General features: G+C 36.8%; 1 pseudogene; it reads left to right on the top strand.

Annotated features, from left to right (window-relative positions):
* The first annotated feature begins 144,079 nt into the window (after nt 1-144,079).
* Nucleotides 144,080-144,179, top strand: part of LOC131481242 (V-type proton ATPase subunit e 1-like) — a 209-nt pseudogene continuing 109 nt past the window's right edge.

The following is a 144,179-nucleotide window of genomic DNA, read 5'->3' as shown; positions in this document are numbered from 1 at the left end:
TCCTTTCATGTGACTTATATTTTATAAACTCTCTAGCTCCATGTATTTTTCTTGAAATTCTATAATAAATGAAGTCTCACAAAACTAATGAATTTTGATATCTGAAATAATATATTGTTAGTATAACACCATGAGCATGATTTTGAATCAATTTTAAGAAAATTTAGACATGGAGCATATAAGATAATTTTGTTGTGCTTAGGCAGTCGAATGCAAACATATCTAAAAGACACAATGAAAAAGCAGATTAATCTCAACATTTATGTTTGTCTGTCGTTCACCTTTCTATGTTAACAGACTGAATCAGTTGAAAGAGCAAGCTCTTGGCAAATAGAGGCTTGGCTGTGTTTTTACAGCAGTTGCTCTCCCATGGATCTTCTCAGTTTCCTGTTTCTGAATCGCACTTCAGCTTGATTCTGTCTGCACTTGTGTTCCCCAGTATGTGTGTGCGCTCCCTGTCCTTCAGCACACATTGAGGCCTAAGAAGTCAGTCAGTGAATTAACTGAATTCATTACTTTTCACCAGTCATTCAGAGAACGATTCTCATGAATTACACTGCAAAAGAGAAGCACTTTTATTTCAATGTAGTCTCATTGAAATACCATCTCCACATCTAAAAGTTATTGTTAACTGAGGATTTCAGCAACCTGAAAGAAATCATGATTCTAAATTTTCCTATGGGCACTCAGTTACTTTAGTCCTGAAATCTTTCTTCATAAAACTGCCCTAAAAAAACTGCAAATTATAAATTCCAAAGTATATTCATTTACACACATATAAAGTATTATTGATGCTTCTGAACTTTTGAAAAGCCAAAAAATGGTGTGTCAACTTGGATACTTCCTGAAGCAAAAGACCAGGTAATTCATATCCGTACTCCCAGCACGTAGCCCATCACTGGAGGCACACAGGATGCTCAATAAGTTTTTTGGTGAACAAACACTGAATAAGTGCATGAATGAGCAAGTGAATAAATGAAAGGGTATTATATTTCACAGAATTACCCAAAAATTGCATTACTAGGAAATATAATTTCCCTGTGGCTGAAATAACTCTCAAGCTGTTCTGTACAAAAGGCCTTGATTATGCATATTTTTGCATGGAAAGTGATACCTCAAAATTTTACCCTTTGACAGGATCACAAAAATTCATGACATGTTTAAGCATACTTAATTTTGTTTGTTATCTACCCTTACCACAATGATTATAGTATTACAAAAATATTTTTGCATAAAAGCATATAATTCATGTATGTATGCATATTCAAGATCTAGATGCAAAATGCACTTAGATTCTACTTATTTATAAGAGAAATGTAATATTTTCTAAATTGTATATAATGAAAACAGCCCCATTATCCTTTTTTTAAAGATTTATTTATTTATATTGCAAAGTCAGATATACAGAGAGGAGGAGAGACAGAAAGGAGTGATGATTCACTCCCCAAGTGAGTGCAACGGCCGGCACTGTGCCGATCCAGAGCCAGGAGCTTATTTCCGGGTCTTCCAAATGGGTACAGGGTCCCAAGGCTTTGGGCCATCTTCAACTGCTTTCCCAGGCCACAAGCAGGGAGCTGGATGGGAAGTAGAACTTCCAAGGTTAGAACCGGTGCCCATATGGGATCCCTGCTCGTTCAAGGCGAGGACTTTAGCCAGTAGGCCACAGTGCCGGTCCCAGCCCCATTATCTTTTAACAAATAAAAATAAATGAGCTTAAATGGGTACAGTCCTTGAGGCTGCACAATAACAAATGAATTATATATGCTCCCAGTTATACTGACCCTCAAGTGAGTGTTAATTAAAAGATGTTAGTTATTAGATCTATAGTTAGCATTATAAAATTAATACACCAATAATTATATATTTTTAGGTGATGGGTCATAATATTTAAACTTATAAAATCTCGACAACCTAGGTTAATGCCAAAATTTAACTGACACTATCTTATACCTTTTCTGACATTCATTGACTCATTCACTCAGTGAACATGCTATGATTACCTACTTTGCCACTCAATACAGAAGAAGGTATAAAATTATTTTTGTTTTAATGAGATTAACAGGTACATCCACAGACAAATTATGCAACAAAGTTAAGAGAGACAGATAAGATTTATGAGCAAAAAACACTGGAAGCAATGGGTACCGTCTAAGAGCCATACATGATTCAAAGGTGTCTTGCTCTAATAGAATTTACCCATTGTGGGCCCTACTGAGAAGTTAAATGGTAATCTTCAGATTGTGAAGTCTAAGACTCTTGACCCCAGCTTCAAAGAGTTTGGCTTGAGCTACAAAATTGAAGAAGTTTGTAAAGACCACCTTAAATTCTGATAAAAATAAAGTTTTGGTTTACTGAAAACATCCTTACAGTTGATAATTTCTTGGAAAAGCATGCAGAATGCAATGAAATCTTTTGTACTTACGGTTTTCTTCATTAAAGTTAAGAGAGGGTAAATTGGAGCCAGCCAAAAGAAGAGAGGTATAGCCCAGACTCTGGAAGTGTTCCAAACACAGAGCTTCTGTCATCCTCACTCATTTTCTTCTTGTGTTAATGTGTTATAACACTGTGTGGTACTGACATCCCAGGAAGCTTACTCAAGCTTGGAAGGCCAAATATTTTACTCAAGCTTCATTGCTTATCTCCATTGCTAACTGATTGCCCACTTTATGGTTAATGTAAATGTAATATAAAATAACACACTGTCCATTAAGAGATCAGGATGAGCTCATATGGTGTATGGTCCCAAATTCTAATACAATGATTTTGAGTATATCTGGCCCCATTCAGAGATACCTATTTAGCATTAACTATTAGTGGTGGTCTCCTTATGAATAAAGAAAACACTTCCATCATCCAAGAAATTCCAGATACTAAAATTTTACCACCTAGGTTATAAGGTAAAGATAATGTTTTTGTACAAACCAAAAAAAAAAATTTACTACAAATAAGTAGCATGAATTGTGTTTATAATCTGAAGTAGTTCTTACTTAGTGTTCTTCAAAACAGAATCTCTAAATGTCTTTGATCTTGGTTAGATTTTTCTTGTTTGTTCTATAAAATACTCATATGATGTTCACAAATAGAGAAATTTGCAAAACATGAGTGCCATGCCAAGGAAATTTATGTCCCCAGATTAAATATTCAACCTTTCAAATAATTATATGCAAAATTTGCAGAGTCATTGTGATAAATATGCACAATTGTGAGAAATTCATGGATATATTTTCTACCCTTGTTTTGCGCATTCTACCAATGGAAAGGATACATGATCAGAAAGAGCGTGTTGGGAACTATGCATGAATGCAATTGCTATGGAATAAAAATAAGGAAGAAAAGACAACTTTGAAATAACAACACATAAGCCATCAATCCTGAGTGAGGCCTTGAAGCAAAATTGGATTTCACTGGTGTAATCTTGAGAAGTACATCTCCTAAACAGTATTGTGAGATTATTATGGTTAGTCTGAAAAAACAGAATGTAAATGAAAAGGAGAACACAAGGATGGTGGCTGAAATATGTGAGTTTTAAGCAATATTCAAGTGAAGAAGACTGCAAGTAGGCTATTGCACCTTTCTCTTAAGGAATAAGGAACCATTTCATTTATCACAGTGACGAATTTACAGACATAATGATGGAAGCATAACACCATTCCCCTGGAAAAAGAAAGAAAATGGTGAATTTTACTATTAAATGAATAGTACAGTGATTTATTCAGGCATCATTTATCCAACTGTGGAAACAGCAAAAAAAAATGCCATGTCACAGAATATGAATCATAATTTTCCCTTTATTTTTTAATACATAAGCAAATCATATTTGAATATGTAGCTATATTATTCTTATCATCTGGGCATAACCACAGAACAAACAAGAATTATTAAATTGAGATATGTAAAAGAACTATTGCGGACATTTGGTGAAATCATTTGCACATCAATAATGTTATCCAATATTAAAATACATTGTTTAGTCACTTCTTCAAGATAGCAGTTTATGCTATTATTTTGCCTTAGTATGTGTTACACTAAAAGAGAAAACAAATTTTCTCTTTTTCTCAAGACAATGATCTTTATACACATAAAAGAAATGTGTCTGAAATGAATTCTTAACATTCATTCAGAACCTCAAATGACTTTATTTCATGGTTTTATTAACCAATACCCTGAGAACTATTTGTGTCTTAAAAAAGAAAATATTACTTCTCTCATCTATTTTTCATCTCTATTTTTTTGGTCATAAAACATTACTTTTGCAGAAAGAAAGATTTCAATAATAGAAAATGTGCACTTTCAATTCATCTTGCAACTGACACATTGTCATTTTTAAAACCTACTTTCTTTTCTGCTTAGACTATTTTCATGTTCACTGTATGGTTCTCAAAGGATTTTTGATCTCAAAATTAGGTCATCCTTTTATTTTTTGTGATTTTTTATTATTTTTACTCACAAATATATGTATAACTTGACATTCAAATTTTATTTCTTACGCTAACATTCTCACAAGATCAATCATTGGACTATATGATCATTTATATCTAAACACCTTCACCATGTTATTGATTAATCTAAAATTAAAATTAATTTAGTGCCTCTGCTTCTGATACTGGCCTTATTCCATAAAACAACAAATAGAAGATTGAATCAAAATTCTAAGTTCTAGAAACTTAAAAGCTAAATTATTAAAATGAAAACACAGGGGTTCGAATTAACTTGTTTAAGAAGTTGGTTGATCGGCCCTGCAAAATAGCTCAGTGGCTAAATTCTTGCCTTGTAAGCACCAGGATCTCATATTGGCACTAGTTCTTGTTCCAGCTGCTCAACTCACCACCCAGCTCCCTGTTAGTGGTTTGGGGAATTAGCAAAAGATGGCCCAAAGATTTGGGACCCTGCACCAGAACGAGAGACCCGGAAGAAGCCCCTGACACTTGGCTGTGATTTTTCTCTTTTTTTCTGTGTCTCTCTGTAAATCTGCCTTTCCAATAAAAAAAAAAAAATAATGTTAGGTGATTAAATTTATGTTAATGGTTTACTATATAGATGCTATAGAACATTAAGTGTATTCTAAAATCACCATGTACTTCCTCCAATCATAAACTGAATAACTTAGTGTGCACATTCCCCCAGGCCCCTCTCTGCTACCCGGTGAGAATAGCTCACCACTTACCTGCCCATGACCTGTGGCACAGCTTCCAGTCCTGCATGGGTAACATGGCCTCTGACGTGACTGGAAGGTCAGGGGAATAGACGTACCCTTCTGCAAATCACAGTGTCATTATTGGATGGGGAAATGTTGGAAGACACCCTCCTGACCTCACCTTTCTTAACCTATAAAACTTGTAACTTGTGTGTAATAAAGCAGACATTCCTCACCAGCCGATCTCCGGTGGTTCTTGGTTGAAGAACACCTCACCCTCAATGACCTTGGGGCTTGCTGTCAGGTTCAAACCCCAAGAACTTAGTAATACAGGCTGCCTTTCTGTTTTGTCCCCCTTCTTAATTCTTTTCTCTCTACTATTCAGGAAGAGTCAGTGACAAGGGCAATGCTTACAAGAAGATATGTCTATCTACTCAACAGTTCAAATTTGTAATGATCATATTTATCTTGTGTTATGTCATACCTGCGTTTGAGGGTTTCATATGTAGCACTTAAAAACCAAAAGTCAAGAAATTTCATGAAGAAAGACTATCTGAAATGAGATATTTAGAAAAAAATCAAGCAAATAAGGATATGTAGAATGGTTTTGTTGTTGTTTTTTAAAGATTTATCTATTTTTTGTTTGTTTGTTTTGACTTTTTTTAAATTATTATGCATTATGTGACAGTTTCATAGGCTCTGGGAATCCCCCCACCCCTCCCCCTCCCCCTCCCCCCCGGTGGATTCCTCCACCTTGGTGCAGTATTACAGTTCAAATTCAATCAAGATTCTTTCCTTGCAAACATATACCAAACATAGAGTCCAGCTACTTATTGTCCAGATGGGTTGAACAGTTTCTTGGGGAGACCATTTCTGGTCCAAAGTTAGAGCTGGTAGAATATCATCCCAGTCAATTAAGAGTCCCAATATAACATTAACAGCAATTTGTAACATTATGGAATTGACATGGTTTTGCATAACCAGTATGTTAAAAAAAAAAACAAGTTCTTAACCACAACCTATGATTTGCTCATTGACATTTCAATTTTAGTTTGTATACAGGACCAGCTGCTATATACCTTAAAATGGCTATAAGGTACCATTCAGCTGTCTCGTGTCTATTTCATTTTAGTATTTAGCCATTTGTTGTGTTGAAGTATAATTTTACTGATCTTGGCAGATTTTAGGATAAGCTAGACTGGCTTGTAACTCTAACAAGACATTTGTCAACAATTAAGGTGCAGAACATTTCTGGGGGGGTTGTGCAGGAAAGTCCCCAACACCATGGTGAGGAGTAACTAATCTTTGTGTCCCACCCAGCGAGGCATGAGCAAATCCATGCCAGCTCTTTCCTGTCAGATTCCAAGCTCTACTTTTTGTTGTTTGTCTATTTATTTTAGGTTTTTTTTAGTTTGTATGATTGTTTGCTATGAGGGGTTTTCGGAGCGATCCTGATGGTCATTGCAAGGGAGGGTGGGGGTCCAGAGGTGGAGCCAGGCTCGGACCAGAGAAAGCTCTCCTCCCTGGTCCCGAAGGACGTTTATTGTTCTTCTGTTTCTGCGGACCGCTCAGGGCTTCTGGTTGTCTTTCCGATGACGTTGGTTTCTGCACGGTAGTGTTTGGACTTCTTCTATCCCCTGCAGAAGCTCCGGTTGGGGGTGGGTGACCTCAGAGTACTCGGCCTCCGAGGGCATCCAATTCCCTGTGGTCTCCTTGGCAGTTGGGATATAGTCCTTGTTGCTCGTATTAATAGTTTGTGGTGAAGGTCTGGGAGTCTTCATGGTTGGGATCCAAGCTTCCTCCTTACCACCTGCACCACCCTGGAGTGCCCCCCTGCTCCACGCACATGACCTCCTGTTAAGAGGTTGTCAGGATCACACCCGATTCCCCCCTCATGCATTGGTATAGTAGTTTTGCTATTGTTTAGTGCCGCTTTGAATCTGTTGTCTATGATGGATTTATCTATTTTTATTGCAAAGTCAGATATACAGAGAGGAAGATCTAATATTCAAAGATTCAGTCCTCAAGTGACCACAATGGCCAGAGTTGAGCTAATCCAAAGCCAGGAGCCAGGAGTTTCTTCAGAGTCTCCAACGTGGGTGCAGTATACCAAGGCTTTGGGTTATCCTCTAGTGCTTTCCCAGGCTTCAATCAAGGAGCTGGATTGGAAGTGAGGCTGCTGGGATTAGAACTGACTCCCATAGGGGATCCTGGTGCGTGCAAGGTGAGGACTTCAGCTGCTAGGCCACCGTGCCGGGCCCTGTAGAATGTTTTAAGGACATACAGACTTGTGAAACAGCGTGACTTGTCTTAAAGAAACAACACTAACTTCAATTTCCTGTTTATTAATAAATTACTATGCCAATGTAATTAAGGTATTTAATAAAACTGTTATTGTCCATGCCATGTGGAATACATCAAATAAACCTAGCTGCATTGCCCATTTATTATATGTATAACTGGATTTTTCTAAATAAAAAGGAATCAAAATAAATTATATGAACTAACTAAAGTGGTATGTTCACAAATTACTTAAATTTGCAGAACCCAAGACACATTTGAATGTATCAACTCACTTAGTACTCATATGGTCCCAAAAAATAGAAAGGATGAAATAATACTACTCCTTTGATATAAAGATACCTTGGAAAACTTTCCACTGAACTGTGTATGGATTACATGTTAATTGATGACAGAGACATAAGAGTCTGACCTGTAGGTACAGTGCCCCTTTCTGTTTTCCACTCCTAATTCCTACACATCAATTAAAGCAATAAATTCTGACTTTTCCTTAGGTCCATCCCAAAAGCTCATTTTTGTAAGTTGTCAGACAGACAGTAATAAAAGGCAGAAATATAGTACCTTGGTAAAATCAAGTAGACCTGGATTTGAAATCCAGGACTCTTAACCAATGGTTTTGTAATAATCATCCAAATGTTTAATCTTTCTAAGACTCAGTTTTACCAGCTTTTCTGCTTAAGCTATGATATCATGCAAATGCATCCTGGTTGACATATAATGTTGTCTCACTTTCTGTGGTCCTGGTCACTCTCAAAGGAGATCCAGATGGATCTGCCGACTCTTGGCTTAAACCTAACCCCAGCTATCTGTTGTAGGAATTTGGGGTATTTTTTGCAGATGGAGGATTTCTGTCACTCTGTCCTTCTCTGCTCCTCACATAGCTGATAATTAAGTAAATACTTTAAAAAGAAATCTACTTCTGGTTGCTTGGGAGCCAAGAATAAATAAGCAAAATGAAAGGGGTCTGACAGTTGAATCACTCTGAATTTAAAAACAATTGCTAAAGGTTAAATCGATTTAAAAAATAATGCTAAATTTTATTTTCCATGGTATTGTTAATCTTTAGCAATTTACTTCATGTTCTTTTTTTTTAAAGATTTATTATTATTGGAAAGCTGGATATACAGAGAGGAGAGACAGAGAGGAAGATCTTCCATCCGATGTTTCACTCCCCAGGTGAGCCGCAACAGGCTGGTGGTACACGCCAATCTGATGCCGGGAACCAGGAACCTCCTCCGGGTCTCCCACGCGGGTGCAGGATCCCAAAGCTTTGGGCCATCCTAGACTGCTTTCCCAGGCCACAAGCAGGGAGCTGGATGGGAAGTGGAGCTGCTGGGATTAGAACCGGCACCCAAATGAGATCCCGGGGAGTTCAAGGCGAGGACTTCAGCAGCTAGGCCACGCCGCCGGGCCCACATGCCCTTTTTTTCAAGGCATCCCAGCATCATGTAAAGATAAGGAAAGAAAGCAAATCATTTGGGCTAAGGAATTCAAGAATAAGCTAGTATGTATATGGGTAACTGATATTTTATAATTCATTATAGAAAGAATAGTCACTTTAATAAATGTGGATGAAACTATTAGCTATCTATTACAAAAAACATAAAACATAAAAGCAAAATGAATCCATATTCAGATTTTTTTGTTAAAATGTAACTAATAAATCACATTTGGGAACATAAAATTTAAAATGATAGTAGAGGAAAAAAGGAAGCAATGTATAAGTTCGGGTTAGAAAATGCTTTATGTGCATGAGAGAAAAAGTACATTCATAAAAGAAAACATGAAACAAATTGCATTTCTTCAAATTCAAATTGAGGCTACTTAAAAACATAGTTAATTAAATTTAAAGAGCAAGTATTTGCAAAACATAAAGAAGTTGTACCTGGAGTATATAGAGAACTGTTTCAGCTTACTAATGAGAAAACAAGCTCAAAGATTAGTAAAACTTGTTAGACCAACCTCACACTAGAAGTCAGACAGCCTGTATTTGGGGAATTTGATTTGTTTACTTTGTTTTGGAAGATTGCTTGAAAACACTTGTATTTCCCCCTGCACTATCACCGGTAATAAACAACTTGCACTTCTAAATTCAGTAATTCTTTTTTTTTTTTTTTTTTTTTTTTTGGATTTTATTATTATTGGAAAGCCGGATATACAGAGAGGAGGAGAGACAGAGAGGAAGATCTTCCATCCGATGTTTCACTCCCCAAGTGAGCCGCAACGGGCCGGTACGCGCCAATCTGATGCCGGGAACCAGGAACCTCTTCCGGGTCTCCCACGCAGGTGCAGGGTCCCAAAGCCTTGGGCCGTCCTCTCCTGCTTTCCCAGGCCACAAGCAGGGAGCTGGATGGGAAGTGGAGCTGCCAGGATTAGAACCGGCGCCCATATGGGATCCCGGGGCTTTCAAGGCGAGGACTTTAGCCGCTAGACCACGCCGCCGGGCCCAAAATTCAGTAATTCTTGATGCGCTGATTCAAAACTAACTTTGTTTTCTTTGCTTCCTATTTGTTCAGTGTCAGTTCTACTCCTTATATCATAAGGCTATCTCTAATATTTATGCATTGCTGCTGTTGTCAGTACCATTGCGCATCTTCTGATGATAGCTTCTCTTCCTTATCTATGATTTTTCCTTTTAGTATCCTTTGACCAGCTTCAGCAAGATTGATTTTTAAACAGATAAGTGACTGTATAAATAACCTCTACTACATAAAATGTCCAATTTCTTCTATGGGATGGGAGTAAAGTCATCAGACTGCAATGTAAACCTCTTCATCAATTTCAGTTTATGCCTCCAAGTTTATGTTCTGCCACATCAGACATAGGGGATTCATTTTACCACAGAGTAGCTACCACTCTTCAACATGAATCCACAAAAGCTGTGTGTCCCAGGTAAACTGTCTACATCTTTAACCAATTGTTCCCCAAAATTCCAAGTCAAGCTTAACTTCTTTTTCTCAAGTAAGCCCTTCCACATTTTCTGTTAAATCTTTCCTTCACTAACAGCTGTTTAGAGCATGTGTTCAATAGTATAATATGAATATTAGTGCTTTAATGTAGTCCTTCCTCACTGCAGTATGAACTTCTTCCCTTTTTAGTTTACACATCCTCAAAATACCCAATACTTTCTTTTTGCAATTATTAGGCACAAAATATGAGTGGCCTTCAAAAACTTCATGGTAAATATTAACTATGAAAAAACTGAATCCAAAGTTTTATAGTAAAATAAACTTACAGTTCAATTCCATTTTTCTACAGATTTTTTGAAATACTTACATGTAACATGTAGAAAACACACATAATAAGGAGTGTAATTACCAAATTAGTAAATTCTTATTCTCATCCATTGTTCTCAGAGTAAGACAAATAATTCTAGCAAGATGATCACATGCATTTAATTTGTAAAGCCTCTAGGTCACACAAATGCTGGTGGTAAACATATTCATAATATCTGTGATTTTTAGTGTTTTCATCGTATCTTCAGAAAGTTAAGGAAGTATCCAACAAGATACATGCTATTGTGAATTCTTTTTCAGCTTTTATTTATAAAAATTGAAAGACATTTTGAGGCTTTTACATTGAGGCTCCTATTTGCTATTTCATTTCCAGAAATTCTGTGTGGGCAGGGCTCTGCAGGGAGGAGCCAGGACTTCAATCCAGCTCCGTGGCAGGGCAGGCGGGAATGTAAGTACTTGAGCCATCGCTTGCAGCATCTCAAGGTCCGTACTAACAAGAATCTAGTATCCAGATTGATAGCCAAGATTCAGCTCCAAACACTACAACATGAGATGTGGGAGTCATGACCAGAGTGTTATAGACTAGACCAAATTTCTTCCCCTGTGACTCAATCCTGATTATGAAAACATGGCGTTAAGTAAAATGTTTGTTTCCCAAACATGGCTATTATGTTTATTCTCAGGGTAATAGTTTTCTCTAGGAAATATTACTTGAGCAATCAGCACATTTTAAAAGACTTGTTTTTTTGAAGATTTATTTTACTTTTTTTTGGAAAACCATATTTACAGATTGAAGGAGAGACACTTCCCAAATGGGAGCAAGCAACCAGCTCCCGTATGGGATCCTCATATGTGCAAGGCAAGGCTTCAGCTACTCAGCCAAATGATTTGTTACATTATTAGTTGAAAACACAGTAACAGCTTCAAGTGAAATTATTGAAGATAATTATTAGCTATCTTGACCAGATCACAGTTTTGTTAACAGATTGGCAAATAATAAGAGCGGACTTTCCACATGCAATTATTTCGATTTTCTCTGACATATTCAACCATAAACACTTGCACACACAGATTTCAGTTCAGTAGCTGCCATGGACAACCTGATGAGGAAAAACAAGAAGCAAAGGAAGGAAAAGAAGAACCATTTAAGATTGTTCTGTAGCTCTTAGTTGTTTTCACTCTAGTATCACAGGTCCAGATCTTTAAGAAGTATTGTGTTCCTACTGTAATGTTTATTTGAATATGGATAGGATATTTGAAAAAGCAGAGTTTTTTGTTTGCCAGGAAACTTAAATGTTCAACTGTCTCCCTGTAGATCATGCTTTTATTCAGTTGTCTCCACTTTTCTCTCTGAGGACCATAGTACGATAAGATTTAAGATTGTTTTATTCTTGGATTCTTAAATCTGTAACAGAGAAATGACAGAGATATTGGTGAAAGAAAAGAACACTTGTCTTTTGGATAGTTTACAATTACTGTTTTATCTTTAAAGCTATTTACAAACAAGTGACATTATAAGATTTTAAGTATTGGAGGAAGATTAGTATTACTTTTGTAATGGAAGTAATCTCTCCGTTAAACACTAGTAAAGAATATCATTAGATGATTAAGTACTATATTTCCATGTAACAGGTCTTTGCCACTGATGTTAATAAAGGAATCCAATTTGCAAAGAAATTTTTTTTACTAATGGAACTATGTCTTTGTAATCTCCTGATAAAATGTCATAATTTTTTTGTGATAATGTGGTGATTCTGTCAGAATAATAGAAAGGAAAATGCTATAGTACTTAAATTGGGAACTTTCACAAGTAATAGACATCCCATTTCCCCTTCAAAGGCCATGATTATCAGAAATCAAAGCTATAAGCAATCTGTGTTTACAGTTTGCAGTGTTTTAAAGAGTGTTGACAGTTTTAAATAGTGATTTTTAAAAATATCTGCTGATGGGAATCTTTATTTTTTTTTTCTCTCAAAGCAGTTCTCAATTTTTTCCTTTACTATGGCTGGCATATTTACATTCTAACTACAGGATTTACAAGAATAAAATAGGATATTTGCTAATTGTAAAGCACCTTTATACAATCCTTTAGCAATATTTCTAAATGCAAACAATCAGAATCAATGTGAAGTTCACTTTCACCTCTGCCTCACTGGTAAAGACTGCGCATCTCCAGTGAAGTTCATGAAAAATTACAAGAGAATTGAACTATTATTGTGTAGAGCTTAGTCATCTGATTTCTCAGTTATAAGGTCCTACCTTCATTTTTTTTCTTTGGCGTCTACACATTGCAGAATAAAGATGTCAAATTTTCATGAGACGGGAACCTCACATCAGAGGTACTGCAAGCCATTTTGGAAAAGTATAAACAAAAAGGGCAGAAAAACAAGGGGGTCCAGGAAGATTGGAGTTTCAGCATGACCAGTCCGATAAATCATACGTTATTCAAGCACAATTGCCTGCAGGTTACTGAATGTTTCTGCATGCAAAAGCACTAATGCACATTTGATCATTTTCATTTTTATCACAGGGAGAAAAACTGTCAAACTGCCATTAAACTAAGTTTCTCTGTAAAGCACAGAGAACAACACTTAAAAAAAGCAACTTAGAGTCAGGCAAAGTTAGCTTCTGCACATTCACACTGTGAAAATTGTGTGCCAGGAATACGCTCAGGAAGAGGCAATCCTGATGAAGAAGCACAGTAATTGTAACCAATTTTATTTTGTCTCACAAAAATGCTTGTGTGTTTGTCATCGTCAAATCACTGAAGAAGAAACTTACAAATATTTCTTTCAAGTATTCAGTAACAGGAGAGAATCACAAAGAATGCAATGATTCAAGGTGCAAGAACATATTAATCTCTGATTGGGTCAAATTTGAAACACACTAGCCTCTAATAACAACAGACAAAAACATCAATTTATTAATAATAAATGATTTACTTAGAATACTGGAGACAAGGTAAAAAAACGATAGATACTATGTTTTTTTTTTTAATACCCTGTAGAAATCACTTCCTCATTATTGAAAGTAGCAGAAATAATGGAATTGCCATATACAAATTTGGTGGATGAATATTTTCAGCAGACACTACAAATCCCAGATTTAGGAATTTAGGAGATGGGTGGGCTGGTCTCACAAATATTTAGCAGTAATGATATAGAGACTAGGGTTTGGGGTTTTTGTTTGAATACCAAGGGCAAATCAGTATGAGATTCAGATAGAAAGGTGACATATTGTATCTTCCAAACTTAAAAGATCAATCTAGGAGCTGGTGCTTTGGTATAGAGGGTAAAGCTACTGCCTGCAGTGCCAGCATTCTACATGGGCACCAGTTCAAATCCTAGCTGCTCCACCGTCTATCCAGCTCTCTGATAATGTACCTGACTCCTGAATTCACACCGGTCGAGCTCCAGTATTGCAGCCATTTGGGGAGTTAACCAGTGGATAGATTGTTCTCTCTCTCTTCGTCTTTCCCCAACTATGCCTTCCAAATAAATAAATAAATCTTTCTTTTATAAAAGATCACTTTTTTAAACAACAAACTATAGCAGAAAAACAAGATCCAATAAGAAACTATTGTGTTTGTCAAAACAAAAGATTAAAATAGTTTAGTTTCTGGACGTAAGAAAGCTAACACATAGTTTGGATGAGAAATGAAATAGATTACCAATTGATTATTTGAGAAGATGATTATGACCCAAAGAGAGAGGCAAAACACATTTTATGGGCCTAGAGAGTAAATTAAGACATGGATACAGTGCCAGACATTGCAATGGGAAAGTTCCATTCCTGATCATTGTAAACTATGGTGCATTTTATCAGTGTCATGGTAGGTAATGATTATAAGTTCTAAGTTAAATAGTAGAAATCAACTTTCTGATATTAGAAAACAAAAATCCAGATGACATTGACAAAACAGGTGAACAGTACAGGAGGAGTTTCCAAGTTTTAGGGTATTTTAAGAAACCATGTTGGTTGAGGAATCAAACCACAGGGTCTGAGGATAACAAAGCAACTGAAAATTTAAAAATCAATGGAAAGAGCAAGAAAACCCAAATATTCCTCAAAACCCTGGCAGGGACTGTTATGGCACAGCAGGTTAAGTCACCACCTATGACACCAGTGCCACGTGCAGATATGAGCTCATATCATGAACACTACACTTCAGATCCAGCTTTCGGCAAGTGCGTTTGTCGAAGCAACAAAAGGTGGCCCAATCAGTTGGGCCCAGGCACGCACAGCGGAGATGCAGAGAAACATTCTGGTTCATGTCTTCTGCCTGACCCAGACCTGACCATGGAGCCATTTAGAGACTAAATCGGTGTATGGGAGATACCTTTAGGCTCTCCAGCTAGCTAGCTAGTTATCCAGGTACATATCCATGATTCTACCTCTATCCCTCTATAATACTATCTTCCAAATAAATAAGCCTGTAAGAAAATAAAACCTCTTAACAAAGAAAGGGTGAATTCTTGAATTCTGTATGAGTAGATGAACTTAAACCGTCACATTTAAGGCTAAAACAATTAAGATAAGCTTCCGTGGATGCCCATCACAGGTAGTTCACTCCTCAAGTGGCCTTAATAGCCAGAGTCGAGCCAATTTGAGACCAGGAGCCAGGAGCTTCTTCTGGGTCTCCCACGCACTTGCAGGGTCTCAAGGTTTTGGGCCATCTACTGATGCTTTTCCAGGATGCTAGGATGGGAAGTGGAGCAACCTAGACGTGAACCAGCACCCATGTGGGATCTCAGTGCTTGCAAGGCGAGGATTTAGACACTGAGCCCTTGTTCTGGGCCTCCAAAATTATCTTTGTTTAAAAAGAGTGAAAATGTAAGCTCAATCAAGAAGATAAAGCATTTATGGAGACATTCCCAAAAAATGACCAGGATAACATATGTCAGTAATCTACCTTTGTCCATACCTATAATGCCATGAAACACCTAAACTTGTAATTTTTGCTAAAGAACTATATCACTGTAATAATATGGAAGAAAATGGCAAAAGGGAAAAATGAAAATAGAAGAAGTGAGTGAGGAATCCCTATGCCTATTAAACTGTATCATGGAAAATTATAATAAATTAAAAGTGTGATGGAAAGCATATGCAATAACATAATAAAAAACTTCCTAGTTCCCAGTGATTTCAAAACCTACCAAAAGAGCCAACTTGGAGTTTTAGTGTGGATTTTTAAAATGAAAAGAAAAGCTTAAGTTTAAAAAATGATTGACAGGAAAAGCAAATGATTGAGAGAAATAGAAGAGTCATATTCACAAATGGAAGATCACTAGAAATTTTAAATCATGAAAAAGAGAAAGAAAACTCAGAGAAACTTAACAGATCTTCACTGGCCTTTGTAAAGAGTATTTTAACTCACACAAATCAGTTCTGAAAGGAGATGAAGGAGAAAAGAGGTGAATTTAATTATTCTAAAGAACAATAGGAAACAATTTCTCAAACATAGAAAAATTAATGATTCATCTTGATTCAAATATTGAGAGGTATAATTAGAAACAGAATAATTTTCAGACACATCAAGCTGAAAATTTTAACAATCCAAGCTAAAATTAAAAGCTTGAAAGTACTGAGAAACTAAATCAGGTGTTTGAGGGAGTATAAGAAGAGTGTTAAGAATTCTGGAAGGTTGGAATTTTGGCATCCCATTTTAAGAATCCTTGGTTTAAGTACCAGTTCAGCTCCTGATGCTAATTTGTTGGACACTCCAGGAAGTTTCCAGTAAAACATAAATCTCTCATGGCAATCATGAGAGACCAAGAGTGAGTTTCAAGGTCTCAGCTCTGACAGGCCCAAGTCCTGCCCTTTCCAGGCATTTAGAGAAAGAATCCATGGTCAGCAGAGCTCTCTTTAAATTTTTCTCCCAATTTTTTTTTCTGTCTCATTCTCAAATAAGGTAAATTTTTTAAGTAACAAAATATTACATCTGCAATGGCTTTAAAATGTTGAGTAAGAAGGGGTGGGAGGAAGCAATTAAAGACGGGAGAAATGGAGGGAAGGGGAAGTGGTGCAAAATTTAGTCTAAATATAATTGTGAGGAAAAGTTAAGAAAGTAAATTACAATCCCTACAGAACACGCCCCTCCCCCCCACAAACACTCCTTGAATGGCAATTGATTTAGATACTGATGAAAAACTTAAGCTTTAAAATCTAACAAATTAGTCAAAAACTATAGGAAATATAAACCGAAAAGTCAAGAATGGAAGATTAATGAAAATCAGAATATAATGTATTTAATAACTTAGTATAAGAAACTAAACTTCAGTCTCCCACTGGAAAAGTAGCCTTTATGTGTTACAATATCTTTGGTCCAAATATCCTAGCCATGTTTCTTCCAGATTTCTGACAACTAAAGGATTTGACAGAAACCTCTAATTTTAAGATAATGATTATGGACAAGGTAAATGCTAAGAAACAACAACAAAAATAAAAAAAAAATTATGGGAAATCATAATAATGGAAGGCAGATAAAAAAGGAAACTACATGAACACAGTAAAGGAAAATTCAGGAAGCTGAAATAAAAACTGTACTCATTGAATCGAAAGAAAACATAACAGAAAATAAAAGAATGGAAAACATAGTGTGTGTGTATGTGTTAGTTTCTATAATGAAGGGGTATAAAGTTTTAAGGAGGGAAAACTTCTCAAAATATTTGAAGATTTAAAAAAAATTGTCCTTGGGATTAAGAGAATAACTATTGCACTATCCAGAGATTTTATTGCTTAGTCCTACAAATAAAATGATTCACACTCGAGGGAAAAAAAACAGGAGAGCTTAAAAAATACACTAAGTGTGTCAGAGAAAGAACGAAATAAGACGATGTTACATATCAGGTTTAAGTCTTAAGATATCATATGGTTTCAATTGCAAACTGACATGTTACTATTTCAATGAAGCTGTACATTAAACATTACGAGGAAGAATACTAAGATGAACTATCAATCCAAGGGTAGAATTTCCAAATATGTGGGAATTCAGAATATTTTCTTGCATGAACTCTTCTGCTTGGAGAATCCAGATGATCACTTTTTCTGATTTAGTAAACTTAACCAAAAAAAATCGTTAAATACTGAAGTCCTATATCCTCAGCTGTGATTTAAGTGAAGAAAGAAATCACTGCAGAATAGATGAGAAAATTGGAAAGAACCACAAGGAAAATACCCACAAGGAACACAAAAAGGAAGGTAAAACAGGGGAGGAAGAGAGCAAACTGATATTATATAACACTGACTGGAATAAGTTTTGTTTTTATTTTTGTTCATTGAGGGGTGGGATAATTGGCACTGAAACAATTTTTCCAAAACAGAGAAAAAAATCAGCAGTAAAGACAATGTAATAGTACATAAAGTCTAATACTAAAAGCAATGCTTAACTATATAAACAGCAATGCTTAACTATATAAAGAACTAAGTAGTGCTCTGTAGTTGACAGTATTATTAGAAGTGACATCTTGGGCCCAGCACCATGGCCTAGCTGCTAGAGTCCTTTCCTTGAACACGCTGGGATCCCAAATGGGCGCCGGTTCGAATCCCGGCAGCTCCACTTCTCATCCAGTTTCCTGCTTGTGGCCTGGGAAAGCAGTCGAGGACGGCCCAAAGCCTTGGGACCCTGCACCCATGTGGGAGACTTGGAGGAAGTTCCTGGCTCCTGACTTTGGATTGGTGCAGCAACGAATGTTGCCACCACTTGGGGAGTGAATCATCAGATGGAAGATCTTCCTCTCTGTCTCTCCTCCTCTCTGTATGTCTGACTTTGCAATAAAAATAAATAAATCTTTTTTTAAAAAGTTTACAAAATGAAACCAGCATCATTGGGCAGCACGTTAAGTTTCCCGTTGCAATGGTGGCATCCCATATTGTGATGCTTGCTAGTCCCAGCTACCACGCTTCTCACCCAGCATTCTAGCTAAGGTGGTTGGGAAGCCACACCAAAAAAGGTCTCAAGTGCTTGATTCCCTGCTTCCCAAACAGGAGAGCAGGAAGGAGTTCCTGGTTTCAGGCTTTGGTTTGGCCCAGATCAGTCTGTGCTGAGCATTTGGTGACTGAATCAGTAAATATTTCAGATATTTAAAAATACATATTTGAGATATTTTAATTCATTAAAAAATAGCTCTTAAACACAAATTATTCATTCTTTTTTTACGATTTATTTATTTTTATTAGAAAATCTAATATAGAGAGAGGAGGAGAGACAGAGGAAGATCTTCTGTCTGATGATTCACTCCTCAGGTGACTGCAATGCTCACAGCTGAAGCAATCCGAAGCCAGGAGCCAGGAGCTTCTTCCGGATCACCCATGCAGGTGTAGGATCCCAAGGCTCTGGGCTGTCCTCTACTGCTATCCCAGGCCACAAGCAGGGAGCTGGATGGGAAGCACAGTAGCCAGGATAAAAACAGGTGTCCATATGGGATCCCAGGCACATGCAATGTGAGGGATTTAGCTGCTAGGCCACCGCGCAAGCCCCTGGCCATTATTCTCTATCCAGTTCTTTAATGGCTAGGAATTTACCCTAGGATTGTTGTAAAATAACTCTCAGTTCTTCTTTAGAATATAGAATATTTATTTAATCAGCTATGACAGGAAACTTTGGAAGATGACTTAAATTTATAACAATGTAATTTCAGTTAAAGATTATATGTGGTGATTAAATATAGAGCATAATGTTACAAGATATAAGAAAGAGAAGTTTAGTTTGATGCAAAAAATTGAAAAACAGCATATTTTCCCTTTAGCACATATTTTCATCAGTTTGTTGAAGACCTCAAAGAAGCAGACATCAAATGCACCTAAATATACATACTTAATTCTAGTACCCATGAAGCTTTAGAAGCATTCTCATACTTAGTAACTTGAAAAAGTTGATATGGGTTATATAAAGTGACAGTGATAGGCCGAGTATAGTGGCATTACCATGGATTCACCACACTTACTTAGGCACTGCATAGTAAACCTACAACACTTTCCCTGCAATTACCATTTTCAATATTTTATATGTGATGCAGTGTTTAAAACCCTCTCATCCTTCTGCTTATTGTTCTCTGCTAATAACCTAGATTTCAGTTCCATGAAGATAATAATAAAAGATGTGCAACGATCTCACATTTCCCATCAGGAAGATGAGGAGTCATGTTGTATCTTCTGTATCCTTGCTGTGACTAAGAATAGAGCACCTTTAACCTGTGGAAGTTAATTTCTTCTGTCCCAGGTTCTTTCTGCATCTTGTGCATTTTTTATGTTTCTGCTTTATCAACTTTACTCTAGGATTCTACTGTATGTTTCAAATAAGCATTTGTAATTTTTTTCTTCTTTTACATTTTAAGCAAAAACACATACAAGCCCATATCAGGATGGATGGTGCATTGAATATGTGGTAAATATTGGAAGTCTCTGCATGTGCATATTCGATGTGCTTACTAAGTAGGTTATTAATGCCTACTGGAAATCATTCAATACAGTAGTTATTCCAGAGGGAAAGGTCAACTAAATGACATATAAACAAGTAACAATAGAATAAAAATACTTAGTAACACTTAATGGCTTTATTAATATTCTGATGTCTTTTGAAGAGATTCATGCATTTAATAAAAGCATGCATTGATGGTCTAGAATAGAAATTGCTTTGCCATTTTCCTTGTGTGGAATACAATACAATATTCTAGGTTTGTTCAAAGCATCAAACCATAAATGCAGACTGAGGTTGAAATTCAAAATTAACACTAATAAGAGTTTGAATAAACAAGGTTGATGAAGAGAGATATAATCCCGTCAGATGCATATGAATTGCTTCAATACAGTATGATTATGCAGAGCAAAAACTAACAAACCAAAAAAGGGGAAAATTGTTTTAATAAACATAATACGCAACTAAAAATGGTGAGATAACAGTGAAGACTTTGTCAGTGCTAAATGAATGGCTTTGTACTAGAAAATAAAATGTTTATAGATACCTTGGAAATCTCTTACCCTTCAGCAATGAAAAAGCTGTTTTTTCCTGGTCACATTTTATGTAACATAAATTTAAATTCCCCCAAGCCCATGCAACAGAAAACGGGTGGTGTATAACATAAAGCTCTCTTAATTATCGATATCTCTGACACTGGAAGTCCTCCGGACACATTGTAAATACCTGTTGTGTGAACTACTCCTTTGGTATAACAATGCAAATGTTGATATTAATACTCAGCAATATTATGGTCAGTATTTATTGTCTCATAAAGTTAAACTATGTGTTAGCCACGCTGCTGATAGAAATGCGCTATAATGTGGTTTATAGAGGTGCCAATTCTACTAGTGTCCCACAACACAGCAAGAATGTGTAGTAACACAGTCATTAATTAAAAGATGAAACAGACTTCATATGTGGTTCAAAGCCCAATTTAATTACCCTTTGACTTGAAGGTCTCTAGTGGAGTCATTTCTGCAAGTAGTTTCTTAGGTTGCAGACAGTGCTGTCTGTTCCTCACAGATTCCAAGAAGCTATGGATATGGTTTCACCGCTTGTTTTACTGAACTCCATGTCAATATCATAAGCAGCACTTATCTGGTTACTTGAAAAGTGATTTCATGTTTCATTGAAAATTTTAGTTGACACTGTGATTTATTTATATACTTATATATAAAATCAACTCTGTGCTATTATATTTTTTGGTGTTATTGTAATTGCTCTGCATCTTTGCCTTCTTTAAAATATGAGCATTTTTGTTGCTCCCCTCCCCGGCTGCAGTTTTTAAATGATACGGAATTTGCAAAAAAGAAAACATAGGACTTTGAGAATGACTCAAACTCTTCACTATTGTTTCTCATTTCAATGTTTGTGACCAATACTGTCCAGATGATGATTTGTACTTTGTCATCACATCCAGCGGTGAGAAACTTCCAGGTGCGTGATGAACAATGAGGCTCTGATGGCTTTATACAGGTGCATATCGCTAGTGGCAGCAGCAGATGATGGTGTAAATGTTTTTATCCTGTCCCCAAGTTGGAGAAGTGAGCTGTGTTCCGGGTCCCTGGGTTTTCCTGGTTCATCCCTGGCCACTGCAGCTATTTAGGAAAATGTATTAGTAAGTGTAAAATTTCTCTCTCTCTCTCTCTCTCATGTGTGTATGTCTGCCTTCTCTTTGAAATACATGAATTAATATTTAAAAAATATGGAGCTACCATGCTGTGCACTGTCAACTTATTGGAAATACCAAAAAGAATTTAAATCAGAGATTTTAGGAGGAAGTTATACACAACTATTCATAACAGCGTACATCACAATAGACAAAAGATAGGAGTCACCCAGGTATCCTTTAATGAAAATGAGTTAGCAAAATATTCTACGCACATAAAATTAATTATTATTCAGAGTTTAAAAGGGAAGAAATTATGATATAGATACAATATAGGTTAGAAGCAAGGACATTATAGTAACTAAAATATAAAAAGGACAGATATACAATTACAGTAAGTAAAGTATTTGAATTAATCAAATATTGCGAAGGAAATGGTGGCTTCCAAGTGCTGGGGCAGAGTAATGGAGAATTATTGTTTAATTGACTATATAGATTCAATTTGAGGAGACAGAAAATCAATAGAGACAGATGATGACAGAATATGACATTGATACATTAACTGATACTGAATTGATTATTTTTTAAAAAAAAGATTTATTTACTTTTTTACTGGAAAGGCAGATACAGAAAGAAATATCTTCCATCTGCTGGTTCACTCCCCAAGTGGCCACAACGGCTGGAGCTGAGCTGATCTGAAGCCAGGAGATTTTTCTGGGTCCCCCATGAAGTTAGAGAGTCTCAAGATTTGGCCAATCCTCTGCTGCTTTCCCAGGCCACAAGCAGGGAGCTGGATAGGAAGTGGAGCAGCAGGGATACAAATCAGAGCCCACATGGAATCCTGGGGGATCCAAGGTGAGGATTTAGCTACTAGGCTATGGCACTGGCCACCCTTGAATTGTATATTTGAAAATGGTTAAGGTAAAATTCTTAAGTTATCTGCATTTTACTAAAATTTAGGAAACTCTAAGTACATTTAGTGTCATATTTTTCCTGATATTCTACAATTTCATATTTATATTTTCACTTCAACAAAAGGAATATTTAAAAATTGATGGGCAAATACAAAGTAAACAGTGGGTCAAATACTTTATGTTCTTACTGATTTACAATAAAATTGTTATACCAGTTATTAAAAAATGTAAGATCCTTGGTTTTTATGAATTTATTTTCTTGCATGATCAGTTCAAACATTTGAAAATTCTCTTATTCAGTGTATAATATAATGATTTTTTATATTTTCTCCACTAATTGTTTCTACCATGTGGTTGTACTTCCATTATTAATATTTGATTGTGTCAATAATTTTGATAAGTTGTTATAAGTTTATTTTTATTTATTTGTATATTTGAAATGTAGAGTATGAGAGAGTTAGGGAGATACAGAGAGATGTTTAAAAGACCTTTATTCTAATTGTTCATACCCCAAAAACCTGAAACAGCCTCAGCTGGGACGGGACAAAATCAGGAGCTCCCAATTGTAGTTTGGCCTCTTCCAAATTATATTTGAGAAGAGACCCAAATACTTGAGCCCTTATCTGCTGCCTTCTTAGGCACATTGGCAGAAAGAAAGAAAGAAAGTTATGTAGTGGAGTAGTCAGGAATCAAACCAGCACTCAGACAGAGGATCTAGGTGTCCCAACCTGCAGCGTAACTAAACACAACATCCAACTCCTCTCCATTTTTCCTTAATTTTTTTTGACATGTTCTCCTTTCCATTTTTAAATTTACTTTGTCTTCACATATAAAATAAAATCCATATTGTTCTTCAGGACAGCTTTGACTGTGGTCTGTTGGCTGTGGTAAACTAGTAGAGGGATTATTGCATCACATGGAGATTCCGTTCTAGTTTTCTAAGACATCTTCATGGTTTTATTTGCCATTGCAACGGTGCTTAATTACATTCCCACCAATAATGTACATGGTTCTGTTTTACATCCTCATAGGCATTTGTCACTTTCTATCTTTATCATAACTTTATTTCTGTCACTGTGTCCAACTATACTCCATTACTTCAAATAGGATCCTTAGTAGTGTATTATTTACTCACACACTTATTGGCCTAAATTGAGTAATACTGGAAGACAAAAATTCAAATACAATAATAATAATTTGGATAATAATAACTAAACCATTGCAATTCATAAAACAAGGTCATACACAACAGTTTTTAAAATTAGGTATAAAATGCTTTCAGTGAAAATTATAAAACATCAATGAAAGAGTTGAAAGACACAAAGGTACAATTATCTTTCATGTTCGTTTATTAGAAGAAGTAATATTGTTAAAGTGCATTTAATACTCTCATCCTACTGTCTATAGTTGCTTCATGGCTTCCCACATATAGCATTTCACATAGTACACTTATACTAATTATATTGATTTCATGTTTATTATAGATGTTTTTCTGTCTCTTCTGTTCTTCTATTAACAACCAGAATGATTATGCTTACTTATCCAGCACAACATGAAAATAATAAATGTCTGAGACAACTAGAATATTTGTTACATATTATTGTTAGATATTATTATTTATTTTAATTTATACACTGAAATTAGTACATAAGAAAATAAAATTTTACGTTGTTTTCAACTTCTAGCATAATCCCTGACCGTAGCATTTGTTTAATTTATAGCTTTCAAAGGTTAAATGACCATTTTATAAAATGTAATAAATCAACATGAATCAAACATAGTATTAAGATTCATGCTAGTTTCCTGTTACTGAAATTTTGTTTATGAAGAGCATTATTTAGTATTACTAATGGTACAGCTAGTACTTAAACATCCTGTATTTTTTTTTTAATTTATTTTTATTACAAAGTCAGATATACAGAGAGGAGGAGAGACAGAGAGGAAGATCTTCCGTCCGATGATTCACTCCCCAAGTGAGCTGCAACGGGCCGGTGCGCGTCGATCCGAAGCCGGGAACCTGGAACCTCTTCCGGGTCTCCCACGCGGGTGCAGTGTCCCAATGCATTGGGCCGTCCTCAACTGCTTTCCCAGGCCACAAGCAGGGAGCTGGATGGGAAGTGGAGCTGCCGGGATTAGAACCAGCGCCCATATGGGATCCCGGGGCTTTCAAGGTGAGGACTTTAGCCGCTAGGCCACGCCACCGAGCCCAACATCCTGTGTTTTTAAGTCTTTCTTTAGCTAAATAAAATTTTTACACTTAAAAATCTCAAATGAAGTAGAATATATACTATTGAGTTTATAAGCATCAGTGAAAAACTCTAAGAATCTTCTGCTTAAATATTTAATTACCCCTGACACCAGTCTATTTGTTATGAAAGGAAATATAAATATAAATGCTCTGCACTGTTGATTTAAAATTCTGAGCAAATGTGTTGTGTTATTAAGGAAGTGGTTTAGTTTACGCAAAAATGAAGGCTCTTTCTAGAATGTCAAACTAATAGATCTAAATTAAACTTTCTAACACACTAATGACAGTTGTAATTAAAAGAAAAAATCTCAGGGTTAGCATGGTGTCTCAACTGGCTAATCTTGCACCTCCAAACACCAGGACTGCATTTGTTTGTCAGTTCATGACCCGGCTCCTTCACTTCCCATCCAATCCCTTGCTTGTGGCCTGGGAAGGTAGTAGAGGACGGCCCAAAACCTTGGGTCCCTGCACGCATGTGGGAGACCCTAAAGAAATTCCTGGCTCTTGGCTGTGGATGAGCTCAGCTCCAGCTATTGCAGTCAATTACAGAGTGTACCAATGAATGTAAAATCTTTGTCTCTCCTTCTCTCTGTAACTCAGATTTTACATCAAAAATAAATGAATCTTAAAATAAAAAGTTTCAGCCATGGTACTCTCTTCCCAGAAACGTGTTTGGCGTTTCACAGTGAGGGTTCTATTTCAGGTGGATGTTTAAAAAAAAAAAAAAAAAAACAGGGAGGTATTCTTATTTTTTTTAATTAAATAGGAAATATTTATGCATATGAGGCAGGGGCAAGATAAATTTAGGAAATATTTTGAACTCTGTTTAGTGTGAAAGATACATCTTATGTACATCAATCTTTATTGTGCATTCTAATACTTATGGTGCACATATGGATAAATACAAAGCAACTAAGTTAAAATATTTTAATTGGAAATTTATCTTCTGATTTTTTGAGAAATATTTTATTGAATAAATATTTGTATAGTCTCCTTAAATCATCTGACACTTGAATTATATGATACTTTTTGAAAGAGATTCAGTCTCTTCCTCTTCAATTGCATTTAATTAGACTAGCTTCACTAAAGCCGAAAGTGGCTCTTACTAAAAAGACCAAGAGCTGCAGTCAGTTTAAGACATTGCTTGGATTATTTTTAAAGTATGATTGATTGATTGATGTGTGTCAATACACAGTATAAGACACAATGTAATTGTCTTTGAGATAAGCCTGGAACTTTCACTTCTAGTTACAACTATAGCATGCCTTTCTTTTTAATCAGTTGTCCATTAAAGGTTATTTGCATCTGACAATTACGAAAAATGACACAGGTAGCAAAATGTTCCCATAAATAGAAATATTCAAATGGCTCATGGAAAATCTGTATTATGAAAAATTATATATAGATTTCACAATGTAAAGTTTCAAAAGAAAACATCTTTGGTTTATTTTTCATTGGATTTTTTGCTATCTCTATAAACATATATTCATTTTGATGCAAACAGCAACCTTTTACAGATTTATTTGTTATAATTGAAATCTGAGTTACAGACTGAAAAGGGGAATCAGAAAGAAGGAAAGCTCTCCCAGGCAGCAAGAAGGGAGCCATTGTGGAGCAGTGAGGGTGAGATCAGCAACCGTCAGGCTCTCCCACAGCCAGGTGTGGAAGGGGAATGCAGTCTCCTTGGAATAAGGTTAGAGAATGTGTCACCAGTGATATTGCCTGGGGGAAAACTCCGCAAATCTCGAGTCTGAGCTGGAGCACTGGATGGGAGGCATGAAAACCTAACACTACGATGGGTGAACACAGTGCATTCTCATATTTGCATACAAAGGGACATGGCAAGTAGCAGGATAGAAACACTGCCTTGTTCAAAGTGAATACACAACACCGAGGCCTGCACATGACTCAGGGATTTTACTGGACGGATAAACCCATGGTCGTCACTTACTTTGACTCTTCCCTGAAGGATTGGTAGGAGATAAGAAGCCCACTTAGGACTCCAAGACTATTAGAGGTCTCAAAGATAAATAAAACTGAAATATTAGAAATGAAAACTCTGTTATGTTAAATAAATAAATCAAAAGCCTTAACAGCAAACTCAGTGGCAAAAGAAAGAATACACAAGTTAAAAGACCTTGGCAAATATCTCAGAGAGAACAGAACAAAGCCAAACAAAAAACTGAAAAAAATAGGAATCTAAAAACAGTGCTCAAGGTTTACATGGAAGTTTTAAATGAGCAAACATGCACATCTTATGAGTTTCTGAAGGTGTAGAGAGAGCAACTAGACACCACTATGCTTACTAAAATAGGCCAACCTCAAAAGGCAAATAGCATCTCTTCTCTCTGATATAAGGCAACCTTCATGCAAAATACAAGACCAATAACTATAGAGGTAAACATGTACATACGCATATTCATCCAGAGGAGCCACATAATGGAGACTCTTATGCCAAGAAGTGAAAACACTCTGCAGTGTGCGTCTCTACTCCCGAATGAAAGAACAACTCCCAATGAAACTGTTAACTATAGCTTGACAATAGGATGTTAACTTTTCTGCCATTGTCTACAATGTCATGATACATTCAAATACCAAAATTAAATTAAATTAAACATGGTTAAAATAAAATTGTAATAAAAATGAAAAATTGTAATAAAAATAAAGCCAAAGTTACCTTATCATCTTTCATTTTTAGATGCAGAAGATTGTTTATGTCACGACTCAAATCAGAATTGAATTGAATATATTTCTCACATTTAAATTAGAACAGACTAGAAAACATTTGCTCAAGTCTGCGGAACTATGAAAGATAACAATTTGTTTTTCTCTTTTTGCATCATTACCAAAGTGCAAAGAATCAATCAAGATTATTGTTCAGGTTTCTTGTTGATTTCCAGTTGCTTTCATGTCAACTTGTGGCTTCAAGACAGTAACACTAGCACCAGATTAAAATAACAAAGCACATAGGTTAGATATAGCGTTGTAACTTCAAGTTTGCTAATCAGTGCACAGAAAGAACAGAAGACATCAACATTTAGGAGTCTGTTGTTTTTTCTCTTTCTATTTCTATTTGAAGAATTCATTTGTATTTGAAAGGCACATTTACAGACAGAAGAGGAGGCAGAGAGAAAGATTTCTCATTTACTGGTTCAATACCTAAATGGCTTCAGTAACCACAGCTGAGCTGATCCACAGCCAGGAGCAGGCAACTTTCATGTTTCCCACATGGGTGTAGTGGCCCAAAGACTTGTATCTTCCTCCACTGCTTTCCCAAGCCACAACCTGGATAGAAAATGCAGCATCCAGGACTTCAACTGGTGCTCATATGGGATCCTGGCACTTCCAGGCAGAATATCAGCTTGATGAGCTGCTGTGCCAGCCCCTGCTGTCTAATCTTCTAAGCAATATTTTCCCTACATTTTAAAAATGTATTTCCACACTTTATTTTTAAATTATATTGTCATTGGTCCACTACAGAGAAATCTCCCATTAATATCCTTGAATGTTTCCAACAAGATTTGTATCTCCTTCTATTAAGCTTGAAGAAGGGAAGCAAATTAAATCTGCCTTCTAATTTTGAGCAAGTCTCAAATGTAAGCAATTATGCAAGTATTAAGTACTCCTGGTCTTTGCTGCTATACTTGGCATATAAACTGTAATTTTGGAATTTTGAATGTTATAAAAGGGCCAGATCTAGAAAATATATCATGTTTATTTCCCCCAATCCAATATGAATGATAAATAAAAGTATCTTATGTTTTCCTACTTTCTTATTATTAATAAAATTTTCCTTTTTAGTCTATCCATATATCAAGTTGATAAAATTAGCAATGATGCCTAACTTCTTCAATTTAGCTTTACTCATATTTTCTAGAGAATAAAAGTTGTGTACATTCAATAGAAAGCATACTTTTACTTTTAAATTATTCTCCAAGGATAGTAATATTTACTAGAAATAATCATCTAATTATGGGCAATGGCAGAAAATTGCTTCTCCTGGTCAGTCAAGCAAGCACAAGGCTCAGTAAACATGTTCCATATGGTATGGCATTGATAAGCTGTGTTGTTCGGTAGGATGGATGCATTAAATTCATTTTGAAATCGTACTTTCACCCTCTGGGAGTTGTATTTGGATTTAATCCCATGCTAAGTTCAGAGCATCTGTGTGAGTAATTGAAGTGTATATCACATTTTATTGAACTGTGTGATATTTTTTAAAGATTTTTTTATTTTTATCAGAAAGGCAGATATACAGAGAGGAGGAGAGACAGAGAGGAAGATCTCCCATCTGATGCTTCACTCCCTAAGTGACCGCAACCAGAGTTGTACTGATCCTGAAACCAGGAGCCAGGAACTTCTTCCACGTCTCCCATGAGGGTGTAGGGTCCCATGGCTTTGGGCCATCCTTGATTGCATTCCCAGGCCACGAGCAGGGAGCTGGGTGGGAAGTGGAGCTGCCGGGATTAAAACCAGCACCCAAATGGGATCCCAGTGCTTTCAAGATGAGGAATTTAGTCGCAGGGGTACCGGGACGGGCCTTTCTTTCACTTCTAATATAGTCTCTTTGTAAGATTTGTAAAGGGGATTTCAACATCAAACATCTGGACACAGCCTAAACTGTAGCTTTGTAGTTGAGTTTGCTTGACATTCACTTTTCTGAATAACAGGACCAAGCGAAGTAGGATGTGAACAGCAGAAACAGTAAAAACAGAAACAAACACTGCTCCTGGAATGTTATCTCTAATTTATTTAACAGTATTTATTTAACTATAAACTTTGTTGGTCACTACATTCACAGTTGATCATTCTAATATGGTAGGATTCTTGATTGAAACATAATAATAATAAAAGCAATAAGGATTAAATTGGATTTACTGAAATAGATGTAGAACTGGTTTACCAGTACAAGGTAGCTTCTGGTATATTTGTTTTAATAGATAATTTTTAGGTACTACTTTGATCACTAGAGGGAGCATATACGGATTTACTAAAATAGAAATACAGGGTGAAACAACATAAAATTAATTTTGCATAAAAGAAGTTAAATCTTTCATGCATGTCGGAATCTATGATAGATATAGATTTTATTAAAAGTAGGATTTTTATAGAAATATCATTGATTGGAAAACGAAATGAAAGACCTGACACATTCCAGTTGCCCTGAGTTCATAAAATTAGACAATAAAAATGCAAAATTACTTTTATTGGTTGACATCATAAATATTAAAATTACTCATGATGTTAAATGACATTTATTTTGAGGTCAGAAGCATAAAGAAATATGTGTAAAAAGCAGCAAAACAATTCAAAATATAATGTTTAAAATAGAGGGTGTATAAATTACATGCATAATGAAGACTAAGTAGTAGAAATGCTAACCCAGCCCAGAAAAAAATCAGCAGTCACTCCAAGCTGTAGTCAGCAGAACTGATATGAAAGGAAATGTATTGTGTGGGTTAGAAAAACTGCGCGGAAATTCTCTAGATGGAGTATTCATCTAAAGCTCTGCATTAAAGCTGGATTTTGAAAAGGCTTATAAAAAAGAACATTTAGGAAATGATGAGCATACTTTGCTTATTTAGCACAACAAAAAGAACACTAGACAGCCAGGAGGAGTGAGTGTTTGTAAGGTCACTACCTCACCAGAGGCCAGAGCAGCTGGCCATCTCATTTGTCTCAAATATGCTGTCCTCATTTGGCAAGTGAAAACTTTTGCAAAATCATCTCACAGTTCTCTGGTCGGCTCAAATATTACAGTGAATTGAATTAGGAATACAATATAATGCAGAGATGATAAAACCCAACTGAAAAAAATTGATCAATGATTTGCCCTGTTAATTAACGATTTATGGTGGGAGGTTGGGAGGTGGGCTTGCTTCGAAGAAAAAGGTTAAGTTAGACTAATGATTCTGTCAGTACTTTTGAAAAACCAAATGGACTTTTGAAAAACCAAATCCAGGACTTCAGGATTTTCCTCAGGATGCCTTTTCATGTAGTCTGGGATGTGTCAGGCACCAATGTGTCTTAAAAGCCATTCAAAATGTTTCTGTTCTTTTGAAACATTTTATTTTATTTTTATTTGAAAGATTTATACAGAGAAAAAGAGACAGAGAATGAGGTCTTCCTTCTGCTGCTTTACTCCCCAGATAGTCCCAATGGCCATAGCTGAATCCATCTGATGCCAGGAGCAAGGAATGTCCTCCGAGTTACCCTCGTGGATACAGGGTCCCAAGCACTTGAGACATACTCCACTGTTTTCCCAAGCCAAAAGCAGGGAGCTAGATCACAAATGGAGCATCCGGGACACAAAACAGTGCCCACATGATATGGGATGCTGACACTGAAGGCTGAAGCTTAGCCTACTGTGCCATGGGACCAGCATCAAAGTTTTAAATTTTGATTCACTTGTGAAAAATCTCTGAATCACCATATTAAGATATACTTATCAATAAAGTAAAAATAATCCTTGTAACTAATGAATAAGAATTGGAAAATTAACTATAATATAAACACTATAACCTTAATAATGGTTAATATCTATGGAGAGCCCAATAAAACTCCGAGATATTTTTAGGTCACCTTAACACATAACCTTACTTCTTTCCATAATGCTTGAAGTATGCACTGGCATATTCTTTCCCAAGTAGGAATATGGGAAGAACAATCTCAAAGATTTCATAAATGGGTGATTTCTGTAATCACACTGTGGTCAATCCTATTTGATTTTATCTTCAGTTACAGAATTTCACCTGTCTCTACTCCAGTATCAACATGATATAGTTATGATGAAAAATAAAGGCATGGAACAAGGTCAGTTCTTTTACTGTATCCTTTCATGTGCCATAACAATTATGTCAATATAAAATGCCTGTTTAGTGAATTCAATTTAAAAATGCTGCTTAATTTTTTCCTTTGTAATATCCATACTCCATTATGCTCTTTTGGAAGTTTGTTTTTTTCTGGAAAACAAATATGTATTTTTAATTGCTATTGTACTGCCTTAGTACACCCATTGAATTTCGTGTTCTGGGAGCTAGAACATATACCAATGTGTTCTTTTTCAAACTTTCTATTGAAACCAACATTATGAGTTTAGTTATATTGGAAACTCTCCCCTGTACTGTTTCATGTAGCCCTGGGCTATGGGCATTTTATGACTCTGAGATTAAGATATTTCAAACTTCAGTGACTGTATGTTTCCACTGGGATATTGAAGACAGACTTCAGAATCTCCACATACAATTCAATCTCTAACATAAAATTCCACAAATTAAGACTCTCATAAACCTGTGGAAATGCTGCTGTTCTGAGCAGTTGCTTCTTTGCATTTAATCTACATGCTAGGCAGAGTTCATAGGAATATGGCAATTAAACTTGTATGCCCTTAATTAGCATGAAGGTCTTGTGAAAAGCTTATGCCTTGGCAAAGAGCTTATGCTTTTAAGAAATTTCAGACAGAAGATCAATATGTAATCACCACTTGAAGTACACTAATCAGAATACACTACCTGGAAGAAAATATCAACTGAATCTATTTACTAGATAGCACAGTTGGAGGCATGACATTTAAGGTGGCTACAAGCTGAATTGAGATCAAGTCAGAAATTCAGACTTCAGCTTCCACCCCACAAAACAAAATATACCCTGTAAAGAAAAGTTTGTTCATAAGATAGTCATTGAGAAATCAAATAAGCATTTGGTCTAAAGGAGATGAATAATGTAAATTTCCCACTTGATCCTTGTGTGTTTAAATGGATAGGCTGATTTATTCAAAATGTATACCTTAGGAAGTCAAAGGAATAAAACAGACTTGAGACCAATGATTAGACAAATATAAGAACAATTTGGGAATGATTCTGGGAAAAAATAAGATTTTTTTTACTTCTGTTTTGCTTTTTTCCCCTGCAGCAATCAGGAATATTTTTTTCAGATAGTTTTATGGAACATCAGAAAATTGGCTACAGGCTGCCATGCTTTACAAAGCGCATCACCCTCCCTGTCCATTACAACCCCAGCATTTCCTCCTGATAGTTCTATACTTACTCTACTCCCGTGTAATGAAATGAACGTTAATATTCCTCAAAATCTCTATGCTGAAATCCTAACGCCTAGGGTGATGGTGTAAAAAGGGATATTTGAGGGAGGTCACCAAATAGTGAGGTCAGAGCTCCTCTGAATGGGGAGGGCGCACCAATAAACAAGACTGCAGCGTGATGGCTGGCACCAACACCCTTTCAGAACACAGTGGTGAAGTACAATCCATGAACAAGAGAGAAGGCTCTTGGCCGACCCCAAACCTTCTGGGATTTGGCTGTAGAATCCTCAGAGAACAAAACTGTATTACGCATCCGTTGCTTTGCTCATCAGTTTGCACCACTTTGTTATTGTGCCGTAATGGACTAACATAACAAGCCACAGGCTAAAAAAGACATATTTCCTCTGCAGGATTTTTCATCTGCTGCTTCCTTTGTTCAAATTGTACCTTCCTTCTCCCCTCTTTCATGTTCTGGCTCAGGTGCCTTCTCAGAGATGTCCTTCCAGGTCATCATCCTATGTAAATTAAAAATGTGCTATAATACAAATTTCATGTATCCCCTAGTCCTATTCATTTTTGTCATGCAGTAGTTTAAAATATTTATCTTGTTGTTTTTCTGTTTGCTTAAATGTACTTTTGATTTAAGAAAAATTTTTGGCTAATTGTTGACTGCAATATCCCCAAAATCCAGGGCAGTGCAAGTCATATAATAGCAATTCAATAGATATTTTTGAATATATAAATATATGCTTGGGGCAAGAATAACAAAAAATGTCAAAATTTGTGGAGGGACAATATGATTCATGTCCAGGGGTCAAACTGAAATAGGAAAAGGAGTCAAGAGCCATATGAAAGTAAAAAGAATGAAGTAAAGTTAGACTGTCTTACTCTGTCCAACCAACTATGGTGCCTTAAGATATTCCAGTAGAATAAGAGGGAGCTCATCTGGCCTGTTGTTTCCTAACTCTTTTCTCCCATAATGAATTCTAATACATGACCTCTACACCCACAAATTTACCTTTCCTGAACCTAGGCAAGGTCTTCAGAGCTGACTTTCAGTCTATTATATCAGTTCTGGACACCAGTTGCTATTTTCCTATAATGATTTTTGTAATCTATTGCTTCTGATGATTTTAACATAATCACATTATGTACAGTACAGTTGCTAGTTCTTTTCTGAAGTTTTATAAAACAGGATTTCTATTCATTTGTGCAACTGAAAATTAAAAGTCAGACCAGCGCAGTGGCCTAGCAGCTGAAGTCCTTGTGTTGAATGTACTGGGATCCCATATGGGCACCGCTTCGAATCCCACCGGCCCCACTTCCCATCCAGCTCCCTGCTGGTGGCCTGGAAAGCAGTGGAGAACAGCCCAAAGCCTTGGGACCCTGCACGCACATGGGAGACCAGGAGGAAGTTCCTGGCTCCAGGCTTCGGATTGGTTCATTTCCTATCATTGTGGCCACTTGGGGAGTGAATCATGGGACAAAACATCTTCCTCTCTGTCTCTCACTTCCTCTCTGTGTATATGACTTTGCAATTAAAAAAAAAAAATCTTTTTTTTTAAATGTTAGAAGTCAGCAAACAAGATGAAAGTTCTTCCTATTTTGCTCTTAGTGAGGTTTTGACCTTTTTTTTTTTCTGTTGTTTTCTTTCTAGCTTTGTTGTATCCTCCATAGTAAGAGGTGACATAATGATGAAGTTAGAAAACTGTGTTCCTGGGACAGTGACTTCGTCTCTCTACATCCTACTCATGCTTGCAAAAAGACTATACTTTTTTTTCCTTCAGATTTAAAACAATTATAATATTTATTTACCAAGGAAGAAGAATATGATTAAAAGAACTCTCATGCCTCAAGATGGAAATGGGACCTCAAAAAACATGATACTTAGATTCGAACCTTTTTTATGTCCTTTTCATATGAAATTTGGACAATGAATCTGAAATTCTGCAAAAAGGAATAAGACAGCTATCCAGGATCACACAACATAACATATGCTTTGTTAAAGGGAATGTAAATGTTAACTGTCTTAGTGATCTCAAAACAAAGCATATGTAATTATTTCTTGTCCATCAAAAAAACAATGCCTGTTTCTTTTATTTTGTCATTACCAATATACAGCACTGGGACTTAGCTGGCGTTTATTAATTGCTTACTGAGTGGCAAGCTTTTTTTAAAGTGCAGACATTATTCTATTTAATCTCATACAAGACCTGTCATACAGGTTTCAATATTATTCCATTTAGAACCAATATAGTCCAAGTACTCAGCACAATTTACATAGTTAAGTGGAGAGACAGAACTTAACTCAATCAAATTGAACTGTGCAAAATCCAGACATACTCACTGGTATGCAAAATTGCAGAAATGAATGAAAATACCATTACCTGTAAAATATTAATCGATACATGTGTCAGAGTAGGCATCTAAATGGAAGCTTCAACTGATTACCAAGAAATATATTTCCTGTTCCTGACAGGAGCACTTGTTTTAGGAAACGTTTTCCAAGATCTGTATTACTACAAATGCTACATTACTACAAACTTTGACCCATTATCCTATCCCTAGAGGTGACTTCATTCTTATTTCTTCCACTCATGCTTTATCCTGTTCTCCACAGAGAAACAAAATAATAATAATAATAAGAAGAAGAAGAAGAAGAAGAAGAAGAAGAAGAAGAAGAAAAAGAAGAAAGCAAAAAAAAAAAAAAAAAAAAAACCCTTGCTAGAATGTCAATTAGAAATTTTTCCTTCGCTGGAATCATACCATGACCACAAATCGGCACCAATCAGGTCCTTTCTGATTGTATCATTCTTTTTGATGTTCTTCCCTTTTGTAAACACCTAGCTGTACAATATTTTTCATCTTCACTCAGTTTTCAAATGGTTTAGCTTTTTCAGTTCATACACATAATGTAATTTCTCCCTAGAAGCTCTATAGAAAACCACATCTCTCCAAATTATGTAAGTGATTTACTCATTCTCTAGATTTCAATTCGTACATCAGCTATCCAGAAGCCTTCTTGAGTCCTCTCTGTCCTAAACACACTTTATTTCCTTTCTGTTTCTAGTTATTTTCTCTCAATACTATTCATACTTCTTTCATGATCGTTACCATAATCCATAGATATTTTTCTTGTTACTTTTTATTTATTGAAACAAAATCTCCCTGAGAATAGTGACTGTGTCCTAGAAGAGATCTTCCATCTGTTGGTTCACTTTCAACTACTGGCTTCACTAGCCAGGCCTAGGCTGGGCTGGAACAAAATCAGAAGCCAAGAGCTTCTTCCAGATCTCCTACTTTGGTGGAGGGACCCATTCACTTGGGCCATCTTCCATCTTCAGCAGGGAGCTCAATTGAAAGTGGAGCAGCTGGGGCATGAAACAGAACCACAGTGGAATGTCAACATTGCAGGCAACAGTATCAACACGTCATACCACAACAACAGCCCCACACGGTTTCTTTTTCTCCTAAAACCATTCTAAACATTCTAAAGCCAACACCAAGTATCACCATGTGTTACTATCTTGGCAACTTTATGCACATCATTCTCTTTGGTTTAAAAAGGCTTCTTCTTTTCATAATTAATAAAATTTCAAGTACTTTGGCTCTATTTTATGTAACTATTTTTTTTTCATTTATTGGAAAGACAGAGTTACAGACACAGAGAGATAGCAGAGAAACATATTTTCCATCTGCAGTTTACTGACCAACCACCTGCCAAGGCCAGGGCTAACACAGGTTCAAAGCAAGAAATCTGGAACTGCATCTGTGCCTGCCACATGGTAACAGAGGCCCAAGTACTTGGGCCATCTCCAGCTTCAGCAGTAACTCAGTTGGCATTCAACTTAGCTTAGCTTTCTACACCGCAAACATGGCCCATAGTCTGCCTTTTGGAAGCTTTTGTTCTTTGATGGTTATTTCCTGTTTCTTTCATGATTAATTGACTCAAATGGAAATTTCCTTTGAACTTTGAAATATCTATTATTAAGATTTTTTTCTTTGCATATTTTTAAAGACAGAAATAAGAGCAAGAGAGGGAGAGGGAGAGCTTCCATACGATGATTCATTCCCCAAATGTCTGCAATAACAAGAATTGTATTGGTCAAAAATCTAGAGCCTGTAGCTTTCCTCGGGTCACATACATGAGTACATGAGTCCAAGCACTTGAGGCATTTTCTGCTACTTTTCCCAGGCCACTACTAGGGAGCTGGACCAAAAGTGGAACATCCAAGGCACAAATAGGTGCCCAGACTGGATGCCAACATTGGAGGCAACAGCTTAATTGGCAATGCCACAGCACTGTCCCAAAATCTATTTTAACAGAGAAGCAATAAAAATCATTGAAACTAGAGAAATTTGACCTACCTAATACTCCCATTTGCTCCCTGGAGATTTTTACTTCCTAGTGTACCATAATAAACATTATCTTAGCCTATTTCTTTTCACTTAAAAATACACTTATAACACATGTAATATCCAGATATTGATCACTGGAGAATGCTAAGTACTCACTATGTATTCATATTTGAAATTATATTAGACTTGCATTTATTAGCATTGCATTTATTTTTATGCCTTAAAGCAAAAGAATGGTTACAAATTTTGTTTAAAAATGCAGGAAAATACATTATTGTTATTATTTACAACAGTTTCTTTTTGTAGATATCCAATGCATAATTGTTGGCTTACCTGATTGCACTAAAGAGGGAACACTTTTCAAAATGAAGTTTTCTCTGTAAGTATGCTTCTTCCAGAAACAGGAAAGGCTGTAATTAGCTCTTACTGTGCAGAAAATTCATAAACCTGAATTACTACACAGTTGTTTTTCTTCTATCTGTATATGCTGTACACAGTGCTTTAGAATAATGAGACTCTCCTGGAGGTAATCAACTTTCCTTCACACTTAATCTAAACTATTTCAAACAGCATTTAACTGAGCACTGTGGTTGGGATTTTGTAGAATGTGAGTTCTCGCTGGAAGTCCATATCTGATGGGTTTTCAGTTAGAACAGTAACTCCCTCAGATCATAACTGGCTAAATTAAAATCACTTGAGGTGATTATTAACATCACAGCTTGAAGGACCCCTTGCTGTACCCTCACACCATCATCTCTGGGGACAATGGCCACAAAAATTACACTTACTACCCCGGAAGTATCTGATGTTGTAACCAGTAGTAAGAAACTCTACTGAAAGCAATTTAATGGAATCTTCACATGCAAAATTCAGGATGGTAGGCTTTTCTTTACATTAGCTAACATGCTTATTATGACATCTTCTGAAATGAAAAATTCATAGGCCTTGAACATTTTTCACTGTTTCTCAATGTACATTTTAATGATAAGTTTAAATCTGTAACTTTCAGCAGATGAAAATTCTGTCACCCCCATTCCCTCTCTGCACTGCAAGTTGATGAAAATATTTAAATATTTACTTAAAATGTATAAGTAGTAGAAACGGAAACTTAGCATTACAGAGGGAGTATAATGAACTAAATAATAATGCCTGAATGTATTGAGTTTAAGAACCTGAAAACTGCAACAGCATTGAAACGTATACCAACCTTATGGCTGAGTAGCATTATCAGTTTTGAATCTACAATGCTTTATTAATCCACTCACCAGCTCAGAGATACTTGGAATGCCTCCATTTGGTGATTATGAATATGCACATACGAGTCTTTTCTGTGAACGTCCAGTTTCATTTGCCTTTGATAGATAACACAGGAGTAAAATCGCTGGTCCATTAGGGAATATTATGTTTTAAAATTTTACGATAAAATAAAAAATGGCTAATTGAAAATGTCTTCACCAGTTTATATGTTCACAAAGAATTTGTGAAGGACCTGTCTGCACTCAACCACCTCTCTAAAATATACTACAGCCAAAATGGACCATACGGCGAGATTCCATATGTACGGAATGTTCAGAAAAGCAAAACTGAGAGGAATGATAAGCAAATCAAGAGTTGCCTGGCACTGAAAGTAGAGGTGGGCTTCAAATCATTATGAGAAACCTAAACTAATGAAAATGTGTTTAAAAATTAGATGACAGTTTCATAACTCTATAAACTTACTAAAAATTTATCAGTTTATGAAACATTAATGATACTCAATTAGATAGCTGCTTAAACAAGATTATATACAGGTGTGTGGGAGCAGTCACATAGTACATGTGGACTTATTAGAATGAGCTGGAAATTTCTACCAAATGCTAATTAAGGTTTAGGTTAAGATAATACTGACTTTACAGTAATGATTAAAAAATTAACAATATTAACAATTGTGTGTCTTATAATCTGCCATCACAGGATCAATGATTAACAATTTCTTTCAATTTCATCATAGTTTTCATTGTTTTTTTCATAAAGACCCGAATACAAATTATTAGAATTCTATCTAAAAATTGTATCATTTTTATACTACTATGAAAGGTTTGTTTTCACATTTCAGTTTCTAATTTCAAATTGCGTATTCATCCTATGACTTTGCTATATCCAATTGTAGTTTTCTCAGTTTCATTATAGATTCTGAGTAATTTCTAAATAATTAAAAAAACCTTAACTTTGAACAGAGAGGTTAACTTATCCTCTCCAACATGTATGGCTTCTTGTCTCTCCTTATTTTACTGAATGGGAATTTTAATATAATGTTCAGGAGGAGTGTTGAGAACAGGCATTCTTATAGGAAATTATTTCAATTATTGGTATTAAGCTTGTTGTTAGCTGTGGTTTTCTACAATTGCCTTCTTATAAGTTTGAAAACAATCATCCTAAACCTAGTTGTCTGAAAATTTTTTGTTTGTTTCATTCATTTTGTCTTTGTATTCTTCTTGATTATATACTGATAATAAGACAAACGTTATTTATTATTTTTAAATCCACTTATTTTCATTTTGAGAAATGGAGATATTGGTTCACTCCATGTTAACTTTAGCAACCAGAATTATATCAGATTGAGCTAAAATCCCAGAAACCAATCCTCCCCCCCACACACATGTGTAACAAGTACCAAAGATTTTGAACCGTCATTATGTTTTCTCTGGAAAAACATAAATGGAAACAATTGCTTCTCAGACTTCATAGTTGCTGCTTCAAAAAGGTCGTTTTAAAGATAAATATGAAATTTTTAGAAAGTTAAGGTACACTGATTTGCTTTTGTTTCTGTGTGCATTTGCATTTGAGTGTTTAGCAGTCTTGAATATAAAACGAAAAGACACAACAGCATGCAGGGAACCCAGCCTATCAACCTCACCAACCTCACCAACCTCACCTAGTTCTTTCTCAATCCTTGCAGAAAATCAAGAGGAACAGCAGTACCAATTTCAGCATTTCAGCTGTCTGATTTCAAAGGAGACCCTGCAAACTGTAAGGATGACCCAGTAAGAGCACTTTTTAAAATGGATTCAATATCAATATTGAAAAGCAAAAGCAGAGAGAGGAAGAAAGAAAAGGAGGAAGGGAGGTAGGAGGGAGGGAAGAAGGGAGGAAGGAACGAATGAACGGAAGAAGGAAGGAATGAAGGAAGAATGGAAAGATACAGAGGACTCCTGTGTGTTTAAGTGTCTCTAAATGGGCTCTTACCAGGTTAAACCACCAAGCCACCAGACCACCAACGATTTGGAGAGTTGGAAGATCTTAACGACTGCACTGCCTTCATTCTCGTCCCTGTATCAAAACCGGAGCTGCCACCAAAGTACCAGAGACTGAGGTACCAGGACTCACTTCCCAGTTTGGTGGAGAGTGGGTGAACGTGGTTCTCAGCGAGAATGAAGGAGGTTAAAGAATTTACAACCTTATCTGGTGATTTCTGCCCAGAACAAGGAAAAGGCATGAAGAATACTGGGTGGTGACTATGAACTAAGGGCTCTGAGAAGGAAGGTAGAAGCAGCAACTTCAACAGAAGTTAGGGAGAAGAATATGGAAAATCCCACAATTCCTCACTGAAGGCCACTTTCAGAAGGGAGTAGAGGGGTTACAATCTATGCTTCACCCGAGTGTGGAAGCTGAGAAGAAAGGAATGGCTTTAAAGAAATGATTCATTTAAGACAATAAATAAATAAACAAACAAATAAATAAATAAATAAATAAATAAATAAAAGACCTAGGATGGAAAGCTCTCCCATACCCAACAATAGTCCAATGAATTGCCACCTAAACATTAATTACCACTGGGAGGAGCCACCCAAAGCTACATGGTTGATGTGGATTGAAAGGTGGGGGCAGTTGGAAAGCTATGGGTTCTAACATTTGGTTAGTACTAATGTGACTCCTGGATCCACATTAGAACTAGTAATTCCATTCTTATTAATCTTGCTACAAACTGTACAAAATGGGATGCTTCTAAATATTTAGACACAGGTTCTATTTTAAAGGCTATATATTCAGTTTTCTTCATTGCTCGTTGAGACCCAATTGCCAACCGTGTACATCTTGAATGTGTCATGTCTTAGTTATATTCCCCATCTCATCCCACTGTGCCATCTCCTACTCATGTCTGGCCTTTTGCAAGTTCAGCCAACAATCAGAAATGGCAAAGGACCTTTATCCCTACGCCGCAGAGGCAGCCTCTTGCTTGCTGGAGCGCAAATGCAGGGCTCCTTCTTCCAAAGGTAATCTTGTAAAATTGGTTACAAATTACACAGTCTGAGAAAAAGGCTTTATTTACAATGATACTCTCAAAAAGAATAGCAAAGATTGCCTCTACCCCAAGATCATAGCAGCTTGGGTTGTACACCATTAACAAAAAAACAAAACAAACAAAGAAACAGAAAGAGAGGAGCACAAACAAAACTCTTTTCTCTGAGTCCTGGCCAAGTCCCAGTCTTCCCAACTCAGGCAGATTGCTAGACACTCTACTAACAGCTTGAGTGGGCTGGAAACTCAGTCCAGGGGAAGACTTCAGGTTTCACCGAGTACATGGCCTCCATGTTTGTGACTGCTGTCCTGGAGCAACATGTCAGATTTCTGCCTTTCAATCCATGTGTAAGTATTCTCCTCATATTCCAATTTACTCCATAAGATTGAGGACACACTGAAAACTTCCCAAACTGAAGGATCTATGTTACATGAAAAGCTGTTCAACAAGACAGGCAATATTACTTTAATCGCAGAAAAAATAAAGTTAGGAGCCCTACAAAAAACTCTAGTGAGTGAAAATTATAGTATTGTAGATGATGGAACTTTTTAATTAGTTGGCAGAGTGGTGATGTTCTTTCACCCTTATGCATTCCAGCTAGAAATCAGGTATAGGTTTTCTAAAGACTCAATTATTTTCACCAGCTTCATATCTTTCCAGAAATATCTTTTAAATTTTGAGGTTTAAGATGATATTATTTCATGCAGATAACAGTTTCATTTGATTTTCCAGGTCACTGGAAATATTGTAGTTTTACATCACCTTAATATGATTTCTGGAATTGAGACCTCTGGGCCCACTCAACTGATTTGAAATTGAGTAGCATGAACTGCAAAATATCAATTTCTATAGCCCTTGGGATGAAGCTCAAGGCATAGAGGTGGGGTGGGAGGTAAAAGTTATATTACCAGACACAGAAAATTAACTTTTATCCACCTCACCCAGGGTAAAATAGTCACAAACACTAGGCTCTGTCTTCTAGATTTTTGTGGTTATGCCTTATCTAACATCTTGGCAGGGTAAACGTCACCATCTTATTCTTCATGGCAGTTCTTTATAATGGATTTTTGTTTTCTTATGTTTTCTAATTCCAATCTTCTGGCTGTCATTTTTAAAAAGTCTTGGTTTAACCTGGTTTGTCTTTTGATTATTATTTCAATTATTTATTCTAAATCAGAAAAAGAAAAAAAAAAAGAAATAGAACAGATCATGCTGGACTTATTCCCCCAGAGAAAATTTAAGGAGAAAGAAAGACCTCTCATTGAGGACTAGCGATCTTCCAGGAACAAGTACCAAAGGAAGTGCTGAGAGAAGAGCTTTAGCAACATTAAAAATGATGCCTAAAAGGAACTTAGACTTTCACAATAAAAGTCTGGATCTTTCACAATCAATGAAGAGTTCTAGAAATTCAGACATTACACACAAAAAATTTCTTTGTAATCTTACTTTTTATCACTTTGTGGGCAAATTGTCTCAAGTAGTGGTTTTCCGTGAGAATTAGAATTCAGATGATGTAAGAAGTGCAGATTAAAGCTTGAATCCCATCAAACTTTCAGTTTCTTACATTCAAGTTTTAGAAATTTTTCTTCTTGCCATGTAGATTAATTGAGGAAATGAAGAACTACTCCAGCTGTTTCCTTTATGTGATTCTTAATTTTTTCTTAATCATATTGCTATTGATAATATAGCATGATTTATTCTCCCTCTACATTGTGTAAGATTAAGGTTTTTTTTTCTTCTGTCTCATCTGCTTGTTGGTAAAATAAACATTTCAAGTCCCCAGTTCCACTAGAATCTCTAACAATAAGACCCACATTTGGCCACTGTGTTTCTGTAAAAACAGTTACTAAAAATTCCTACTTGGTACTTGAAAAACATTAACATAAATATAAATGAAACTTACAAGATATTTAGAGTGAATATTGATTTACCTACCACCTACATTCTGTTATGAACAATCTAACAGGCTTGTTTTATTGTACATCTTATTTCTCTATCCATCCATCAAACCTCCTTATTTTTATGGTGTTCAAGAATAGATTATTGACTTCTCTCCACTTTCTGTTGCATCTATCAACATTAAGCAGAGGTCAATACTCGTTTACAGTTTTATTTTTATATAAATTTGCAAGCAAGGTATTGCGCATGTTCCAAGTATACATTCACCAGATGAAGACAAAAGCCTATGTCTAAATAAGCCGTATCTCATCAAGGCATAGCAGAGTAATATATCCACACAAAAAAATTCTTATTCTCCTTTGGGATCAGTGCTCATTTCATCCCCCTGTTCATATTATATATATATATATGTAAAGTAGTTTAAAATCCTTTCTTGTGCCACTATAAAGTAGATGTGCATAGTGTTTTGGTCTTTTTTAATGCTTCTTTCAGTGAACAAAATGTTGTTGAGACTCATTTCTGATACTGTGAATGTTGGGAGTTTGATTAATTTTACTGGTGAAATTGCTTTCCAGTGTATAAAATTGCTACAATTTATCCATTCCCATACTAAGGGACTCAAGGGAAATTTTTCTGTTCTTTTAGGTAAAATTCTCAGATTGGCTTTGCAGCGTAATGGAGTAGAGTATATTTAATTTCATAAAGAAATTGCAAGAGCTTTAATTATATTTTCTCCATGAGAGGATGCTCTATATTCTTACTAACATTTATTGTTATTAATGGGAGAAATTTGTATTGCCTAATGAACTGTTAAGTATATTATATTTCTGTTAGCTATAGAAGAAAAGAATTTGAAGGAATAAATTATTACATAATAGCTACCTCAGAACCATACATTAGAGCCATAATGAGGTGTTTTACTGCTGAATGATATTAAGGTATTTATAAATTAGATCACATATATTGAACATAAAGGACAAGAGCAATTTAAAAACTTAGTGGGAAAATTAAATTAAAAGATAGGCTTAGTGGTATGTATTTGGTAAAGATGTACAGATACTACTTAGAACACTCCAGCCCAATTCCTATCCAACTTTGTCTTAATGTGCACCCTTGAAACAGATGACAGATCAGGCGTTTGGATCCATAACAACCATGGGAGAGATTCAGATTCCATTTCAGTCTCTTTGCTTTGGCCTGGTCAATCCTCCAAAGTTGTAACGAACAAATGGGAGATTCTCTCTCTCTCTCTCTCTCTCTCTCTCTCTCTCTCTCTTTCATCCTTATTTTAAATAAATAGGAAGAAGTAAAATGAAATAAAGTGAAGTTAATTTTAACATTAATGAACAAATTTTCCCCAATTTTCTGGAGGAACTCTTATACACACAAATTTGAAAGTTTTTTTTTCATATTTGAAAGTGTTTTGACACCAAAATGCATTTACCTCTTAATTCAGTTTCCATGAACTTTTTGATGTACTTATATATGTATCCAGTATAGTAGTAGAAACAAACAAGAATAAGAAATAACTCTATACAGTATAGAGAGAATATACAAAAGAATTAGATAATATGCCAAAAAGCTACAATGTGGAAAACTGAAGGTCAAGTAATGAATATTATTTGTTTCTGTTGTATATAAATACTATCATGTAGTGTTAAACATCAATGAAAGTTAACACAGATATAACTAGCATCATGAAATTCAGTTGGCATCTTTAAAAGATGCTTGTAAATTAAAAAAAAAAATTCTTTTTTGAGACAACTCACCAAAGTGAAGAAAAGTCATGTTTATCTGAGGGAGGGTGAGAAGCATATTTAGATTACCTTGATTATGCCATGACTTGGAGGCTTTTGCAAATCAAGGCATGGTGCTGAGATTCCATGCAATGAGAAATAATCTCTGTGAATTCAGTCTCTGTGAGTTGGACGGGTGGCAAGGGTGGGAACAGAATAGTAAGGATAGGTAGGCCGATGAAAGCAATGCTTCTGCTTTACCATGCGTTGGGAAATGGTGCAGACAGCGGAATTACCACAGGAAAGAACAAAAAGATGAGTTAGTGATTCAAACTTAATGAAACGGGAGTTTTGGCCGTATGTCAGGATATGGAAAGACAAAAAAATGGGGGCAAATTCTTTTCAAGGGAAAAGAGCCTAGGAGCCGACATGTAAGGTTAGCAGTTAATGTTGCCAGCCCCAACTCTGTCAGTATCCCATAGGGGTGCCACTTCATGTCCTGGTTGCCACAGTAAGTAAAAATTAAAAAAAAAAAAAAGAAGTAGAAAAACCAGGTTATTTAGTGACTGACAAAAATTAATGAAGGATGGCAAATATTCTCAGTTCTTGAAATCTGCAAACATTTTTAAAGTCTCTAGGGTGGATATAATAAAATCTTAATTTTACATCCAATTACATAAATTATTCAGTCCATGGAGAGAGATGTAAATAATATTTGAAATCATATAACCATGTAAAAGTCAGTCAGCTCACAACTGCTTCTTTTCTACAGAAAATCATCATTGAGTGCTATTTTGAGGATTTGATCCCATTAATCTGAAATGGGTATATGTTCCAAAAGTATCTTTTGCCTGCCCATTAGTTGTTCTTGCTTTGTTGTGTCTGTGTATATATGTCTATGTGATTGTTTTTTGTTGCTGTTTGCTTTTTTTACTATTTGTTGTCAACCCTTAAGGATTTATCTCAACACCTGCTGAGCTGTTTGAAAGTTACTTCAATGCTGAACATTTCTATTTCAGTGTTATCAGCATCTGGTAAAGCTTTGCTTTAGACATCACTCAGTCAGAGTTCATCTGTTTGCAATACTTCATAATATGGCTTTGCATCAACCTTCTGTGTTTTAGGATGGTGATAGTTTAAGAAACAATTCTAATGAATCTTTTATATTCAAGATGATAAGCAATAGGATCTATGTGACACTTATCACATGGTCAATACTCTGATAGGCAGTTAGGAAGAAATATATCTCTATATCTATCTATCTTTTTATCTATGTATCTATCTATCCATCTATTTATCTATCTATATGGTTAGGCTGCCACTTGCTGCACCAATATCCCAAATCTGAATTTTGGTTCAAATCCAGGATAATATTCTGATTCAATTTTCTGCTAATTTCCCTGGGAAGGCAATAGAAGATGTCCCAAGTACTTGGACACCTTTCTATTATGTGGGAGGAAAGTATTAAGTCCCTGACAGGTAGTTTTGGTTTTGGAAGAGTTAACCAGCAAATGGAAGCTTGTCTCTCTCTTGCTCTCTCTCTCTTCCCCATCCCTCACTCTTTGCTGCTCTGAGTTTGAAGAAATAAGCATTTTTTAAAATACTAAAGAAGTAATCTCAGGTATTAATTTTCCTTTCTTCAGAAAATTATATTTTAAAATACATATAAAAATGAAATATTTCTTTTGCTGCAAAAATATTATTGCTACAGAATGTTAGGCCCAAGAAAAAATGCCATATTAAATGCTTCCAGAATATGAAATAGGCCCATATTCCCATATTCATAAAATATCCTGACAGTCAAAATTCTAAATATACTGTTTCTGGAGAGAATCTGTTGTCACAAATAATCTTATTAAATCATAACCCTAAAACCTGAGGCTATATTTATTGGGGACATGCATTCAAGCATTGGCAAAATAATGTCCACATTACTTATTTGATAGAAACTATTTGATAAGGGATTCATGGTGGCACATTGTAAATATGTGCAGATTTCCTAATTTTTGGAATTACAGTTTGAAAGCTGAAGCTCAGACCTCATCTAAAGCAGCCTGCTGGCTCCCCACACATCATTTTACAATGAGGTGGTATTATACACTCACCACAATTGTGTACCTTGATATGTGAAAGCACTCAAAGTAGATTTCACCAGTGTAACAAAGCTGATACACTTTTCGACAAACGATTCATTTCAGCTACTCTCAAAGGTATAACCCAGAATTATGGTCCATTAATTTGTGATGGGAGTGATGTCTTCTTAGTAAACTTCACATATGTTTCAACCAGGGTGATCTCTATCAGGAATAAATTAAAAATAAAATGTGTTCGCCGAACATAATATCAGGAAAATAAAAACACGTAAATAATCCAAGGACATTTCAACCTGAATTCCTCAGCTATCTGCTGTTGCACAAATGGAATACTGCAGCCCCTTCACAGACAATGCTATTGAATTCTAGTCAACATACGTAATTTCACCCAATACCGAGTGTGATTTTATTTTTTTGCCATAGAGGACATTTATGTCTGAACAGAACATCATGACCATCAAGGTAAAATTTGCTGAAGTAAAACAGAGAGAAAAATTGTGCACCACAAAATGTTGTAGAAATAAACAGTGTAATTAATCTAAATCCAGTGTAGCCAGTTGAATTGTGCCATCCACGCTGCACAATTCAAAGCAGTTTGCAAAGAAAAATATTTTGGGTCATTGACTTCAGTCATAAAAATAGCTTGTAATTATGCCTGATCTCAATTTTGGCCTTAGTTTTTCTTGATATTCTATTCTGTATTAATTTCTGTGAGTTCAGTTCAGGGAGCTGCTTGAAGATGAATACCATGTCTCTATCACAAATATTCAGCATATCGCCCACATGTTTACACTGGACAAGTGAATGAAATCATGACCCTTGTTGATATTAACCTGAGCCTCCTCTTATTTTAATCTTTATTTTTCACATTTTTAAAAAAGACATTTATTTGAAAGGCAGGGTTACAGAAAGTGGGGGAAATATCTATCATTCAATGATTTTTTTTTCTGTATGTGTCTATTACCCAAAATACAAAGTGATATTTAAACAAATATATAGGGCCTGGCACAGTGGCCTACTGGCTAAATCCTCACTTTTAACAATCTGGGGTCTCATATGGGCATTGGTTCTAGTCCTGGCAGCCCCAGTTACCATCCAGTTCCCTGCTTGTGGCCTGGGAAAGCAGTGGAAGATGACCCGGGGACTTGGGATCCTGCACCCATGTGGGAGACCTGGAGGAAGTTTCTCACTCCTGGCCTTGGACTGGCTCAATTCCGGCCACTGTGGTCACTTTGGAAGTGAATCACTGGACAGAAAACCTTCCTCTTTGTCTCTCCTCCTCTCTCTATATCTGACTTTGCAAAAAAAAAAAAAATAAATCTTCAAAAAAAACCTAAAAAGAAAATACAGGCAGTATTTGATATCTGATCAACAAAGGAGAATGAGAGAGGAGGTGGAAGAGGAGGATAAGTGCTCCATGGTTTCTGCATAGAAGATGAAATGAACTCATATAAGGTAGAACTGCGAAGGGAAAACATTGCCTCTGCACTTGTGCAGGTCTTAGAAAAACAGATGGGGTCATCTTATGAATTCCTTAGTAAATGTGAAGACTCTTTGTTCTTATTTTCATGGCACTATCGACAGAGCTGACCCTCCTTCAGAAGTCACACGAGCTGAGTTGCTCAGTTCCACTGGTTTTGCACCTTAAATGTACTCTCTTATTTTGAATAGTAGGCTTTCTTTCTTTTTTTTTTTTTTAAGATTTATGTATTTTTATTGTGAAGTCAGATATACAGAGAGGAGAAGAGATAGAGAGGAACATCTTCCTTCCTTCTACTTCCCAAGTGACCGCAAAGGTCAGTGATGAACTGATCCGAAGTCAAGAGCCAGGAAGGAGCCTCCTCCAGCCAGGAGTCTCCCACTCAGTTGCAGGGTCCTGAGGATTCAGTCCGTCCTCAACTGCTTTTCCAGGCCACAAGCAGCGAGCTGGGTGGGTGGGGCTGCCTGGATTAGAACTGGCTGCCATGTGGGATCCTGGAGCGTTCAAGATGAGCACTTTAGCTGCTAGGCTACCATACCGAGCCCAATAGTGGGCTTTATTTATGGTGTTTATGGACAAACACAAGAACAGCACATCTCCTTTTTTCTTTATCTGTCACAACACACATAGAAACACACACATACACACACATGCTTGTGTTTATAAAAGCCCAATTATTAATTAGAATGCTGTCTGTATGAATATGCAAATCACAATGTGCCACCTTCCTAATTTCAGCAGTGATAAAGGCCAGAGGCATTCAAGATCCTTTTCTTTATTTGTTCTGAATCTACATTCCCTATAATCCAGTGGTTGCTCTATAGCTACCATACTTTCTATGTCAACATCAGAAACCATGTTCCAACTATACAGAGGCTTGGAAACTATTTCATCTCTAGTCTTTATAACATAGAAAGTATGTGTTGAATGCAGTCTTTGATCAGCTATACTTCATAGTTTTAGCTGCTCCTTCCCATTTTATTCTTTTCAACTGCAGTAAGTAAAATCTCAAGATATGCAAAATTGACCTTAAATTCAAAAATGCTATGCAAAATCCTGCCTACAGCTGAATAACTGCTTCAAGCATCTTTTGTTCTGCAGGTGAAATGGAAGGAATATTAAACACCTCCCTACTTTTAGGGGAAGAAATCACCTTGCAAGTTGAATATGCCTAGACAAGCTTTGTCACCATTCTAAAGGTTCTTTGTGTGTATATATATATATTTTTTTCTTTAATTGCTTTTTGTCCTCCCATTTTTAGTTCCATGTACTAATAGTTCACATTTGATATTATAAGTAACAAAAGTCTTAAAGATTGATCCTTTAACACAAGTACGAACATGTTGACACTTCTGAAGCTAAGAATTCTTTGCATTGGGGATAAAGGCTAATTTGTTGCTTTTTTTCGATTTAAACAAATTGCATTGAGTACTAAGCTGAGTGAACAGTCATCCATGTTTTCATCTTGTCATCCTTTCTTTAATTGCAAATACAGGTTTTGTACGTAATTAAAAGGTGCTCATATGGATGAAACTTTACTGTTTTTCTCCCTGTGATGGACTGTGTACACTGGCTCTGTATCTAAGGGGATACATGATAAAAGTGTAATGGAAATTAATATTATCATAGGTGGAAACAGAGAGAAGTGTGTCTCCATGCATGCAGTACAAGGATGGACTCACAGCAAAATTGCTGAAAATGTTGATGGTTGGATGTTGTACTCTCCAATACTGTTTATACCTACATGGTTGGGAGACACCTCAGTGGCAGCATAATGTACTTGTGAACGTTCACAAAAGACACACATTGTAAAACTGGAGGGGAAGTCAGTGGGGAGAGGAGGGAAACTAAGCAAGGGAAGGAGAAACCCTGGTTCCTATTAAATTGTGTCATAAAACAAATAATTAAAAAGGTGTTCACATTGAAGATATATATAAGTCATAGTTTAATACATCTATTCTTGAAAATCACAAACAAAATAGAACCCCTTACAATTTTATGGCTCTAGCATAATTACTATATTTATTTTTATATCCATCTTTTCAGATCCTTTTCTCAACATATCCCCATCCTCAATTGTAATTCTAACCAAATTCAAGTGATGATGAAGTCACTATAGTTATTTTTAGCCATTTAGACATTTTTGTGAATGCATTTTATTAGCTGCCTTTGTCTAATCCTACTTATTTAGTGTACAAGACAAGTATTTATATGACTTGGTATTTCTGACAATAATGTAAAACAATGACAGCATTGAATAGGACAGCATGATTTTTGGGTTTACTGAATGGAAATATCAATCTTTTAGTTGATATCCTAGGCATTTGCTGAATAATAGCTTCAGTCAACACTGAAATGCTAAAATGGACCTCAAGCTCAAAGGTCCAGTTTTTTAGCAGTGGTAATAAAAATGAAATAGTCACAGAAAATAGAGATGGGAAGTAATTTCCCCCCTAGTATTCCATGTTTTTGCATTTGTCTGAAATTCAATTTTAGGGAGAATAGAGGGTACATAGGAAAAATGAAGGGGTACCAAATATATATAAATGTAAATTACCTTAGCAGAAATCAATAAATTCAAATAAAAAATGCCACCTACTTTTTATCAAACTAGCACATTATTATATAGCTGAAGAACTTAATACGGATATGAGCATGATATGTATTCAAAATGTGTAACACTGATCAAACTATATTTTTAATATGCAGAAAATATTTCCAAGAGTCATGTATGCAAAATGGAAAGTGTAGGAATCATTAAGAACTAACAGACAGTGGTCAATGTCATGGCTTATTAGGCTGACCCTATGCCCGTATCACTGGCATCATGCATGAGAACCCATTGGAGATCCAATTGTTCCACTTCCCATTCCGCATCCTGCTTGTGGTCTGGGAAAGCAGCAGAAGATGGCCCAAAACCTTAGTATCTTGTACCCATGTGGTACCAGGAAGTATCCCTTGGGTTTGGCTACTTGATCAGATCAATTCTAGCCATTGTGGCCCATTTGCGAGTGAAACAGCAGATGGGAAACCTGTGTGTGTGTGTGTGTGTGTGTGTGTGTGTGTGTGTGTGTGTGTGTGTGTTTTCTTCCCTCTGTAACTATGGTTTGCAAATAAAAATAAAAACATTTAAGAGATAATAAAAATAATTACAAGAACTGTGTCAATAAGTAGGGCCAAGATAATGAAATATGAAACACTCACAGTTACAGAGATAGAAATAGATGTTAGAAGAATTGCAGATAGCCTGATGTACAGAATAATATGTAGTACTGACAATGCTATGACATTAATTTTGTAAGGACAAGATAATCAATGATCTGAATATTTGAACTCAACACCTGAAAATAATACACAATTTTTTGCAAAAATTTGAATGTCAAGTGACATAATTGTACTTGTGAATTTCACTGACTTCAGACAGCAGTGGGAAGAATGAAGTTGTGTGGTTAAACCCAAAGGAAAGTGCTTCCTACATTCAGTAAAACAGCATGCTATCCTAGATTGTGACAGAGGAACATGTCTTGTATCGAACAGCCCATATATGGGAAGGGTCAGCTGTGTGTCTGGTTGAATCTTATGGTCATTAGGCAAGCCCACACCATGTGAAACACAGCTATCTATATAGAAGACACAGCTTTTCTGGAAACAGCTGATTAGAGTTTAGGCTGAATATTTTTTCAGACTTCCTTTAAAATTCTACTCTTAGAGGAAGGATAGCTGACTTCAATACCAATTTATTTATATATGCGTATGTATATGTCTCTGGGGAACCTTTAACTCCTCACATCGCAATCTTGTCATTGTAAAAGGAGAATAACAGCAGTAACTAACCAGTGGAATACTGGAAATCATGTAATAGCAGATTCTCTGAGGAAGAAAGAAAGTATTTCTTTGTTGTGTTTATTAATTTTCAATGTGTGAATCATTCCACCATGGCCAAGTTCAAACCATCAAGCATCTATCAACCAACTTACAAAAGTTCTGGAAATGTAACTCATAAACCAGTGTTAATTATTCTAGTACATCTTTGTAACTACTTCTTAAGACTATCATGATGAATAAATTTGAAAATATATGCAAAGCACTTGCCAAGCTACCTATTATACACTTGTAGCATTATTATAGTTACTATTAAAATATTTGTGCAATTCATCTTCAAGTCTGATTATACAAACAAATGTGATTTTACTAAGACATGTATTGTTTTATTATGCATTTTGTAAATTTCTAAAAAATGACATTCATAAAATTATTATTTCTTATCATGTCACAAGTTTGCACAATTTATTCCAATAAACTTCTATTTAAAATCCTAGTTATTTAAATTTCATTTGCTAATTATGCTCACTGAATTCAAATCAAGCCATTAGAGAAAGTTCAACATTTCATTATTTGCAGATTTCATTGAACTTGCCAACATTGCAGATAGGATATTATATTGGTGCACATCTAAATTGAAAATTATCAGTATTATTAACATACACCTGAACATTAATACCTCAGGTACTTGTAGTTATTACTTATAGGATGTACCAGTATTGTTTGAATCAAAATTATTTGTCCTTATATTTCTCTTCTTTAAAATCAATTTAATTTAAAAGCATCATTGGCTAGACGTTCATAATTTGCTGCATACAGTAGCCAAAACTTTTATCAGAATTTCACAATTTTATATTTGCACATCATTTACTGTACAAGCACTCTATTTTTTGCATACACTTTTTTTGGAGATACGGATATTAACTCTCAGGCATTTGTTATGTGTTTGATATAAAAATGCATGTATCTTCATACCAGTCAACTATAATGCACTTGTTGTTTTGTGTGCCCTACAGGCAGAAATTATATGAATAATTCATCTGCCTAATCTCCTTTCTTCTATATAAAACAGAAATGTATTGCCTACTTGGTAAGTAGAAATTATTTTCCTGGTAAAAAGTGAAATTCTACAACACAATCCTTCCACCGCCCTCCCCCAAGAAAAAACCCGTAAAATTCCATTTTTAAAGTTTTTAAAGGGACTTGCATTGTGGCATAGCCAGTAAAGCTTTTGCCTACAATGATGTCATTCCAAATGAGCACCATGTCATGTCCTGTCGGCTCTGCTTCTAGTCCAGCTCACGTGCCTGGGAAAAGCAGTACAAGATGGCCAATTTGTTTGGGCTCATGCCATCTAAATGGGATATCCAGATGAAGCTCCAGTCTCCTGAGTCCCAACTTCTGCCTGTCCAAAATACGGGCCATGGGGACCATCTGTGGGGTAAATCGATGGATGATAGATGTCACTGTGTGTCTCTTCTCTCTCTGTGAATCTGTCAAAAAAGATAAATATATCTTTATTAAAGCCCACTTAAACACATAGCTAATTGTGAAAGAATAGGGATTCATAACATAACATAACTGGTGGTAGTCAGGAAATAAAAGTAATTGATACAACTGAAGAGTAAAATAGAAAAGAAAACATGACAACAATAGGCAAATACATGTCATAAAATCATTAATGCTATGACAGAAGAATAATAATTAGGAAAATGAAAATTACAGTCATAAATATATTGCATCAAAATAGCTAAATGTAGATGGACATTTGACCTAGACATTAAGACATTACTTAAGGATGTCTTTTTCCCATATAGAAGTACCTAGATTTATGTCCTGGTCACACATCATAGCCACTCCTTGCCATTGTAGACTCTGACAGAAAGCAGACATCCCGCATAGTTGAGTACAAGCCAGCACTGTGGAAAAGTGGATTAAACCATTGTCTATGACACCAGTACCCCATTTCAGAATGCCTGATGGTTGCCTGATGCTAGTATTCCCTCATCCCCATGCGAATTTGTCTGGGGAGGTACCACAAGTACTCAAGCCTCTGTCCCTTGTTTGAGAGAATTGAATCGAATCCAGGCTTCAGGCTTCTGTTGCTGTTATTTGTGGAGTAAACCAGGAAATGGAAAATTATCTCCATCTCTTTCCACCCTGTTCCCTCCCCCCTTCCCTTTGTCACTCTGCCTTCCAAATAAATAGGTAAATATTAAAATAGATAAGACAGTTGGATCCCTGCCACCCACATGGGATACCTACATTGATGTCCCAGCTCCTGGCGCAATTTAAGAATATTTCAGCAGTTGTAAGCACTTGGGGGCTGAACCTAGACTTGCGCTCTCTCTCTCTCATACGTAAATATACTTGCATCCTCTCTCTCCTTCTCTCTTGTTCTCTTTAAGACATTAATGTCTACAACTGAAAATACTTTGAATAGGAAGAGCTGGTGAATATGTAGAGCATTCTCTCAAACCAGAAGTGTGACTGATGCAACACTTCAAAGGGGGCCTGGCAAGGTAGCCTACTGGCTAAAGTCCTAACTTGAACATACCAGAATCCCATAGGCATGTTGGTTCTAATTTATAAAAAAAAAATGCTTAAATAAGATTACTATGTCTGTGAAACAGAGATTTTAGAAAATAGTGAATACATATTAGTAAATATAATACATTCAAAAAGGAAAAGGATCGTTTTATGTTTCACTAAATATAATATTGCCTCATAACAATATTTTCTGCAGTAGGATTTATGAAATTTTCCATTGGTGGGATTTCTGTAGAGATTATGTTGTGCAAAAATAATTTTTAAGGGCCAAACATTTGGAACATAGTATCAAGTGGCTGGGTTTGTATCTCAGTTTTAAGCTTTGTCCCAACCTCTTGCTTGTGCACACACTGGGGAAGAGCAGTTGATAGCTCAAATAGTTGAATGCTCAGCTCACATATGAGAGATCTGGACTGAGTATTCAGTTTCTAGCTTTGAATTCACCAAGCTCCAGTAATTATGAGTATTTGGAAAGAAAATCCACAGCTGGAAAATTCATTAGCTGGGAACCAGATCGGAAGTGCAATAGCTGAAACTTGAACTGGCACTCTGATGTATACAAACTGTGTGAGCAGACCGTAGGCTGCCGTGTCATAAGGGCATGCTTTCTTTGAAATTTTGAAAAATTTTTAGCATGAATTTCAAACCTTTTTATGCACATATATGCGTATTTTTATTTCATTTTTGATAAATTTTTGAAGTACTCATACATACTCCAAAAATAATGGTGTATAATGTTTGCCTAATAGCTCCTTGCAGTTTAAAAAAAAGAATCAACTCTTTTCCACTAGTAATTTTCATAACTTTGTTATTATAATCCAAAGAGCTGTATATTGTCCTTCCTAGATCTTAGCTCATTCTGTGAGTGATGGAGTCAATTAGTTCACATATTGAGGAAAACATCTCCTTTGTCAACGAACAGTAAAACTTCCAAGATGTAGAATTGATTCAGCAGACTGTAATTAATCCACATTGTTTTGATGCTTATTTTTAGGGCAGGGAGACAAATCACAAGAGACAATGTGCAAATAACTGCAATTGGTATGAACAGTCACATGGTTGTAAACATAGTGACATTTTATGTTTCTAATAATTTCTATCAACTGTGATGTGTTATTTACCCACTCCTATCCCTTTTCTGCTAGCTGACAATCATCTTTAGTGACACTTCAGTATGATTTCATATATTTTTCTGCCAGCTTCGGTTATTAAAAATGTCTTTGCTGCAGTTAAGTTTCAGCTCTCTTCATTTTTAAACTAAGTATCATAATGGTTATTTAACTACAAACAACATTTTGTGTCACCTCCCAGAAACCTAGAGAATACATACAGTTTCTTCATGCTAAGCACACATTTTCTCTTTATTATCTTTTATCAGTGCCTTTTCCCTTGATTCCATCTGAGTTCAGCATGGTGATTACAGAGACACTCAAATGGGAGACAGTAATCTATCCACCCTTGAGTTAAAAGAGGAGGGAAGGTACTGGCTTCAGCAGCACATATACTCAGAGAGAAAGTACCTGAACAGTTCCAGTTTTGTCCGAATGGTTTGTCTCTTCTAAAAAGGTAAAATACCGAAGTTGCAACAAAGCATGACGCCTGACTCGATACTCCTGCCAGTGCAGGCCCAGGGTACAGCGATGATACCTTAAGTAATTGGCGTTCTGCCACCCGTGTGGGAAGCTCGGATTAAATTCTTGGTTCCAGGTTTTAGCCATGTGAAGTTCAACTTCCTGCAGTTATGGTAGCAACCCCTCCCACTGGCTCCACCCAAGGGCATAATTATCTTTGTACGTCTTCGAGATCCAACGTGGCTTTATATTACCATTAATAACTGGGGACATGATAGGAGGTAGTGATGAATAAAGAATCCTGTACTGGAACTGCTAGAAAGCATCCATGATGGAGACTGATGTTTTCAGTGGTAAAAGATGACAAGAGGAAGCAAAAAACAAGTTTTTGTTTTTCCAAAAATTGAGAAATTAAGGACATTTACCCCGTGACTGTATTTTATGTGCTTTCCTCTTGAATTTCTGAGATTCTTTGTATAATAAGCTACCTTACTATTTCACACAAAAAAGTGCATGATTGTTAGAGCTTCAAAATTGTACCCATCACACACACTTCTGAGAACAAAAATAAATCAGTTTAAGGCATTCCAAAAATGAAATAGCATTTCCTGTGCTTCAGAATCTGCCATTTGGGGAACGCTTCATAGGGATGGCCCATTGCCTGAAATCGCTGCAACTCTTAGAGCTAAATTCTGAATTCTTATTGATACTTCAAAGTTGATATTTGAAAACCCTAGGAGACTTTCAGGATCTTTCTTCCTTATGTGATATTTCTGTTTGGTCTGTCTTGTATAGGTGATTGCGAGGAAGCTGAACTTTTTATCTGAAAGGTACAAACTGCAAAACAGAAAGAAATGTCAAGAAATAAGATGACTTCTTCGGATCTAGTCTGAAAAGCCATATAATGTTATTTTCCTGCTAATGTAAGAGTTAAAAATATGTGGCTAAGGTTGTCTTAATTTCCCACATCAGTCTCCACCTTTTCAGAAATTTTCATTTTGTTAGTTGTTTCAAAGTCAGAGAAAGAGAGAGAGTCAGCTGGGTTTCTGCCTAAATGTCAAAAAGCAGCTTGTGCGGAGTCAGGACAAAGCCACTAGCCTGAAAGGCAAGGAGAAGCTTGTGAATCTTGGTGACAAGCACCCAATATTTGAGCCATCACCTGCTACCTCTCAGGTCGCACATTAGAAGCAGTACGAGTTGAACAGAACAGGTCATAAACCCCCAGATTTTGATTCAGGATAACCCCTGCTCCAAACACTTATCCCTTGCCTCATCTTTTAATGAAAGAAAGCCAAAGAAATTCTACAAATATTTTAAACCCTCCACAGACTGGATGATGACGATGATGATGATGATGATAATTACCTTTTGGAAATATGACAACCTCTGCCTGGACACTTTAAAACTTCAGGCATAGAACTTTCTTTTTCTCAGGGAAAATTATCTTAATTATATGATTAATTAAAATATTTTATCCCTATGGTTTTATTTCCATTTTTCAAGAACTGTGTTCTCTTCAGTTTTCTCAATCTACTGTCTGGATTTCTTATTTTTCTGCTATGATTGTTATCTGTTTATATTTTAGGTTCAGTACTTCAGGATAGGTACATTTTTATGCTTGATATTTTTGGCCATTCATGATGATTCAAACTTAACAGTTTTGGCAGAATCATGTTTTAGGTTCCATTTTTAGTATTTCACTTGCAATTTCTCTGCACTCTATCAGACAGTCCTCTGATGTATTGCCTTTCTTCTCCAACCCATAAAAATCTATTGAAACATGTACTGGTTGGTCATCATATTTCAGATTTGGAAAAGCACAGAGTTTTGTTTTGTTTGCTTTTTTTTTTTAGAGATTTTTCTTTTATTTTTATTGGAAAGGCAGATTTACTGAGAGAAAGATCTTGCATTTGCTAGTTCAATCTCCCCAAGTGGCAGCAATGGCCAGAGCTGATCCGATCCAAAGACAGGAGCCAGAAGCTTCTTCTAGGTATCCCATGTGATGCAGAAACCCGAGGCTTTGAGCTGTCCTCTACTGCTTTCCCAGACCACAAGTAGTTAGCTGGAACAGAACAAGAGCAGTCAGGACACGAACTGGATCCCCTATGGGATCCTGGCACATGCAAGGTAAGGACTTTCACCACTAGGCTACCTGGCTGTCCCCAAACAGAGTTTTGTAATCTGAAGATTGCCCAGTTTAGAAGCAGCAAACTGCTACTCCCCTATTGAGACAACTGCCGCAAGTTCTTTCGTATCTTTTTCTGTTTGTTTCTGTGTATTTGGGCAATGAAGACACTTGAGCAATCTGAACAAATCCCATTCTCTTGAGAATCAAAGATACTGGCTACTCTGTCAGGAGCAAAGTAGAAGACAATGTCAGGTTTCTTCAGCAAGAGTCCACTCTCTTCTCAAAATTGAATCATGTGTGTTCACTGTCTACAGCATCTCAAAGGTCATCTGCATGTATTCACACTGTATTCAAACTATTCTTTTACTTTAATTGCAGTTTTTGTTTTTCACTTTAGAGGCTTAAATATTTGAAAAGACAACAAAAGTATCACTTTTGTTGTAACATATTGGTTACTTAATACCATGTCAAATAATTCTAAAAAAAAAAACACCTTCACTGCATATTCATAACATTCTTGATGTTGCCTTTTCTAATCCCAGTAGCAAAAATTTTAGCTCCCAACATTGAACAAGTTGCCTAGTGACTTTAATTGCCACTTAAAATACACCCACATTGTGACATCATGGCCTTTTTCAGTGTGCTTGATACTGATATAACCAACTTTCTAACAAAAATGTTCATCAGAATTAAGAAAAAGGCAACCCAGAAATGTTAGCCTTTTTAGCAACTTTTGCTAATGCAATGGGTTTAATAAAGGCAAATACTTTTCTTTTGATGATTTTAAATCACTTATTATGTATGACAATATGCAGTATATTTTTTATAAATCATAAAACATCAATCTAATCTAACTACTCTAAAGTGCTTTGTGAAAACTATAAATCCTCTCTGAGTCTTTACATAATTTCAAATCATGTAATGGATGAATTGCAAATGGGTCCTAAAGAGGATTGAATATTTTGCTGTTACTCTCATTTCACACACACACATACACATAAAGCAAAGAAATAAATTTGAGATTAAAAATGAAACAGTACAGATCTGTCAACCACCTTTCCCAAAATTTCAGTTCATGTTTGTTCCAACAACAAAGTAATAGTAAAAAGGAGTCTAGCTGCTACACTACTATATGTCTCTTTCCTTTTCCTTCCATTCACAAAGAAAATAAGTCTAGAGGAAAATTAAAATTCAAAAACGTACTTTTATTACAAAGTCCATTATAGCTAAAACTAGGAGAGTTGTTGATATGTCAAGCCAACTCACAGGGAAAGATTCTAATATCAAGTTGCCCGGAGGCAAAAGCATCCTTCAGTGGGATTCACTGCAAGAATCATGACCAATTAAAACTAATCACTTCCTCCACCCCTAGAAATAAATCTCTGGTTACTGTATATCGTAAGGAAAATATCCATATCTTTATTGCAGTTCTTTAAACATCGTTCTGAATTTTATATGAACTTCTGAACTATTCGGTGCTATTTGGCTTAGCTTGTTTTCCTAAAGCCTAAGTGTATATTTAAAAGGGTAATTTGGGTGAAAAAGAGTACCATTTGTGCCCAATGGTGAACCATATAAATGAAGTCTAGTGATCCAAATGATGTGACTATGCCAGGTGAACAAATTCCATGATGAATTTGAAAACTGAATGGAAACCAAACATGGTTCATTTATTGATATAGTAAGTATTTTATAGCAATGTTAACAACTGAGGACATCGGCTTCTTTGAATGTTAATACTCTCTATTCTGAAGATGATGAAGATACTGCTAGTATAAATTCAAATATAGATCTTTGCTTACTAATTTTAATCAAATTTATATATTTAAGGATAGTGAGACTATGACTTTTTTTTTCAGATTTATTATTATTATTGGAAAGCCGGATATACAGAGAGGAGGAGAGACAGAGAGGAAGATCTTCCATCCGATGATTCACTCCCCAAGTGAGCCGCAACGGGCCGGTGCTAAGCCGATCCAAAGCCAGGAGCCAGGAACCTCCTCCAGGTCTCCCACGCGCGTGCAGGGTCCCAAAGCTTTGGGCCATCCTAGACTGCTTTCCCAGGCCACAAGCAGTGAGCTGGATGGGAAGTGGAGCTGCCGGGATTAGAACCGGCACCCATATGGGATCCCGGAGCTTTCAAGGCGAGGACTTTAGCCGCTAGGCCACGCCACTGGGCCCGACATTTTAATAATAAACTTTTAATCTTAAAATTGCTTTTGAGTTGTAGATAAGTTTCAAGGATAACACAAAATTTCCAGGTCCACTTTAGCCGAATCCTCTACTGTTCACCTAGCATGTCTCCAGTCATAGTTAATTTGTCAAAACTAAGAAACTAACATCAGCAGAATACTATTAACTAAATTGGAAGATTTACCAGCTGTCCACATTTTGTGTTCCAAGAGTCAAAACAGAGTACCACCCTGGCATTCAGCCACCATGTCTCCTTAATCTCTTTGGGTTTTGACAGCAAACCCTGTGCTGTTTTTCAGGCCCTTCACATTTTTATTCAACATATATTACAAAGTGATCATCAATAATGATATATGGGATCGTTTTCAAGATTATAAGATGTAGAATAAGTTGCTCTTCCCTGTATTATATTAAAAAATTATAGTATTACTTATGCTGATAATATGCGCTTTGATACTGATTCATGTGATTTCTGCTAAGGTTTTCTTTTTCATAGTTGCTGTTCATAAGCAAAATCAACTCAGCTCAAGAGGAGTTGAATTACCAACATCTTGTGGGGGGGTTCTACTTTGTATTTCCATACAAAATGAACACATACACTGAAAAATTTTAGTCATTGTGTTTCCTAGAAAGCACAGTGTTGGAGTTGTGACTTCAGCACAAAGAGAGGACTGTCAATCCTAATCCTTTTCCTAAATAAAATAATTCTTTTAATGTTTCAATTAGAAATAGTTTAGACTTCACTCTCTATTTACTTAGAATATTCCCAATAGCAACTCATTTAGTCAAATCTTAAAAAAAATTAAATGCAATTCACAATTATTACCTTTATTTTTGTAGTTCTAGTTATCACATTGATATGAATAATTATATGCTTTATCTTCTAAACTCTCTTTTAAACATGAGTGAGGCATTACTTGGAATCACTTTGAAATGAGAGCTATAAATTGTAACACATTTTTCTCCCTAGGAAAAGACTATGTAATTGAATTGCAAACTTTTCAAAAGGTTGTTTTATAAGAGCAAGGCTTGTAACTACACATAGCAGCAAAGAGGCTCATGGGAACAAAACAGAAACATCTCAGGAGACTAGGGATTGTAGGAGATATTGTGGCCTGAATATAAAGACCACAGTGAGACACAGAATTTCATGGAAGATCAGAGTTGGGTTTTTCACATTTCATGTTATTCTGAGTCCATTTATGTGTTTTATTTAACCCTGTAGTTAAAAAAACCCACTGTATTCAATTCCAGTGGTTCAGCAGCTAAGGTTTTTCTCATAAAAACCTGAGTCTTAACATATTTTCAAAACTAAAATATGTGGTGTTGCTGAGCTGTCAGCCTACTCAAGGAGGGTCCGTGAGGCTAACCCTTTCTCATTGCCAGCATGCTTCAGCCCAAGCCAATCACCACGTCTTGGATGGAATGCTTTTTATCTGACTCATGGGCTACCTGCTTACCAGTTTCTCTAAAGAGCCTCTCTGTAACTGTTCGAGTTTCTTGTCTTAATTTGTCATTTGTATTATGAGAGTGTTTAAGGTTAGAATGGTTAGGGGGAGGTTGTGAAGGACTCTGATTATTTCCCCATGGACTTGATCTCAGTTATCATCCTGAGGAAGATGACACCATGTAGGTATTACCAGAGACTCGGCAGTCAATATTTTCATATGGTTGCAGCAGTGCATCCAGGAAAAAATATTTTTCCATCCCACAGAAATAAATTGCCCATTAATTTTCTCAGCAGCTCATTCTCTACACATTTGTTTTTACTTACAACAGTGTTTTTAAACCTTAAATCCACATTATAATCCTTTAGGGATTATAGAAATTCAGATTATAGAAATATAGATTTCATAGAAATGCTGATTTCATAAGAGGTTTCATAAAAATGCCGATTCTTGGGTTTATTCACCAATACATGAAATCAAATATTTGAGGTACAGCCTCAACAACACAGAGACCTAAAGGAGTTCCAGTTCAATGGAACACGCACCTGGTGTGGATATCCACTGATTCAGATGTTTGTGAAAATGAAGAAGCAAGCTTTTAGAGAATGTTCTTATTGTCAGATCCACTGCTTACACAAAGAGGGCAGCTTGTCTTTCTGCTGGTCTGAAGAAGAAACCAAGTTGTTAGCACAGCTTTATACGTATTTTCCCATCTCATATTTTGTCCAGTGTCCTTTCTGTACAATAATTCCAATATCTAGGGCCCGGCGGCGTGGCCTAGCGGCTAAAGTCCTCGCCTTGATGCACTGGGATCCCATATGGGCACCGGTTCTAATCCCGGCAGCTCCACTTCCCATCCAGATCCCTGCTTGTGACCTGGGAAGGCAGTCTAGGATGGCCCAAAGCCTTGGGACCCTGCACGAGCGTGGGAGACCTGGAGGAGGTTCCTGGCTCCTGGCTTTGGGTCGGCTTAGCACCAGCTGTTGCAGTCACTTGGGGAGTGAATCATCGGATGGAAGATCTTCCTCTCTGTGTCTCCTCCTCTCTGTATATCTGACTTTCCAATAAAAATAAATAAATCTTTAAAAAAGTAATAATTCCAATATCGAATTTTCTTTTCCAATTCCTCAGATCATCCTATCCATCTAGAAGTCACTCTGCAAACTCCTCATGACCTCTACTTCCTATTCTACTCCTTGCTGTGATAGCCAATCCTAAATAATCCTTCATTCTGTTTGATTTCCTAACATAATCAGTGAATGTCTTTTTATTGCCCCAGGCTCAATAATGAAGCACACAGAATCGAAGTCTTACATTAGATCGCTCAGCAAGAGCATCTCTTTTTATAAACCTGACTTGCATAATCTATTTCCTAGCCTCTTTCCTACTTCTTGCATTCAACTTCTGCAAAAGCTGTGTCTTGTTGGCAAATATCTGATTAGTTGAATGTGTAGATGATGTGATCACAATGAGGAATTTTGTACTTTAATGCCCCCATTCAGTTGCGGAACAGCATGATTATGCCACCTGGCCCTTACTCTTACAGACATGAATAGATTTTCCCAGCCTCTAGATCCCCCGGATATGTGATATATCAATGAAACACATGGAATGTCATTTTATTTCATCTCAAGCAGTAGGAGAATTATAGCACATAGCAGAGGATTAACACCTCTGGTCAAGGTCATGCATAATAATTAAAAGATCGTTTTTCTTTGTGCTGTGTTATACATTACTACTGAAGCTGCAGAGAATTTCGCATTACCTCTCTTCAAAAACATTGTAAATTTTGTTAATACCAGCATCCTGCTGTGAATGCCAATGCGTTATTTGGTATTTCTTTGTACTATAATTTTCCCCCTTCCTAGAATAGTAGATAAATGAATCCAGGTTTGTCCTACATACTGTGACCCCCAGTAAGTATCTGTTTTAAGGAAATTACCTTATTTGCAAGCAGTAATCTGTAAAACATTTATTTCCTCACTGTTTTGTAAAAGCCACTAATTCATAAATGATGTGAGGACTTACACTATTTGTACTAAATGGTGATTCAGTGGGTGGCAATCTGCGAGGTGCTTGGGGACATTGTCCCTGATGATACTCTGCTCAAGAACATTGTCTTTGTTAATAACTTCAGCTGAAATTCAAACTTAAATCCCAATTCTAAGAATGACAGAAAATTCACACTAATACATTTAACCACATGTTCAACTTGAACCAATGTAGGACTTTAGTCTCAGTTTCATGAATGACCCCAATGGAACAGAAGGTGACCCTCCCATATCCAGTGGAAGCTGCTGATTTGACACTTGTGAAGAACATTCCAAATCCTATATTTGTATTTTCCTTTACCATATGAGTGGTCTAAAAGTTTGAGGTCAAAAACAAGGAGAAGCTGAAATTGTTTTTCCTCAACTCAAAGGGAAAGAGGAAGAGCTTGTACTGTGATCCCTAGACGTTAATATGATACTGTCCTGACTCGCTCATGGAAATCTAAGATAAAATCAATGAGGTTACTAGAAATTTAAGTGTTCAATGGCCCTTATATCAGGAATATGAATATATGATAATTACAAGCACATGCATGTTTCTTACAGATAAAATACGACTACATTATGATGAAATAATGCTCATTTCACTGCTCTTCAAAAGGACCGCGTGGGGTTATAGAAAAAACATTACCACTGGGAGTGGACTATGTTATGCCTAGTGTTAAATATATAGATATAAAAAAATTGGCAATAAGCAGAGTCACATGTGATTGGGGAAACTTCAGATTAGAAATTCATATCAGCAGAGAAGCCTCCAACATGTTTTCAAAGAGACTGATATGAGGATTTCCAAGACCAGAAGTACAAGTACAGGCCACTGATTTATGATAAATTCCGAACTGTTTCATCTCTTCCATTCTCTGTCTTCCATTGCTCCTCCGCTGCCCGTGATTAAACCAAAGATGCTGGAACAGCATACTGAGTGGGAAGGACTGAGTAAACAGAGTAGAACCTTCCTAACCAACTCCGTCTCAGAAATAAAAGTCATCAGGATACCTGGGCCACAAAGAAAGAAGCCATAAATTAATAACTGCCAGTGTTTAGACATTGGTCTAGACTTAATATGTTGCTTGTTGAATTGAGATGAATTTTAGTGAACAAAAGCAATCAAAATTTTAGTAGTCTGAAAATAGCTGGAATTGTTGCAAAATTCACCCTAGGTTTCATTGAGGTTCCTAAAAATCTAACTCAAGGTGAGTCTCCACAAGATGGGTCAAATCATCAGTGGAAAAAGAGAGTAAGTTGCATTTGGAGAGTTGTCATTTCCCCCATCTCGTCCAGAAAACATTGACAATCATGATGTGCAATGTGTAATATATAGCAGAAGCATTCATACATATCTCATGATTGAAGTCTGATGCCCATGTTGTTGCAAGGGCCCCGCATGTAGAGTCGCCAATTTTAAGAAATAAACAGAGGATTCGAGAAAAAAATTTAAATTTGAGAAAAGTATGAAACACTGACTTTCAGCATATTCCAAATATTGCTCGGAATATATGTTCAATTTTAAAAAATCACGTGAATCTGAATACCAACTTTAATTTGTGCCTTGTAGTTTTACCTAGCAATCATAACAAGTTCTTTTGAAATACTTGGAAAAAGATAAAGAACAGACTTCTTAATGACTACTGTTATATAGCATTCTGAATGGCCAAGATAAAATATTTGTTTAGGAAGACAGCGAGGGCTACAGAAGGGTACAATATGGAGAGGAGCACAATGATGAAAAATGGTTAAGGCAAAATTCATATTCTCAAAATGCAAGAAGTAAATGTGGCATTCACATTTATTTAAAATAAAGTATTACAGATGGCAGCAAAGACCTGAGATCACAAAACTATATTGTCCTACATTTTATTTTTAAAAAATTGTTCTGCCTTTAAAGATCATGAGATAGAGTTTTTCATAGATCTGTGATAGATGGGTCCTGTCATTGCTTTACTTTTCATTCTCTCAATGTAGTGCTCATTCTCTCTGGCTTCTCAAGCTGTGAATTTTGTATGACTAAAATGAAGTTTTTAATTCAACATTAACCCTATTCTACATGTTTCTTAGGGTTCTTACATACAGTGATTCCAGAATTTTTAACTGTTTTAAATTTTTGTTACTACATGCATCTCTTTTAACTTGTCTTTCTTGGACTTTATAAAATCTCAGGCACAAATGACAAATTACATGTTTTTATTAAGGAAGCAAAAATACCAGAAAATAAACTTGCAATCAAAAATGAAACTTAATGCTTAAATCATGCGTTACTTTGATTTACATGCAAGCATACATTTTCTTACTATTACATCTGCAAATCAACTTTATGGAGACAGGCATCAAAGTGTGAGAGCAGATGAATATGTATAAACCAAATTGTGTTTGTAAATATGTAGATTGAGATAGTAAACACCTTTAATAGCAGTTAGAAATCTGTCTCTGATTATATGTAGAGAAGAAGGCAAGCACTGGGTTTTTAATAAATTGTTTACATTTTTTGGTAATGTGATACAACTATTTAATTTGCATTGCATATTGATGAGCTAGATAGATTTATCACAAATATAAACACACATATACAGAACATAAATACACACTGTTATTTACAATATGCTTTAAATTTGGAGCAACAATTATTGACACTTAAAAAGCTACAACAAGCAAATATTACTAACTTTCAGAATACTGAACTAAGAGCGTTATCTTCTGTATTATTTCTTTTTTAAAAGATTTATTTTATTTTTATTTTTATTGGATATACAGAGAGGAGGAGAGACAGAGAGGAAGATCTTCCATCCGATGATTCACTCCCCAAGTGACTGCAACGGCTGGAGCTGAGCCAATCCGAAGCCAGAGCCAGGAGTTCTTCCAGGTCTCCCATGCAGGTGCAGGGACCCAAGGCTTTGGGCCATCCTAGACTGCCTTCCCAGGTCACAAGCAGGAAGCTGGATGGGAAGCCAGGCCACCAGGATTAGAACCGGTGGGTATATGGGATCCTGGGAGTGCAAGGCGAGGACTTCAACCACTACGCTATTGCGCCAACCCCTATTATTTTTTATTGCATAGAAATCATTGGGTCAGCAGAATAAATGTATTTTCAGTGACAAATAATAGCTTGTATACTTCGTTTTGTGATACAACTACTGTTGCAAGGTTGACTCTGCACTGGAGATGTTTGTTACTGACAGGAGAACTAAAGATACAATGAAACCCACAGCTGTCTTTTCTGCATCCTGCTCAGACCCATCTATGCTAGCCAAGCTTAATGGACTTCTTCTGGTAACCAAAGGACACTGCTCACAAGGGGCTGGATTAACTTTAAATCAATGCCAAAAGGTAGGTGCTTGATACAGTGTTCGGTCACCACTTGGCTCATCCTCAACCCATTTCTAAGTGCTTGTGTTCAAATCTTGGTTTTACTCTCAATTCTAATTTTCTCATAACACACATCTTAGGAGGCAGCAGATAACAGTTCAAGTACTTAACTCTCTGCTACCCCCTTCACAAACATGCATCTGATTCCTGGCTCCAGGCTTCAGCTTGATCAGCCTCCACTTTGCAAGTATTTGGGGAATGAAACGATGGATGAGAGATTTGCCACTATCTCATCTATTCTTTCTTTCTCAAAAATAAATAAAATAAATTTATATAAAACAGCAACTTCTGAGTTACATAAAGCTTATTGCCTAAGCTGTAATAAATAAAACAAACATATAAATGAATAAAAGGATAAATGTCACTATATATCATCTTTCGTTGTTAAATTCTCCCTTTTCTCAAAGAAATGGCAGAAGAGTTCTTTGTTTTATTTGCTAGAAGACAATAATAATCTGTTAAATAATGTCAAAATGAAAGTAAGAACTCTACTATTTCCAAACTTCAGAATACGTTATAGTTACACATATATATAGAGAGAAGAATCAACCTATCTACCCCAAGCTACTAGTTAGCAGTGGTAATTTAAGAGAATGCAGGAGCATGATTGGAGTGTGAGGGAGCATGTGAACTGGTTCTTAATAGACCGCTAGATTGTTTTGCTTATTACAATTAGCATATTTTACATTTTAATTAAATAATCAAGAAAATTAGATGGAAATAAACATGGAGCAAAATAGAACAATCAGGGAATTTTCTTGAGGCTGTGATTCCTCTATCAATGCAAAACAAAAGAAAAAGAAAAACAAACAAAGGAAAATTTTTTAGAAACAAATTATGGAAAGAACTTCTAGACGATCTTTTCTGTCACATAGCAAGTTAAAGATGCTAGGGCATCTTTTCCTTTTAGTAGCTGCACTTACAAAACTTTTTCTTATAAAGAAAATATCTCTGTTTCAATTCCATTCACGTGAAGAGTGGGAAGAAATAATTTTTATTTTGCATGCCGTGTTTCTTACCTCGGATCACATATAATTCTTATGTTTTTTAACTCTTCTTTCTCTCTCTGAATTTTTTATGATCAAAAAATTCGAAATGTCAATGAAGCAGTCACAGGATGTGGTTAAGAATTTGCATTTAGTAACATATTGGTCACTCAATACCATGTCAATTAACTTCATGATGTTGCAAATTGCTGTCGATATTATGTTGTGGCTTTTCATTGGTCGGGATGATATTCTGCCATTTCTACTTTCAGACTAGGGATGGTCTCCTAAGGAAACTGTTGAAATTATCTGGACAGTAAGAGGCTGGACTCTATGCATGGTACATGCTCGCAATGAAGGAATCATGACTGGATATGAACTGTACTACTGCAACAATGTGGAGGAATCCAACATGGGGGGAGGGCGTGAGTTGGGGATGGAGGAATCCCAGAGTCATAAAACGAAATTAAAAAAAAAAAAAAAAACCTTAGGGAAAAAAGAAAATAAATCTCAAAAAAGAGAGAAACTTTAAAATTATTTTTATGATATTTTCATGATACGAGGAGCACTCCAGACATGCTGTTAATTATAAAAGGGTTATAAAACCTTGTGATTACTATGATTTGCTATAGAAAATATGGAAAGTAGACATGCAATTATAGCTAAAAAAATTCCAGACAAGTTTCTAAAAACATATCATGTATTTTATTTTAATGTACTACAACCTAGATTTATGAATATCATACATATTTCATATATATGGAATATTACATTATGACACATCAGTCTACAAAATTTGGAACTTATTCAGCATATGCCATAAGGTTTGAACCTGTGGTGGCTAATACAGATACAAAAAAATGAAACATGCATTAGCAAGATTGTCTTGTTGAGAATTGATTGCTCTTTGCAGTGTTTGTTCTCAAAGAATAGCAAGATTTTTAATATACTAGGTAGGTGTTGATATCTTTACTTAATGGAAATACTTAATCAAAAAAATTGTGCAGTTATTACTTCACGGCTCCCCTTAACATCCCACTACAATCACACCAAAGAGCTGATTGATATTTTTGAAATAGGAAACAATCTTTGTATAGAAAGTTCCCTTCCCAGCTGATCCAAAGAGGACAACAGCAGGCATCCTTGAGCAAAGGAACTTCCAAGAACAAATTAATGAATATAATAAACAAACCATTAAACAGACTGATACGTCTGTTTACTGCTACTCTGATGCATGCCATTGCAATGAAACATTACTCAGTGTCCCCTCAGTTAAATCTCATGCTTCATGATAATATAGAAAGCATGTTAGCTAAAACATAGGTCCATGTTCAGAACCCAACAGAGTGACACAGTCTGTCTGAGAAGGGCTTAATTCTCTGAGGAGGGGAGACATTCCTAAGAAAAAGAAATCCTTACGGGAAGTGGTTTCAGTAAGCAAACATGGACCAATGAGATCGCAGTGGTGACCAAGAAAGAATTACTGGCAGCACAAAAAAGGAGTTTGTAACGTGGCCCCAGTGATGCTGAATCCCTTCAGAAGGAAAAGAGAGTAAATTAGAAAAGCGAGAGAACTAACAGACTAAGAGATAAATAGAATAAAAATACAGTAACTGATCTACTTTTAATTGTGTTGTATTTTATCTTTTCTTAGCTTAAATATTTTATGGATTTATTTTCCAATGTTCTCCCCATCCTCATGTACACACATCTACTAGAATTAAACCTCCAAAGAGTACAGCCGCTACCTAATTTTCTGTTTCATATCTAAGTTCTGTAATATCACCTGGAGTAGAGAAGGCAGTTACAAAACAATTTTTACATATGAACAAGACCTCAAAAGATGGAGTAACATCCCATGCTCCTGGATAGGTAAAATCAATATCATTAAAATGTCTATACTGCCAAAAGCAATATATACATTCAACGCAATCCCAATCAAATTGCCCAAAACATTCTTCATGGAACTGGAAACAATGATCCAAAGGTTCATCTGGAAGCACAAAAAACCACGGATAGCTAGAACCATCTTGAAGAACAGGAAGTTAGCAGGGGGAATCACAGTTCCGGACCTCTGGACATACTATAGGGCAGTGGTTATCAAAACAGCGTGGTACTGGCACAAAGATAGAGAGGAAGATCAATGGAGCAGAATAGAAACACCAGAAGGAAACCCACACAGATACAGCCAAATAATCTTTGACAAAAAGACAAACGACAATCCAGGCAAATGGGAAGGTCTGTTCAATAAATGCTGTTGGGACAACTGGTTGATAGCCTGCAGAAACAAAAAAATAGATCCACATCTCTCACCATACACTAAGATCAGATCTAAATGGATAACAGATCTAAACCTACATCCAGAAACCTTCAAACTTTTGGAAGAAAATGTTGGAAACACACTGGAACACTTAGGGGTAGGCCCTCACTTCCTAAAAAAGACTCCAGATGCAGTAGAAATCAAGACCAAAAGAAACAATTGGGACCTCATCAAACTAAGAAGCTTCTGTACAGCTAGAGAAACAATCAACAAAGTAAAAAGGCAACCCACAGAATGGGAGAAGATCTTCGCACACGACATAGGTGATAGAGGGCTGATCTCCAGAATATACAAAGAGCTACAAAACAACCAAAATGTCAAAACAAACAAGCTGCTCAAGAAATGGGCACGGGAAATGGGCAAACACTTCACAAAGGAACAAACCCAAATGGCAAATAAACATATGAAAAAATGCTCAAGTTCCCTGGCAATAAGGGAAATCCAAATTAAAACATCAATGAGGTACCACCTAACGCCAGTAAGACTGGCCCACATGAATAAAAAGCACCAACAACACTTGTTGGCGAGGTTGTGGGGAAAAGGGAACCCTACTCCACTGCTGGTGGGGCTGCAGGCTGGTACAGCCTCTATGGAAATCAGTATGGAGAATATTCAAACAACTCAAATTCAACATACCGTATGATCCAGCAATAGCACTCCTAGGAATATACCCAGAACACTTGTTTTATGAGAAACCAACATGCACTCCTATGCTCATAGCAGCACAATCAGTAATTGCAAAAACATGGAAGCAACCAAAATGCCCATCAACAGAGGATTGGATAAGAAAGCTATGGTTCATCTACTGCATGGAATACTACTCAGCTATTAAAAAAAAACAAAATGCAGTTCTTTGTGGCCAAATGGGCCAAACTGGAAACCATAATGCTAAGGGAAATGAGCCAATCCCAAAAGGTTAAATACCACATGTTTGCCTTAATTTAAGATGATATGATGTTATGTAGTTATGTATAACATGTTATGTTTTGAATGTTATATGTTGTGTATAAACTAAAATTGAAGTATAGGTGAGGTGGTCACAGAAGGTGACTGGGAACCCGCATTTACTTTTAACATATTGGTTACTCATTACTATGTCAATTAATTCCATAATGATGTAAATTTTTGCTGATGGTATGCTGGAGCTTTCAATTGACTGGGATGATACTCTGCTGGCTCTGTCTTCAGACTAGAGAGGGTATACCTAAGAAGCCGTTGAACTTGACGGGACAATAAGATGCTGGACTCTATGTTTGGTATACGCTTGCAATGGGGGAATCTCAACTGAACTTGAGCTGTGGTTATGCAACTAGGTGGAGGAATCCACCATGGTGGGAGGGTTTGGGGAGGGGTGGGGAGAACCCAAGTATCTATGTAATTGTGTCACATAATACAATGTAATTACTGAAGTTAAATAATAAATAATTAAAAAAAAAAGAAATAAATACACTCCAGGAGAATAAGAAATCTACATTTTCAAATAGTCTTTAAGCAATTCTGTCAATAGTTATCCCATGTTTGGGCCCGGCGGTGTGGCCTAGCGGCTAAAGTCCTCGCCTTGAAAGCTCCGGGATCCCATATGGGCGCTGGTTCTGATCCCAGCAGCTCCACTTCCCATCCAGCTCCCTGCTTGTGGCCTGGGAAAGCAGTCGAACACGGCCCAAGGCATTGGGACACTGCACCCGCGTGGGAGACCCGGAAGAGGTTCCAGGTTCCTGGCTTCGGATCGGCGCGCATCGGCCCGTTGCGGCTCACTTGGGGAGTGAATCATCAGACGGAAGATCTTCCTCTCTGTCTCTCCTCCTCTGTGTATATCTGGCTGTAATAAAATGAATAAATCTTAAAAAAAAAATAGTTATCCCATGTTCTACATTTATGCATATTCTGACAAGTTCTTTAGAAACCGGAGGGTGTTAGAATTCATAGTACCAATCCTACAGTATCCTTCCCTTCTCATCGTATAAGGAGCCAACAACCAAGACCAAAGATCATTTCCATGTCTGACTGTGAAATCAACATATACTGGAGAGGAACAAGTGGACAACCTAAGGTACAAAATTAGCCCATCAGTCATTCCAAGAGAGGCGCTTTCCTTTTCCACTGTTAACAGAGTTCTGACCCGGAATTAATTCATAAAATAAGGCTAATTCCGTTTTTCAGTGTCATTAATCACCTGTATTTGGTGGATGCATTGTTTCTATTTCAGTTTATCATTTGGAAAACTGAAGATTAACTGTAGGTAATTCAGTTTAGAAACTAATGTTCTATGAGTCAAAATAATATAATTCTCAATATTTTTAAGATTAAGTTTTCCATCTGAAGAAATACTCTATCTCCAGTCTATATAAATATGTATGTATGTACATGCATATATATATAAAGTATATATATATATATATAGAGAGAGAGAGAGAGAGAGGTTTACTGAGTGATTGCATGATTTGCCAAGCTTCCATTTAAATGTATCTTATATGAATAAAATATTTTAATGCCTATATGATAGACAAAATGACAAAAATCAATCCCTATTTAATATTAAAAATTACAGCAGTATTAAAAGAGTAGGATTTTAGTTTCCATTAATAATCAAGTTAGTTTTAAAATGTATTCATTTATTTTTTAAATTTAATTTTTTTTTATTTTTCATGATAGAGTTCCCTAGGCTCAGGGATTTCCCCTTCCATCCTCCCTCTCTCCCCTCCACCCTTATTTCCCCTACATCATAACAATAGTGCAGTCCTGCAAAAACAGTCACAAGTCCATCATTCTGCCTTTTAAGCAAAGTTATTTTTAAAAATCATGTCAATGTTAATTTTAGTAGTGAATAAATTTATACAGTAACTTCATGGAGCAAGTTAGCTTTATACTAACTTAAGCTTCACAACCACCATATGAGTGAAATTATTTTCTTCTAAATAAAATATTGATTTACAAATGAGAATGCTGTGATAAAAATGTATTGAAAAATTTGCCATAAGCATAAAGCCATAACTAATTAAATTAGTAATACCTCCAGGGTCTAAGCTCGTACCATGGAATTACATTTAACTATTATTATCTATAACATGTTTCATTCACACATACAAATATTTGCTTTCTAAATTATAAAAATCAAAATATAACACATGCTTTTACATAAAGATATTTTCCTGAGAAGTCAATACACTGTAAGAACAGTATCTTCATACACACACAAATACACACACATGTCCACTTACAATTATTTCAATGAAATCCTAAGTGCCATCTATTTTTAGCAGAACTTCTTTAAATAAACATGATCATAGTCAAAGCAGAGCTTACTATTCAGAGGGTTACATCCTGAGAGGTGCAGCAAGATGAGAAGTTTAAGAATATTTAACACAGTTCAGTTTCTGCTAGTAACAGGAAATTACTATCAGTTGCTAAGTCTGACTCATAGCTTGGCCTACCAAACAGTATTTTTTTATTCATTTTCAAAAAGAGGTTTTCTAACAACAGTGAATTGAAGTATATAACCATGTAAACGTGATACTCTTTTTTTATTCCATTGCTATTGATCTTTGATCCTAGATCTGAGAATGATGATTATCATTAAATGGAAGATAATATGATGAATCTATAGAAAAAACAGATGTCTTGCAAGTAAATGGATAGCATTTCTGATAGTAAAGATAGCAATGAAAATGACATGATGTTGGGCAACCACCCGTCCCATTAGAGGAAACAGACAAGTAAATACGGATTTCCTTGATAGTTGTAATCCATTACCTTTGAGGTTGAGTTGGTCTCCACAGGAGAAAATGACTTCTAAATGAGTATCCCCACTCTAATGCTGGCATCATCCACAGAAGACCTTGGCAATGTCATATTCAATTATAGGGATGATGGGTGGAGAGAAACACTTCACTCTGTTCCTTCTGTTGAGGAAACAATTTCCCATAGATATGTTACAAAAATGCAAAGCAAAGAGGAACTAAAACTAATTAGGGTTAATGTATTATGCATTTTTCCTAAATGTATTGAATGGAATCACTGAATACATTCAATTGATATGTTTATTTACAGTATATATATTCATATCACTGCCTACTTTATATTTCCTTTGTGGTGGATTAGTAGAAACAAATCCATATTTTTTGTGGAAGAAATGGGAAACTAAACGAATAAATGTAGTAAGCTTTCCTTTTTATGACACAACATTCTACTTCTGACCTTAACAATTATCTAAGGGAATCGATTACACTGTGACTCTCATGTCATCATGGTATGTTTCCCGCTAGAACGTGTGCTACTTCAGGACAGGAGTCATTTGTTGTAAGTTCTGTCTTATGGTTTATTCAGGGCAGTGGATAGGTAGCTGCGACAGATTGCTGTGTCTATGCCAGAGTGCGTGGGTCCCAGCTCTGCTTTCAATGACAGCTTTTTGTTGCTGAATACCCTGTGAGGAAGAACATAATGTCTCGAGAAGCTGAGTGTCCGGAAGTAGTTGCAGCTCTTGGCTTCAGGTTGCTCAGTCTGGGTGTTACTAACAATCAAGGAGAAAATCAGAAGACAGGAAATCAGCTCTCCTTCTTTGTTTCTATCTTTTTCCCTGTCAACTCCTCTTTGTTCTCTCTTTATTTCATATCAATGTTTTAAAAAAAAATTTCACCATAATGCTATGAACATTGTAAGCACAAAAGTAAGTGAATAAGAACAGTGAATAACAAGCTTTTTAAAAAAATAAAAATCTATAAAATTATGTTAAAACTTTCTCACACATGATTCTAGCTCTGATTGCCTCTGCACTTTTACCTTGTTGCATAATTACATTTAGCAAAGTCCCTGCATTCTCAATTTTCTGCTTATTGAAGGTGGAAATAAAACCAATTGCAGATAATCAAATACATTCTTCTCTCCCCAGAAGTAAAAGGCCAGGAAAAAAAAATAAAAGATAAAGAAAATAAACTTTTCAGAGCACCTTGATTTAGAGTTGAACAAAAACTAGTTCTTACTCCTGTATAACAATACTCAAGTTGTAATAGTTAGCTTTTGATAACAAAAAAATTTGAAAAAGAACTAATTTATAATTCTAGAAGTTTATTTTAATTTACGGTTCAAAGGTTCATAGCAAAAGAGTGGATGGGCCACATTGGTTTAGTCAAGATGGCAAGTCAGAAAGCAGAGAAAACTTTCTGCCTGACATGTGCTAATAATTTCAACATATTTTGATTGTCAGATTCCACTTTAGAAGGCTAATTCAATACAAACACTTCCCATCAGCCACATCTTCAGACAAAATAAGTGGATCAAAATTTCACCATAGGGGCTCGGCAGTGTGGCCTAGTGGCTAAGGTCCTTGCCTTGATCCCATATGGCTGCTGGTTCTAATCCCAGCAGCTCCACTTCCTCTCTGTCTCTTCTCCTCTCAGTGTATCTGACTTTGTAATAAAAATAAAATAAATCTTTAAAAAAAAAAAATTTCACCATAATCCATGTTAAATGAAATTTCAGGATTCAAGTGTTTAAATGAGTTTAGTACTCCAAATACTGTTCAAATCATAAGATCAGTTAAGTGATTTTGGGCACACCAATTAAGCTTTTTAATTCTCAATTTTTAAATATGAGAAAGAAAAGTATTACATATATCATAGAATTATGTTAAGAGTCTAATTAGCACCTGGTGCAGTGGCCTAGAGGTTAAAGTCTTCGCCTTGAACGCCCTTGGATCCCATATGGGCTTTGGTTTTAATCCCAGCAGCCCTGTTTCCCATCCAGCTTCCCTGCTTGTGGCCTTGGAAAGCAGTCGAGGACGGCCCAAAGCCTTGGGACCCTGCACGCATGTGGGAGACCTGGAAGAAGCCCCTGTCTTCTAGCTTAGGTTCAGCTAAACTCCGGCTGTTGCCGCCTCTTGGAGAATGAAACATCAGATGGAAGATCTTCCTCTCTGTCTCTCTTCCTCTTTATATCTAACTTTCCAATAAAAATAAATAAAATCTTTAAAAAGAAGAAGCTTAGTTAAATATTGCATGTACTGACTGTAGTGCTTTATTCATTGTAGGATTTCAATTATTTACTGATAATATTAGTTTTTGATTATTATTATAGTAAGAACTAGAACATAAAATTGCCAGCACTATTGCTGATGATATATTAGTAAACTCATCTATACATTGAACTCACCAATATTATTTCATTGATAAATTCAATATCAGTAATGATTATTAACTACGGTTATTAAATTCAATAATATATACACAGTATAATATGAGACAAGGAATCATTCTTGAATTTGGGGTATTTGTACATTGTCATTAAAAAATTTTCATCTACTTGTCATCCAAGATAACAGGAAATAACTATTATTGTTGGTTTGACTATTGGGTGGCAGGAGTTGCTTATACAAAATCATTTCCCTTACTTTAAAAAAACTTTTTATTTCGATGTAATTTAATTTATTAGTATTTGTGTTTCCCTGCTTTTGGTGTCATATCCATGAAACCATTGCCAAACAGATTTTGTGAAGATTGTCTTTTATGTTTTCTTCTACAGCGTTTATTGTTTTAAGTTTAACTCCTTATGTAAGATCCCACAACTATCAATTTAAATAGTAGTTTAACTGAGTGTGTGCAGTGGGCATGTATCTCATACGCACTACATTTAAAACCCTATTTTAAAGATCATTTAATTCCAGTTCTCTATTTCTTCTCAAAAGCCTGAAGAATTTGATGACATACTTGTTTTACTTGCTTAGAGTTGCTCTGGAAATCTGAAGTAAAAAGTGTAGTGTTAACAATGTAAATGCTGAGCCTTACAAACCTGACAGACCCTGCTTAATTTTCCAATTTTGCCTCCCCTACTAGCTTTGCCAATGATAGAAAGGCAATCATTCCAATTTAAATAGTGAACTAAGTGTGCTAAAAATAAGCAAAATGTGTTGTATTTTGCATTTAAAGTTCAACATTATACTCTATTTAAATAGTGAGAATTTAGTATTGCAATGGGAATTTCACTCTATACTAGGCCACGATTTTGAAATGTCTGATTCCTTCTTTATAAAAAACCTGTTGTCAAGATATTATCATCAAGTCCACACTGTGACTCAACAGGCTAATCCTGTGGTGCAGCATCAGTATCACATGGGTCCCAGATTCTTCTCTTCCAACCCAGCTCTCTGCTTATGTACTGGGAAAACAGCATGGCTCAAGTACCTGGGTCCCTGCACAAGCATGAAAGATATAAAAGAGCTCCAGGCTTCTGACTTCAGATCAGCTCCGTTCTAACAGTTTTAACAATTTGAGGAATGAACCAACGGATCGAAGATCTCTCTCAGTGTTTCTTTCTCTCCATAAATCTGTGTTTCAAAAAAGAAGAAGTCTTTAAAAAAATACTACCTACAAAAAAGGACAGAAATAAAGAACCAGTTACATCTTTAGGCCTCTTTCTTCTTTCACATTTTTTTTTCCATTGCCAAATTTTCTGACAATTAGAGCAGAACAAATTAAATCAGCTCTTAAATACCATTGTTATGATATGATTTTTTTTCTTGAATCTAGATAAGACCATTCAGGGCACAAACATTAGCAAGAATTTATAAGTACATAAATATACCCAGCAGAAAGGCCAAAGGAAAGGCCTGCCCTTTTCCAGTGGCAGATTTTAGATGCTTCAAAAGATGTTTATTTCCAAAAGGCAGTCTTCTATATGCAAAGTTATTTTCACTCCCATATTCAGTTTACTGCCAGTTGAAATACAAGGATGTTTTGGCATTCTCATAATTATCCTACTGCAAATCTGACAAATTCTGATTTGAGATTTTTTAAGTCTAGATTCTAACAAAGCAAACAACAAGTAGATATTTCAATCAAAATTCTATTGAAGTGGTTTTATTTCTATAAATTGTAATGCATTACATTGAAATAAATATTGAGATTCATGAAGATACTAGGGACATCTGAAAAATCACAGAATGTATAAAACAATTGAGGACCACAAAGGGATGTGTCAGGATCCCTGATTGCTTGTGCCATTGGTCATTGTGCAGGCCTCAGTGCTGAAATATGGCAGGTACTTAAATAATGGCCTTATTTAGTTGGTTTCAGTTAGATTGTAGCAACTGTCTACCTGCCTCAATCTAGAGAGACTGTCTTAAGTATGTAAAGCAAAAACATATAAGGTTTAGAAAAATAATTGGAAGAGAAGATATAAAAAGTTAGAAGTGGTTTTGAGGTCAATAAAGAAAAAGCTACAGAACAAAATTTACAAACCAAAACATAAAAGAAAGACAATGTCTCTAAAAACGAAAAATATTTTGGAAAGAAATAACCCCACATAGCAGTTGAAATCTTAAGTCTTAGATTTTTGCAGATTAATTTCATTAAAAGCCATGGAAACCCGTGACACTAAGTGAAACTTCTCACCTCTTCAGCCAGTCTCAGCAAAGCAAATGACTCACAAGACCTAGTGATTCTTGGCAGAAAGTGCGAAAAGGGAATGGATAGTTTTGTATAAGCAAACTTAGTAGTGTCAGGCAATGTGTTTGATTAACTGTGTTAATTTAATACTCTTTCAGTAAAACTTTCATAAAATGTTCATAGTAAAAGAAACTAACTGGCTGAGGATACACATTATGTACAAAATCAAAAAATACCAAAGAAGTCCAGTACAAAGCAGAAAGATGGCTATGTACAGATACAAAATATATGGCAGAGCATGTATTTGTAAGGTGAATGTTTAAACAAGTGCACCAAAGGTAGTAGGAGAGAAGTAGGAAAGTAGTGGGCATCTATAAGAGATTTAGCAAGTTGCAGAGGCAAAAAATAAAAAAAAAAAACAAGGGCTAGTTGTAAATAGTATAATTTCATTCTTCTCAATAGCTGAATAATGTTCCATGGAGTAGGTGTAGCACCGTTTCTTTAACCACTCTTCTTTGGACGCACATCTAGGTTGTTTCCATGTCTTTGCTATTGTGGATTGTGCTGCTGCAAATATAGGATTACATAACCCCTTCTCATATGCAGATTTCATTTCTATTGGGTATATTCCTAGGAGCAGGATAGCTGGGTCATATAACGGATTTATTTGCAATTCTCCAAGCATTCTCTTTATTGATTCCCACAGTGGTTGTATTACAACTAGGTAGTCCCAACTAGAGACCATTACACTCAATAAAATGAGTCAATCACAAAAGAACACATACCATATGTTCTCTCTTATATAAGGAAACCAGCATGATTTTATTTTGTTTTGTTTTGCTTTGTTTTGGCTGCATCCCATGTGTTTTGATGCTTTTTATTTTGGTTTTTATTTATTCTAAATACTCTCTTTTCTCTTGTCAAATTCATTGCTGGCTCATGGAGTATACGGTGGCATCATTTTTCCCAAGAGACTTTGTATTTCCTTTTTGTCACCCATGGGTTGTTTACTCAGTGGCTTGTTTTTCATGGAGCTGTAATTTGTTGCTGTTGTTGTTGTCATTGTTATTGTTGAGGCTATTGTTCTAACTTATACCAGTGGTTGACAGCTTCTCAATTATGGAAATGTATAATGATGGAGTACTGGGGTCTTCCATATCCAGATGTGGGGGAATAATGCAACATGCATCCCTGCTTCCAGATGAAAGATGGATTCCCAATGAAACTTTTGGACAAGTGTAGACAATGGGATGCTAGACTGTCTGACTTTGTCTGTGCCAGTAATGTTGGGTGGGGTACACTTAAATAAGAAAATGATGGAATTATAATTCCTTTTGAATGATTATACCACTGAAGTAAAATGGGGAAAATCTGTCGTGGGATGGGAGTTTGGGCAGAAATTCCAGTGTAAACGAAATTGTAACACATAATTCAAAAATTCAAGCCCATATATATACTTTTAAAAAAAAAAAAAGGCCAACATGTGTTGTATCTGAGGTTCTGGGCCTTAGCTCAGCCAGGGAGCTTCCTATTGTCAGAAAGAAGGAAAGCCAGGGAAAACAGGCAAAACCCACTTACACCAACTTCTATAGGAATGATTTTCCCCATAGAAAAATCCTGCCACCATGAACCAAAGTCTTGGAAAATGCATGGCTCCCAGATTTCTAAGTGGACAGCTGCACAGTTCCTTCCACCACTTTGCAGAGTAGGGATTATGGCAAAGCGCTTCCATCCATGAAAAGGGATTAATTCACAAGGAATCCTTATGTTCATTTCATGAGCCCAAGGACACCCCTATATTGTAGTAGAATGGATGGAGATCCACAGATGCAACAAGATGCAAAAAAACCGAGTCAGCCCTGTAGCTCGGGCCTTCCCAGTGCTTTGTACTACAGTAGATGATAGTTGCACGACAGCTGGGACAACCCCTACAACACTTCTGCTGACTAGTTAGACACATCCAAGATTGCGGTTGGGTTCCATGTACATGATCTGACAATGATGTTCAGAGTTTCTGGAGCACTGGCAACTCTTCCCAAAGTGGAGATAGAAAGAATATTACAGTTGGCACTCTGGCTTGTGTTTACATAAAGTAGATGGAGTTCACTAGCACCTGAGCTCACTTTGAGCTGTGAACCAAGTAGTTTACATTGGCACATGGTAAAGGAAGGGCTTGGAACACATCAGTTGGCACCAACATCATCCCATACATGAAAACTGCAGTCAGAGAAATTCTACCACACCTATCTCAACCATCAGTCTAGGCTCCAACTCTAACTAAAAAGAGTGGTCCTGGACCCTTTCAGTGTACATTCCTAGAGCTCAGGTCTAAAACTTAGGAGCTTCTTCATCTAGCACAACAAAAAAACAATGTCAAGTATTCCTAAGAGTGGTGGTCGTACTGAGCCTAATAGTACAATGTTATGACTTGTTGGGAATATTGCTGTTCTAGAGAAGACATATCTTGCTCAGGTTCAGTATGGTCCTCAGGGATACCTGCAGTAATCCTGCACACAGAAGCTATCAGATTTTTGAGTACTGTTTCTTGGGTTGAAGTAACCACACAATCCAAATCAGTAAGCAATACACAGGGAGTGGCCCCAAAGAGTTTGTTTTCTGGTATAAAGCCAAACCCAGCTATTCACTCAGATAACATATCTGAGACCTCCCTCCTCCACCTAGCATTACTATATACATTACTATAAATCTGGGGATCAACTAAGAGAGTCTACACACACTCAGTTCCTGGAGCCAGCATGTACTCAGCAACTCTGCTGCCTGACTTGGATACTGGCTTGGAATCTATGTGCTTGGAATAAGCAAGTTGTCATCATGGCTTCTCTCAATACCAGAGAAGCTTACCATGCCAGTCTATCCCTGATGGAAGGCTGGAGAACTGAGTAGCAGGAATTTTAGTGACCACACTGAGTTGCAGAAACAGTGCACTTCACTACTAAAGCTACCAGTAATTACTGAGAATAAATGCATAGGGGGAATATATCCCACAATCTAAGTAGAACAAAAGGTGGATTAGGATTTCTACTGATACCCAGGGCACATCTACAGGAATAAAACCTATAATTGACAGAAACCATCCTCTAGAAGTGATATAGGTAAGACATCACTCAGATGCACAAAAATCAATGTACAAACACAAGAAACATGAAGAAGGATGACAACATGACAGACCAAAGAGAACACAATAATGCAATCTTATTGAACTGTGAAGAAACAAGCATCAATAAAATGCCTGAAAAGAATTCGAAAGAATAGTTGTAAAGTAACTAAAAAATACAGATTAAAGGATCAATGAAATAAGGAAATTAGTACATGACATGGACAAGAAAGTTGGATAGAAGTAGATACTAAAAAGGAAATACCTAATATGTCAAATAAAACACAGCGGAAAGACTTTACAGACTAGATGAGACAAAAGAAGACTAGCATGTCTAGAAGACAGGTATTTTGAAGAGTCTTGGTCAAATAATGAAAAAGGAGGGAAAGGAGAAATAACTAGAAAGAATTAAAATAGTGATGCCATTAAATGACCAAATATACAGATCTTAGGAATTCCTGAAAGAATGGAAAAACAAAAATGTTTTGAAAACGGATTCAATGAAGTAATAGTAGAAAATGTCCCAGTTTTTAAAAAGATACGGAGATCCAAATGGATAAGGCACATGAATTCCAAATGAAATAAATATCTTCAAAGACAAGGAAATGAGAGAATTGGCCACCGCCCATCCATCCTTAGAGATGATACTTATGGATGAACCAGAAATAGAAAAAGAAAAAGTAAATCAACATCATTAAAGAAAGTCAGGAAGCCCATAATAAATGAAAAGAAAGGCTATTCAAGCAGTAAGAATATTAATGGATAAACACCCAGACTGAGTCATTACTTTTCTTTTTTTTTTTTTTGTTTTTTTTTTTTTTTTTTATTGTTAATTATTTTGCATTATGTGACAGTTTCATAGGCTCTGGGAATCCCCCCCTCCCTCCCCCTCCCCTCCCCCCGGTGGATTCCTCCACCTTGATGCAGTATTACAGTTCAAATTCAATCAAGATTCTTTCATTGCAAACATATACCAAGCATAGAGTCCAGCTACTTATTGTCCAGATTGGTTGAACAGTTTCTTGGGGAGACCTTTTCTGGTCTGAAGTTTGAGCTGGCAGAATATCATCACAGTCAATTAAGAGTCCCAATATAACATCAACAGCAATTTGCAATGTTATGGAATTGACATGGTTTTGAGTAACCAGTGTATTAAAAAGAAAAAAAAAAAAAAATAAGGAAAACAAGTCCTAGCCACAACCTATGATTAGCTCATTGACATTTCAATTTAGTTCATATACAGGACCGGCTGCTCTATACCTTAAAATGGCCATAAGGCACCATTCAGCTGTTTCGTGTCCATTTCATCTTAGTATTTAGCCAGTTGTTGTGTTGAAGTAAAATTTTGCTGATCTTGGCAGATTTTAGGATAATCCAGACTGGCTTGTAACTCTAACAAGATATATGTCAACATTTTAGGTGCAGAACATTTTTTTTTTTTTTTGGGGGGGGGGAGTGTGCAGGAAAATCCTCAGCACCATGGTGAGGAGTAAAACTAATCTTTGTGACCCACCCAGCGAGGCATGAGCCAATCCATGCCAGCTCTTTCCTGTCAGATTTCAAGTTCTACTTTCTGTTGTTTATTTATTTTAGGTTTTTTTTTTTTTTTTTAGTTTGTATGATTGTTTGTTTGCTGTGAGGGGTTTTCGAAGCGATCCCGATGGTCATTGCGAGGGAGGGGGGGTCCAGAGGTGGAGCCAGTCTCGGACCAGAGAAAGCTCTCCTCCCTGGTCCGGAAGGACGTTTATTGTTCTTCTGTTTCTGCAGACCACTCAGGGCTTCTGGTTGTCTTTCCGATGACGTTGGTTTCTGCACTGTAGTGTTTGGACTTCTTCCATCCCCTGTGGAAGCTCCGGTTGGGGGTGGGTGACCTCAGAGTACTCGGCCTCCGAGGGCATCCAATTCCCTGTGGCCTCCTTGGCAGTTGGGATATAGTCCTTGTTGCTCGTATTAATAGTTTGTGGTGAAGGTCTGGGAGTCTTCATGGTTGGGATCCAGGCTTTCTCCTTACCACCTGCTCCACCCTGGAGTGCTCCCCTGCTCCACGCACATGACCTCCTGTTAAGAGGTTGTCAGGATCGCACCCGATTCCCCCCTCATGCATTGGTATAGTAGTTTTATTGTTGTTTAGTGCCACTTTGAGTCTGTTATCTATGAATTACCAGATTTGATCTTGATAGGCTATATTGTACTTTTTTCTCTCTCTTTTTATGGTCCTGAAAGATTTCCCTGCACTCCCCCCCATTACAGGTTAACATAGCGTATTGAGGGTATAGTAGGTTTTACAGATTTTCGATGTAGATCTTAAGTATTCTGACATTAATTGTTGGTTTATAGATTATATCGCCTTATCTTATTGCATTGGATACAGGTTATAAGAGATTGCACTAATATTACAATATACAGGTACTATTTTCCAAGTTGTTCTCTTTTCATCTCAGATTAAGGCAAACATGTGGTATTTAACCTTTTGGGATTGGTTCATTTCTCTTAGCATGATGGATTCCAGTCGGGCCCATTTGTCCACAAAGAATTGCATTTCGTTTTTCTTAATAGCTGAGTAGTATTCCATGGAGTAGATGAACCATAACTTTCTTAGCCAGTCTTCCACTGATGGGCATTTTGGCTGCTTCCAGGTTTTTGCGATCGTAGATTGTGCTGCTATGAACATAGGTGTGCATGTTGGTTTCTTGAGTAGAAGATGTTTTGGATATATCCCAAGGTGTGCTATTGCTGGATCATATGGTATGTTGATTTTCAGTTGTTTGAGTATTCGCCAAACTGATTCCCATAGAGGCTGTACAAGTCTACACTCCCACCAGCAGTGGAGAAGGGTTCCCTTTTCCCCACATCCTCGCCAGCAAGTGTTGGTGGTATTATGTATGTGTGCCATCCTTACTGGAGTTAGGTGGTACCTCATTGTTGTCTTCATTTGGATTTCCCTTATTGCCAGGGAACTTGAGCATTTTTTCATATGCTTGTTTGCCATTTGGGTTTGTTCTTTTGTGAAGTGTTTGCCCATTTCCCGTGCCCATTTCTTGAGCAGTTTGTTTGTTCTGGTGTTTTGGTTTCTCTGGAGATCTTTGTATATTCTGGAGATTAGCCCTCTATCACCTATGTCGTGTGCGAAGATCTTCTCCCATTCTGTGGGTTGCCTTTTTACTTTATTGATTGTTTCTCTAGCTGTACAGAAGCTTTTTAGTTTGATGAGGTCCCAATTGTTTATTTTGGTCTCGATTTCTACTGCATTTGGAGTCTTTTTTAGGAAGTGAGGGCCTACCCCTAAGTGTTGCAGTGTGTTTCCAACATTTTCTTCCAAAAGTTTGAAGGTTTCTGGATGTAGGTTTAGGTCTTTTATCCATTTAGATTCGATCTTGGTGTATGGTGAGAGATGTGGGTCTATCTTTTTGTTTCTGCAGGCTATTAACCAGTTGTCCCAACAGCATTTATTGAACAGACCTTTCCATTTGCTTGGGTTGTTGTCTGTCTTTTTGTCGAAGATTAATTGACTGTATCTGTGTGGGTTTCCATCTGTTGTTTCTATTCTGCTCCACTGATCTTCCTCTCTATCTTTGTGCCAGTACCAGGCTGTTTTGATGACCACTGCCCTATAGTATGTCCATAGATCCGGTACTGTGATTCCCCCTGTTAAGTGCCTGTTCTTCAGAGTGGTTCTGGCTATTCGTGGTTTTTTGTGTTTCCAGATGAATCTGTGTATCATTTTTTCCAGTTCGATGAAGAATGCTGTGGGTAATTTGATTGGGATTGCATTGAATGTATATATTGCTTTTGGTAGTATAGACATTTTGATGATATTAATTTTGCCTATCCAGGAGCATGGAATGTTGTTCCATCTTTCGAGGTCTTGTTCTATTTGATTTTTGAGTGTTTTGTAATTTTCTTCATAAAGGTCATCTACGCTTTTGGTTAAATTTATTCCCAGATATTTCATGCTTTTCTCTGTTATTTTGAATGGTAGCTTGTTGGTTAGATCTTCTTCCATCTTGCGGCCATTTGCATACACCATGGCTGTTGATTTTTGTTCATTTATCTTGTATCCTGCCACTCTGCCAAATTCTCGTATGAGTTCTAGGAGTCTTTGTATTGAGTTTTTTGGTTCTTCTATGTAGAGAATCATGTCGTCTGCGAATAGTGAAAGCTTGACTTCTTCATTTCCAATTTGGATTCCTTTGATTTCTTTGTCTTGTCTTATGGCTTCTGCAAGTACCTCTAGGACTATATTGAATAGCAGTGGTGATAGTGGGCAGCCTTGTCTTGTTCCAGATCTCAGTGGGAAGGGATCCAGTTTTTCTCCATTTAGTATGATGCTGGCATTGGGTTTTTCATATATTGCTTTGATTATGTTGTGGATTGTTCCTTCTATCCCCACCCTGGTTAGGGTTTTTAACATGAAGGGGTGTTGAATTTTGTCGAAGGCTTTTTCTGCATCTATTGATACTATTATATGGTTTTTGTTTTTCAGTTTTTGGATGTGATGTATCACATTTATGGATTTTCTTATGTTGAACCATCCCTGCATTCCCTGGATGAAACCTACTTGGTCTGGGTGGATGATCTGTCTGATGTTTTTTTGTATTCTATTGGCTAGGATTTTGTTGAGAATCTTAGCGTCAACGTTCATCAGGGAGATCGGTCTGTAGTTTTCCTTCTCTGTTAATTCTCTATTTGGTTTGGGGATTAAGGTGATATTGGCTTCATAGAATGAGTTTGGAAGAGTTGCTTCCTTTTCTATTGTTTTGAAGAGCTTGTAAAGGATTGGGGTTAGCTCTGGTTGGAATGTTTTGTAGAATTCTGTGGTAAAACCATCTGGGCCTGGGCTTTTCTTTGTTGGGAGCTCTTTAATCACTGATTCTATCTCTGATTCAGTAATGGGTTTATTCAGGTCTTCTGTTGCTTCTGGGGTGAGTTTTGGTAAGTGGTGGGAGTCTAGGAATCTTTCCATTTCCAAGTGATTATCGAATTTGTTGGCATATAGTTCTTTGTAATAATTTCTAATTATTTCCTTAATGGTAGTAGCGTCTGTTGTTATGTTGCCTTTTTCATCTTTGATACTGCTAATTCTTGCTTTGTCTTGTTTTTTCTTTGTCAATCGGGCCAATGGGGTATCTATTTTGTTTATCCTCTCAAGGAACCAGCTTTTTGATTCATTTATTTTCTGAATGGTTTTTTTAATTTCTTTCTGGTTTAGTTCTTGTCTTGTTTTGATAATTTCTTGTTTCCTCTTGTTTGTGGGGTCTTTCTGCTGTTGCTTTTCCAGTTCCTGGAGGTGTGTCCTTAATTCTTGCATTTGTTGCCTTTCTTGGGCTTTGACGTGCGCGCTTATTGCAATAAACTTACCACGCAACACTGCTTTGGCGGTGTCCCATAAGTTTTGGACTTTTGTATCTGGGTTTTCGTTGATTTCCATAAATTTTTTGATCTCGTCTTTAATTTCTTCTCTAACCCATTGTTCGTTTAATAGCATATTGTTCAGCCTCCAGGAGTTTACATGTTTCCTGGGACATTTTGAGTTGTTGATTTCCAGTTTCACTCCGTGATGGTCTGAGAAGGTACATGGTACGATTCTGATATTTTTGTAATTAGTTAAACTTGCTTTGTGTCCTATTATGTGGTCTATCCTGGAGAAGGTGCCATGCACTGCTGAGAAGAAGGTGTAGTCTGTGGCCTTAGGATGAAATATTCTATAGACGTCTACTAGGTCCAGTTGTTCTATTGTGTGTGTGAGATCTGTGGTTTCTCTGTTGAGCTTTTGCTGCGTTGATCTATCTATTGGTGTTAGTGGGGTGTTCAGGTCTCCCAGAATTATCGTATGTTCATCTATGTCTCCCTTTAAGTCCAAAAGTAGTTGTTTCACGTAGCTGGGTGCATCCGGGCTAGGAGCATAAATGTTAAGAATGGCGATTGGTTCTTGTTGGATCCTCCCTTTCAAGAAGATGTAGCGCCCTTCCCTGTCCTTTTTGACATTTGTTACTTTGAAGTCCGTATCATCTGAGAATAGGACTGCCACACCAGCCTTTTTTTCTCGTCCATTGGCATGGAATATTTGTTTCCACCCTTTCACTTTAAGTTTCCTGAAGTTCCTTCTGGTTAGATGTGTTTCTTGCAAGCAGCATATAGTTGGGTCCTGATTTTTAACCCAGTCTGCTAATCGGTGCCTTTTGAGTGATGAATTTAAGCCATTTGTATTGAGGGTTAATATTGAGAAATTATAATTTTGCCGTGACATATGCCTGTGTTTTTGAGGTTGTTGGTAATTGATTGTCGTTTCTGTGGATGGACTTTATTGAGATCTCCCTGATTGCCATCCTTGCTTATGGCTTGCTTCCTTTTTCTCTGGGAGTAGCGCATTTCTAAGGAGATTTTGTAGAGTTGGTTTTGTGTTGGCATATTCTTCTAATTTCTCTTTGCTGTGGAAGTATCTAGTTTCGTTCTCGTATACAAATGAAATCTTTGCTGGGTAGAGTATTCTTGGTTGACAGTTGTTCTCTTTCAGTACTTGAAAGATTTTGTTCCACTCCCTTCTTGCCTGGAGCGTCTGTTCTGAGAAGTCGGCAGTGATTCTGATGGTCCTGCCCCTAAATGTAAGCTTCTCTTTGGTTCGTGCTAACCTTAGGATTCTTTCTTTGTATTCATTGGAGGGTAGCTTGATTACCACGTGTCTTGGGGAGGATCGTTTTGGGTCCACCCTGTGGGGAGTCCTCTGGCCTTCCTGAATTTGGATTGGGTTCATGTTCCAGGTATTTTGGAAGTTCTCCTGCATAATTTCCTCAAGTACTGGTTGTATGCCTGTCTCTCTTTCCACTCCTTCTGGGAGCCCCATTATTCTGATATTTGACTTCTTGATGTTGTCGTTCATCTCTTGGATCGTCTTGGTTGCCTTGTGTAGTTGTGACTCTAGTTGGTTAATAATCTGCCTGTTTTCATTCTGGGAATCTTCCAAGTCGGATATCCTGTCTTCTGCTGCTGTAATTCTGTTGCCTAAGCTCTCAACTTTGTTCTTCAAGTCTAGGATCTCGTTTTTGAGCGATTTTGTTTCTGTGACTATGTGGTTTTTAAAATCTTTGAGCTCGTCCCATCGCTTTTCATTGTCTCTGAAGAGTTTTATAATTATTTTTCTGAACTCCTTATCAGAGACGTCTTCAATTTCTTCATCTGTAATCTCTGCGATTGACCAAGCTTTATGGTGGCTTTTTGGGGCGGAGCAAGCTGTGTCTACGTCACTAACTCTCTTATTTCTTCCCATATTTGTGGCCCAAGGTGTTGTTGGATTCTCACCCTAGTCTAGTGTTTGTTTTTTGAGAGACCCAGGCACCAGCTTGCTGAGGGGTCTCCAAGCGCTATCCTGTAGAGATCCGAGCGTGCAGGCGTGGAGTAGCAGGGTGCGGGAATTTTCAAGGCACTTTTGGTGCGTCTCCAGTACACTGGACCACAGGGCGCCACTTCCAAGGCCCAGCAGACTCAAAGCGCACTCTCAGCTTGTCCCCTACACGTATGAGACCACAGGACGTGGGGGAATGAAGGCACTCTGTGTGCGCCCCCTTTGCGCAGGAACACAGGGCACAGAGGATTCTAGGTGCTTTCTCAGTGTGTCCCCAGTGTCAGGGACTGCAGGGCGTGGAGGTTCCAGGCGCTCTTTGGGAACGCCTCCTGCACGCGGGTCCGCAGTGCCCTCCTGGTGTGTTTTCCAAGCACAGGACTGTAGGGCGTGGGTTGTTCCAGATGCTCTCTAGAAGCGCCTCCTGCGCAGGTCCGCCCACCCCAGCAGCACGGGACCGCCCACCCGAGTGCAGGGGACCGCCCCAGCGCTTGCACAGGACCGCCCAGCCCAGAGGCACACCCGGGTCCGCACAGTCCAGAGGTGTGGGTTCCTGTGGATCAGTACCGCCTAGCTGTGTGCCAGTCTGCAAGGCACGGGGGAGTATTCAGTGTGCCTTCTGCCTTTCTCCTCAGCGCACAGGACCGCTGTGCGTCAACTCCAAGACAGTTTTGGCAGTTTTAAGGCACTTGCCTTGTGTCCCCAGAGGCTGGAGTCGCCCGGGGGGGGGGGGAGCGGGTGGAGGGGTGGGGAGATGAGTACCAAGGATGTTCAGGGTCTGTGCCTGCCGCTGGAGAGTTAACTCCCGGAGCCTCCGACCCACTGCTGCCCCTACCCAGCTCCCTCAAACCTCAAGTTCTTGCAGTCTGCCTCTGCCTCTGGTGAGGACTTTCGCCGTGGGTGCTGCTCCTGGCGGCTGCGGCGGGTCAGGGTCTGTGGCGGGTATGGCGGCTGCCGGAGGTTTCTGTGGCTGCTGTGTCTCGTGCGGCTGCAGGGGCGGCTCCCAGCGCGGCTCCCGGCGCGGCTCCCAGCGGCTGTGACTCAGCAGGTCTGGAGCGGAACACCGTCTTCCCTGCCTTGTCTCGTTTGTTTTCCTGGTTGCTCTTCCGAATTTTGTGGATTTTTTTGGCTCCACACTGTCCTGGTAACTTCACGCTCCTCTCCCTGCAGGTCTATGCTGCTCCACTTACGCTTTTGTCGCGTTCTATCCCTCTCTGTCTGTGAGCTCCCTCACATCCATCTTCCTATGTCGGCCATCTTGCGAGTCCCGAGTCATTACTTTTCAATAATAGCCTTGAATATAAATGAACTAAAGTCTCCCATATAAGACAGTAACTGAAAGGATTAAAATGAATAAAGAAAAGAAAAATAAGAAGACTCGAATATATGTTACTGATAAGAAACAAATGCATCAATAAAGTTACATGCATCCTGAAAGTGAAAGAATAGTAAAGAAATACGCTGTTATGCTATGCAAATGGAAATCAAAAGCAAACAAGAGTAACTACACGTATCAGAAAAAATAGATATTAAAAAGAAAAATGTAAAAGAGAAAAAGGGTCATTATATAATGATCAAAGGGTCAATTTAATAAAAAAGATATGCTTATCATAAATGTGAATGTACCCAGAGGAAATTGAATATTATAAGGAAATGCTAATGAGCTTGAAGAGATACATGAATTAGTAATTAGTGTTTACATCAAAAAAATTGGAAAGGTACAAATATTCTTAAATCTATCTCAAAAACAAGAAAAATTATAACAAAATTAGGATAAAAAGCCTATTAAAAATTAAAGAAGAAATTAAAAAATCATGAAAACTATACAAAGATTCGTGAAATTAAGAGTTGACTTTTGAAAAAAAAAGATAAACTGTTCATATAAATGAACTAGAAAAAAAATAAGACCCAAAATTAGTAAAATAACAAGAGAAAAATTATTAAATCTGACATAGCAGAAATAAGATTTTTTTAAGATTTATTTTATTTTTACCAGAAAGTCAGATCTACAGAGAGAAGGAGAGACAAAAAGGAAGATCTCCCAGCCAGCCGATGATTCACTCCCCACGTGACCACAACGGCCAGAGCTGAGCCGATGCAAAGACGGAGTCAGGAGCCTGTTCCAGGTCTCTCATGTGGGTGCAGAGTCCTAAGGCTTTGGGTCATCTTCAATTGCTTTCCTTGGCCACAGGCATGGAGCTGGATGGGAAGCGGGGCAGCCAAGATTAGAACCAGCACCCTTATGGGATCCTAATGCATCCAAGGAGAGGACTTCAACTGCTAGGTTACAATGCCAGGCCCACAAATAAGAATTTTTAAGACTTATGATGAATAGCTTCATGTCAAATTTGAAAATCTAGAGGAAATATATTCCTGAAAGCGTTCAATTTACCAAAAGTGAAGCACATGGACATAGAAACTTATATAAACCAATAACAAGGCTGAAATTGAGTCAGAAATAAAACAACGTCCCAACCAAAGCACTCCCAAGACAAGATGGCTTTACTGCTATGTTCTACAAAACTTTTAAAAGGGAACTAATAAAAGTTCTTTTAAAACTATTCAAAATAATTGAAAGGCAAGTCAAACTCATTTTATGAGACTCACATGACCTTAATCCCAAAACCAAACAGATACAATAAAAAGAGAACTATAAACAATATCCCTGATGAATATAAATGCCAATACCTAAGCAAAATAGCAACAAAAGATATCTAGCATCACATCCAACAAAATAATCACCTTCCTCCAGTGGGTTTTATGCCAGGGATTGTTCAACATACACAAATCAATAAATGCCATACTTCACAAAATGGAGTATAAAAGCCATATGGTTATCTCCGTAGACACAGACATCCTGTCACGATGAAGACCTTTAAAATGTTTGGTTCAGAGGGAACATGCTGCAAAGCAAGCAAGGCAATATGTGGCAAACAAACGGCCAGCATCACACTGAATGGGGGAAATCTGGAAGCGTTTTCATTAAGATCCAAAACCTGACAAGAATGCATGGAATTGTGATTATTATTCAATGTATTTCTGGACATTTTAGTCAGATCCATTAGGCAAAGAAAAGAAATCAAAGGTATGCAAATAGGAAAAAAAGGGACAGAAGGATAAAGGATTTCAAATTATCCCTCTTTGCAGATGGTATGATCTTTTATATATGTGGAGCTATTAGAAGTCACAAGAGAATTCAGTAAAGCTGCAGGATATAGAACTACACAAATTCAATAGCAATCTCACGTGCATGTAGTGTTCTGGCTTGGAAAGAATTTCCAAGACCAGTCCTATTCACAAGAATATAAAATATCTCCACAATAAAAGTTGTAAAACGTTAAGGGGAAAAATAGAAGAAGAAAACATAAAACATGGAAAATCTTCCATGTTCATGGATTGGAAGATTTAATGCTATCAAATGTCCATAATACCAAAAGCAATTAAAACATTCAGTGCAATCCAAATGGAAATAACAAGGATGTTCTTCACAAATTTAGGGGAAAAGAATCAAGTTTCAGAAAGATAAAGAATTTATCTTATTGCTAGAATTTAGCAAAGAATATATAATTTGTGGGGAATATAACATGATATATAATTATGCATATTGCTTCACTGAATTATACCATGTAAGTAACATTTCCTTCTTTCGCCCTATTAATATCACTGTCATGAATCTGTGATGTTACTATCTCTATTTTGAAGAAAAATAGTACAAATGAATAAATTAATCTAAAATTTAGGTGAACATGGCTAAATGTTAAAAATTGTTAAATATGAAAACTAAAAAATAAGGATAAAAATAAAAAAAGAAATTTCATCATTTATGATAATTTTACTCCAGCTAAATGAGTCTTCAAGTGACCAAAAATAGCATAAACCATTGGTATAAACTAATGGTATAATCAAACTTCTGTTTAAACGTTGAAAGGAGAAACTTATTTCAACAAGCCCAGCACAAAAGCCTAACGGCTAAAGCCCTCACCTTGCACTCACCATGATCCCATTATGGGCACTAGTTTGTATCCTGATGGCTCCACTTCCCATTCAGCTTCCTGCTTGTGGCCTGGGACAGTAGTCCAGGACAACCCAAAGCCTTGGGCCTCTGCAACCTCGTGGGAGACCCAGAGGAGACTCCTGCCTGCTGACTTCAGTCGAGTGACAGAGACTGGTAGACAAAGAAATTGACTGTCTGCTGGTTCACAGCCCAAGTGATCATAATGATCAGTGCTGGGATGAACTGAGGGAAAGAAGCTGCATCTGGGTCTCCCAAAAGGATTACGTGGATCCAAGCACCAGGCCTTGCTTTGTTGCTTTATCCGGCATGTTAGAGGAGAGGTCAATTAGAAGCACAGCAGCCAGGACTTGAACCAGTGTTCAAATGGGATGCCAGCACTGAGGATCGGCCTTGACCTTCTGTGCAACAATGCTAGCCTTTCCTTGTTTTTCTTAGTGTTTTATGATACCCTTTCTCTAGTTATTGATTTGCTAAAATACTGCTTGATGGAGCAAATGTTGCAGTATTATGGGTTAACCTATGGTGCCAGCAGGCCATCTGGGCACAGATTTGAGTGCAGGCCGTTTGCTGCTAATGTATCTGGAATGGCAGCTGAAGACAGCCTAAGTTTTCCATCCCCTGTACCCACACGAGAGATTCAGAGGTTGTTCTTCGCTCCTGTCTTCCACCTGGCCCAATCCTGAGCATCATTAGGGCCAGGTGGAAAGTGAATCAGCAGATGGTAGACCTTTCTTGTTTCTGTCTATCCCACTCTCTTCCTGTAATTCCATTTTTCAAATAAATGAAAATAAATCTTTAAAATATAATGCTTTCTGATTGAGTACAATGAACAAATTATGTTTATTTTGCTTAAAATAGCTTTCATTATAGATTTTACCTTCTCGTTATAATCTAGATTTATTAATACACAAAGGAGTTAGTTATCTTGACTGTAAGATCAGATTTAAGTATCTATACAGAGAAGAGAAATAACATGGTTTATTAAACATGAAAAATAACAAAGCTATCACATTAAGTTTGAAATATCTACAGCAATATGAATTTTTCATACATGAATTTCAGGCCTTTCTTTACAAATAGAAGAGGATTTAGTAAAAATAAATAATCCAAGGCCCAGACCTGTAGTCTAGTGGCTAAAGTTCTCACCTTACATGCACTGGGATTCCATGTGGGTACTGGCTAGTACCCTGGCTGTGCCACTTCCCATCCAGCTCCCTGCTTGTAACCTGGGTAAACAGCAGAGGATGGCCCAAAGCCTGGAGGCCCAGAAGAAGCTCCTGGCTTTGGATTGGCTCAGCTCTGGCCACTGCAGCCCTTAGAAAGTGAACTAACACAGGGAAGGTCTTTCTGTCATTACTTCTTTTTGTAAATCTGACTCTCCAACAAAAATAAACAACTCTTTTAAAAATAACTTTAAATAAATAAATAATCCAAAATGCCATTCTCAATGTATGTCACATGTCTGATTATTAGTTTAGGAATAAAAAGCCAAGACCTTTAAAAATGTTTTGTTCTCAATGTCCATATTGCTCTATTTATACTGAGAAATTATGCCATTTTGCTTTCACATTTAAAAACTTCAGGAGACTAGTGAAAGAAATAAATTGTTTTTCCCTTAACCTATCTATAGAGCCAGCTGCTTTAATTGGAAATATTCATTGAGTATGTGTGCAATAACCATGGCTAGCTTGAATGTATGTCAGGAGATACAGCTACTTATTAAGTGCATGGAGTTCTGCCAATCTACCCGGTTTGAAAAGTAGGTTATAATTAAAATGTAATCACTTAGTTTCATTGGAATTTCTACTTAAGCTTAAGAGCCAGAATTAGGGAAAATAACTTTAAGAAGTACTTCTCTTGTAGCAGCAAGAACAATTTGTCTTCTATTTGAAATAGCTTTAGGTTTAGTCTTTCGTGTTATTTTTCTTCGTACTTTTTTCTTTTTAATCAAAAAGGTGGTAGATGAAGCTGAGTGGACTACAGTCATAGGATATTGTAACTTATTTCAGGTCTGAATATCGTTTGTGTCATTTTTAGATAATTTCCTATTACATTTGTGTCTTATAAAAGTTAATGAATACTTCTTTTGTCAAATTTGCATTAATTATGGAAGGCATTTAGCTAGTGAGAGTTGTGATCAATTGCAATTTTGGGGGATTATTCTGGAAAAAAATACATTCAATTTCAGGTTATTTGAAATAATGTAAATAAAATAATATGCAAATACTTTATTAACCTTCTGTATAAACAGATTGCAAGATTAACTCCATAATAGCAATGCCAAACATTTTGATTTTTTTAAAATTTACTTTTACTTCTGAGGCTGAAATAGAGAAAAAGAGAAAAATAGAGATGAGCATGGAGGCAGAGAAAGATAGAATGAGAGAAAGAGCTCCCATTCAGTTATTCACTCCTTAAACGACTGCAACATCTGGAAACAGGCAAAGCGAGGAGAAAAGAGCTCAGCTTGTACAGTGAGTAGAAGCCCAGTTACCACCACTGCCTCTGAGGATTAGCCTTCAGGAGTTTTAACTAGATTTCAAACTCAGTAACTCCAATATAGGATATAGGCATCTCAACTAACTGCTAAAAAAACAAAAAAACAAAAAACAAAAAAAACAAACAGACAAAAACTCCAACATTATGAATATTGTGGAATATTTCATGGAATCTCTTATTTTCGGAATCTCTATTTACAAAGAAAATGTGATTTTTTTTTATTTTTAGAAAACCTCTTCCCTACATTATCAGAATTATAATATCTAGTATATCGAATGTATAGTCATTAAGCAAGATGGAGGAGTAATAACTGCCTTTTATTTTTCTCCAATCTGTAAAAGCTATGAGAACAGGCAAAATGAACACCACACACACACACACACACACACACACACACACTGGCCTGTGATTCCTTAGTAATATTATTAAAAATACAAAGTGGAATATAACTGCATTAAATTACTGGTGATAGTGAAGGTAAAGTCCAAGCTAAAACTTGGGGTAGACAAAATAAATTAGCATCACATGGTCTAGCTGAACAACAACAACAAAAAGATATAAGCTAACAAATACACCATTAAAAAGAAGAAGAAAAAGAAGTTTGTTACTTCATATGAACAGCTCCCTTGGAAACCAATCACTGAACTTTACAAAATACCTGAGCCAACCAGGACTTTTGATCGTGGTCTGTGACCTTTCATGTTCAGAGTCAAAATATACTTTCTTCCTTCCTAATTACCTTTTCTAAAGGTTTTTGCTTTGTTCTGTGTTTTCTATTTGTTTTTGTTTGTTTGTTTTTGATTCATGTAATGAATGTAACATATAGGAAATGTTTCAGTGCATCCCTCTTAGTAAGATGAAAGGCACGTGTTTCTTAGTGTTTCACATCTAAGAAAAATTATTTAAGGAAACAATATTAAAGAGCGTAAATATCCATATAAATACGGTGGTACTAACGTGACTGACCCAAACTTAGGAGAAATGTCTTGTTATTTTTTGCAAGGAAACATTTTGTTAAAAATTGAGAGTTAAGCTAATCCTAAGACATTGGGTAATATTTCTTATAGTCCTAACAAACAATACTTAGGTAGCTAATCATTAAAAAAAAAACTTAAGCAATAATGCTATCCCAAGAATTTGCAAAATTAGCATAGAACTCAGAAAAATATCTGTGTGTTGCTAACGAAGAAATTGAATTAGCCATTCACCATGGATATGTATTCAAAGATGAATTTCCTATCACAAATACTATGCTGAATTTTAAGATGTTTACCAATTCTGTTGTTGTTCAGTAAATCTGACAGCTGTTGAGCTGATGTGTCCTTTGCAATTGACTTTGTTTTGTTAGAACAATCGCTTTGCTATGGATTTGCTATATATTTTCACAGCTGCAACTTTCCCAGTGAAAGCGAAACAAGCAGCAGAAATAAGGAGGAAACTGCAATGTTAATATTACTATCTTACAGCAGTATGGTGAAGAGATTGCAAAGGCAAATTCAAGTATAAAATAAGGTTCACTCCTCTCCGCTTGAATATAGAAAGAAATTTCTACCCAGTTGTCCCTTAAACATCAGAATGATAAAACTGGAGATTTTAAGTTGTTTTCTGACACCTTGAAATGTATCTGAATGTTTTTGAAAGCAGATAAGGTTCTGCACAGTTTTAGAACCCAGAGCTATCTTTACCAAAGAGCTAGCACTCATTTCTGTGAAATACAATAATTAAAAAACCACCAGCCTTGCTCGGATTCTACAGATAGAACTGTAACTTTGCTGGGAACTAGTTTTATGTTTCAAATTTGCCTCTTATCATGAACATGTAAGAAATGGAGCTCTTTGAATAAAACTGATTTTCTGACATAGATAATCACCCCACTATCAAGTGAACCTAGGATAAATAAATGAGTTCCTTTGCCTGAATGTTAGTCAGTGTTTATGTAACTGGTTGAAGAAGCTTGTCTATATAAAAACGGAGTTCTCTTTCTGTCTTTGAAGTTTCTTCAGAGATTATCTGTGATATGCATCATACTCTGATTAATGATTATTAAATGATAAAATTGCTTGCTTTTTTTCTACCATTATAGAAAAATCTTCTGGATTTAGAGGAGGTATTTATTTAGGTATGTTTCCCCAGCAAGTCCAAATACTTAGATATTAAAAACGTCATGTAAAAATATTCCATGAGTCAAGCTGAAATATAGAGGAAATTGAGAAATGAGTCCAATTAAATGATATTAAAAATGTGACATAATAAATGTGAGAGATTCTGCTGTGGCAGTACTTAATGTTAAACTTAGAGCTTTAAAATCCTGCATCATAAAAATAATCAAAGTTTAAGAATCAAAAATAACAAGACATTTAACTGCAAAGATTAGACACAAAAAATAGTGAAACCAAAGAAAAATAAGGAACTGAATCAATTCAAAAATAGTCTGACACTAAAATAATGTTATGCTAGGGAACATTAATAAAGCTTACAACTGGTCTTGTGTAAATTTCTAAACACTCGGGAAAATATCTTAAGGCTAGGAGAGGGCACATAAATTATCAAGAGTAACAAAAAGGACATAACACAAAAATGTTCATTTTCATTACTATATATACTTATTTTTATATATTACATATAATATGTAATAAAATATATCATATATAATGCATACAAATTTTATACTAATATCTGCCAATCATTAAATATATAAAAATTATAAGCATCCTTTGAGAACATAGATTTGAAATTTAACAAAATACCAAAAAACTCAGTATATACAAAAAGACAATGCAATGTGAACAAATAGATATTACTTCAGGAATACAGGTTAACATAATATCTCAAAATCAATCAGGAAAATTCACTATATGCTATGGTTTCAAGATTTATTTTGGGGCCCGGCGGCGTGGCCTAGCGGCTAAAGTCCTCGCCTTGAAAGCCCCGGGATCCCATATGGGCGCGGGTTCTAATCCCGGAAGCTCCACTTCCTATCCAGCTCCCTGCTTGTGGCCTGGGAAAGCAGTTGAGGACGGCCCAATGCATTGGGACCCTGCACCCGCGTGGGAAACCCGGAAGAGGTTCCAGGTTCCCGGCTTCGGATCGGCGCGCATCGGCCCGTTGCGGCTCACTTGGGGAGTGAATCATCGGACGGAAGATCTTCCTCTCTGTCTCTCCTCTGTATATATCTGGCTGTAATAAAATAAATAAAATCTTTAAAAAAAAAAAAAAGATTTATTTTGTTTTTTTGGAAAGTGAGATATACAGAGAAGAAGATCTCAGGTTCTTGATTCACTCCCCAAGTGACCACAATGACCGTCATTGAGCTGGTGCGAAGCCAGGAGCCAGGAGATTTTCTTCCAGGTCTCTTATGTGGGTGCAGGGTCCCAAGGCTTTGGGCTTTCTTCAACTGTTTTCTCAGGCCACAAGCAGGGAGCTGGATGGGAAGTGGGGCTGCTGGGATTAGAACAGGTACCATATGGGATCCTGGCATGCAAGGAAAGGACTTTATCAGCTAGGTTACCATGCGGGCCCTTAATATAGTTCTAATGTTTGCCCAGTGACTCATGTGTTGGGAACTTAAATTTCACTGTGGTAATGTGATGGAGGAAAGACATTTAAGCAGTGGGGTATAATGATGGTCTTTGTATAGGTTGTTTCTTCAGAAGCAGTTAACATGGTACTCAGAGGATTTATGGATCTCTACATATGCCTTGTTAGAGTTAAAAGTCAGTTTAGACTATCCTAAAATCTGCCAATTTCAGTAAAAATTATGCTTCAACACTATAAACTGCTAAATACTAAAATGAAAATAGACATGAGACAGGTGGATAGTACCCTATAGCCATTTTAAGGTGGATAGAAGCAGGTTGTATGTAAACTAAAATTGAAATGTCAATGAAGTAGTCACAGGATGTGGTTAACAACTTTCATTTTTTAACATATTGATTACTCAATACCATGTCAATTAACTCCATAATGTTGTAAATTATTGTTGATGTTATGTTGGGACTCTTAATTGATCAGGATGATATTCTGCCAGCTCTGCCTTCAGTCCAGAGATAGTTCCCCCAAGAAACCCTTGAATTTATTTGCACAATAAGATACTGGACTCTATGTATGGTACATGCTTGCAATGCAAGAATCATGACTGGATTTGAACTGTAATACTGCAATAAGGTAGAGTAATTCACCATGGAAGGAGGGTACGGGGAGGGGTAGGGGGAATCCAAGAGCCTATGAAACTGTGTCACAAAATAAAATGTAATTAATAAAAAAAAACAAGAATATGATACTATTTTTTCACTTCTTAGAATTTATTCAGAGGAAATAATCATTCATGTATCAATGATTTAATTGCAAGGATGTTTATGAAGTATTAATTATAATAGCAGTTCCTCCTTCATCCCAAAAACCAAAGCCAAAAATGAATGAAAAAACTCCTATCTAAATGTGCAAAAATAGACAAACAAATAAGTTCATAGAAACAGCTCTTTCATAGAATGGATTTCCAGGTAGCCTTGGCAATGATGAAGGTAGCTGACTGGCATGTATGTGCCTTTATGGCATTATGCAAATTACAAAGCAAGTTTCCAAAAGGTACAATAAAGGCAGGCTTTGTGGCATAGGATTCTACCAGTGTTTGGGACACCCAAAGTCCACACTAAACTGTCGGTTGATTTGCAGTGACCCTGTTACCAATGTAGCTACTGGGCTGGGCAGCAGTGGACGCCCGGACTTATCAACCCACCACCCCCCAGGAGACTGGACTGGAGTTCCTGGCCCCTGACTTTGGCTTGGGCCCGTCCAGACTATTGCAGCCTGTTGGGAGCGAACCAGTAATGGAGGCGCTCTCTCACACTCTTGTTCTCTCTGTTACTCTGCTTTTCAAGTAAATAAAGAAGAAAACATTTATTTAGACAGGGACAATAGACTCAATTTTGTTAAAAAATATCTTTGTGTCCATTGACAAAGTGTCATCTACGGCCATACCACCCTGAATCCGCCCGATCTCGTCCGTAGACAAAGTGTCCAGGATTTTACCAAGGTGATAATTTTATTATGCAACAATAAGCAACAATTCAAGTTATTTAACCTGCTAACACATTGTTCCTGTGGATTGCTCTCCTCTCTCTAACTCTGTCCTCAGAGGGAATGGAGACAGCTGCTCACAGTCCAACCTGCGATCCAGCCTTGTTTCCATCATTAAATCACACCCCATCCTCATCAATTCACATGAATGCGCCCTGGGTATTTTTTGTTATCTATCCCGTGTTGGCTTGAGCCAGGTAACACTCTTTCGAAAAACACCCCCTTTTCATTTTCACAGGCTTTGGACTTGATACTGACCCCTGGATGGTTCTCCGGCTTCACGTGTTCTTCTCTCCCTCTGTAGCAGGGCTTCTGCCAAACACTTATCAGAGCCGACGCGAAGCTGGTGCTGTGAGCTAAATAATTCTCTTTCCATTATAAACTTATTTTGTCTGACATTAGTTATAATACACTATAATACCAAACATGGACCAATACTCTATATTATCAACAAAAAATTAAGAAAAATACCTCCATAGATTCTAATTTTAACAAATTACCATGTATATAAGGAACTGAAACAAACTTCCTCAATTAGATAAAGGGCAATTATGAAGAACCGCTAAAAATATCTGAACACTAAAAACAAAACATTGAACACTTGCATTCTAATTTCTGGCATAAAGCATATATGTTCACTCTTACAAATGATATCTAATATGAATGTCTACATGAAAATGAGAAAGCTATTTATAAAGCAACTATTAGAATAAATAGAATTTTCCAACATATAGGTCAAGCTACAGAATGTTGTTGTATATAAGCATATCAAGCAAATGGAAAATGAGCTTCAAATTCACTTACAGCAGCATCAAACAGTGAATGTTGAGAGAAAAGGTTTGTCCCAATTATTCACCACAAATGTAATACTCCAAGTACAAATACTTTTAATACACCTAACCTATATCACTATAGGTTAGTTCCTTCAGCAGCAGAGCCATCTACTGTAAAGTATCTTCTGCAGAAAATGTTGATTGTTCTACCCTTAAGGATATATATCATTTTTATGGCCTGCTGGGCAATTATCTCAGTTTAAGGTTTGATGTCTTGAGTACTTTGCAAATGCATAATTGTTTCAGATACATTCATGCTAAGTTATGAATTTATCTAATAATGCATAAAGGAATAAAATATATCATTTCACAAAAAGCCCATAGGAAAATAATAAACATAGAAGGAAAACAAAATCATTAAAAGTAGTCCATTGTGAGGGTTTGTTGTCGCTTGTACAAATTCACAAAACTTTATTCTATTTCTCTTTTGGGGGAAAACAGGTGCAATATTTGGAGATATAATTACATTTTCCAAAATATTCTCTGGAGAGCTCAAGGCTTCCTCCTGACCCAGGAGTCCGAGCCTATGGTTAATCTTCTGGGAGTGGGCATGACACATCACAGCACTGGCCAATGCTGGCCTGCCTGTCTGGGTTGAAGTAATTCACTGTGTGTCATTCTCATTCTGAGAACTGACAGGGTTTCCTCTCTCTCAGCCAAAAGCCTCTTCATGAGGAGATACCTCTGACCTGCCAAGACCTTTGCAGCTTTGGGCGATCCCCAGGGAATCACTGAATGAACTCATGTGACAACTGAAATTTAGTGGTGACAAAGGCATGGATCTAGAACTGCCCTAACAAACGTGCTTCTTGCATGGAGGTAGAGCTGATGCAACTCTGCCTTCCGGTCTTGTCTCAGCTTTGAGTAAACAATTTTTCATTCCTGCATAAATGACACCTTTCTCCACAAATTCCAAGAAGGAGTCAGGTGGGCAGTGGAGAATTTAAATCTGCTAATGATTTTCTCAAAGATGCTGGCTATCTCTTTCCCAGTAAGTGAAAGTATTAATGTTTGCTAAGAGCTTACCCCCACTGCTAGATGATTAATGTAATTAATTTCCTGAATACACACTCTGCGAATAAACTAATACTCAAAAAGTTAGGTATTAACAAAATACTGGCAATCAGGAAAAATTTTTTGTCTTTGCTGATGCAAATTCAGAAAAGCTTAGCCATAGTTAACTTAAAATGCTGACAGATTCAGATACTCAGATGTATCTCTTCAAAATGGATATGTTGTAGCAAAAAATGTGGAATAGCTAAAAATTCAGAAGACATTGGCTATAAAGATTATAAGAAAAGAAAACTTTGAGAATCTGATAACTATGCTATGTAAATAGTAAAGCTAATTAGCAAGAGTGTGCAGACCACAGCCACTTGCCAGTGACACTCTAGTATTCAAAACCGACTGCCTTCCTATGTCATTGTGATATCAACCAGTAAAGGAAATGAGCAAATTATAAACAAGGAACATTTTCAAGATAATTAGCATTGTTAGCTATTAGTTTTCTGACAGCCTAGTAGAAAATTGTATCAGTTTCTTTATACACAGTGAAAAAATTTTGGAAAGGTAGTTAATCCATGAATTTTTGGTCTCCATGATGCCCAAGGCTAGATTTAAGAAACTGCTACATCAGTGAAACAGAACTAAAGACAAGATAATGAAAAGCCTGTATTTTCTGTTTTATTGTACTTGTATAAAAGGCACATTATAAAAGTTTTAAAAAGATAATTTTGAAAAAAATATGGTGATGGATATAACAGATATTCAAATACTGGATCGTAGGAATAATTTTGTTTTCTCAGTTTCAGTAATTCCCCAAAAGGTTTAGTGATCTGCAACTCAGGATTAAATGCTCAGTAATTCTTGTTGGTGAAGTTCTCCATAAAGTGTTACTAATATTACCCAAATGTAAACTGTTTATGGTATTCAACCCCAAAGGGACTTGAGTATCTTGGAGGGTATTAGAGGATTTTACATATTAGTTTAGGACACAAAGGCAGTCGAAGCAATTCTATATCAAAGTTAGGAAAGCAAGGGAAATTTTATTCAAAGCAATTGTGACAGGGATGAAAGAACAGAACCAAACTCTGAACTCAACTACATGGAAACAAACATCAGCAGGATTTGGAACCACTAACACGGGAGGATGTCACAGGCATGTACATGTGTGCACCGCTTTTACAAAAGGAAGAGTGTTCTTATTCTTTAGGACAGGGGCAGGAAGCCTTCCTAAATTATGTACCTACACACTACAGAATCTGAAAATACATTATATTGGCAAAATACTGGCAAAATTTACACATTTCAAGGAGTCAGAGAAAAATTCAGTTCTAAAATTTCTGAGGGCCTGAGTTGATTCCGTATCTTAAGAACTATAAATTGTACTACAATGAACACAAGAGTATAAACAACTATTTCATACGTTGATTTCACAACCCAAATGTTTATCAACTGATGACTAGATAAATAAAATGTGCAAAACATACACTCAGGGGTATTATTTACCCATAAAAGAGTTAAATCCTGTCTTTTGCAGCAAAATAGATATACTGGAAAACCATTACGCTTCGTGAAATAAGCTAGTCTCAGAAAGACAAGTATCATATATTTTACCTGATACATAGCAAGCAGGTAATACAGAGTTAAATAAAAGAGTATAGGGATCAAATAAATGGGCATTTGGTATATGATTATCAATTTCAGTTTCCAAGATTTCATCACCATACCAAGACAGCAATTGGTGTAAATGATTTCCATAAAATTGTAGAATTAAAATATTTCCCTGGGTTGATGGACAAGTTAAGTCAGTGAAGAGAAGGATAACTTAGTGAGAATGAAAAGCTATTTGGAATGACACCTGGTAAATGCAACATTTATCTTTGAATATTTCTGTTTGTGAAATTAAAATAACATTATAGAATTGATGGTATCAACACCAATTGAGAAAAAAAGCAACCAGCAATGCATTCTCATAATTGATTCTCAAAATAAATGAATATTTCATGGAAATGGTAATATTTGGAATAACACTATAATTGGCATATGTTCAGTTTGGGATAGTTTTATTTTTGTCAGGAGATGAAAGACAGCAAATGCCCAGCTTCATCATTGTTCTTTTTAATCATTTCTATTTCCCTTTTACATTACTTTTTTTAGGATTTATTTTTCCTGGAAAGGCAGATATACAGAGAGGAGGAGAGACAGAGAGAAAGATCTTCCACCCAATGGATCACTCCCCAAGTGGCCACAGTGGCTGGAGCTGAGCTTCTTCCAGGTTTCCCAGGTGGGTGCAAGGTCCCAAGGCTTTGGGCCATCCTCAACTGCTTTCCCAGGTCACAAGCAGGGAGCTGGATGGGAAGTGGAGCTGCCGGGATTAGAGCAGACACCCATATGGGATCCCGGCATGTTCAAGGTCAAGACCTCCTGGTCCTTAGAAATAAATCCAAGGCAAGGTAGACCATGTGGGATGGTCATTCAGATTACATGTTTCCACCTCCACTTTCATGCCACCACAGCAGCCACATTTATTATTGCTTGATTACTCCATTCTATTCATATTTTTCTTAGTGAACCTAATTCTTGACCCACAGGTGGTTTTCACAGTTCTGTTATTCCCACTATAGCTGCTGCAATGGGACTTTTGAAGTTCTGGCTCAGCTTTACTGCAACTCCATCCTGTGTCCTAACCTTCAATTTTATATCATCTTCTGCTTGCTCTAAATACTTGTTAAACCTTCAGCATTAGCCATATTAATCTTAAATAAATAAATAAATAAACAAAATCACCAGTCTTCACATTGGCACCAGGCCTAATGCTCAGGGGAAATTTCAGCTTATACAAACACCATTGTGCAAGCTAGGATGTCAAACCACATTATCCTCTCCTCTGACTTATCCAGGTCACTTATTTAATATCACTGTCATTCTCAGAGCTTAATTAACATGCTTATAATCTCACATCCAAAGTGCAAAACAAACAAATAATATGAGCTTCCTCAAGCTCATATTACCTGATATCCACTCTTTTGACTTCCAAATTCTCTTGTGCCTGGTGGGTGCCCCATGCAAACTGCACTCATTTTGCAACAGCAAATTAAGATTTGTACATTCACATCACTGTCCAGCAAACATTTTCATATCTGCCTGTCCATTGTCATGCAGATGCAGAAAGTCACTGAACATTTGCCCAAGAACATGCTCCATGAGCTCTACATGTCTTTCTTTAAAGGAAACCCAAGCAAAGGGACACTTTTGCCTTGGTCTGCAGCCTCCCAGTCCGCCATAAATGCTGATGCCCCTCTCGCTTTTCCTGCCTTTCTCAAATGTGTTCCTTCCATCATGCCGTTCATCAGTTCGATGTTCTTCCTCACTGATATGCTTAGGAAAACATCTGATGATCCTCCAAAATGGTAATGGTAACAAATGCTACCAACTGTCACAATATCCAATATTGGATCATATTGGTACATATTGCCTCATATATATCCAATATGTACGCATTTACTAGCCCTTCAGTTAACCAGGAAAATCTGTTTAAATAGCCCATTTACACTTGCTAGATACTGAAACTATGGCACAGAAATTGAGCAATTCTAAATAATGAAGGTGGAATTCCAATGCAGGTCTGTTTGACCACAGAGTTAAGCTGATACATGCTGAACATGCACTGTTTGTTTTCTGTCTTCTTAATGAGGCCTTTCCTTTTCCTCCCTGACAGTATATTCCTAGGCTATAACTGCAAGATTCTCCTTTTTATGGGTTCCCATGATTTGCCTATGTTCTCATCTTCTGTATAATAATGAAATTAGTAGTTCCAAATACACATGCAAATATGTATTGGTCCTAACCAAAATAGTTTCATGGTAAAGAATATTTAATCCTCATAACAGCATTTAGATATAATTTCATTAACTTCATTTAATCGGTTGAGAAACTAAGGCACAAAACAGTAATTTGCCTTAAGGAATACATTTTTCTAGTTCCATAGGCATTTTGAAAAGCAGACTTTTTTATTGTTTTATCTCTGCAATCTGGAAACCACACAGCCTCTGGAGAGGAAGCCTTTAATATTTACTAAATCAGCTATCCCTGCTCATCCATGTTCACTAACCCCACTGTGTTATGCAGTTCACAAGTCTGAACTTGCCTTCGTTGTAGAACATTCATTTCTTTAGCAGCCACCCTTGTTCACATTCTTATTTTGTAACCTTGGCCACTGTAACCAAAGATCCCATAGGATGACTTATCCTGTTACCCACTTTGTGATTCTACTTATTTGTGTGTTTTTTACACATTGACTGATTGATCCAAAGAGAAAGAGAGAGAGAGAGAGAGAGAGAGAGAGAGAGAGAGAGAGAGAGAATAATATTTTCTATTTTGCAATGCAACAGAAACCATAGGGGGCAGCAGCCAAAAAAGCCAATTCTCCACCTGTCAGTGCAAACATCCTTTATGGTTACTAGTTCGTGTCTCACCTACTCCGTTTCTGATCTAGCTCCCTGCTTATGGACTGGGAAAGCAGTTAGACTGGCTCAGGTCCTAGGGCCCCTGTGCCCAAATGGAAGACCTGGAAGAATTTTCTGGTTCCTGGTTTTGGATCAGCTCAGCTCTGGCCACTGAAGCCACTTGGAAGTGAACCAGCAGATGGAAGATACCTCTCTCTCTCTCTCCTTCTCTTGCTCTCTATCTTCTTCTCTCTGTAAATAAATACATATTATTAAATTTGAATTAAATACATATTTTAAAAGAATTGAAATACATATTAAAAAGAATTGAAATAAATACATATTAAAAATACATATTAAAAAGAATTAAATACATATTAAAAAAAGAATTGAAACTCTAGAACTTTGTCCTCTCCAGTAAGTTTCCAAAAATATCTCTGAACCCTTTTAATATTAGAGAAGTTGTCCATGCATTGAGCATTTACTTGGTACTCAATACTGTTAAGGACTTCACAAACACTGCCTAAAATAATAAGCAAAACAATATGTTACCTGTGGTTATGCAACAAGGTAGAGGAATCCACCATGGTGGGAGGGTTTGGGGAGGGGTGGGGGGAATCCAAGTACCTATGAAACTGTGTCACATAATACAATGAATTAAAAACAATAAATAAATAAATAAATACAATATGTTACATTTTAGGATAAAGACATATAAATATAATGAAGCTGTTGGTATCATCCAAAACAGCTCTGGACCTCCAAAATTTCCAGACGTGTTTCTGGCTAGATTGTCCTCCAATGTTAGGATAGTGCAGGTCCACATTTCTTTCAATAATCCTTTTCTAATCTCCTCTTTTTGTGACCCAAAGGCACTCTTCAGTTTTCTGTGATGAAAGTATCAATCCCTTATGAAAACTATTTAGCCACTTGTTATTTATTCATCACTTACCAAGCCACCATTGGAGTTATCATGTAATATTATTGTACTTGTTTTTATTTATCACTTGCTTATGAAACTCAAGTTTAATCCTCCCAAATGTAGAAACCTTGCATTAACATTATTTTACTCATTCAGCTTTAATTGTTTTATAAATAGTGTTTATAATGATACGACTTTAGCTATAAAGAGTTGCTTGGAGTTTTTATCTGCCTATAGTCACAATGCACATTAGGATTCTGGTATAATTTAAATATTCACATCAGAAATGAAGTGTAAATAGATGTAATTAATTCATGCCTCTTACAAGAGAAAAACTAAATAGAATGTCAGCCTGAGAAAAGGTTAACTGGACTGAAGTTACAGATTTAAGTAACTAGTTTTTTTTTTCTTTTTTTATCTTGTCTTGCTCATGATAAGCTCACAGACATATCTGATAATTCTTTCTCTGCAATATTGAAAAAAATCTTGAGCTGTCAATTAGTACTTAGAAAAATAGTTAAAACAATATGTAAATGAAAAAGATCTAATCTATATTATTCCTTCATCTAAATGATATCATAGAAGAAACCCTCTCTGCTTTAAGACTTTCTTTCCACATGACTGTGTTAGTCTTGAAATTCTCTGACCTAGCCTGACTAAAATGGTTTTTCAAATCTGGAAACAATAAGTTTAATCAAAGGATGAGCTGCATCATAAAATAAGAATAGTGAGCTTTAACATTTAGTAAGAATCTTAAGAATTTCAAGCTGGGAAGAATGCATAAAGTAGACAATTCTGCTTTAAACATATATTAGAAATATGTGTTTCTTGTTTTAACTAATCTGTATTCAATTTCTGCAGTCTTGCTACACAAAAAACAAGTAACTTTGCAAGTTCTCTTTTTGCAGGAGCACGGGGGAAGGGGGTTGGGTTGACTTCAAAACATGACAAATCAATGGTGCTAATTGGGTTTGGAAGTAAGGGGGGAGCACATTTATTTCATGAAAAATGGCATATGGAAATGTGCTCTTCACTTGAAAAATTTATTGAAGCTTGTCGGTAGCTTACTTCTGTTGTTTATAGCCTGCCTAATCTGTAGGGAAAGCAGTTTAATGCCCAGCAGGGCTGATAAAGAATATACAAAAGTTCAGCATGAATGGAGTTTAGAGCTATAATTCAATTTCAGTACACCAATGTCTTTTGACAGTGGGACTTAATGTTTGTAGTAGATTTGGGTAAAAAAAAATCATCATAATTTCTAAAGTGTTTATGAAATAGTATCAATATATTCATTTGTATTTTTCTACCTTCTTTCTTCAGACATTATTGCCTCAAGAGCTAACTTTTCCGACTCCTACAAAATGGTCCAATCATTTTGCTTGCATTCACTTATGTGGTAAGTATAGATTTCAAATGGCAAGTCAACCAGGTGTTTATACTCAGTTCTTATATAAGGTAATAAATTCTTCATTTCAAGCACAGGCATAATTTCATCCATCCAAAGAACATTTTCTTATTTCACATATATGGAAAAAATATAATGTGGTTATTGCTCAGTTTTGAGAGCAACTTAAATTGGAAAAGAAAGAAAGAGAGAAAGAAAGCTGGATGCACAAGATATCCCAAGTGAACTTAGAACAATGAATGAGTTATTTCAAAATTGTAAGCGAAGAGCATTTCCTCTTCAGTTTGCCAAGTGTTTATTTGAGTGAGAAAGAAAGAGACAAAGAGAGGAATGAAAGAAAACTTCAATCAACCGATTCACCCTGCAAAATACCCAGTAGCTTAAGAGGCATTAAGCTCAAGAACAGGAAATCAACCTGTCTCCCATATGAACAACAGTGACCCACTGACTTGAACTATCATTGCCATTTCCAAGGGTCTGAAAGCAGGAAGCTGGAGTCAGGAACTCATGGAACTTCTGAGTCCCATAATAACTTATCAAAATTATATAACTATAAATACCACCTCTTCAATTATTTTAATGCTCCATAAGATTGATAAATATAAAGAGCAACATAAGAAGACAATGTTTCCTTTAGTGAAACCTTGTTATTGCAGTTCCTGGTGCTCTATAAGCTGTTGGCTTCGAGCCAACTTTAAGTACAACTTTGGGTAAATATTTAACTTGCCGTGGGTACTCAATAAATGCTAATAAATATTGATTCTCTAAGAAATTCTAATAATAAACTTTTGAGTTTAATAACTTCTTTTCTTTCTTCTTCAAAATTATCTGACACTGAATTTTCAAAAATTTGGAACATTCTTTTCATTATATGTAGTATGCTAGTAGTTCTCTCTCCATACAATGGCATTGAATTGCTTATAAACTTAATGATGCCTACAATTGAAACTACATTCATATTCACTGCAGAAAATTAGAAATATGGGGCCTGGCGCGGTGGCCTACGGGTTAAAGTCCTCACCTTGAATGCGCCTGGGATCCCATATGGGCGCCGGTTCTAATCTCGGCAGCTCTATTTCCCATCCAGATCCCTGCGTGTGGCCTGGGAAGGCAGTCGAGGATGGCCCAAAGCTTTTTTTTTTTTTTTTTTTTTAATCCATTTTATTGTATTGTTGTTGACAATCTTTACATAGTTAACTATAGTTGAAGGAAAAACAAGAAAAAGAAAAAAAAAGGTTCAGGGGGATAGGGAGGTGGGCAATGCTATTATGTCCATATTGTTTCCATCATGTATCTGAGGTAAAGGGGGATATTGAGGGAGAAGCCCCACCTGGTTTCCCGCCCACCCCAAGTCCCGGATGTGGGGCATGCTCTGAGATATGTGCTCAAGTGGAGTTAGGGACCCTGCTCCTGTGTGGGAAACCTGTAGGAAGTTCCTGGCTCCTGGCTCAGGATCGGCACAGCACCAGCCGTTGCGGTCACTTGGGGAGTGAATCATCTTTCCTCTTCTCTGTATATCGGACTTTATAATAAAAATGAAATAAATCTTTAAAAAACAAGAAAGAAAATTAGAAATATGGTGACATTTATATTCACTCTAGACATACAATTTCTTTAAACTGAAAATGTGTCAAGAGTTTTGTAACACTTTGTAACAAAATGAGAGAGACTCTAAACTGAGCTTATTTGATCCATTGATGATGCAATCTACACATTAGTCCACTCCTCTGGCTATCTTGTTTAAAAATATCACTCACTTCTGTTGAAATTTCCATCATATTTACTCATCATTAATAAATTCATTATTTAAACCATAGACATACCAGAAGGCCTTGGTTACAGTTATAAAAGATTCAGGCATAGTGTGATATAGTTTAATCAGTTCTCTTCTTTGAAATAAAGTTCAGGTAATGTGAGACCTAACCATCACCTAATACTAATCGGCGAACAAGACATAAGTGGTGGAATTCAGTCATGCTCAATTCACTGAGAGCACAGCTCTGCCTTTGTTTTCAATTGAACACAAAGGTTATCAAATAAAGACGCCAAACAGGACTCAGACAACAAACCGCACTGATCAGCCCTTACTCTACATGATTTATTTACATGTATATTTGCTTTCATGATGTGGTACTTTCCATATTGCTTCTTTTACAATAATTTTATTAAAGAATAATTGATCTATTAATTTCATAAAACTAAAGAATATTATGATTCTTAGCACATCTGTGGAAAACAAAATAACAAATTAAGAAAATTTGAAATGATAGATAAGCTACTCATTTTGAGTTTCACGAAGAAAAACCTAAGAAAATTGCTTAATTTCAGATAAATTATAGACATAGTAAAATTTATCCACTAAAGAACTTTTTCTTTAGACCGCTTTAAAATGTTCTTTAAGCAATAAAGAATGAAATCTTTGTGATACTAATAAATGTAAGATGACCCTCTACTTTGAAAATGAAGAAATATTCTTCAAATAGTTTATATTTTTACTGTACAAGTATCTGCATCTTCTTCTTGCATTTTTCTTAATTGTACCTTAATTGTATCTGCACTCCACTGAAACCTCTTAATGAAAAACCTCCACACAACCAAAACCATGATTGACTGTCTTCATTTCACTTGATCCATTGACAGCATTCAGCAACTCACCTTTCCCTCCTGCTGAAGACTCCCCTCCCTTGGCTTCCAGCACTTAGGAGCTTTCTGCACTCACCACTCCTTTTCCATCTTTTTGGTTGTAACTTCACTTTCATCTTTAATATTACAGCGCTCTAGGACTCAAGTCTTTCAACCTCTTCTCTATTTACAATCATATTCACTTAAACAGCTAAAAAAACACCCCCAGGGTATGTTGAAAATTGCCGAAGAATGCATACCCTGAGATTTTGCTTGAACTTCAAACTTGCATATCATATTGGTTATGTGAAATTACTGTGGAATCTGCTAGACACTTGTAAGTTAAAAACTAAACTTCTAACAGAAACAATCTATGAGCAAAGAAATGATTAATCTGATTGTTTGTTTTCATATGCTTTCAGTTCCTCTTGCCTGGATAACTGCTACTACTTTCCAGTTATTTCACCAAAACAAAATGATAAATCTTCATTCTTTCATAGTTTTGCATTATCTAATCCCTACAATTAAACAAGAAATTGACTCTGATTTTCCTGTATGGAGAGATTGCCCTGTTGTCTTCTGACATTGATTACATTGCTCCTCATTATTCTGTGACTTATTTTATTTTAGTTGAATACATAAAGAACACTGATACATGACAATCCTATCAAGAATATCATAAGTTTTCTTAATTCTCAGACTCAGTTTTCTCTTTATTTCATGGAAATTTAAAAATTACTGTGCTCATAATATTTTTTTCCTGCACTGGAGACTCTGATAATCATGGTAACTCCTCCATCTTCTCTCAAATTTTTTCTTTTCTTTGCTTCTTTCTTCTTCCTCTGTTCTCATTTTCAGTGGCTTTCCCTAGAACTGAAAATGCACTGCTGACCAGTATATAGTCTATTTCAATATATTAGCATGTGTTTGCCAGTTTTGTAATCATTCTATATAGCTCTACATCAACAAATTATTTCAAAACAAGTTTTGAAACTTGTACAGCAAAAATTACCTACATGTATTTTTCTCTTCTTTGTCTCTAGGATCTTTGTTGCTTTTCCTTTTTGTCTACCCGTAGAAACGTTGCTTCTCAATTTTAATATTAGCAGCTTTATCCAGAATTCTGCACTTTCTTGCACACTATTCTGAACTTTTTTTGATGTCATTCACACATCATGGGGTAACCTGTCTGGTAACTGGTGGATACTGTCTCTGAATTCTAGTTTGAAAACTGGAATTTTATGAACATAAACGTACCCTTCAGTGCTTTGAAAATGTGGGAAAGACAGAGGAAAAATGTATTTTGAAGAGCACTTTTGGAAGCCATATCTCCGCTCTCTGTTTTGAGTATTTGTTAAGTATCTTTTAGTAGAGTTCATCTTTCTGAGTTCATATATTCTTGAGGAAAGATCTGCTTGAGTTTCTGATCATTGTACTGAAACACAGTGACCCCTGCTGGTTTATTTTGCATCTGCTGAAAGCCTGAGAATGTGATAATACACAAATTTTCTCAAGACAATCACACTTTCCACCTATTTTTCCTTAAGTGGAAAATTATGTTTTCAATCTTTCCTTTTACTGTTTCTGGTATTTGAGAAGTGTAGAGAAGAATGAGTATTAAATTCCATCGTACTAGCACCCCTTACTTTTCAAAACTTGCATAGTTGAATCACTTTGGCATGTTTGGATGCTGGTAGCGCATTCACTGCCTGGTGTCTCTGAATCACAAGTAGAGCAGCTGAGATACAAACAGGCACTTATACAGCATGTTAGCATTACAGGTAGCTATTTGATCTGCTGTGGTCATGACAGCACCAAGATAGTCTTTTTGAGGTGTTTTCCTTTGTTAAGCCAGATAAATAATGTACTATGAAAGCAGAATAGATTTAAAATTGCAGGGAAAATCAGTGGTTTTAAATTTAGGTTAGCTGTGCATACAATTTCTTGGATGTCTGCTGCTGAGCTCTTCAGGTCAACCTGTCTGCACTTCAGCCCCTCTTGGATTAAGAGGAGTATGTGTGGGCTGCTATTTTTGCAGCTGCAATGTGGTAGGGACAGTCCCCTGAGGTGAGTCTCATAAGAAATTCAACTTCTTTAACCTACAATATCAGCTTTTATTAAACTGCTAGGTTGATACCAGAGCCTCAAATCAGACTTCTGAGCAAGCTGCTTCCAAGGCCAGGTCCCTTGGATGTGGAAGGGCTTGTTCCTTCCTTCCCGCCCTTCCTCCTCCCTTTCTACCTTCCTTCTTTCCTTTCTTCCTTCCTTTTCTTTCTTTCTTTCTCTTTCTTTCTTTCTTTCTTTCTTTCTTTCTTTCTTTCTTTCTTTCTTTCTTTCTTTCTTTCTCTCTTTTCTTTTTTCCTCTTGCTCTACTTTCTGTTTTTTCTTTCTCCCTTTCTTTTAAGAAATCTGTGTTTAGATTATTCCTGATAGTATTTACGGCAAGCTCAAGCTTGCTCCTTTTCTGCAGTAACACAGAATACCATAGTGAGGAGACTTTTCAGTAATCTTGATAGCTATTTACTTCTCTCTGTTTTACTGTTTACAACCACTTGGGCTTAATTTTGATGAGCCTATTGCTGAAAAATTAAAGGGAAAATTGTACTGCACAAAAAAAGTATTTATTTGTTTTTCACTGGGAAAGAGTCATCACATTTTTTAATTAATGACGTAGCTACCATTATTTCCTATGACTCGCAGATGACATACTGTCGGTGCAGACTGATTCCAGTTTGATACTCATTCTTCTCTGGATCCTGAGTCAACTCTGCTTTCCTGTTCTAGGCCATGAAGCTAGTTGAGTTTTTCACCAGCTTATCACTGAGAATATGCTTTCGGGATTCTATTTTGACCTTGTTAACTCATTCAGTTATTCAATAGGCTTTATTCGTTGAACAACTTGTAGAGGTTAAACACTCTTCATAAAAGAAAAGAAACATCAGTGGCAATGCACAATAATATAACAGAGGTAAAGAACCCTTCCTTAACACAATGGCCTGTGTAACTGAGTTCCTTGCCTTAACAGATGCTCATCTCTGGTGCCTACACCACAGGCTGTCACTACCAGTTACTGGTACCATTCACTTTGTTGAACTTGAGCCAGATTTTCCTTCACTTTAGGTCTTAGGAGCAATCAAGAGTACCCTTTACCAGGAAAACGACTGTATTGTCATATTTAACAGAGTATCTTACGCAGCTAGCAGCATGACCAATACCTAATCACTTATTTAATATACCAAATATATATGAATGAAATGGATGCTTAAGCATGGCTATGAAACATTGCTAAGCACTGACATCCTGGCTGTCAGATGTAGTTTTCCATTCTGATTCACATGCCTGAGTGGCTACACCTAACACCAGGCACAGAGCACTCTCTCTTTCCTACTCTGACCCAGTGGCGTCCTGTGGGATTCCCACAGACTCCCCCTGGTTGGCTCATTCTGCTGTGACAGCATTTCTGGCTGAAGGGTTTACCTAACTCTGACATCTTCCTTAAAGATTCAAATCTGTGAAATTACAGAGCCTGCAATGGAGCACAGCATTACCTCTGGGAAGAAAATAGCACACTTACTAATATTTGACAGTGCTGGCTTTGTAAATAATGAGTTATTTGACATTCAAGACTATGCAAGAAGGTCTGTGTGTAGAGAAGAGTGGCCTGCTATGAAGGTTTAATTACCACAAAGGTCAAACCTATACTGCACATATTTTTTTAAGATACCTTATCTAATTGTAAGGCAGTTAGACTGTGCTTATTTCAAACTGTCAAGATTTGTTGGTTTAATGAGACAGTGCAGTGCAGCTTCACAGATCACTGACCATTGTTTGAAAATTGTGGTGATAACTTCACTTAAAGTTATTGATCTTATGTTTAAATAAATTATACAGAGATCAAAAAACACATATTTGGTTTATTTTAACATCCAGAACCAATGAATCATAGCTTTGGAATTACATATATATTATATAAGATATTAAATATATATTAATAATATATTACATATATTAAATATAAAAAATATATCATATATATATTTAATCACACCCTGGATCTCAATGCTGGAGTTTCATCAGGCCTCTCACATTTTGTAAATATAAATGGTTATGCAAATGATTCTCCAAAGAGTATATGATAAGTATGTTTTGCAGTTATCTTTGATTTAATGAGGTTGAGATTGAGGACTATGTACTCTTATCTCAGATGGCCATATAAAATTTAATTTCAACATGTTGAAGAAGAATTGTGTAGTATTTTCAAAATGTTATGATTTTGTGAAAATCACCAGGTCATTTCTACAAACTTTTCAAATGATATTTGCCCAATTTGGATATTAACCACATTTAAAATGGAATTGTTAGCTTAATATATACTGAAATATATCACAGGAAGAAAGGGATGTGGGAAACCCAGAGGAGCCACTGAGGCAGAGTGGGAAGCCAATTTAGTCATGGTGCTGGACCCTTCCCTGTGTAGCCTACAGATGTGTCTTGAGAACATGATTGAAAAGTTTTGTTTCTATATCGGGAGGAAGTGTAAGAATGCTGAAAAAACTGGTATGTCTCACTCTTTTTTTTTTTATTGTACCTATAGTCAAGTGTCTACCCAGTTTGACTTCTCCAGTTACACCTCTTCAAAGATAGTTTAAAGATCAGATAATATTTTTTCTAGTGAACTAGACACAATTTTTCACTAAATACCTATTACAATTAAAATGTACCCATATTAATACTGATTTATATTTATAGCTTATTTATAAATTGGGCATGAAGAATACTAAAACATAGAAGGCAATATTGTCTTATCACACTAATTAACAAGGGGTTTTACTTAAAAGGATAATCTAAAACCTTTGAAATCAAGATTGCTAACTGCAAATGCAAATAAAATATTGAGTAAGTTGCTATTTATTTTGAGTGTACTTTTAAAATATGAATGGTTGATGATTATTATATCACTGTTGTTAATTATGAGTATGTGCCAGGGATGCATACCACTAACGTAACTTGTTCTGATTCACTCCATATTTTAACCTGAAAGAATTTTATAGTGAACTTAAAAGGCAAACACTTTTTAAACTGTAATATAGAAATAATCCTTTTTAAGATAACAGTTGGTCACTTTGATTTATGGAAAGAGAGATAGAGAAAAAAATTCTTCCATCCGCCAGGTCATTACCCGTCCGGCCACAGTGGCCTTAGCTGAGCTGAGCCGGTTTGAAGCCAGCAGCCAGGAGCTTCCTCCAGTGCTCCCACAGCGACAGGGTCCCAAGGCATTGTGCCAAGCCCCTCAGAAATACTTTTAAAGCAATCTAGAAGCATTTCTTGACCTAAAAAAAAAGTATGACTTTAATTTTTCAAAATGTTTTTCAACGTTTCCAACTCACTATACTAATTCATTTTTGAGAAATTACCCAGTTTATCGTTTTATTCACATGACTTGACTTGTTTCGCTTTTAAGTTTAGTCCCTTTTCACGTATCATTAAAGTAAAAGTGAGATAGCATGGTACACTATTTGCAAACGTCACTGTTAACGTAAATATCATACTAAACTTTATCCAGCAGGGGTGCATTTCCATTACAAAAAAAAGCTTGCATTCTTGTGATTCTTATTCACTGAGCAGTATTACAGCTGAGTTTTAGGGGCTTCTTTTCTCTGACTGCCATAACAATATTTTTTACTTTCCAAGGCTGGAGTGCTTTCCTTTTCCCTGAGTGTTGATCAATCACTTCAGCCTCAGAAGCCTTTACTTAAACCAAGGGAAAGGGGAACTCTGCTCGACGCTATAAAACAGAGGTGCCCTTCCTGCAACACTGCCCCTGTTAATGATGAGGAAGGCTTTCCTGAAGAAACAATAGGAGAAATAAAGATAGTCTGTGAAGAGACAGTCGTGAACCTGAGCCCTTCATACTGCACCTGCTCAGTTGCTAGTACATAAACAGCACTGAAAACAGAGATAAAATGCTGTAGAATAGAAATTTAGAGCACATTAAAAATAAAGGAGTGCTGTACTGAACTGTGTTTAAATGATACCTTCCTGAAGCACTTGCAAAACAAATTTTGACAAAATGCAATCTGCTCTTATCCACCATATATTTTAGATTCATTACAAAAAATGGAGCTGAGTTTTAAATAATCAATAATCCAAGCACAGCTTGGATTCTACTAATTTAAGTCAGTGTTCCCCCACAGGTAAAAAAAACAAAACAAAACAAAACAAAAACAATAGAGTTAAGTTTAGATATGTATATGTGTATTTTGTGTTTGTAACAAAAAAAAAGACAATAAAGAATTGATTCATAAAACTGCGCAGTCTAACAAGTCCAAAAGCTGTGGAGTGAATGCTTCAAGCCAAGCTGAAAGGCTGCAGGCAGCTGTAGAACCAAGAAGAGCTGATACCCCAGTGTGGCCTTGTTTCAGCTTGATGGCCACCAGGCAAGAGCAGTTTTTCAGCCATCAATTTATTATAAGAGGTCCACTCACGTTCACAGTTTATTAAAATGTGAATTTAACTGCTAATCTTTGTGGTTGAGTTATGGCACAGTGGGTTAAGCCACTGTTTGCAATGCTAGCATCCCCCCCTCAGACAGCCAATTCAAGCCCCAGCTACTCTGCTCCTGGTTGAGCTTCCTCTTATTGTAGCTGGGAAGGCAGTAAGATGGGACAAGTGCTTGGGCCCCTGACACCAGGAATTCAAGCTGCTGGCTTCCCTGTTCAGTTGGAAAGTGAGACAGCAGATGTGATCTCTCTCTCTCTCTTTCTCTCTCTCTCTCTCTCTCTCTCTCTCTCTCTCTCTGTCACACACACACACACACACACACAATGCCTGTGAAAAACCTAATTAAATGATTAAATCTTTTAAAAGATCTATTTGAATATGTTGTCATTTATGGACAAGGTATATTCCTGGGAGAAATTCCTAAACTTGATTTTTCCAATTTTAATATCTCTAAGATTCATGTGGTAATTATATAGACTCTAATTGTGAAAAATAATTTCACATGGAACAAAAGTTGAGGCTCAAACTTTGGGACAAATATATATCAATATGTTAAAAGGCAAGATAATATGATGCTTCAAAAGTTTGTTTTAGCCATTTGGTGAACAACACAGACCTCTTTGAGTAGACAAAAGAATTTGATAACAAAAATGACCAGGTCCAGATATATCAATTAACAGGCGTTGAAAGGACAACTATATATAAGAAACACATACATTTTTGATAAGAATACAGCAATGGTCCTTGCTGATATCAGTAGCTGTTAAGCAACTTCAAACTTTAAGAAGTTTTGTTTCGTTATTTGTAATGGAAAAATGCCTTCTTAGCAGATTTGAATCTTTCCTAAAAAAATTATTGATTTTTTATTGAAAGACACGTACTACAAAGAGGCAGCGAAGTAGAGAGAGAGATCTTCTATCCTCTGATTGAAATACCCACAATGGTCAAAGCTGAGCTGATCTGAACCTGAAAGCTAGGATTTTTTTCCCAGTACATCATCATGTGAGCACAGGTACCAAGAATTTGGGTTATGCTTCGCTGCCTTCTCAAGCTGTAACGGGGCTGAATCAGAAAGTAAAACAGCTGGGACATGAACTGGAACCCATATGGGATGCCATCACCAGCAAGCAGAAAATTAGCATGCTATGCCATCATACAGTCCCAAGCTAACATGCATGTGTAGATCCGCCTTTCCAAGAAAAACAAACAAATCTTAACAAAAAAAATCCTGCTTATTAATGGAGTGGTCATGTGGTGTAGGGGGTAATGTGTATTCTATGTCAGAGTGCATGATTTAAACTTCAATTGCTTTTTGCTTCTGATTTAGCTTCCTACAAATGCACCTGGATGACAGTAGATTATGGTGCAGCTACTTGAGTTCCTACAACACATGTGGGAGATGCAGATATAATTTCTAGTTATGGAATGAACCATTAGGTGGAAAGTTTCCTTTTGTATCCCTCCCTGTTACTCTGCCTTCCAATAAGCAAATACTGAAAAATATTTTTTAAAAGCATTTTATTTATGAGAAGCTTTACAAAGAGAAAAGAAGAGTTAAATTATATTGCACTATTTGAGAAACTGATTCATGCAACTCCCCCATGTAACCATTATCTCCAAGATGTAGCATGGCTTTATTATGACTGTAAACTTCCTATCTGCTCCATTGAGCTATTCAGCTGTCTCAATACAAAACCAACACTCTGAATTCTAAGATGATCCATCAATTCTCTATCTTAAAACTTCATGTAAATATATTCATTTGGTAAACATTTTTATTCCAGTTTTTTTTTGGCAATTGATAGAATGTATGTGAACATATTAGAAATTAGCTTATTGGTTTGTGGGAAGAACCCAGGGCCCCTCTCCCTGAAAGGCTAAACCATGAAACCTACCAGAGAATGTCAAAAAAGGGAACAGGCATTGTGATGCTGGGCCATGAAGCAAACAAATATGTGAATGACTCAGGACTGCAGTTAGAATTTGCAGGGGACTATGTGGGCTCACCCATGTGAAACAATAATCTCTGTTGGCATACACAAGAACTGTGGCCGGGTGGTAGGGGAGCTAAGAGGACATCCTGACCAGGCTGGAATTCCCACTGGTGAATGCGAGAGCCAAAATTGGTGCATTATTCCTGGCTGAACATGGCTGCAATCTCCCTTGGCATGATTGTGGCCTGGGTCTGGGGAGGGACAGGCTGGGCTAGACTCCAGCACTCACTGATACTGTGAGAGACATGGCAGGGTGTAGAATGGGCTGGGCTAGGCCTGACTCCTGCTGAACCACATGAGAGCTGTATCTGGGCATGGGCCACATGTGGATGGACTGTAACATCCAACAGTAAGAGCCAGAAAGGGTATGAGATGATTGGGCAAGGACACTGTTCCTGCCAGGACAACAGGTTGAAAAAGACAACTTAGGCCAGGGAACCATCAGTATGTGGACGATCTGCAACTAAGGGAGACTAGATAGAAGAACATGGTTAACTCCTTCATTAGGTTGCACTCCCTTCAGGTAAGTGCAAGAACCAAGCCAAGAAGTAGCCCAAAACAGACCAAGTTACAGTAGCCACTGGCATACATGTTGGTCAGGTCAGAGTTGGGCTAGGCTAGACCAGTTCTTAGCACTCACTAATAGACCTAAGATCCAGGATGGGGTGTGGGAGGGGCCAAGTAGGGCTGCATCACCAGCTAGTTCACACTCGAGTCAGGACTGGAGCGCTGCTGAAGTACCCACTAGTGGATAGAAGGGGAAGATGAGCCATGTCAATCTGGGGGAGGTGGGTATTGGGTCCATGAGCCCCAGAGGTGGGGGGACCAGCAGGACTTGGTCCCCCTGGCCCAGCTACTTAGACCCACCTGTGTATGGTAGGTGCTAAATCCGTGAGCCTCACGGGAAAAGGGCCTGGGCGGGTGGGGGGGGGGGACGGGGAGGGAGAGGGATCTCCTGATCCAGGCCACCAAGACACCAATGTGGTTGGGGCAGGTTCTGTGAGTTCTGGGGCTGTGGATCCTGCAAGTCTGGGGTCACATGGCCCAGGGCCTTGGGTGCACCTATGTAGTGGATATCAGGTTTGTGAGCCCAGGGGTGGGGGTGTCCAGCAGAGCCTGGGTCTCTAACCCAGGTCACAGCCCACCTATGCAGTGGGGGCCATGTACATGAGTTCTGGGGGTGGGGATCCTGCAGGTCCCAGGTCACATGGCTCAGATACATGAGCTGACCTAGGAGAACTGGTCCTCTTCAGTCTAGAGGAGGGAATACTGAAGGGCGAACCATGGTCCACATGGAGGGTATGGTAGCTCATTGGGATCTTATAGAGGACATATGGTATCATAGCAGAGAGTGGAGAACAGAACATATGGACAACTACCCCAGCCAAATGGTGACAGCAAATATCTGGGCGATTGCAGACTATAGGTCGATGGTGTCAGTCAATGGATATTGGAAGGGATTCCTCATCCATAGATCAACGGATCGACAGAATTTTGAAACGATCACATCCACCTGGGTAGAACCTTTGGAACATGCACCATGGTGACCCTGGGTTGATATCAGGTGGCCATTCCCTGTCTTTGGGTACTGGGATAGTGGGGAGGTTAGACTATTCCCTTCTCTCTCTCCTTCACCCAGAAGTGGGAAGAAAAAATAAAAAGCTTGGAAACAATAATCACAGCCACTTCTCCCTAACCCTATCCTTCCCACTGTGATCAGCTATGTAAACATTATCAACAACAACAACAAAAAAAGGTTAAGCAGAAAAAAGAAGAAATTAATTTATTGCCATTGTATTAATCTATTACAATTCATTTATGGATTCTTCTATTATTAACACTCAGATTGCCATTTTAGCTATTATCAATAAAAAGCTCTAATGGGTTCTGTACAAATTCTTTTGTAAATACTTTTTAGGATACAATTTTATACTTCTTTAAATATACTCCTACATTTTTATTTTATCCTTCTGCACTATTATAATTGTTTCCTTAATTTTGAAGCATTTTTATTTACATTTAGAAACACAACTAATTTTTTCATATTGATCTTAAATCCTAAAACAAAATGAATTTAATTTCTTGTTTTGAAAAATATTTTTATATTGTTTAGATTTTTCTGCTTTATAATATCATGTCATCTACAAACACAAGTGATTTTTGATCTCCCTTTTCATTGTGGGTGCTTTTTCTTCACGTTTCTGGTTTAATTCCCTTGGGTAAAGCATTCTGTATAATGTTGAATAGAAATGGTATGGACTTTTAATTTCTGATCTTAGGGTGTGGGTGGCTGAACTTTAAGTATAGTTGCTGTCTTTTATGTAAGGGATGAGTAAGGAACTGGAATTCTATACCTCTCAATCATTCCTGGAGGCAGTACAGCCCCTGAAACACAGGAACAGGAGTGCATACTATTCTGATAGCATACCTCTCCCTATGACCTACTGAATCTGCTACTGGACACCTCAGGGTAGCAAAGGCCACAGTCTGAAGAAAAGGAAGCTCTGCATGTTTAATTGTACCTGACTGCAGTGAGATTCTGTCGTGAAGAGTGCTGCAGCTCACCACCTCATCAAGTCAAGGTAGGAAGAAGGAGTGTGCCTGCCACATGCAGCCACAGCTGGGGAAGAATTCCACTGTCACAGAATTCCACTGGCTTTAATTCTAACCCAGGGAATGGATGGGGCCTGAGAAACTGCTTCACTAAGAGAGGGAGGGCATATTCCTTCTTCTCTATCCCTATCCCAGCAGAGTACAAAACTCAGCAATGAAAAGTCATGATAGGGCCCAGCACCGTGGCCTAGCAGCTAAAGTCCTCACCTTGAACGCTCCGGGATCCCATATGGGCGCTGGTTCTGGTCTCGGCAGCTCCACTTCCCAACCAGCTCCCTGCTTGTGGCCTGGGAAAGCAGTTGAGGACGGTCCAAGGCCTTGGGGCCCTGCACCCGCTTGGGAGACCCGGAAGAAGTTCCTGGTTCCAGGCATCGGATCGGCGCAGCACCGGCCCGTTGTGCTCACTTGGGGAGTGAATCATCAGACGGAAGATTTTTCTCTCTGGCTCTCCTCCTCTCTGTATATCTGACTTTGTAATAAAAATAAATAAATCTTAAAGAAAAAAGTCGTGATAACCAATACACCGAATACAAAAAAGCCATCTATATGAATGAGAGCGATGTACTCCTGAGAAATAAGTGGTTTGTTTTTTGCTTCCTACTGGCTGTACACTGATTTCCTTACCTAATGAAGTGTTAAGCCTATGATTGTAAAGTAAAATAAAAATATTTCACTGTAAAAATTATGAAAAAAAAGAAAGAAGGATGGAGAAACGTGGGTGATGAATGTTGGCAGGAGGGAGGGTAGGATAGGAAACATCGCCTTGTCCCTCAATGTATAATTATGTACCACATGATATTTTTTCACTTCATACAAATAAAAAATTGTTTTTAAAAAGGATTGCAATGGAAGAAAAGTTATGCAGCTGATCTCTGTTCCACTGCTACCAAAGGCAATCAGGAGCAGAATCAGGGCAGTGTGTGGGGCAGATGACAGGTCCCTTGCATCTTGCCACCGTGGAAGTGTGGACGCACTAACCACATAGCTATGCTCGTCCAGACCGTGATCCAAGGATGTCTCCTTAGCTTTGAGGAGCCAGTAGCAATAACAACCCATAAAAATCTACGTCTACCCTGGAATATCTGAGTAATGACCATACTGCGCTCTGCAACACAAAACTGAAACAATCAATTGTAATTTCCTCCATCCAAAAGGAATCATTCTGGGAGACCCTGTCTGTATTCTACGTCGCTAGACTCATAACCTTACAAAGCAAAAACCTCCTACATAAACTTGTAGTCATCTTGTAACTGTAGTTGTTTCAGTTCACACCCCCTTATCCAGAAGCTAGGGCTTTGGTACTATAAGCTACATCATCAGTTAAACTCTTATAGCAGGGATTAAGGAAGGGTCCATTCAAATCACACGCTGCTGAAGTCACTGCAATTGGTGTGTCTCAAGCCCCAGTATCAGTCAGGTATAGCAGTGGAACCAATAACAAGACGTTGGTTTTTAGAATCCCCTTTGTGTTGGGCCCAGCATGATAGCATAGTGGTTAAAGTCCTCACCTTGCACGCGCCAGGATCCCATGTGGGCGCCGGTTCTAATCTCAGCTGCTCCGCTTCCCATCCAGCTCCTTGCTTGTGGCCTGGGAAGGCAGTTGAAGATGGCCCAAAGCCTTGGGTCCTTGCACCCGTGCGGGAGATGTGGAAGAGCTCCTGGCTCCTGGCTCCTGGCTCCTGGCTCCTGGCATCGATTGGCTCAGCTCCAGCTGTTGCAGCCACTTGGGGAGTGAACCATCAGATGAAAGATCTTCCTCTCTGTCTCTCCTTCTCTCTGTGTATCTACCTTTCCAATAAAAATGAATAAATCTTCAAAAAAGAAAAAAACGAATCCGCTTTGTAGCTAACATTAAGCCTCTGTGTACTGAAGATATACAACCTAAGAAACCCACATTCATTCAACTTAAAGTCACATCTACATTACGATTTATAGCAATCAAGACCACTTTATCAGTCATAGACACAGCTAACATTGATTAATGCAAAATTACTCTGAAGCTTCCTTTCTGGGCTCACCTAGAACCAGAGACAAAGCAGTAAACCAAATGATACTCTGTGTTCTAATAAACCATAAACTCTTTTCCAATAAGACCTATACCAGATATGCAAATATGGAAAGCATAACATCTCTGAAAGAACACATAGGCCTCCAGAATTAGGTCATGCTCTGAAGTAAATCTATGAAACACCAAAAACAGAATTCAAAATGAAGATTATGAGGAAATGCAATGCAGGAGAATACCCAGAGAAAGATTAAATACATGAGGATCCAATGAATGAGAAATTACTAAGAAGACACAAATGATCAAGAATGACCAAGTAAAAATTTTGGAGATAGGGTCTTCAATCACTTAAATTAAAAAAAAAAATACAATTGAGAGCTGTAACAGAAGACTAGACAAAGAGAAGTAAAATATTTTTGACCTTGATAAAAATTTCTTGAAATAATCCAATCAGGGTAAGATTGATAGGATTAAAAGGATGAAAGAATTCCACTTAAAATATGGGATACTGACAACGATCAGATATGTGTATTCCATTTTTGAAGAAGAAGAAAATTAAAGGAGCATTGGGAATCTGCTAAATCAAAGTGTCGTTAGAAACGCCCCGAATCTTTAAAATGAAATGAATATCTAGGAAAGGAAAATCAAGCAAACTTCACCAAACAAAAAAATCTTTTCCAAGAACTATGAATTGTCAAAATGTAAGACAGGAAAGAATAATAAGAAGAGAAGAAATAGTAGTAGCAGTATAGATAAAGAAAAACCAAGTACTTTAATGTCAGGCTTCTCAGCAGAAGCCTACAGGTCAAAATAGAGTAGCAAGATATATTCAAAATATTACAAGAAAAACTTTGTTTTTTTTTAATTTGTTTTGTTTTTGAAGAAAAACAATTTTCACCAAGAGTTATATCCAAGAAACTATACTTTACAAGTGAAGGAGAAAAGAGGTATTTTCCAAATAAGCTAAATCTAAGAAGCTTCACCACCAACAGACGGGCCTTACAAAAAAGGCTGAAGGTAGGACTATATTACAAGTAAACATCATGAGCCTGAATAACAAAAATATGTATGTATTCACTATGAAATACTACTCAGCCATAAAAGCAATAAAATATTCTTTTGCAGAAATATGGATCTAACTGAAAACCATTATGCGTAGTGAAATAAGCCAATCCCCAAAAATATAAATATCATGTGTTCCCTGATCATACACAGAATACAAAAATGTGACATATATAATGAGATTGATGTTTTGATATGTGACTGTTGGTTATAGCATTTACTTCTATTCTTGAGGAATAGTAGAATTGTTTTCTATTTTCCAGAAGTTAAAATATTTGCCTAGTGTAGGTTAAACCTACTAATAAGAAGTGAAAGGAAAACAAGTCACTGTAAAAATTTAAGTAAGAACGAAGGAAGGAGGAAGGTGGGTGGGGAATGTGGCAGGAGAGAGGGTGGAGTGGGGAGCATAACTATGTTTCTAAATCTGCATTGTGAAATATGTGATATTTGTTCACTTATAGAACTGCAATTAGTCATTTTTTAAAAAAATTGTGAAAACACACAATACCACCAAAATCACTAACAGAGCAGGTATTGTCAGTATCCAATCAAAAAGAAAAAAGAATAAATGACAGTTCTTATTTCCTATCCATCAATACCAACTTTAAATATAAACAGACTAAATTCTCCAGGCAAAACACTTAAAACAGTTGAATGAATTTAGAAAAAATGATCATATACACACTACAAGACACTCAATTTGCAAATAAATATATAGAGAGACTGAAACTGAAAAACTGGAGAATAATATTAGTCAAGTAAAAAACAAAAATAAGCAAGAGTAGCTAGCATCTTAACAGATAAAATAGTCTTGAAGTCAAAAACTACCCAAGACAGACATTATATTTTTAAAGGATTTCATCCTGTAAGAGGTTTTAGCAGATGTAAATACCTTTACAGACACTCAAAACCACCCAGATATACACAGAGAATACAGGTAGTTTTAAAAGGAGAGATAAACTCCAGCACAATAAACGTGAATACCTTCAACATACAATGTAAAAATTGTCAAGACAGAAAAATCAATGAAGAGACATCAGAGCTGAAACATATTAATGGTAAGTCTTTTCTGATTCAGCTCTCTGTTAATCGCCTGGGGAGACAAAAGAATCTGGCCCAGATACTTAGGCTGCTGCTACCACAAAGTAGAACCGGGATAAAACTCCTGTCTTCTGGAGTTGATTTGACCAATCTGCAGCTATTGAGGCCATTTGGGAGTGAGTTAGTGCATGGAAGATCTGTCTCTGTCTGTGTCTTTCTCACTCTCTCTGTGTAACTTAGCCATTCCAATACATAAATCAGTTTTTTTAAAAAAGAACATCATAAACTTTTGTATCATCTTTTCTATTTCTGAGAAAAATGTTGGGATTTTGATTGGGATCACGTTGAATCCATACATTGCTTTTGGTAATATGGACATTTTGGTGATGTCAATCCTGTTAATCCAGGGAGGTGGCAGGTTTCTCCATCTTTTAATGTCTTCTTTCTTCTTTTAATGTTTTGTAATTTTCATTATAGAGATCTTTTGCATTGAAGGTATTTGAATTTCCTATCCACTATTTTAAAGGGGACTGCACTTACAAGTTCTTTCCCAGCCAAGGAGTTCTTTGGGTATACTAGTGCCCTCAGTTTATGTTCATTGATTTTGTGTCCTGCTACCCTGCCAAATTCTCCCATGAGTTCCAATAGTCTCTTGATAGAATCCTTTGGTTTTCCTATGTAGAGAATCATGTCATCTGCAAACAGGAATAATTTTAATTCTCCAATTCCAATTTGAATTCCTTTAATTTATTTTTCTTGCCTCATAACTATGACAAGAACTTCCAATACTCTATTGAATAGCAGTCGTGAAAGTAGACAGCCTTAGTTACAGTTCTCACTGGAAAAGCTTCCAGTCTTTGCACATTTAGTATGATTCTAGCATTGACGTTTTATATATTGCTTCGATTGTGTTATAGAATATTCCTTCTATGCCTATGTTGCTTAAGGTTTTTAGCATGAAATGGCATTGGATTTTATCAAATGCCTTCTCCGCAACTATTGAGATGGTCATACGTTTTGTAGTTTCAATTTGTTGATATGATGAATCACATTTACTGATTTGTGAATATTAATCCATCCCTGCATGCCAGGAATAAGTCCCACCTGGTCCAGGTAAAAGATCTGCCTCATGTGCTTTTGGATCCTGTTGGCTAGCATTTTTGAGGATCTTTGTGTATATGTTCATCAGGGATATCAGTCTATAGTTCCCCTTTTTCTGATACATCTTTATCTGGCTTTGGTATTAAGGTGATACTGGTTTCATAGATAGAACTTGGGAGGATTTCTTCTCTTTCTCATTTGAAATAATGTGGAGGATTGGGGTAAGTTAAGAGGGCACAGATAACCAAAGCTATCTTGAAGAATAAAAATCAAGCTGGAGGAATCACAATTCCAGACCTCAAGACATACTATAGGACAGTGGTCATCAAAATAGTTGGGTACTGCTACAGAAGCAGAGAAGAGGATCAATGGAACAGAATAGAACCCAAGAAGGTAGCCAACACATGTACAGCCAATTGATCTTCAACAAGAGAACCAAAAATAATCCACAGGGAAAGTCTGTTTTCCTCAACAAATTTTGTTGGGACAATTGGATAGCAGCCAATGAAAGTAAAAAAAAAAAAAAAAAAATCTGCTCCAAATGAATCAAGGATCTATATCTGCACCCAGAAACCATCAAACTGTGAGAGCAAAGCACAGTACGTACACTACAAGATATAGGCATTGGTGAAGACTTCTTAGAAATGTCACCAAAACCAAAGGCAGTCAAAATAAAAAAAAAAAAATGTGACTACATTAGATGCATTAGATACATGAGAAGCCTCTATACAGCAAAGGAAACAATCAACAAAGTGATGAAGCAACCAACACAATGGGAAATTCCCTCTTTCCCTCTTCAAGGTAAGTATCTCAAAGGGAGAAAGTTGTCACCTTTTATCTTAAATTATTTAATTTATAAAAGGTAGACAAATTTTCTGTATTTTACAATACAGATTTAGGAGCGTAGTGATGTGTCCAAAGCCAACTGTCTCCTCTGGTCACGTTCTCCATCCTCCTTCCTTATCCTTGTCCATTTGGTTGTTTTTAGCTTGTACAACTCAAAATTTTTAAGCTTTTAAAATTTTTACTTTTAGTTCACTTCATAATCACCAGCTTAAAATTCCATTTGATAAAGAATATAAGATACCTGAATTCCATGTTCATTATCTTGTTTTTTTACAATAGACAATATATATAAGTAACCTAATTGTCCATTGGTGAATGAAGAAAATGTGATGTGTCTATGGATCTTTACAGTATAATTGCCTTTAAATTTCTCCCAGCCTATTATTATTATTTTTAAGGCTTTAATCAAGCATAGCAATAGACATCTAATCTCATTTCCCTATTTTCTATGCACTTAAAAAGAAACTAATAACAATTTCATCAGCAATTGCAATCCCTTGAGTGGAATATCATTCTAGTTATTAGCGATGGAAGTTTTAGTAATTGAATTCCCATGTGTTAGGAATATCTGTGCTCTATCTACTTGTAGTAGTGATATACTCATTGCCAAATGATTGATTGGGGATATAGGTTAACTATGTTTAATACTAAGTGAAATCCTTGGGGATCAAAACCTTGCAGGGAATGAGGAACAAGATTAAGCTGGAGTTCAAATCCTACAGGCTCAGTTAACCCCAAAATATATTCAGATAAATAACTTGTCCTGTAAAAACTAGCAATGAGTCAAGATATTTAGCCTTGATACCACCAGCTTGTTTAGCCTTACTGATGGGCCATTCACAAAAGGGCATATCTGCTGCTGAGGCAACCACATAAGGGGCTGGCAGATGAAGCCTTGAAATGAATAGGCCTTCCAGAAACTGGAAAAACAAGCCATTCCTTCATTAAAGGAGGTATCACTATGTCCATCTCTGGCCTAGGTTTCAATCCCAACGATTGGAAAGCTGTCATATTCTCCAATATCCAATAAAACCATTGAGATAGTCACCAACTCATCTTTTAGCATTTGTTCTCTCTTTGTAATCCCAATTTATTAAAAGGCTCAAGGATCATATATGAGTAATTCTTCTGTTCATCTTAGAACTGTCAAGATTTCTCACGCAATGACGAAAGCTTTCTCTCTGTAGTTTGGCTAGAGAGCACTCAATTTCCCTTTTCCTACTTCAGCATGAACTTGCATGGCAAATTTAATGCTTGTTACAGAGTAATACTTGAAAGTAATGTTTTGAGTTTCAGGAAATTGCACACTCTTACCTTATTTTCAAAGACTGCCATTTCTACCAATTACTTGCATTGTCAAGGTTACAAGAAATTATTAGTAGAAAAAAATAAGTCAAATCCAGATCATTGAATCCAGATCATTGAATCTGAAGTTTTGCTATCAGTGTCTGCAGAATGCAGACTCATCAATCAGAAAGAATTGACCTCATGCTGGGCTTGGAGCTCATCACAGCAGAACATGTATTTATGGTTCTTTCTGAATGAGCCAGGTTTAATGTGCAAATATGAGGGAAACCTCTTTTTGTTAAAAGTAGGACAATATATTCAGAAATTCCTAATATTTTTATTCTCAGCATGTGTTTTAAAACATCTGCACTTTGACTAAATGAAAGCTTTGTCAGGAAAAATAGCCATCCTCCCTTGAGATTCCTTGAGCACAATACAATATAATATTGGCACCATTTTTCTAACCTTTGGTTAATCTCCAGTGGGGAATCTAACATTTCTTTTTTTAAAGATTTTTTTATTTTCATTGCAAAGTCAGATATACAGAGAGGAGGAGAGACAGAGAGGAAGATCTTCTGTCCCACGATTCACTCCCAAAGTGACCACAATGGTTGGTGCCGCTCTGATCCAAAGTCAGGAGCCAGGAACTTCCTCCAGGTCTCCCACACGAGTACAGGGTCCCAAGGCTTTGGGCCGTCCTCAACTGCTTTCTCAAGCCACAAGCAGGGAGCTGGATGGGAAGTGGAGCTGCTGGGATTAGAACAGGCGTCCACATGGGATCCTGGCGAGTTCAAGGCGAGGACTTTAGCCGCTAGGCCACAACGCCAGGCCCAAATCTAAAATTTCGAAGAGATCACCTACCAATTTAAAAGAACAAAAACTCAGGTGTTTGAATTGCTATATCTATAGCATTATTGTCAACTTTTGTTAATAAGACATAAAATTCTTACATCTCCAAAATAAAACTAAAAAAGCTATCTGAAAGTCATTAATATTTCTCTTCAAGTGATTATTCTATTTATGGGGAACCAGATTCTGCCCAAGACAAATGGACAAAATGCTTCTCACAGTCTAAATTCTCAAGCAGTGAAATAAAAACATAATCATTGTCCAATAGGTCGTATCCCAAAAGAAACCCTAAAATGCCATGGAATTCTGTGGGCGAAAATGGCAGTTGTGGAAGGTTTTTCTCAAGAAGCATTCAAACCACAGTATGAAAGGCAGGGAGAGTGCACTTAGAGGCTTGGGAAGTACTCATTATATATGAAATTAGGCACAAGTCTGGAACCACTTGTTTCAAGAAGGAAAGTAAAACATCATAAATATAAGTAAACTCTACAACTATTTACAAATTATCAAAGATGAAATGACACCTTATCACATTTTATCTAAAAGCATATCAAAGATAAACACAATGCACCACACTAGTTTCAAAATTTGGTAGGAAGTACAGATGATACTAGGAAAGAATGGTGTTTATTGGGACCACGCAACTAAATGCAAGTGACCCGAGGGCACTCAAGACTCACCTAATAAGGCCATTCCAGCTCACTGACTTGCCATGAACACCTACATGCACTTTCAAAGCAAAACCCTAGCAGAATAATGCATTTTCAACCAGTAATGATATCTTTCATAGAGCAACAACAACAACAACAAAAGACCTAAAGATCCTAAAGGAAAGGAGCAAACAGGGTAACTGACCCAAAGGTGTGTGATGCAAGATAGCAAACTCCTGTGGTCCTAGAGCATGGTGGCATCAAAGGAAACAAACCATTCGGAGTCATTTAGTAAATTTTAGTCTCTGTAAGTCACCAGAAAAATAGGTAGAAAGCAATTGGCTTGCAGTTTCACACAGAAAGCTTTGAAGGACAGGCAATGAATTCAATGGGAAATGCTCCAAGGCATAGAAAAACATAAAGATTATGAGATGTTAAAGCAGAAGTCCTCATTTTTTTGTCTGTAACATGTCTGATTACATGGTACAAAATGAAACAGGCCCCTACATTTTAAAATGAGGACGAAAAATGTAAATTATACAGCTGACTGAGCAAAATTAAGAATGGGAAAGTTAATCTAACTGAAGAAAGTTTGTTAAGGTTGCAGGTTGTACAACCCATCTTCTGCTAGATGATTTACAGCCAGCAAAAAGTTATCTGCAATTCTAAAACTGCAGACTTCTGTTTTCTAATCTGAATAAGAAGTAGAGTTTACCATACATTTTGAAGGAAAGGCACTGTTTCATATTAAACCTTCTCATGTTTATTCACAGTCCTACAGTTGCTGAAAGTTTACTGTCTAGATTAGAATAGAAAAAATTATAATGATAGTTCATTAGCAATTAGTCTGTGTCAGGCCTTATTCTACATTTTTTAATTACATTTTTCCATTTTATCTGATTAACAAGAACATGAGATAGGAATATTATTACCCAAAATTTATAGATAGGGTACATTGGGCTGTTTGCCTCCTACCACATGCCTCAAAGTTAGTGTCAGAGTGAGCCATAAACCAGGGAAGCCAACCCAACCTATCATCACTTCCTGTCAGAGGGGCATATTCTGTGTTATCTCTTCCTCAGTCTATTTCATTTTGCTATTTTGGGAAAACACAACTGTAATTGAGTTTAATACATATTAGGATATTTTTACAGAACTAAGAACTAAAAAAAAAAAAAGAAAAAACAGTTCATGTCCTTGTTCTGACCCTGACATGTCATCTGTTTCACATTCTCCCATCATGTTTAAGAACTATTTCACACATCTCTTAAGATCTGCCTTCAGAATCCAATATTGAATATGTGCCTGGTTTTTATTCACCCTTTTTGGATATTCCTTCTATAATCACAGAGTACCAGTTGCTATTGACATTGCATTGCACTGGGTCTTCAATCTTGTTATTCCTGTAGAGCAAGGTCACGTTTGTCAGAGTGTGATTGGCTAGCATGAGAGCACTCACCACATCTTGTTTGTTGGTGTCTTGCACAGTAAAATAACATCCCCAGGACACTACATGCTAAATTCTGTTACTCTAACAAATTTAGAAGAATACTAAAAGTAAAGAAAAATGTTTCAACTAAGAATTTCTTTGGGGTCTATAGAATCATGCACGGCCACTCATGTTTGAGTTCCAAGAACAGTGAAATGTTGGAATACACTTCAAGAGATGAAGCATGAAGAATTTTATGGAGACACTGAATAGTTAATAAATCGTGGCCCTCAAACACAGAATGTCATTACAAATTTATTAGTGATGTATTGAATACTATGTAGTTTGTGCTTATCTAAGATTCCATCATAAATGTTCTACCCCACCACCATATTACACAACGCTCTTTCAGCTGTATCTGCTATTTTAAAAGATGCAACACTTGGTTATGGAAGCTGCAGTTCTCATTCAAGTGTGCTTTGTCCCGGAGTTCAGGACATCTGTCCTCTTTACAATACATGCTATTTCTTTGCTGACCTCTTTGATGCCTGAGGAGAAGGATATCTTTATTCTTTCCTCTCTGGCCATTAAACACCAAGCTTTCCCTCAGCGTTTTGATTCACTTTGCTTTGAGCCTCCCCTCAGAACTAGTGACTCCCAGGACTAATTTACAAATTCTTCTTCCAAATGTTCCACTCAGATTATGTATGTTTCTCCACATGTAACTTGGTCATGAGTTTTTTGTGTTTGATTTTAGATACTCATCAGCATAGAACTGGTATAGTTGCTTCAGAGGGGCCGCAGCCTTGGCTTGGGGCAACATCAGGGCAGATGTGTGCTTGCCGGATGTCACTGAGGCTTTCAGTCATAGCTCATGGAAACTCCCAAAGCCTCTGACTTTCCTCCTACATTCATATGAACTAATGAAATTTCAGCTCCCAGAATGTAAATGCTGAATTTTTGACCTTTCATCATCTTCACAGAAATTTATCAACAAATTATAGCATTTCTATGACAACTGATGTAAAATCCCGAATACATGCAGCCACATACACTCATTCATTCCCGTCATCAGCTGTGCTTCTGGCGTGTTTAATGTCTCTTTCTTCATCCATCCTACACCCAGCACACTTCTCATAATAATGACCAGACTTTCTCACTATGCAAATTTAGCCATCTTGATTGTTTTGCCTACTGAATTCAAAAATATGTTATTCTTCTTGCTTTATCTTCAATTCTGAAATACTGTGAATAAAAGCATTGTATGGCCACAGTGTTATATATATGAACTCTTTGATAATAATGGTAGTCTGAAAGTAAGTATATACAGAGAACGCTAAAGGGATAGGAGATATGTAGTACTTTTCACATGTCTGAAGATTTAGAATATTGAGACTATTTTATGTGAATTTTGACTGGTTGTAAACCTTTAAAGATTTTTCATACGCAAAAACAAAGAGAATGAAGAAAGTGTTATAAACTTGGTGTGAATATAAATTGTTTCAACCTTTCATGGAGGCATTTTGTCATTATCTGTCAAAAATTTTGATGTATGAGTATATATTACTATGGAATTCCTTTTCAGGGAATTTAGTCCATGAATACTATTACTCAAGAAAATAATGACACATTGCACAGTTTTCTGTGATAGTATTACTTTCATTAACAATAAAAGTAGAATCATTTTGAATATTCCTCTATACAAGATAGATTAAATGATATGTCCATGTCCCAAATTATAAAGCCACGTTCTAGAAAACAAAGTAGAATTAAAATTGCTTGTACTTACAAAGAGAAAACACATGATATACCGTTGGGCTACTACAATAAAAAGCACAAATAAGCAAACAGCAGGCAAAAAAAAAAAAAGGAAAGGTTGCAGAGAACTCCATGCTGTAGGTTAATATTGTGACACAGCTGGATTCAACCGTGACTTCCACATCCCAAGCAATGCTGGAGTCCCATATGGGTGCCAGTTAGAATCTCACCTGCTGCACTTCTGATCCAGCTCTCCAGTGACTGTACAAATAAGTTGAAGATGACTCGGGTATTTGGGAAACTACCTCACATGTGAGAGATCCTCTTGAAACCTGTGGCTCCTGGCTTCAGCCTGGCCCAGTCTCAGTCATGGTAGCCATCTGGGTAGTGAACCAGCACTTGAAGAGACTTCCTCACTCTCATTCTTTCTCTATCTTCCTCTTCTCCCTGATTTTTTTTCTCTGTGTCTCCTTTGGCAAATTTGTCAAATAGAATTCACCAGGTTTATGCAAACTGCACTGCATAAAAACTGTGATAATTTTTTTATATCAAAAATATGGCATGTATGTGGATGCATCTTAGGTTTTCACAACACTTACTGAAAGAAGGGTTGACTTCCTAAATTTTACCTTTTAAGCAGTAATTAACTGCCTTAAAATTTGGCCCAAAATTTGATGAGCATTATGTGAAACCATTAGCATCACTAGTGGGACATGACTTCTGAAATCACTTCTCATCTCTTCTCTGGGATATACTTTAGGAGAAAATCCAGTTCTTTGACCTTCCAAGCTCCTAGAGGGCAGCTAAACTGCTTGATGTATGATTTGTTCTTTCTTCTTTGAAATCAGAAATGACCAATCAAATCTTCTTACTGCACCGCTCTGATACTGTACATCCACACTCAAACACCTTCTTCCTTCCTCTGATAAAGACCCAAGAATTATATTAGACTCACTTGAATAAGAAAAGCTAAAGCATTCATATCAAGACCCTTGGTAACATCTTCAAAGTCCTCTGCTATGTACAGTATGATACTCAAAAATTCTGGCTATTTGAGTGGTGATATCTTTGTGAAGCCATTATTCACCCTGTTACAACAACTGTATAAATGCAAGGCAGTTTGAATTAATTCTTAAGATTTCTGTTTCTAAAGGAATGGATTTGAAACAACAATAACACTAAAAACAGGCGGCATTATTTACGTGTTTCTAAGTGCTGCACTGTAGTGTATATAGGATGTTGAGTGACACAATACTTTCGCTTCCCTAAAGGAACTTCAGGAGGCAAACAAATATTAAAAGTTCCATGTATGGTGGCACGGAACCAAACACATTTGGACAGGGAAAGCTTCTGGGAATAGATGACTCTTCAAGAAAGACAGACTAAAGAAATATGGAGTCCCCAGGCATGTAAAGCAGATAGGAGGAAGATTACAGACCTAGGGAAAGGAAAGAACGTACACAAAGGCAAGCAAGATTGATGAGTGGGGATGTGAAGGGAACGTGATGTGAATTCAGCTAGAAGAGAGGGTTCAGATTAAGGTGTAACTAGAGACAAGGACTCAGTCAATAGCCAAAAAAGCTTATTTTTTTTCCTTGAATCCCACTAAACATTTTGTCTGAGATGGTCAGACTGTGTATGCCTGCAAGTCAGTGATTAGTTAGGTGTTCTCCAGAGATTTTTGTAAATTGCTGCGTTAACCTCAGAATGTCCTTTTTAGACAATTGTTTTCATTGTAGGAGCTAAAAAATTACCTGAAAAAACATCTTTTCAAGGATTTCCCACACTGTATCCTGTAAAAAAGATCCCACAGATATAAATATAGAAGTTTCAAAGCATTTTGATGATAAAAATGGTTTTAATATCACTGGAATATCACTGAATATTATATACACTGTAGAGATGTTATATATTAATTTTATTTCATTTTTCATTAATTACTTTTAAAATTTATTTGAAAGCTAGAGTAGTAGGGATGGAACAAATATTCTTCCTTTCACTGGTTAACTCTACAAACCAGTGAGAGAGCTGGAAGTGGGCCAGGCCAAGGGCAGAGCCAAGATCTCAACCTGGGTCTACACTATTGCTGTCACAGACCTATGTAGTTTTTCATTATCCATTGCCTCTCAGGGCATGCATTCATTACAAAGCTGGGTCAGAAGCATAACTGACTGAAATGGTACCCAAACACCTTGATGTGGTGCAGGATGCCTTAATAGATGTCTCAACCCACTGCACCACAATGCAGGCACCTATGTAACCAACTTTGAGAGGAAAATCTCAAAAGCAATATTATATTAATTAATTTGTCATATTAGGCAAACGTACATTACTGAATAAAACAGATGTTATAATCAGGTAAATTTTACTTTTCTTCTCTTTAGTTTGATTTGTTCTCTCAGAAGGTATTTGGAGGCAGGTTTTTTAAAGATAACCCTAAAGGAAACAGTCCTAAACCCGTGCTTCTCAAAAAAAAAAGAAAGAAAGAAAGAAATTCTGACTCAGCAGCATCAGTATCACCAAGGCATGGGACTCTATTCACACTCTCTGAATAAGAAACCTGGGGAGTAGGGCTTACAAGCCCTCCTGATGACTCAGAGTGACTTAAGTTTGAAAATGATGCTCTAACCCAACTTATGGGTAAGCATACTCAGCCTGCAAGAATTATTTCTGTTTTTCTCTTTTCTTTGTTTAAAATTTCAACATCTCTATATGAGAGAAACACAGAAACTCCAGAGATATTCTTTCTGCTGGTTCACCCCTCAAATATTTACAGCAGTCAGGAACTGGACAGGGTGAAGTCAGGAACCCAGAAATCAAACTAGATCTCTAACGTAGCTAGCAAGAATCCAACTACTGAAATCATCAACCCTTGCACGGTGCACATTCACAGAAAGTTGAAATATGAAGTGCAGCCATCAATGTAACTCAAACATTCTTTTGTTAAAAATCTTATAAATCTAAAGTTAATAGATTCTATTTCATTGCTACAGTTCTAAGATAAACATACTTTGCCCCTGGGGTGAAGAGGGGAGAATCCCAGTACCTATGAATTGTGTCACGTAATACAGTGTAATTAATGGAGAAAAAATAATAAAAATTTTCAAAAAAAAAAAACAACATACTTCGCCCCTTCATCTTTATCTCTCCTAATCTCCCTTCTTCCTTCCTTTCTTTCCCTTTAATTTTTGCAGAAATATAAATTTAGCCTACTGTCTAACCACATGATGAATGAAACACAAGCTATTATACTCAACAACTACAAAGTAGAAAGACTTCAGTTCCACAGGAGTATAAAAAAGTGGTTAAAAATAACAGCCAAGTCATAGTATGTTCTTCAGGTTCTTACACAATTTTGTATTATATATTAGTTACTATAGATCAGAGAAAATATATGCTCATTGACTTTGTAATTGCCTTATTCTACTAAGCATAATGGTTTCCAGTTACACCTATTTTGTTACAATACATAGAATTTCATTTTTTAATGGCTGAGGAACGTTCCATTGTGTATATTTATGATGTTTTATCCAGTCATGAGTTGATAGACCTATGTTGATTTTCTACCTTAGCTACTGTGAATTGAGCTACAGTAAACATGGGGGAATGAAGAAAACTTTTGTGTTCTTATTTTATTTTCTTTAGGTAAATTCGCAGGAGCTTGATGGCTGTGTCATGTGATAGATTTATTTCCAGATTTCTGAGGATGCTCTGCTGTCTTCCTTAGTGGTTTTGTTAGCTAATATTCCCACCAGCACTGGATGAAATTACCTTTCTCCCAACGTTGTCATTCTCACTAGTGGTTTTTTTGTTTTTGCTTTTTTCTTATTTTTATTATTATTTGCATATAGCATTCTAACTGGTGTAAGATGGCCTCTCACTCTGATTTTTCAGATCCACAAGCCTCCCCCATCTCATAATGAGTCCTGACATTCTCAGCCAGCTACCCAACCAACAGAGTTTGATCAGGACTGTGCCTTGGCAGGTTTGGGTGCTGTGACAGAGGACGGGGAGCATTTTATGGGCCAAACTGCGCACCCTGTCCCTTTGAACCTTCCAGACCCATCAGAGGGGACCACCAATTTATTTCTTCAATAAAACACCCCCAATCACAAGTGGGACACGTTACCAAGACAACATTTCCTCTCTGCTGATTGCCAGGTGCCTTGCTCCAATAATGATGTTTCCATCAGCCACCAGCTATGAGAGTCATGTCTGATTTCCTGCTCACTACCTCAGGATACCACCAATACAAGATGTCTCTCTTCTTTTTATGGAATTTTCACTGCAAACTTCTCTGCAACTCTTCCCTCAGACTGCAATCCCTCCCCATTTTTATCTCTTATCTTCCTGTGGCCAGGTTCTGTGAGTCTTTCTCCTATTCAGCCATTTTGTATCTCACCTAAAATTAACCTGAGTATTCTGATATGTGGTGTGCACATCCCAACTAGCACCTTAATCATTGTGTCAAATGTCTGCTCCAACCAGGTAGTTTAAATATTCTGCCCCTGCACATGAGAGCCTTACTTCAAAGAACCACTGTATTTTAAGCAGCTCAAGTTTAAGATTATTCTGTAACTTCATCACTTACTCCTGCAGATATTCCCCTGTGACACTGTTTCCATCGACCTTTTCACAGTAGCAAGCTATAAGGTTGGCCTCCCTCAGAGAACTTACTCTCATGTTTGTGCATTGTATCTTTCCAAGTAGTGTTCATGGCTTCAATGAATAGTTTGTCTTAACAGTGCCTCCAAGACAAATAGCAGATCAAGCTACTATATTTTTCAAAACTTCTTTTTAAGTATGTTTGTTATTGTTTTCCATAACACAGTTGATCTTTAAGTATAATGATCCCCCCACCACTCTCCCCATTTCCTTCTCCCACCATTACCCCCAATATTATTACAGCAGTACCGTCCTCCTGTAATAATAATATCGGGGGCATTGTAGGTATAAGCAAGGGTAGTTGGCAGTTTCATTGAGAGTCCTCCTTTTATTCAAGAACAGAGGTGCATATGCAATGTATCTTTCACATTATTTTTTTCTTTTATTTAAGTATTTTTTTCAAAAAGCTCCCATCGTTCTCCTATGTGTGACACTTTATCTTTCTACAATAATAAATAATATGTCATAATAAAGTCTTACTAACACCTCACTAAAGAAGAAAGGTGATTTTACCAAGTAAAAAGGATGAAGAGGCTATGTTTTAGAAAAGGAGAAACAAACCTAATTTTTAGACTGGGTCATGAAAAATAACTGATAAGGACAAGAATTATAAATGTTACAAAAATTAAAAAGTTGATTTTGGTTAACTTTCTCATTGTAGTATTTGTGGAAGTAATGTTAGATTTTTTTTTAAGGAAGGTAACATGATGTAAATGGAGGAAGACTTAAAAATTGAAACAGTGAGCATTTTTGTAATATAAAAACGCTTAACTTATCATGATCTCTGGTGTTCTAAATTTCCAATTATAAGCAATTTGAACCAAAGAAGAAAAGCAAGTTTCCTCTGGCCATTTATGAGAGTGTATTTTCACCAGTGTAGTTTCCCCTGCAGCTGTCACAAGCTGAGAGGATATATTCCCACTGTGTAAATTTAGGAAGCCTGGCAGCAACAGGAGTGGTTGGAAGTAAATAACACTGCCACCTGCACTTAAATGGAATTTCTGATGTCTTGTTTTTCATTGCTGTCAGTAGTGTATCTGTCCTTAAGACAATATTTCATCAAACTTATAATGAAAATGATAATGTGGTCATAATTTATTTATTGCATGCAAGTCTATCAGTTGGGTTGAGTTTCGTTATTGTCACATCAATCAAACACAAAATTGATTTTATGGCAGTCCTTGAAATTCTTCAAAATTAGTTTCCAAAACACCTTTAAAAACGTAAAAGATGTATTAAAGTCACAAATAAAGTCGCAGTATAAGAACTTTGCATTTTCTTTTATTAGCAACTTTGGAGAAAAAATTTCCAGGAAATCTGAAGCAGTCCACCAGATGAGTTACAATTTTGAACAAAGAAATTTGCTTTTGGAAAACATTGATCACAAGGGCTCCAGCCACCGCTGATCATCATACAGAGCAGAAGCATACAAAAAGCAAAAGATCCTATGTAATTGAAGATTACTTTGGTAATATTTCTAAGTCTTCCTTACCAAGTGGTATGATAGCAAACATTGTATCTTTCTGAGATAGAGTGTGAATAGCACATCATATGTTCAATATTGAGGTAATATCGATGTATCATGATTATATTTTGTTTTCAAAATAAATACTGTGCAGATATATGACAAACAAATTAATAGCAATTCAAAATTAATAGCAATTATAGTCAGAAAGATTAGTTATAGGTAAAAGAGAAAGCTTTTCACTGACGCAGGAAAATGCACGTGGATCTCAGTTCTCCTCTTTGTTAGTTGTATGAACCATGGATGAGTAACCTTAACTCTCAAACACAATGGGGCATACTAATAATATCCACCTCATTTATAAACTGGTACGGTGAAGTCAACATAACTAGATGAGTATTTTAAATGAAATATGTCAAATAATAGGACTAAATAAATAAATAAATGACCACTTTTCTCCATTAAAGTATTCCTAGTTTTGCCTTTAATAATTAACAACTGCTATCCAAGAGCAGAAGTGTATTTATGGGAAATTAGTGTGTTCAAACCTGGATACATAGTGAGCATCCACTGATGCTGACTATAAAATATATGAGAAAAGACAGACAGGAAGTTGCATACCCAGAGAACCGACGGTGCACTATTTTCAGTGGAAAGGTGACAGAATTGAACAGAGTCTTAGTGGGACAATGAGAAAAGAGGACAGAGACCTTGCTGCAGAAGGCTGCATGGTGAAGCCAGCTGCTGTTTGGGAATTGTCTCCATCCCAATTCAAGGCAGAGAGAAATTTATGCAATCCCTGACACAAGCAGTTAAAACTGAGGGATAATTCCTTAAACCCCCACTTAAGTTAACAGCAGCTTAGGGAGCCACAGCATCTGAGTGATTAGTTAGCACTCAGGAAGCATGAGTGAACACAAGGCACAGGGAAGCCACATCACCTCCCCAGTCAGTACTGCCAAGTGCCAAACTTGATTCCATCAGTGTAGTGTGCAGTCATGCAGCTGATCACTGTACCACTGCTACCAGAAGCAACCAGAGCCACAGTCAGGAGAACTTGTAGGGCAGAGAACAGACCCCCCCTTGTATCCTGCAACTAGGGGAGTTTGGGGATTATAACACAGCACTGGGCTAACTCACTCTACGTGATCCAACAGGGTTCCCTTCAATTTCTTGCTAGTAACACTAGCAACAACTAAGTGAAAAAAAAAAAAAAAACCCAAATCCTACCTGAGGAAGTAACCTTCATACTTCCTATTAACTCTAGGGTTATACCTTAGCAACACCCTTGTATTCATTCTTGGAACTAGAAACAATTTCAACTATGCCTTGCTGAACAAGCAGTGTTGATGTTGGTTTTATTGTTTATAGAGTCATCCATACTCACTGCAGTATCTGAAATGTTCTATCAGCACTGCTCTGCTTCAAGCAGAAGACAGTCACTAAACATAAAACCTACCTGACTCCCAACCTAGGAAATTTTAATAACAATGCCACTGTACACTGCAACACCAAAATCATTGCAAGCAGTACTGACTTCCTCAAATCCACCGAGACCCACAAAGGAACTTGCCTATATTCTGCCACTCTGGGCTAATAGCTACCAGTGCAAAATATCCTGTATCTGTACAATCACCTAGAGGACCAGAGTGCACCAGTTACATCTCTCATCCAGACCCAAGGAAGGGCCCATCCACATCACATAGTCTCAGAGCTTCTGTTACTGAAATCCCTGATATCACAAGCCCAGCATCACTCAAGATCTCCATTGGAACAAAAGGAAAATCACCATTGTGTTTCTCCTCACCAACAACAAGGTCCTCACAATCCCTGGACATGAAATGTGGTTAAATCACAGAAGAAAGAGAAAATCTAAACAGACCAACAACTAAGCACAACATTGACATAGTAATTAAAACCTATTACTCAAGAAAAAGACCATCTCTGTAAGCAACTATGGGTTACCGTGGTCTCATAGTGCCTCTCATTTAGATGTGTGTGTTCTGGGGCTAGAAGTCCTGACCAGGGAGTTGCCATCACTATGTTGGTGACTTGG

The sequence above is a fragment of the Ochotona princeps genome, chromosome 1 (assembly GCF_030435755.1).
Source record: "Ochotona princeps isolate mOchPri1 chromosome 1, mOchPri1.hap1, whole genome shotgun sequence".
NCBI lineage: Eukaryota > Metazoa > Chordata > Mammalia > Lagomorpha > Ochotonidae > Ochotona > Ochotona princeps.
Note: the sequence above shows the minus strand (reverse complement) of the source record. Positions and strands in the feature narration are given on the sequence as shown.